At 36.5% G+C, this 144179-nt stretch overlaps 1 protein-coding gene across 2 annotated transcripts; it reads right to left on the reverse strand.

Annotated features, from left to right (window-relative positions):
• Positions 1-15025: 15025 nt before the first annotated feature.
• DNAJC10 (DnaJ heat shock protein family (Hsp40) member C10) lies at positions 15026-77273 on the reverse strand. 2 transcript variants are annotated; one of them, XM_060152502.1, is made up of 24 exons: positions 77049-77270; positions 76439-76489; positions 75188-75537; positions 73236-73398; positions 71207-71257; positions 65444-65526; positions 64703-64834; positions 64044-64137; positions 62882-62959; positions 43697-43740; positions 42910-43047; positions 40634-40723; positions 39744-39857; positions 38095-38209; positions 32828-32955; positions 32415-32531; positions 28354-28455; positions 26980-27135; positions 25911-26044; positions 25200-25253; positions 24780-24927; positions 21195-21314; positions 19290-19394; positions 18030-18154 (listed from the first exon to the last, which is right to left on the reverse strand). In XM_060152502.1, the coding sequence occupies exons 3-24, from the start codon at positions 75389-75391 to the stop codon at positions 18143-18145; spliced, it is 2382 nt and encodes a 793-aa protein (XP_060008485.1). In that variant the 5' UTR covers positions 75392-75537; positions 76439-76489; positions 77049-77270; the 3' UTR covers positions 18030-18142. The 2 variants fall into 2 exon arrangements, with proteins under 2 accessions (XP_060008486.1, XP_060008485.1); XM_060152503.1 differs by lacking the exon at positions 21195-21314 and having other exon boundaries at positions 15026-18154; positions 77049-77273.
• Between the last annotated feature and the right edge of the window lie 66906 nt (positions 77274-144179).

The raw sequence follows: 144179 nt of genomic DNA on the forward strand, positions 1-144179 counted from the left end.
AGGATGACAAAGAGGATCACAGTGTTCCATTAGTGGAAGAGTCGAAACTAAGATGTACTCACTTTGAGATTACAGTCTTGTAATTTATCAAAGAAACTGGCTTGCATTTCAGATGGACTGGTATAAGTCAATAGCTCTGTAGTTTGTGGGGTGCAAAGACTTGTTCTTTCAAAACGTGGGATATGGGCTTCCCTGGTGGCGCAGTGGTTGAGAGTCCGCCTACCGATGCAGAGGACACGGGTTCGTGCCCCGGTCCAGGAAGATCCCACGTGCTGTGGAGCGGCTGGGCCCGTGAGCCATGGCTGCTGAGCCTGCGCGTCCGGAGCCTGTGCTCCGCAACGGGAGAGGCCACAACAGTGAGAGGCCTGCGTACCGCAAAAAAAAAAAAAAAAAAAGGGATATGTTAAACACCAAATCCATGGATGGAACTTTTTTTGGACATTAATTTGAGGGACCAAACATGAAGCTGTAAAAGAAACCAAGCAATTCTACCAGGGTTGGTAACAGCTTTAATGAAAAACTTTTGGGGAAAAAAAGAATATGTCTTTTACATTATTTTTGGACTTCAAAATATCCTGTTCCCACACCCTCAAACCCCTCTCACGAAGATAACCAACTACAGTAGTGTAAACTTAGTTAATTCAATAAAACACATACTTCAACTGATGCAGTTAATTCTAATGAAAACTGAAAAATCACAGCATAGATTTTAAAGAACAATTGTTCATTGATGGTTTATATACATTTGTGAGAATTGCTTATAAGTGGACTTGCATACCTATTTTTTCTTTCATTCATTTATTCTCCAAAAATGTGTTAACTGCTGATACAGTCCTAGCCTTCAAGGTTCATGCAGTCTAGATCAAGAAAATAGACAAGTGGACAGGCCTAAACTTACACAGTGAGTTTTAGAATCCAATTTTCTGATTCTCTAGAATACTGTTTAGAATTTAAAATTCACATTTTCAGTACTTAGTCAAATGCAAAATATAATTTACAAACACTTTAAACATCCATTGTTGAAATGTGAGATGCACTTTTGACTTTTAAACATCTATTTTATGCCCATGTTGCAATTAATTAAAACATGATTCTATAAATTCTGACTAGAAGTCGTATTGCATCTTATAATGACTATATTCCTGTTTTTGAAGTGTCTTATCCACATTATATTTGAGTGTCTCAAAACACTGTGTATAATATGTATGCCTGGATGCTGGATTTATTAATCAGAAAAGTGAGAGGCAGAATATAGTAGTTATTAATGGAGCCAGGTTTCACATGCCAAGGAAAATTTCACAAAAGAGGCCAGTTTGAAGAGTATCTTCAAGATGAGACATGGAATTGGAGCAGTTTGGGCCAATATTCTGTTAATAGCTATATAATCATCATGGACAAATCTATTTTCCCCTGCATAGTGTCAGGACACATAATGACATCTAGCCAGGCTGAAATTTTTTTGAATTTTTGAATTTTATTTATTTTTTTATACAGCAGGTTCTTATCAGTCACCCATTTTATACACATCAGTGTATACATGTCAATCCCAATCTCTCAATTCATCACACCATTTTTTAAAAAAAATTTATTTATTTTTGGCTGCATCTGGTCTTAGTTGTGGCATGTGGGATCTTCGTTGAGGCATGCGGGATCTTTTGTTGTGGAGCGTGAGCTTCTCTCTAGCTGTGTCGTGCAGGTTTTCTCTTCTCTAGTTGTGGCACGCAGGCTCCAGGGCATGTGGGCTCTGTAGTTTGCGGCACGTGGGCTCTCTAGTTGAGGTACGTGAGCTCAGTAGTTGTGGTGCGCGGGCTTAGCTGCCCCGCGGCATGTGGGATCCTAGTTTCCCGATCAGGGATGGAACCCACGCCCCCTGCATTGTAAGGCGGATTCTTTACCACTGGACCACCAGGGAAGTCCCCTGGCTGAACTTTTAAAGTTTAAGATGTTTATGTGCTTTTAAAATTTCACTTGACAGTAACCCACTTGATATTCATTTGGCCAAAATGGTATTTAAAAATACTGTGTATAAATGGCCACCTGAATACATTTCTCCCTTAAATTCTAACTCTTGAGACTGTGAGTTTTTATGTTAAGCCTTATTCACACCAAGAAATGCCAACGTTTTTTGCCAACTAGTTATGATTAAGGAGGACTGAAAATGAGGCTCTAGACTTTCTTTTTTTAAATTGAGAATTACTGCTTGGATTCAATTTTTATGGCTTGATCCCAAAATGGATGAATTGGCCCACTTCTGAGGGAACACATTTCATGTAGGGTAGATCTGTGTGTGGGTATTTATCCACTGAATTTATATAGTGTATATTTTATCCCAAATGAAGAATATTAAAAAATATTTACTTGAAAATAAGTCACAAAATTTAAATAGTGAACATAGTTGGACAGAAGGGGAGAAGGGATACAGTTACTTGGAAGAAATAAGATAGAGAATAAAGCAAAGGCAATGTAAAAAAACAACTCAGCATAGCAGGCAATATAACTGATATATTAAGCAGCTAAGGTTATTATGTAATTGATATATTGAGCAACTAAAGTTATTTGATTCTTGGTGCTAGAAGCCATGATTATACTGTTGTAATTTATTTTTTAAAAAGGAAAACATGCTTCATTAGATAATGGCTTTTACATTTGACATTTTATTTTATTTTTTACTAAGTATAGTTGATTTACATGTTGTGTTAGTTTCTGGTGTAGAGCAAAGTGGTTCAGATATATATTTGTGTTTGTGTGTGTGTATTCTTTTTCATATACTTTTCCATTATGATTTATTACAGGATATTGAATATAGTTCCCTGTGCTATACAATAGGACCTTGTTGTTTATACATTTGACATTTTATATAGCAGATTTAAACACATCTAAGTATTGTTCAGTTCTATAAGGCTAAAATACTTAACTTTACAAACTTCTCAAATTTCACATGTAGAAAGTCATGCAAACTAAATGAATACCAAGCATTTAGCCCCCTAAAATACGTTAGTGACTCTTGAGGGTCATAAGTAAAAAACAAATTTCTTTTCCTGCTGAAGATCTAACAATCTACTTTGGAAGACAACATATAGAATAATTGGAGAATAGTAAAGTGCTGAATAAAAGCGTATGCTTTCTTATAAACAAATGCTAAATTATGTGGTAGAGAGTGAGATAATTTTAGAAATTTAGAAATCAATGTGGAGTAAAGTCAGGAAAAGCTTCATAGAGGAAGACAGAGTTTGAAGGATGAATCCAGGTGGGAAAATACTATGAAATGAAGTATGAAAATACAAGCGAACTTCCACAAAATATTTTTGTATGGAAAATGTAATAATTAAAAAACTCAAAGTGCAAATCAAAACCAAAAGGTATCACCTCACATTCATTAGGATGGCTATCATCAAAGAGGAAATAGCAAGGGTTGGTGAGGAATTAGAGAAATTCGAACCCTTGTGAACTGTTGATGGGAATGTAAAATGGTGCAGCCACTATGGAAAACATTATAGGATTCCTCAAAAAATTAAAAATAGAATTACCGTATGATCCAGAAATTCCACTTCTAGGTAAATATCCAAAAGAACTGAAAGCAGAGTGTCAGAGATATTCATAGCAGCATTAAACAATCTCTAAAAGGTGGAGAACTTAGAACTACTACCCATTGCTAACATTTTTCCTTCTGAGATAATAATTCAACTCTCCACCCTTACTTTCTAGGTAATTTTCAACTTTTAATACTTATTTATCCTTTCTTATTTTTACTCTAGCTTTCTCTCATGTTCACTAAATAGTAGCCCTTTAAAATATTTGTTACACTTACACCTGAGATTATAGTGAAAGAGTATGTCTTAGTTTTCTACTAATCATTAGTTCAACTAAGAGGTATCTAACTCCTAAGATAATCTTTGCCTATTAAATCTCAAATGACTACCTTCATTCCTATACCCATTTAGACTAAATTAGATTTCTTTGACTTTTCAATTGGCAAGACCAAGCAGGTAGGCCTTCAGTAGTGGCCTTGCATAGAAAGACATAAATCTAGAGTCTGTTGCTTTGACAGGCACATTTTTGTTCTAACTCACGGACTGTTTGGTAGTAGTTCATAGGTTTGCCTGAACTTCTTGAACAGCAGAACTTGTAAACTATTCGGAAATCAAAACACCAGGTCAACAGTAGATAAGGCAGATATTTCCTTCCCCAATTTCTAGAGCTTTAAGAAGCAGAAGCCCCCAAAACTAGTGGGTGATGTGTCCCTTGCTGGAGCCGGACTGAATACGGAAAGTGGTAACACCGTGACTATGGATCATTCCCTCTGGTGTTCATGTGACCAGTGGGGCTGCAACTGATTTGGATATAGGACTTCAGTTGTAGGAAACACTAAGACTGTGCTTAGGTGAATCTGTGCCTTAGCTGATCCCAGCCAATATTGTTTTTCAATGCGTAAGAGATTTTTGGAGATCATTTTGTTTCAGATTGAACTTTACTATGTTAGTATTACCTATTAAGTACCACCCCAGTTTAATCTTTTGTATTGCAAGAGGAAACAGATGATCATTATCAAATTACCACTATCACTAATTCCTTCAAACAGACTTCCAAACCACTGGTCTCTGTTGCAGAGATCCTATTCATTCTGACCCCTTTATCCCCACTATTTCCATTGGAGTTTTCACCTCCTGATGTGAGCAGAACTTTCTCTTCATAGTCTTTAAAAATAATTAGTCATAGACTGTTGTGAAATCTGAAAATAACATTAGAGCAAAAATGTAGGTGCTTGAATCCTTCCCAATTTTCTCCTCTCAAACCAAGGGAATCTCCTTTGCAAAAGCTACTAGACTCAGTAGGACTGAATTTGTGCCTCCAACCTGGGGCATGATGGCTTACCTAAGAATGTTTCTGGGCCCAATTTGTGTGCATGTGTACCTCATGGCTGGGACATGCAAAGAATCTTGAGAGTTGCTCCTAGATTCCCTCGAGAACTAAATTCATGTAACATCGGAAGGAATGATGGGCGCTACTCAAGAAGACAGGTCAAGGGTAAGAAAAACTGTGACTCCGAGGACTATGGAAGCACATCTGAAGCCAAGGGGAAGCCTGTGTTCTGCCTTAGAACACGGAAGGAGTTGAGGGGACAGGGGTTGTATTGAATATATCACAGACTAGAATCCATGTGAGTCCATTTCATACATTAATTATATAACAATTTACTGTATACCATGTTTCTTAAATGAATAATATTATTCAAAGGTGTTCAGAATCGTCTTATTAGAATAGATGCTGCACAAGGCACAAAGCTCTCTTAAAGTGCTGTTTATAGGGAAAAAGTCTAGTTTCTCATAAACACAAGTTTTTGTATAGAAGCAGTACTGAGAGAATAACAGCGAACTTTTGGGCTGCAGAGAGAGAGAGATCAATTGATCCAGGGCCGGAAAGAGAGATTCAGTTCAGGAAAGAGCACCCCTGAGAGGAGCAGGCACTGATGGCTGGCAATTCAAAGCTGTGGTATCCATCAAGGGCATGGGCTTGGCGCTGCCAGGCAAGGAAATGGCCCTTAGGAACAGCAGAGAAGGTCACTTTAGGGAGATGATGTACCCTGTCCCTCAGGTCACCCTTGCAGAAGATGGTGAGACTTCTGTGTATCATCAGTCTTTAGTTTTATTAGTCTGGTTCGACTAGACAATCTCTAGTCAGTTCCTTCTGTCTGAGAATTCAGTCTTACGACCTGAGTGAGGAAACAGCATCATAATTTTCAAGCATACTGACAGCGTGGGCCAATTACACAAGGCTCTAAACAGTGAAATGATTCCAAGCTGGGAGGGAGGAATGATAGGAAAATGAATTGCACATATTCCCTTCCAAAATAGTCCTACTTAGTGCCAACCAATTCCATCTTTATCCTGTAGTAATTTTCCTACCTTTCCTAATTCAGCAAATGGATTTATATCTGGCAAAGAGATGATTATAAATTTGTCATTTGGTGTTCTGCATAAAAGTCTGGTAATATCTTCGTTATAAAGTCAATATGTTGCTTTTTAAAAATTAAACTTAGTTATTTGAAAACTTTATTATGGAAATTTTCAAATAGAAAAGAAAAAGTTGAATACTATACCAAACCCTAATTTGTCCATTTTATTCAGCTCCAATAGTTAATAAGATATCACAGTCTTATTTCATTAACCACCACTTCCAGGCCCTAGATTATTACTTTTTCCCTTGTTTTGGTTATGTTTTATTTCGTTTTCCCCCACATCCTAGTCACTGAATTACTTTCAAGCAAATCCCAGACATTTCATTTGGTAGATACCATTAACATACCTGAAAACAATTCCCCTTCATTGAATACTTGTTTAATATCAAATATACACTCAGTGTTCTAAATATCCCCAACTGTTTCATAAAATTCTTTGCAGTCTGTTTGTTCAAATCAAAATCTAAATAAAGTCCATACGTTGCCTTTAGCTAATAGAACTCAAAAGCCCCTCTCTCTAATATCTCTTTAAATCTATAGATTACCCTTCCGTCTGTATTTTTTTCTTGCTATATATTTTTAAAGAAACTATGTCATCTGTCCTACAAAATTTCTCACTTTCTTGATTTCTGTTGCCTGCATATGTATGTATGTGTATATATATATATATATATATATTTTTTTTTTTTAAAACACGTTATCTCATTTTGTCTACATAACTACCTGATGAAGTAGAAAGAAGAGATAGTTTTACCACTGGGCAAAGGAGTTGCCCAGGGTACAGAGAGATAAAGAGTTGCCCAGGGTACAGAGAGTTGCCCAGGGTACAGAGAGATAAAGCGGTTTGTCCAAACTTGGAGTTAATAAGTAGTTGAACCAAAACTAGAATCCAGGAAACACATTTCTTAAACCAGGGCTCAGCTCTTTTTACCCAAACACTGAACCTCTTATTTCATGAATTAAAGCAGTATTAAAACACCAAATATCCTGAGGAGCCTTTGAATAAAAAAATTAAAATATTATTAGTACAGTTTAATGTTTTAATTTCTTAAAAGTAATCCATGTACACTGTTATCTAGGCAGCATTTGTCATGAATGGGAATCACTGAGCCTCAATATATGTATATATGTTTACTTGTCTACAGTAGTATATATGCCTATATGACTGTCTTAAATTTATTCTTTCGTATCTTTCTCATGCTTGAGTATTTCTTTGTCTTAGTTGCTATATTAGATTATAAACTTTTGGATGCAAAGTACAGTGTTAGTTTCTCTGCAGTTTCTCATAGTCAGATGTATGTGCCTGATATTCAGGGTTTTTGGTGAAAAACAAAGGCAAACTGGGCTGTGTGAATTCTCATTCAGTACTGAAGTAGAAACAGCATTTTCTGAGTAATGAAATACCTTCTACGTCTCTGCTTATTTTTCACTGCCATCTACTGGTGCCTGGTGTTATTTCTGATTAAGATCTTTCGGGGGAAGTCTGTCATAGGGACTTGAATGGAGAAAAAAGAAATTATGAAGTCATAAAAATTCTTTGAGAAAGTTCCTTTCAAAGGAATAGGTGCTTTCTTGGTAAGTAAAGCTACCTTAAGTGTACAATAAAAATTACTAACTTCTAAAAATTTCCATATCTATTACAATTACCCTCTAAGCATTATAAAATCTGCTAATTATAGATCATCTGCTACAAATTTGGGGGCATAAAATGAGTATAACTTATATAGAGTAAAATTAAAATATTTAAATGTAAGCAAAGAGACTGAAGGATTGCTGTAAAATAGCAGGTCAAATGATAAAGGGCTGAAATAATATAGTAGAGATCTGTGAAGAGCACAGAATCTAGATACAAAGATGAGGTAGACTGTGTAGATGAAATGACTGATTGATGGCTTAGGGACAATGAAGAGGGAATTATGATGACTCCAAAGTTTTAGTTGGACTCTTAGAATCACTGCCTTAACAAAGTGTAAATTCTAAGGAAGAACACATTTGAAAGAGAAATATAAGTTCAGTTTTGGGCATGCTAAGTTTGATATTTGTTGATTCGATGCCCTTGGTTGCACTATCAATTAAACATGTGTTCAATGGTAACTAAATTTACCGTGATCACTCCACGATGTATACAAATGTCGAATCATTACGTTGTACACCTCAAAATAATAACAATAAAAGAATATAAAAAAGAAAAAAATATGAGTATAACTTCTAGCCAACAATTCTTATCACAGTTGAATTACTGGCAAATTAATTTTAACAAATTTAACAATATAGAACGATACTGCTCGTTGTTAATTAGAGTATATATTATACATACATGTGCTAGGTTCTGAAAACAGAGCAGAACATAAGAAAGCCATGGCTTTGATCCTAAGAGAAGATAATTGTAAATATTGGAGGGAGGAAGTAGAAAAATTTCTCATTTAGGCTTTTTCTAAGTTTATGCAAAACACATCAACAATGAATTCTAAAAGTAACTTAATCTCTGTAGTAAAATAGGTATGTTTTTTGCATTTTGAACTTATCATTATAGTTAATACAGATTAAATTAGCTTTCCTAACCCCTTATATAGTGATTTAGATTAAGGCCTTTTGATATGTCGTATTATTGAGTCTTGTGTTCTTTGGTGACTTGTTTTTGGGAGAGAATGAATTGCTGAGGTAGTTTTAAAAATCACAATGCAGTTGATCTAACAGTAACCTCAGTTTTTATAGTAAACCATATGAAACATTGCTATTCTAAGCCTGAAAAATTTATTATATAAATACACATATCACTTTTATAAATCATTAAACATTTTTTTTTCACTTGTTTAGCAACATAGAAAGTAAAAGAAACAAAATGCAGAACTAAGAAAAGAAAGGTTAGTGACTAGTTAGGGTAAGTCTAAATTTAAATTTACTCAAAAATAGAGTAATACTATTTTGATTACTGTAACTCTGAAATATAATCTTTCTCAAGATTGCTTTGGCTATTTGGGGGTCTTTTGTGGTTCTGTACGAATTTTAAGATCGTTTGTTGTAGTTTTGTGAAAAATGCCATTGGAATTTTTTTAAAATTAATTTTTGGCTGTGTTGGGCCTTTATTGCTGTGCACGGGCTTTCTCTAGTTGCAGCAAGCAGGGGCTACTCTTTGTTGCAGTGTGCGGGCTTCTCATTGTGGTGGCTTCTCTTGTTGCAGAGCACGGGCTCTAGGCATGTGGGCTTCAGTAGTTGTGGCACGTGGGCTCTAGAGTGCAGGCTCAGTAGTAGTGGAGCACGGGCTTAGTTGCTCCATGGCATGTGGAATCTTCCCAGACCAGGGATCGAACCTGTGTCCCCTGCATTGGCAGGTGGATTCTTAACCACTGTGCCACCAGGGAAGTCCCCCATTGGAATTTTGATAGATGTTGCATTGAACCTACAGATTGCTTTGTGTAGTATGGACAGCTTAACAATATTCTTCCAATCCATGAGTATGGAATGTCTTTCCATTCATGTGAGTCTTTTCAATTTCTTTCATCAATGTCTTATAGTTTTTAGTGTACAAGTCTTTGACCTCCTTGGTTAAATTTATTCCTAGATATCCTTTTTGATGCAACTGTAAATGGAATTGTTTTCTTCTCTGACAGTTTATTAGTTTATAGAAATGCAACTGATTTTTGTGTATTCATTTTTTATCCTGCAACTTTATTAATTTATTAGTTCTAACAGTTATCTGGTAGAGTCTTCAGGGTTTTCTATATATAATATCATGTCATCTGCAAGTAGAAACTGTTTTACTTCTTCCCTTCAGATTTGGATGCCATTTATTTCTTTTTCTTGCCTAATTGCTCTGGCTAGGGCTTCCAGTACTATGCTAAATAAAAGTGGCAAGGGTGGACATCCTTATCATGTTCTTGATCTTAGAGAAAAAGCTTTCAACTTTTCACCATTGAGTATGCTGTTAGCTTGTCACACACAGCCTTTATTATGTTGAGGTACCATTCCTTCAATACCTACTTCTTGAGAGTTTTTATTATGAATAGATGTTGAATTTTGTCAAATGACTTTCCAGCATATATTGAGATGATCATATGACTTTTATCTTCCATTTTTAAAATGCGATTAGTAGATGATTTGCAGATGTTGAACCATCTTGCACCTCTGGAATAAATCCCACTTGATCATGGGGTTTCATCCTTTTACTGTATTTTTGAATTAGGTTTGATGATAATTTGTTGAGGATTTTTGCATCATTGTTCATTAGGGATATTGGCCTGTAATTTTCCTTTCTTATAGTTTCCTTGACTGGTCTTGGTATTGGGGTAATGCTTGCCTCCTAAAAAGAGTTTGGAAATTTCCCTCTTATATTTTTTGGAAGAGTTTGAGAAAGGTTGCCATCTGGTCTTAGACTTTTGTTTGTTGGAAAGTTTCTGATTACTAATTCAACCTCCTTACTAGTAATGGGGCTGTTCAGATTTTCTATTTCTTTATAATTCAGTCTTGGTAGGTTGTATGTTCTAGGAATTATCCATTTCTTCTCATTTATCCAATTTAAAGTTTTGTCAATTTTATCTTTCCAAGAAACCATCTCTTAGTTTCATTGATCTTTTCTGTTTACTTTTTAGTCTCTGTTTCATTTATTTCTGCTCTGATATTTATTTCCTTCCTTCTGCTATCGTTGGGCTTTGTTTGCTCTTGCTTTTCTAGTTCCTCTAGGAGTAAAGTTAGGCTGTTTATTTGACACTTTTCTTGTTTCTTGAGGTAGGCTTTTTATTGCTGTTTGCTTCTTAGAAATGCAGCATCCCATATCTTTTGGTATTTTGTACTTACATTTTCATTTGTCTCAAGTTATTTTTTGATTTCCCTTTTGATTTCTTCTTTGACCCATTTGCTGTTCAGGAGCATATTGTTTAATCTCTGCAAATCTGAAAATTTTCCAGTCTTCCTTTTATAATTGTGTTCTAGTTTCACACCATTGTGGTCAGAGGATATGCTTGATATGATTTCAAACTTCTTAAATTAAGACTTGTTTTGTGGCCTAACATATGATCTATCCTGAATAATGTTCCATGTACATTTGAAAAGAATGTGTATTTTTCTGCTTTTGGATGAAATGTTCTGTAAATGCTAAGTCCATCTGGCCAAACGTGTTGTTTAAAAGTCCAATGATTCCTATTGATCTTCTGTCTGGAAGATCTATCCACTGATAAAAGTGGGATATTGAAGTCCTTTACTATTATTGTATTGCTGTCAATTTTTCCCTTTAAATCTGTTAATAATTACTCTATATATTTAGGTACTCCTATGTTGGGTGCATAAATATTTACAAATGTTACATTTTCTTGTTGGACTTACATCATTATTATATAATGATCTTCTCTGTCACTATTACTTGCTTTGTGCTAAAGTCTATTTTCTCTGGTATGAGTATGGCTATCCCAGCTTTCTTTCGGTTTCCATCTGCATGAAATCTTTTCCTATCCCTTCACTTTGAGACTATCTGTGTCCTTAAAGCTGGAGTGAGTCTCTTGTCAGTAGCATACAGTTGGGTTTTTTTTAAAAATTTTTTTATCCATCCAGCCATTCTATGTGTTTTGACTGGAGATTAAATTCATTTACATTTAGATTATAGGTTGGTGAGGCCTTACTAATACCATCTCTTAATTGTTTTCTGGCTATTTTGTAGTTCCCTTGTTCTTCTTTTCTGTTGCCTTCATCTGTGAATTGATGATGATCTGTAATGATATGCTTTGATTCTCTTCTCTTTATCTCTTGTGACTCTACTGTAGGTTTTTGCTTTATGGTTACTATGACACTTACATAGATAATCTTTTATATATAACAGTCTGTTTTATGCTATAACAATTTAACTTCAGTAACCTACAAAAACTCTACCCTTTTACTTCCCCCTCTTATATATTTGATGTTACAATTTACATGTTTTTCTTGTGTATCCATTAAGAAATTATTAATTCATTATTTTTGTTACTTGTGTTTTAACCTTTGAAACTAGATTTGTAAGTGATTAACTCACCAGCATTAGAGTATTCTGAATCTAATTATATATTTACCTCTACCAGTGAGATTTATATTTTCATATGTTTTCCTGTTACTAACTAGTGTCATTTCAGTTCAGCTTAAAGAATCCCCTTTAACATTTGTTGTAAGCCATGTCTAGTGGTGATGAAGTCTTTCAGCTTTTGCTTTTCTGGAAAACTCTTCTTCAATTCTGAAGGACAGCTTTGCCAGGTAGACTATTCTTAGTTGGCAGTTTTTTGTTTCTTTCAGCATGTTGAATACACCATGCTACTCCCTCCTGGCCTGCAAAGTTTCTGCTAAAAAAATCTGCTTATAGCCTTATGGGGGTTCCTTTGTATGAAACAATTTTTTTTTTTTTCTTGCTGCTTTAAAGATTCTGTCTTTTGGGCTTCCCTGGTAGCACAGTGGTTGAGAGTCCGCCTGCCGATGCAGGGGACACGGGTTCGTGCCCCGGTGCGGGAAGATCCCACATGCCGCGGAGTGGTTGGGCCCATGAGCCATGGCTGCTGAGCCTGCGCATCCAGAGCCTGTGCTCCGCAACGGGAGAGGCCACAGCAGTGAGACACCTGCGTACCACAAAAAAAAAAAAAAAGATTCTGTCTTTTGCAATTTAGTTATAACTTGTCTTAGTGTGGGTCTCTTTAGATCATCATATTTAGAACTCTGAGCTTCCTGGATCTGGGTGTCTGTGTCTTTTCCCAGGTTGGGGAAGCTTATAGCCATTATTTCTTCAAATTTTTCTGCCCTTTCTGGGACCCCTGTAATGCAAATACTGGGTTGCTTGATGGTGTCCTATAAGCTATCTTTACTCTTTTTCATTCTTTCACTTTTCACTGCTCTGATTGGATGAATTCCACTGTTTTGTCTTTGACTTCACTGATCCTTTTTCTACTTCATTTAGTGTACTGTTGGCCCCTCTACTGAAATTTTCAGTTGTTATTGTATTCTTCAGCTCTGTAATTTTTACTTGCTCCATTCTTATATTTTCTGCATTGAAATTCTCACTTGGTTCATGCATCATTCTCCTGACCTCAGTGAGCATCTTTATGACTACATTTTGAAACTTTATTAGATAAATCACTACCTCCATTTCATTAAGGTCTTTTTCTGAGGTTTTATCTAGTTCTTTGTTTGGAACATAGTCCTCTGTTTCTTCATTTTCCTTGACTCTGTGTTGGTTTCTATGCATTAGGTAAAACCAGCTCTCCCAGTTTTGAAGGTCTTGTGTAGATGAACCTTATCATTTAACCATGCCCTAGCTCTTGGCTATCACATCTTTGTGATCTTCCAAGCAGACTTCTTTGTTCTTAGTGGCTCTCAGTAGTGGAGAGTGTACCAAGACCTGTCAGTGTCCCAAAGGGGATGGATCTCAGTCCCACACTTAGATGCAGGCTGATTGGAAACTATTCTCAGGCAGCAGCTTTTGAAGTATGCAAATACACCTCCTGAGGATGACTGGGAGATGGCATTTCTGTCTGCTCTCTTTGCACTGAGGCTTGTGGGGAACTGCTTGTTTGCTACAGTCCTGTGGGATCCACAAGCATTGCTGGCCACCAGAACCAGGTGTTCAAGGGATGTCCCCTGGGTGGCAGCCATAATAGCTGGGGTGCCAGATGTTTGCATAAACTCCTTCTCTGGAGGTGCTGGTGATCTGGTGTGAGGCACACAAAGATGGTGCCTGCCAGCCTCCTTGGTCTCTGTAGAGTAGTAATGTAGTGAGTCCCTAGGAGTGTGTTAAAGTAGAAGACTCCTGTTCAGGCTAAAGCATTTAAGATAAGCCAATAGGCCTGTTCCATGTAAAGACTGGGCAGTTTCAGTATGTTCCCTCTGTGCTAGGCCTTGGGGGATTAGCCATGGTGATTCCATACAATCCTGTAAGGAACTGCTTCTCAGATTGCACTAGCCTTGTGGGTCTCAGGGAGGCATGCCCTGCTGGCTTTCAAAGCTACATGCTTTGGGGGCCCATCTCTTGGGTCCAAGTCTTAAAAGTTGGAGCACCAGCTGTGGGGTCTGAACCTTTTGATCCTCAGGGAGAAACTGGTAGTCCTGAGTTCCCTCTTGGTCATGTCATTATGCCAGATGGGGTTTATGGTGAGACAGTGTCTCAGCCTCTCCTACCCACTCCAGTGTGGGTTTTTTCTCATTCACCTGATGTGTAAGAGTTGCTCAGCTAGATTCTAGATTTCTTTCAGAGGGAATTGTTCTGTACACAGCCATATATTCAATTTGTCCATGGGAGGAGGTGAGTTTGGGAGTCATCTTGTACTGGAACCTATTGACTATTTAAAAAAAAATATTTTACCTCCTCAAGATGTTTGGAATAGCAGTAGTTTAATGAAGAATTGTCTATCACTTGTTAGACCAGAGGGCAGACTGATGAAGAGCACATTTCTGGGTTTCCCTCTTTCCTACTGTGTCTGGTCATGAGGACCAATCTCAAGTACTGTTAAGTGTATGGTTTGTCTCAGGAGCCCTTGACGGACCAAGTTTCTCCATGTGCTGGGACCCTTCTATTGGACTTATCTTTTCTACTGATCTATTTTACTTACCCACTTTTGAATCTTAAGCAAACCCTAATTTAGAGCAGCACAGACCTTTGCGCATGATTACTAATTTTCAGGCTACTAAATAATTCACTCAAGTGACAAGATAATGCAATCGAGTGGTCAAGATACAACATTCCTGGATTTAATATTGATATGGGACAGTTTGGCATCAGCCTCTATCTGTTATTCTGGTTAGTTTCCGCTCACAAAATATATCCAGCTGCTAACAAGGGGATTGAGTGACAGTACAGTTGACCCTTGAACAATGTGTGGGTTAGGGTTGCCAACCCCCAGCACAGTCGAAAACTCATGTGTAACTTTAGAGTTGGCCCTATGTATCTGAAATTCTGCATCCATGGATTCAACCAGCCACGGATCATGTAGTACTGTAGAACCTATTCATTGAAAAAAAATCTTCATGTAAGTGGAACTGCACAGTTCAAACCTGTGGGTCATTTGTACAAGAACCTAAATGCAAATCTAGTGTTAAATATAAAAAAAAAAAAAAGACTCAAGCCAGTAAATCACTAACGTTTTTATATATGATCAGTAATACATTTATACTTAGCTTCGTGGTTGACCTAAATTTTCTTATTACTCTTACTAAAAACAAGATTATTCACCAGAATAATTTGGGTACATTTATTTATTTTATTTTTGGCTGTGCAGCATGGCTTGTGGGGTCTTAGTTCCCTGACCAGGGATTGACCCTGGGCCACAGTAGTGAAAACACCTGGTCCTAACCACAGGCCCACCAGGGAATTCCCGTTGGGTACATTTAAAGTTTTGGTTTATATAAAGTGGTATATTACCAGAAAGGTTATTTCCTTCTCATATTCAGAATCAATTTTATCCTGCAAGTATCACTACAGAAAATTTTAAATGCATTTTAATTTAAACTTTGTACTATTTCTTAAACAGTCATGATGGACTGAATATGAGACATTTGAGTTTGTTGGTAGACCGAAGAAATTAGACTATTATACAAAAATTGTTTAAATGGCTTACAAACACTACCTCTTCATTAAAAACTTTCTTATATAAGTATCTTTGTAAACTGTGTCCCATAGGAAACAACATAGTAATGCTTTTCTAATAACTGTACTCTTCAAAGAAAATTCCTGCTTTGAATACTGTTAGAAAACAAGCACAAATTTAAAGAAAACCTTTAAAATATTAAAGTAGTTATAGTTATTTTGAAATAGTTATTTTAAAATCTTAATCATATCCTTAAAATGAAAAAGATATGAAAGACATTAAATAAAATTTGGGAAACTAGAGCAGGCAAGCATTAATTCCCCAAACGCACATTCCCAACAGTTTCACATAACCACATTAAACATCTAATTTTCAAGTCTCGCTGCCTGATAGAATGCACTCTGGTCTGCGAGAAATGGTGCTGTGTTACCCAAGGCTAGCTGCACACAAAAATGGTGTTGCTGAAAAAAATGCCATGTTTTACCTGGCACTCTAGAGGTGCTCTACTGCACTAATGTGGCCGTTAGAACCTTTAATCCTGTCAGCATGTCAGTGAGACTGACATGATTGCAGAAAATTCTGATGCATGTTACTTTTATGCTACATGTTACTTAACACGTCTCCCAGGTAGTCCTGGCTTTTGAGCTGATTCTACAGGCACATACCTAGGCCCAGTTACAGGATACATATTTACTATTTCATTTCCTGCCTATTTCTCAACCAGTAAGTTTGGCATTCTATTTATAGGTAATAGTACAGGTATCTATAAGCTTGTTTATGGGTCCCATGTCAGAATTGTGAATTTACAGACACTAGGGAGACAGGGACTAAGCGTTGGGTTTAGTTTACTTTTGCACACTTCTGTGTCCAGCATAGCGGTACTCTCATAATTGGTACAAGTTCAGTAAATATTTACCAAAACTTCTTTAGGCATTCCATTTTGGAATTCTTGTAGAAACAAACCAATTTTGAAAATGTTCTAAGCTTTGAAAATTTAATAAATGAAAGGCACTTGCCATTACTGATCATAAGTAAAAAAGGTGGTATAAAATTAAGGTTAGAAGTGGTGACTCTTCTGTATGTGCCCACATGTGTAAAGTAGAATTTAAGATAGGAAGTTAAAAGATACACAAGAAACAATATGGGTGAGAATATGAAGAATAGGGTTAGACTTGAAAATGAAAAAATATCGATTACTTTTTGGATAAATTGCAGTTATAAATTAACCTTTATGAGGAAATTTTGGGGAATGGGGTAAAAACAAAACAAAAACAAAAAACCAAAATTCTCCCAACATAATAAAGCATGATTCAAATAGGTTTTTGGGAAAACTTAAGTTTTGAAAAAAATCTGTTGACCTCTTTTGATCAATTGGGATTTTACCATTCCATACATTCTGAATTATAACTAAATAACTACATGTTACAATGTTTTGTTAATGTGCAAGGAAAAAAAATTTGGATTCCTTGAGCCTGAACAATTAAGAAACTAAAAGATCCCATCCTTAAATTTTTATCCTTGATTTTCTTACAAAATTAACTTCAGTTGTTAGGCCAATATTTATCTGAAAATGGCAGCCTCCAACAGTAAATAATTGGAATAAACACAGCATCATTACGAGCTTTAGGAAAACAAATCTACAAAGTTAATTTTTCCTTCTTGAATAATAAACATTGGACAAGAGTGAACAACCAAAACCATGAAGGAAAAAAGGCAAATGTAAATAAAGGATATGCATCAAAACCAAGTCCAGAAATCAAAAACAGATATTAGAAAGATGCTTCAGAAATCAATAACCATCACAGGGAAAACATTATGAAAGCAATTCAGAAAATAAATGAACACATATCTTTAAAATATAGAAATATTTGGGGTACTCTACAATGCCCAGTTAATTGCTATAAATATTTTTTTCCCCTCGGGTATATGTGGATACTATAGAAATCAATAGGATTTGTTTACTTTCTGTTATAAAATTTTTTTCTCATATGTGAAAAATTAAAACCAATTCTTCAACCTTTAGAAAAGAAAATGAATCTCTTCACTATAATACAGCATGAAAATAGGGTATCTGTTTATTTTCCCACATTTTGAGTATGTTTTTTAAATGAAATACATGGTCAGATAATCAATTTCAGAGATATTTTTTAGGAGAACAGGTGACTGAAAACCAAGTTCTCTTTTCGGGCCAGCCACAAAACTTGAATTGATAAAGTACACGTTGTATAACTTAGCATGTACATAGATCATAGAGCAGGCTCATGTTTGAGCCAGCCAGCCTAAACATCTTTCTGTGGGTCAGGTCAGCAATCTGTGGCCCATGGGCTGAATGTGGCTTGTGGCCTATTTGTGTACAGCCTTGAGGCTAAGAATGGTTTTTACATTTTTTAAAGGGTTGTAAACAAAATAAAAACAGAATATGTGACAAAGAACCATCTATGGTCTACAAAGCCTAAAGTATTTATGATCTGGCCCTTTAGGGAAAATGTCTGCAGACCCTTCATTTATATTAATGTTGTACAGAATTCAAGCAGTGCAATTACAAGTCCAAGATAATGTTCATTTATTCCCATCCAGAACATGGTAACATTCCGAAAAGGTGGCTTCTGACGTCATCATCTGTCAATTTCTTTTCAATTTTTCTTCATTTTCAACATCATTAAAGTTCATCCTACAATAATAATGTAAAAGTGATTGAATTCCTTTCTCTTTCAACATCTAATGTTAAAAAGAAGTTAAAAATAATAAACTGACCTAAGTTTTACCTTTTCAAAAATAATTACTCAATATTCTTATTTAATAGCTCAGATGAAGTATACCTCACCTGTTGTAACAATGGAAAAAGGGTATCTCACAATTCTCACCTGTCCATGGCAGATAATACCGATTATAACTTTACCACACTTTCAAAGTCATATTTTGATGTGCTCTATAACTTAATTTCAGTTAGCATATTCTACTTTATGACTAATGTTTTCGATTTCAAATGTGTCACTTGAGATAAGTCACAATTTTAAAAATAAAACATCTTGAGAAAACGAACATAGCCAAAATATCAGAAAAACATTTTTGTTCACTGAAACAAAAAAAATAAAGTTTCATAACTATCTCTTTTCCATCTTTTAGGTTTGGATAAAACATAATTCTTGAGGTAGCTTGTAAAGCTTCCTATACCAGGGTCTGTAGTTCTAACATGGATCTATAAAGCTAGACATCTCTAGCCCTCTTCAGAGGCTGTGCTGTTCTTTCGTCTTTTCACCTTATAGGGAAAGAATCCAAGAAACCTCACGTGTGACTGTATTAAATTCCATTCAGAAAGCACTCTAGCATTTGTAAACTCTCTGGTCTGTTTCTAAATATGTCCCAGAATGATACTGATTTAAAAAAGGAAAACATGAATAGCCCTCTGAAGAATAGCAGGAAAGAGGCTGCAATGCTTCTTGATAAATAATTCAAGGATGGGGGGCAAGATGAATACAGGTTTTAATACATCCTGACTATACCAAGAACAAAAGAAAACTTGCTCTCCAAAGTGTTATGAGGCTCAAATCAATGCTTTTACATTTGAACAAATTTTAATAACTTATGACCATAGTCACTATTTTTCTGTTAAATGGTTTTACTTGTCCCAATTTCTAAGCATTTAAGTGTCCAGAGGCTAAATTTGTCATATTTTCCAAAGAAGAAATTTCTAACTACTTATTAATTTTTGAAGCTTCATTTTACTGTTTATTGATACATATACTATATAGTAAGAATAAATTCAAATACTGTTTGCCAGAGTCAGCTCTAGATTTAGTTCTTACCTTATTTCTCTTTCCATGATTTTGGAGATTTTCCAATTTTTCATATATTAAGGTAGTAATCTCTTTTGCATCTCTGGAATCTATTTCCTCTCCCCAAGTATTTCTCTACAATTGAAAACATTCTTCTTATAACCTTTTAAGTATCTAAGCAAAACATGACATTTCCATCTAAGAAACTTGATTAACTATTCCTTAAAGTTCCAAGTGTTGAAAACTTCAATTTCTTCAAGGAAATGCTGCTGCAAAAGCAGTTAACCAATAATTTACCTGAAATAAATACTAACAATACTTTTATGGAAACATGTAAATTAATTCCTTGATTAAAATGCATTGCTAACTCCAAATGTCTCAAAACGTCTAAATTGTTTAAGATGTCCCCAGAGGACTCAAAACATTCTAATCTAAAGTCACTGGCATAGACAAAACCTTGACCAACTCCAACAGTGCAAAGCAATGTATATTTCCTGGCTCTCATCTGCCCACAGCAGGAAGGTGGCTAAAAAGCAGGGGAGAAGACAGGTCAATACACCCAGGCCCGCTTATTTTGGATCTGGAGCCACCTGTTTCCTTCTTCCTGGTGGGAACTCCAAACTGTATGCTAGGATTTTGTTTCTGTGTATAGCTGCTCACCTGGTTTGAATTTCTCACTTCAATCACCATTCTGCTTTGGCCTTCTCTGCTGGACTTCTGGATTCTACCCCTGCCTTTCTGTTTGGACAGGGATATTTTGGGTCCTAATCTTATCCTCTGGACCCATGGTAACATCATGTTTTCAAGCAGCTCCCTGTATGGCCTGGTTAATTCTGTGACTGCTCATTATACTGATACTTCCCTAACATCATTCTACCTGAATAAGACGCCTATATATGTCACCTAATTCTCAAGTGTTCTGGGAATTGGGAAGCTAGTGATTCCAAAGGAATTAAGATTCAGGCTCTGGTATAAAGCTCCTTTACTATCACTGAGTTCTGCTTACCCCAGACTGTTCTTAAGACAGAGATAGCTTCCTCATAAACCAAAATCCTTCACTGAAAAATCTAGATGTCTGACAAATCTACATTTCTGAAATTCATCATCTAATTTCTTTAGCTCTATTTCAAAATGTATTATAATCACAAGTAAATAACACAAGCTCTTAATCTGATATTCTTAAAAAGTATCCATTACAACATTTGAAATTATTCATTTCAATGTTTTACAAGAAAACATGAATGCATGGCAGATATTTATTTTTATCACAGTTCTATTGTCAAAAATGTCTTATTTTACTTGGGAAGACAGCAAAGGTCATGAGTCCTTTCAGTTAGCAATTATACTGGCTGAAAGAGATACGCTTTTGTATCAATGACCATAGAGACCCACTGGTAAATGCCAAATTTTCTTGCTAAAAAAAAAAAAAAGCATATTGTCAGTGGCCCAAAAAAGAAATTATGAATGAACCATGGAACCTTTTATTTTATAGTCTAAACCATTAATAAGTATTCCTCAAGATAAATGCTCAGGTACTAAGGCTATTTTGTAAGTATTATGACAGTATTCTCTTAATTTTCTCTTTCTTTCCTAGAAAAACTAATTATAAAGATAATATATGTTAATTCTATAAAAGTAGGAAATACAAAACTTCACAGAAAATAATTACCTTGAATTATACCACCCACAGAAAACTACTATTAGTATTCTGGTGTGTCTATTTAGTAGTTCCCTATTCAGGAGTATAAAAATTTTAAGGCAATGGAGATCATATCAACTGTGAGGCAGAAAAATCTTTTAAAATCACTTGGTGTGTATGTGAAAAGAAGCTTGTTTCAGTGACATGCAGTGAAATTAAAAATGACAAAGGGAAAGAAACTAGAAAAAAGCGTTACCTGCTAAAGGAAAGGCACACAGAAGAAGGCATGTACATACCTTTGCCCTTTCATAGGGATAAAATTTAACAGTTGGATAGGCTCTGATACCAGCTTTCTGGCAGGTTTGAGCATAAGCTTGACAGTCTACTTTTCCAGCTTTCACTTTTCCTTTAATCATCTAAAAAGAGAAAAATATGCTTTGCTATTCTCTTTGGCATATACTATTCTGGCAACCACAAAGCAATATGATACTAAAAATTTTAAATATATATAAATCTAAGGATTTGTTACTTAAAAAAAAAGTAGTTTTAATCATTTCCATTCAAACAAGATTGCTTCCAAATTTTTACTAGCTCTGAACTCTTATTTACCTAGCACAGCCCCGCCAACAGCAAATAAACTCTCCTTTGCCTTATCAAGAAAATTGAGAAGCTTTATCCTGAACTACTTCTTCGCCTTCCTCCTGTTACCCACAATGTGTCTGTCACACCACAAACATCTCAGATTCTGTCCTCCACCTCCCTCAGATCTCTGGTCTCATCTGCTGAGGCAGCACTCTTCCTCCTGTGGAAGGCTGACTATGTCTACATTCTCTGGTCCCTCTCTCTCGGAGCTCTTTCTCACTCTTCAGTATATACACATATGAACAAAAAGAATTCCTTCCTTAATTGCACTGGTTCCTCTAGTTACCACCCTGCTTCTTTCTTTCTCTTTTTGAGCAGTTTATTCTTTGACCACTTCCTCATCATCTACTTATTATCAACACATTTTAGCTAGCTTCTGTTCTTAACTGCTCCCTTCACTGAAACCACGAGAAGTTCACCAATGACTTCTATTTGGCCAAACTGAATGGACAATTTTCAGTCGTCTTAATGGGTATCTGTCACTACTGACCACACCTTTCTTTCCTGTTTTCTTTCCTGGCTTATCACTATTCTCTTGGCTACTCTACTCCTCTGGCTATTCTTCCTCATTTCTAGCATGGGGACCTCCTCCTACACCCGCCCCTCAAATTAAAAAGTCCAATCACAGATCCATCTCTCATCAACCATTTTTTTCACTGTGAAAAATCTCCCAGGGAGACTTTATATACCTATATGCTGCTGAACCCTATTATTCCCCTTGATTTCAGTCAACTATGTACTGGCCTGTTTCACTTAAATAAGCACCTTAAACATAACATTTCTAAAATGAATCCTTTCACATTAACCCACTACTCCTGTCCAACTAGTCACTCAGTTCAGGCCAGAAACTAGGGCCATCCTAGACTCCTTTTTATACTGTACTTATCACAGACAAATACTAAATTCTAGTCATTCTTATATCTCTCTCACACTTGTTCCATTCTTTCTATCACCACAGCCATAATCCTGGTTCAGGTTATCACCTCTCACTTCAGGACAATTAAAATATCTTTGCTACCTCTAATTTTGTCCCCAAGGCTGGGGTACTCAACAGATAGACTAACTTGTGCTACGGCACCAGCAAAAACGCATGCAGATGTATGCACGTGCGCGCGCGCACACACACACACACACACACACACACACACACACACACACTCTCATAGTGAAGGTCAGAAAAATCTAGTTGACTTGTACTTTAGGTTACAGAAGGACACCATATTGTTTCTGGTGCTCTGATCTTTCTCTGATCTTGATGGCTCATGTTCAGTCCATTCAATGTGATCCTTCTAAAATATAAGATGGATCCTGACATAGCCAACAGTTCTCTTCCAATGCTTATATAGAATACATTCTGAACAGTATGAAAACAGTGAGGAAGAGTGTACAATGTGAGTAGTGTAGGCAAGCAGACCAAGCCATCTCCTTCTTGCCTATTTAAGAGCCTCAGTTTTTGCCACTCCCCTTCTGTCTTTATCTTCTGGTAATCCTGGACCAACAGTGGAGAAGCCTTAACATGCTCCACTGTCTTGTGTCCCTGTATCTTTGCAAATTCTGTCTTCTCTGTTTAGAGTACTCTCTAGCCAACCCTTTCAAAGTGCCACACTCCTAGTCATGTTGTAATTCTCATCTCAAATACTAACTTTTCTGTCCTCCTGGCATGACTCTGACCTTCTTCTTCCCATACTTTTGTTTCACTCTAATTTCACTATAGTAATGATCCTCTTGATTTATATATATTAATTTGCATTTTATTTTCCCACTAGATTAAAATCTTGTTAAAGACATGGAATTTTTGTCTTTCCATTTTTTTAGCCCTAATATTTGGCATAATGCTACTTGGTGCTTGGGATTTGCTGAATGACTTTTTAAATAATTTTCTGCTATATGCAAGATGTTGCTGCATTACAAAATATATAATTAAGTTTTTAAGGGATAAGGGAATAAAACATTTTTGTTAGACTTATTGGAGAAAAAGGAAGCATAAGAGGAAAAGAAGATATAAGTAGAAAAAAATGAATAACCTCTTACTTCAAAGACCAGTCAATAACTAAAACAATGTTTTACGGCTCCATAGGGCTTTTGAAATCCTTTTGCTAAAAAATTCCCCTGGCTTGGGATGTTCAGGTTTTGTTTTAGACTGGTGGAACTGGTACTGACTTTCTCCTTCTAATGAATATTTCATAGCCAAAGGCAAAGTTCCTTGAGTATAGAGGTGAGGAAGCTATCAGTCTGGATGAGGCCACTAACTGGACTGTTATGACAGAAACAACAAAACAGACTGCATTTAGTTTAATTTTATAAGCGTTTACTGAGTTAAGACAGAGGGCATATACAGATAGATAAGACATGTATCTTGCCCTCACAAAGCTCATAGTTTTATAGAGGAGAAAGATATCTTAATATATAGTTAACACGCATTGTATAAGCACACTGATTGAGTACCTGATATCCAGGTGACACTGCTTAAGTGGGAAGGTTAGAGAATACATAATGCCATTGGAGCTGGGTTTTGTACGATAGGGAGAAAAAAAATCTAGATGACCAAGGTAAGGAAAAGGCATTTTAGAGAGCAAACAGCAAGTACATAAGGGTACTTGTTCAGAGAACCCGGAGTACTCTGTAGTGCCTGGAGTGTAAGATGTGAGGTCAGGGAGAGAGATAAAGCTGAAGGGGTCAGAAGGGTCACATCAGAGATTTGTAGTCAAGGATGCAGGTCAAGTAATGTGGTTAACAGGAAGCCAGAGAAGGCGATATTTCAGAAAGATCATCAGGGTGGAACTGAAGAAGGTAGACTGGCAATATGAGACTTGTTAAGAGGCACATATGATTGAGTCTAGATGAGAGATGATGAAGGCCTGAACAAAAGGCAAGCAGAGGAGATGATAGGAGATGACAGATTTGAAGGGCATTTAGGAGATAGAACTGATAGGATCTAGTGACTACCTGGATGGCAGCAGAGTAATGGTGATGGGAAGAAAATAAGCAACAAGCAGAAGTGAGGTTTCTGGCTATTTTGGTTAAGAAGACAATGTCAACCAAGATAAGGATGTTAGCTAAAAGCTTTAATAAGGAAGGAAGAAATCTACTGCAAAGATTATAATCACAGAAATGGAACAGAGTTTTTTAAATTCAAGGAAACTTTTAAGAAATAAAATTATATTTACTATGTCTTATCTACTTATTAAAACATGCCAGTGACCACAACTTATTTAAGTAGCTAGACATGACTTACTTACCCTAGCCAAGAGCTCAAACTCTGGAGCAAAGTTTTGGCAAGGTCCACACCAAGGAGCATAGAAATCAACCACCCAATGGTTTTTCCCTTGTAAAACTTTTTCATTGAAAGTCTGAGGCGTTAGATCTATAGATGCTTGAGGTAAAAATCTGTGACAAGGGATGAAAATTACTTTTCATTATACAAAACCAAAGCAAACATCTAAAATAGAATATTGCAAATCTTTCTAAGTTAAATGACTTCAAAGAATGACAATGTAATAATGTAATAAAGCACAACCTTATCTTGGTAAATTATTCTTTACTAAGTACTTTAAAATGGTAGAACCTTAAACAACTCAGTAAATTTAGCTACAGACATGAGAGGAAGGTAAATAGCATTGAATATAATTTATACAATGATACATATTTTAATTACTCACCCTAGACCCCAGATTCTTAGGGAATAAGCATCCCTATTCCAACCATTGTAACTACTGAAAGAAGAAAAAATACGTAAGTTGTAGACAGTTATTTTCTATTACTGGACATGTTCAGAAAACAATCTCTTTGTAGCAATTTAAAAGATAAGTTTAGTTGACTGACTTCATCTAGCATCTCTTTTCTCAGATATACCTAGCTGCAAATACTGCTTACATGGCTTTCCAAATATATTTTTCTCTAGTCTCGATGTCTTTTTGTACTCTAGACAGACCTGAATGTTTAGCCGCCTGCTGGACATCTCCTATAGATCTGTGGTAATGGCAAAACTCAAAATCTCCAGGGCTTTACTTTCTGAACCTTTATTCCAGTTATTACTGTCTATCAAATTCCTACCCACTTTTTAAGACCCATGAGGACTAGTGGAAATAATGTGAGCAAAAACCCTCTGGTAGAATACCTGAAACCAAACAGGGGCTTAATAAGCGTTCTTCCTCTCCTCATTTTCTTTACAAGATTGTCAGCTTCATGATCAGTGGGACTATTCAATTCACTTTTCATCTTGTAAATTTCTCATTAGCACACTATCTTAAACATGGTGGGCTCCCAAAAATACTGGTGGTTTAACTTTTATTTAGTTAGGATAACTTTTAAATTTTAACTGTATAAATAAATGATTATATAAACATCTTCAAATTTTAGAGAACACTTACTGATATTGATAAGCTTTATTTGATTTGGGGGGAAAAAATCTTATCTCAGGGTATCTCCGAACATTTTCTTGGGAACAAAAAGAATGATATTGTTGGCAGTTTATACTGCCCACATTGATCAGTCCAGTTAATGTCTATAAAAGAAAAAAAGATCAAAGTAATTAGAATAAAATTACTATAACTATTTTATATGTTTACAATAGAGAAATAGTCACTGTGAGATGATTACTATATTATTTATCAGTGATTTTCACCAAAAAAAATGGGTAAGGGCTTAAAACATAACAGAACATTTATAGTAATGCACTGGAAGTCTAATTTTGTAGTCAAGAACTTATTACAATTATTGCAGATTAAATAATTGATTTTGTTCATCTATGACATGGGGAAAATTGTGTGGTTATAAAATTCAAAGTGTTAGAAACCAAGAACTAATGAAGTTCTTTGCAATGGTATTTCAAAGAGTTACTTTTTCAAATGCAGCCATGGGTCACAGCATACTGAGTCATGCCCAAATTTAAAAATTTTATTGAAAAGAGCAGAAAATTGTATTATTATGAATTTAAGATACTAAATAATTTTAACTCTTAGGTTTATTATTTATCTTAGAAATAAATACAAAATAATAATTTCATTTTCCATTCTGGTATTTAAATAATTTGTTCCTGATCCTTCATGATTTATACCGCTCTGTAGGAAATTTAAAAATATTTCATTGATCAAGGCCATTTTTTTCTTACTTTAAAGTCTCACAATATTGTGAAGAAACTGTATCCTTAAGCTCTAAAAATGAAGACGTAGAAAAAATGTTAATAGGAAATAAAGGAGATCTTTATGTTGATGCTGGCAGAAATTTGGTCAAATATACACCAAGTGACATAGAAAAAAGGGTAATTATTCTATACTATTCATATACCAGACAGAAGCAGAGTTGAAATCTAATTGGTATATAAAAAGTGATCAGAACTTTTATTAAGTGATAATCTAGAGGCGGGTTCACTCAGTTTCAAAATAATTGTTAAACATTCTTAGTAAATGTTAAGATTTACAATAAACTATTTTACTACACCCGGGCCATTCTCTTCCATTCTGGCATTAAGACTTGACACGGATGACACCATGGAGAATAGAAATCAACCATCCAGACTTCGTCATGTTTTCTTTGTTTAACTAGTTCATTGAAAGTGGTGGGTGTCAAGGAGATCACTGAAGGATTCATAAGATCCTAAAGAGAATACAGCGTTCATTGTAACAGATATAAAAAGGAGTAGTTCATTTATTCTTGGCAAATTGTTGGTATATGTCATTTAGAAAGGTTCCTGTTTCTGAATAATCAAAAGATACACTAGGATATATAAAGAGAATCTATAGTGAATTATTTTAAAAAGAAATGATCCTTAATTTATTTTTTAAGTTTGGATTTTGCCAATCAGTCTTATTAAATCAAGGTACATTTTCTTATTTTACACATCACTAAAATCATCTTAGGTAGAGAAAAGAGGCAACTTTAATTAAGGATAGAGGTAGATGAGGCAAGAGTTCCAAGAGCTGCCCAGATGTCTACACAGGCCATATAGTTCTTTTTGGAACCAATAATTGGTTTGGAAATGACCCTTTAATTATTTATGGAAAGCCTACTATTCTATTTTTCTGACATTCCGACGAGATACTGCACAACCTCAGATCACTTGCTCCAAATACTGTTTTAACAGAGCTTCAGTCTATCATGATTGGGTAATACTAATGAAGATGTTCGCTTCCCTGGGGAAACAATTAAAAACAACACAAAACAAAACACTATTACTTTGGAGGAGGAGGGAGAGATGAGCAGCACAGAAAGTAGAATGGTCACTGCACGGATAATAAGCTAGAATTGTTCATTTCTTTCTTAGGAGTTCCCCTGTAGCTATTTTAGTCAATTAAGACCATTAGTGAGAAAAAAGGAGATGTTGTAGATGTAGAGCACTTCTGGGCTAATAACACAGCAGGCTCGGCATAAGCTGCCTGGGCTTGAAGAAGCCCTCCATTGGCGGTTGGGGTAAGACTGTCCTTAGCCACATATTTCTTGGAATTATACAAGAATGGGGCTCACTGCTATCTCATCTATATGAGACTGAAAAGAAATAATCTGTGGTAATTCTACCTGAGAAAACAGGGAAAGGGGGTGACAAGACTTTATGTAAAAGTTACAATTTCATGTGTTAATAAATGTGTCCATAAGTACAAAGCACTATACTAGGTAACAAACAAAACATATACTTGCTAGAAACTCTGAAAATAAGTCTATAATATTTAAAAGAGTAGAAAATTTAACAAATTAATGTTGTCAGAAAATGTTTTGGCATAAAAAGAACAAATCCTATTATTAAACATTATCAAATATTCATACAAAGTGTAAACATACATGTAAGGTTTTATAGCCACAGGCTATAACTTAAAATACCTCTACGAACTCCAAGATCTGTTCAGCAGAGTGATGTCCTTCATATTCATGAATGTTGGACTGGTTGAATACCACTGTTGTTGGATAAGCCTGAATGTTATACTGTTAGGAATGAGAATACAAATTAAACAAAGATTTTATACACTTTACCCAATTGTTTCAAATTCATAACCAACTTGCCTTTATTTAAGTAACAACAACAAGATTTTAAAAACTCATTGCTAAACTGCTGGTGACTGAAAAATTTTAGCCTGGCCAGATTTAGCAAAGGAAATAGATTTATTGTTGTACTCCTGAGTATCTGATCCTTATTTATAGTTACTCCATTAGCCATAAAATCCACAGGCACTGAAACACTGAGAAGTGAGTATGGGTAATTATTAGCTTGGTCCTCTTCTGCTCTCCTGAACCAAGGTGTATGAGGATGTAAAGAGCAGACTAATCTCTAGCTTGAGTGTTTTTTTTTCTAATACCATAATAAACACTCCAATTTGTTTAGAAGTAGAAGAAAAATCAAGGAAATAATAATAGCAAGAATAAGGAAATAAATTAATAATTCATGTGTATAGAACCATATTTTAGGTTAAAGAATTATGAATCATGCCCTAAAAATGAGGTCACTTTTTATTCTTTGCTCAATTCAGCTTTTATGGTAAAAAATACCATAATTTCCTCCTCAGAATTAGTATGAACACTAATCCAGGAAGCACTTCTCTAAAGTTTTTCTTATTTATTTTTTTAAAAAGTTATAAAGAGATCCCTATCTGTGGATTTGCTGTAGCTGAACTTTGTATCCTCAAAGTTGAAAAGCACTCATTAGCAAATTGGAATCTTTGACTAGGATTCAAAAATAATTTTAGAAAAAGCAATGGAAACATTTATCAAACTTTCATAAATGAGCACAAATAACCCATTAGATGAACAAAACAATAATTTTATCTAACATTTGACAAGTCCTTATTATGTGCTGAGCACCTTTTTAGCAGTGACACGTGGAGTTTCTCATCTGTTCCTCACAACAATTCTATTCAGAAGCTAAAATTACTAAGTCAACTTTATAGATGAGGAAACTGAGGTACTGAGAGGCTAACTGACTTGGTCAAGTTAACCAATTATTGAGTAGTGAATCCTGACCTCTATTCCAGCTGAATTTGATGCAATAGTTTTAAATCTTTAAACTCGGCTTAATTATCTATAGGATATTTAAAAGTTGAGATTAAAAGTAGAAAAACTACAGGAATTCAAATTAATTAGTTTATCACAATATTTTATCTTTGCTTAGCACCTTTTTAAAGTCGCATACAAGGCATTCAAAACCAAAGGCCTTATTTATTTCATTTTTAAAACTTATTTTAATGAAATTTCAAACATAATGAAAAGAGAATAATCTAACAAACACTCACGTATACCTCTGCTACATTTAAAGATGATTAACTTTTCTGCCATTCTGGCAGACTGTTGAAAGTTCTTTCTTGATCCCATTTCCTTTCCTCCCTGACACCAGGAAAGAGCACGTATCCAATCCACTGATGTTTTACACTTTGGCTACATGCATATGTATCCCTAAGCAGTATACTGTAATGTTTCAGCACTTATAAATAAACTTTCTATAATTTCATCATACTCTATAGTATTCCACAACCTGCTTTTTTCATTATATTCTTGAGATTTACCCATGCTGGTAAAGACAGATCTAGTTTTAAGTCCTCTATGGTTATTCCACTCTGTGACTGGATAATTAATTTATTCATGTACTTGCTACTGTCAGCTAAACTTAAAAAAAAAAATTTGATGGATGGGGTGTATGACTACTGCTATAATTTGTACTTTCTTGATGACTAGTGAAGTCGAACATTTTCCCTTCCTTTACAAAATTTCTGTACACTTTCTCATTTTTCTTCTATTTAAAAAAAATTGATTTGTAGTCTTTAAATATTCTGGACAGTAAGGTTTTGTCAGTTATATGTGCTGCAAATATTTCCTCACTCTGTTGTTTGCTTTGACTTTATAATGTCTCTTTCTTTGAAAATAGTTTTAAACATTTAACGTAGCCAAATTCATTCCCATTTATAATTTTTATCCTTAGTGTATGTGTGCCTACACAGGCATGCATGTCTGTGTGGAATGAAATTATTCCTCACACAGATGCATAAAGATTTCACCCTACATTTACTTCTATTATGCTTGCCTTTTTTTTTTTTTTTGGTGGTGTGTGGGCCTCTCACTGTTGTGGCCTCTCCCGTTGCAGAGCACAGGTTCCGGACGCGCAGGCTCAGCAGCCATGGCTCATGGGCCCAGCCGCTCCGCGGCATGTGGGATCTTCCTGGACCGGGGCACAAACCCGTGTCCCCTGCATCAGCAGGCGGACTCTCAACCACTGCGCCACCAGGGAAGCCCTCTATTATGTTTTTAAAACACATTCTTTTTTAAAAAAAATTGAGGTATAGTTTACAATATTTAGTTTCAATTGTACAGCAAAATGATTCAGTTTTATATATATATATTTCAGATTATTTTCCACTAGAGCTTATTACAAGATATTGAATATAATTCCCTGTGCTATACAGTAAGTGTTTGTTGCTTATCTGTTTTATGTATAGTAGTGTGTATCTGTTAATCCCATAACCCTATCTGTCCCCCTTGCAAGCTTTGGTAACGGTAAGTTTCTGTGAGCCTGTTTCTGTTTTGTGTATATACATTTGTATTTTTTTAGATTCCACATGTAGGTGATTTCACATAATATTTGGCTTTCTCTGTCTGACTGACTTCACTAAGTATAATACTCTCTAGGTCCATCCATGTTGCTAAAAATGGCAATATTTCATTCTTTTTAATGGCTGAGTAATATTACACACACACACACATATCTTCTTAAGCCAACTGTCTGTTGATGGGCACTTGGGTTGTTTCCATGTCTTGGCTATTGTAAATAGTGCTGCTGTGAACACCAGGGTGCACAAATCTCCTCAAATTAGTTTTTGCTTTTTCTGGATATATATCCAGGAGTGGGGTTGCTGGATCATATGGCAGCTCTATTTTTAGTTTAAGGAAACTTCATACTGTTTTCCATAGTGGCTGCACCCATTTATATTCTCACCAACAGTGTACGAGGGTTTCCTTTTCTCCACACCCTCTCCAGCATTTATTATTGTTTGTAGACTTTTTGATGACAGCTATTTTGACTGGTATGAGGTGATACCTCATTGTGGTTTTAATTTCTCTAATAGTTAGTGAGTTGAGCATCTTTTCATATGCCTGTTGGCCATCTGTATATCTTCATCATAATAATTACTTAAAATCATCAGATATCCAGTGTTCAAGTTTCCCCAATTATCTCTATTGTTTTTTTCTGGAGTTTATTTGAACTGCATCCAAACAAGGCCTAGACACTGCATTTGAATGATATGTCTTGTAAGTCTTTTTCATCTCTTTTTTCCTTCTTTCAATGTATATATCCAATAAACTGGTGTTTGTCCTGTAAAGTTCTCTACATGCTGGGACTTGAAGATTGTATGTACCTGGTGTCACTTGACATGTTCCTCTGTCATTGGATTTCCTATACACTGATATCTGGAGGCTTGATTTAGGTTTTTTCCCCCCAAGGGTATTTTATAATTTCTAGTTCTTCCTAAACTGAAGAGTATTTATTAACCTAAGAAAATATGTTGTATGTAAACAAAAGTTAAGAAGCTTGTTTAATTTCTATTAACTACACTTAAAAGACAAAGAATAAAAACTATAGACCACCAAAAGGTAATATTAAGTTAAAAAAAATCTTAAATAATTGAAAAATCGAATAATCATGTATTTTATCAAGTCAACTAAATATTTTTCTGAGTTTCATAAATAAGACCCTGTCTACATTGAACCACATATTATCTATTTACATTTAGTCCAATCATAATTTTATATCATTTTGTTGAAGTTATTTCTTTAAATAATTTGTTACTACTCTAAATGTTAGATGTACATTTGAAAGTTATTTTATTGCTTTAACATTAGGCTGCCAAAACATTTTACAAAAACATTAATTAGAATAAATTTTTTGTACTTTGCCTTACCATGTTACAGAGTCCCTCGTGAACTGTACAATCTAATGTACCAAACTTAAGCTGACCGTAAAGATGCTTTGATGCTTTTCGTAACTCTGGCAATAAAGCTCGACATGGTGGACACCACTATGAAAGAAAAAATATTCATAAGCACTGAGCCAAATGAAACAAAAAAACACCATTTTTACAACAAGCAAATTCTAAGTAAGACAAACCATACTTAGTTACAAATCTTATGCATTTATATTCTCAGTTCTTGGAGGGGAGGGGCAAGTGTATCAGCCTTTCCTAGAATATGTGGCAGTGGCCAAACTGAGTAACATGATTCTAATATTCATGGTTCAAGGTTACCCAGAAAATGTTTTTTTGCTGCGACAAGAGAAAATGACAATATCGAAATTTGACAGATAAACATAACTTACAGGGGCAAAAAAATCAACTAGCCATGGTTCTTTGTCATTGGCAGGAAAATTTTGAGGTCCCAGTGTGGTAACATGAGAATTAACACTTTCTTTGGCAAAGGCAAGTATATCATAAAGAATCTTCTTTCCTTTGAAACAGAGAAAGAGAAAAATTAAAATCTACATTCTGTCTTTTTATCCATAGAAACATTTCAAAGCTTTTGTACTTGAAATATTAAAGAGAAGATACACTTATTAATAAATTGATTTTGTTGAGGTTTTAGTGTTATGTATACTATATACACATAGGTTTGCTCTGCCAGGAGAAACCTTTCCTTTACTCTGTTTCTTAGAGGATCAGATAAAATGTCAAGATCTCTTTGAAAAGTTCCTTCATCCTCAGAGGCAGAATAATTTCCTTGCAGTGTCGAGTTCTTTTTGCTTACCTGAACTACTGTTACAGCCTCTTAAATCTGTTTCTTCAACCTAGACTTCTCTTATGAATTCAAAACCTGTATTACCAACTGCCCAGTGGAAATATTTACTGATGTCATATAAACATTTTAAGCAAAATATATCCAAATTGATGTATGAGCTATTTTCCCCTAAACTTGCTCCTTTTCTCAACCTTCCCTACCTTGGCAATGGCATAATCATCCACTAGGTGCCTAAATAAGATTTCCTGGAGTTATTCTTGCCTTCTTTCTTTGTATCATAGCTCCATCTCCTACCATCTCCAACCCCAATTTAGGCTACTGCCTAAATTCAGTCTGACCTACTGAAATAACCAAGCTGGTCTTTCTGTTCTGCCTTCCTTAACTAATTCATTTTCTACATTGCTACCACAGGCAAGTTACAAAAACATTCATCTGATCATGTTGTCCCCTTGCTTAAAGACCACTGCCTAAAGAATATACTCCTTAGGGCTTCCCTGGTGGCGCAGTTGTTGAGAGTCCGCCTGCCGATGCAGGGACATGGGTTCGTGCCCCGGTCCGGGAAGATCCCACATGCCGCGGAGCAGCTAGGCCCGTGAGCCATGGCCGCTGAGCCTGCGCGTCTGGAGCCTGTGCTCCATAATGGGAGAGGCCACAACAGTGAGAGGCCCGAGTACCGCAAAAAAAAAAAAAAAAAAAATATATATATATATATATATATACTCCTTGGCTTGGCAAATAATAGCTTTCTTAGGACCAGCACATAGTCCATTTTCCCATGTGCCCTCTGATTTATTCACTCGATAGTCAATATTAAGTCAAGCACCTATTATGTGTCAGGTCCTGTTTTAAATGCCATAGTGCATGCAAAATTAAAAAAGATACAGACCTTCTCCTTAAGGAGTTCACAGGCCAGTAGAAGAAAGAGAGAGATTTTCATAAATATTTAAATAGAGTGAAAAATGACACCACATTCTCCTGCTTTTTTCTCACTCTTTAGCTGCTGCTGCTTGAATTGCTTCATGAATTCTATCTTTGACAGTTCCTTAAAAGTGACCCATAGGGCCCTGATTTTGTCTCTCTATGCACTTTTGACAAGCTCATACTCACCCAAGGCTTCAATTACCATTGATATGATGATCATTTGTACCTACAGCTTTAGCCCAAACTCTTCTCCTAAGGACCAGGCCTATATTCAACTGTGAACTGGGGGTGTCTACTCCATGGCACCTCCTCCCCCAGGGTTCTCTTCCTCACGGAATGGTGCAATCAGTCACTCAGCTGCCAATTCACCAAGTCAGAAGCTTGGGTTTCCTTTTCTTATTCCCCTACATCTAAAATCTAAACACAATCATTGGGGCTTCCCTGGTGGCACAGCGGTTGAGAATCCGCCTCCCAATGCAGGGGACACAGGTTCAATCCCTGGTCCAGGAAGATCCCACATGCTGTGGAGCAACTAAGCCCGTGCGCCACAACTACTGAGCCTGTGCTCTAGAGCCCGTGAGCCACAACTACTGAAGCCTGCACGCCCTAGATCCGGTGCTCCACAACAAGAGAAGCCACTGTAATGAGAAGCCCATGCACTGCAATGAAGAGTAGTCCCCGCTCACCGCAACTAAAGAAAGACTGCACATAGCAACAAAGACCCAATGCAGCCAAACCCCCCCCCACAAAACCAAAACACCCCCCCAAACCCCCCACAATCATCAAGTTATACTGATTTGTATTCTTGGTATTTAAAAACTCTGTCCACTTCTTTTCATCCACATTACCACTATTTAGATAAGGTAGCCATCTCCTCTTACATAAATGACTGCATCAGACTTCTACCTGCTCTCCTTTCGTCCAATTTTTGTTTCTATCCATTCTAGGCAGCCAGTCGCCTTTCTAAAATGTAGAACTAGTTGAATCATATCTCTGCTTAAATCCATAAATCCCTCTGCTTTGCCTCCAGGATAGAGTCCAAATTACTTTACCTGACAGAGGAAACACATAATCTGGACCCCTGGTGCCCTCTCAAGCCTCAAGTCTCATTCCTTTCCACACTCAACATTCCAGTTATCCTGAAATTCTTGCTTTCTAAGAATGAATGAGGTACCCTTTTATTTCAGAGTCCATGAATACATTCGCTGGTTCCTGGGGTTGGAATGTGTTTAACACCTCTTTATTTGTATAACCATTACTTCTACTTTAGATCTCAATGAAGAGCTTGCTTTCTCTAACCTCAGAAAATTATTCCATCTATATGTTCTGCCTAAGTGCAACCCATACTTCTCTCTTATGGTAGTCAGTCTCCAAGATAGCCCCCAATGATCCCTACCTCAGGTACTCGTACCACTGCTGTACCAGGGTTGGTGGATGTGACCAATAGGATATGGTGGATGTGACGGTTTATATTATCTGAGATCAGATTATCATTGCTTGTGTGTGTGTGTGTGTGTGTGTGTGTGTGTGTGTGTGTGTGTGTGTGTGTGACGGTTTATATTATCTGAGATCAGATTATCATTGCTTGTGTGTGTGTGTGTGTGTGTGTGTGTGTGTGTGTGTGTGTGTGTGTGTGTGTGTGTCTCTCTCTCTCTCTCTCGTAAGTCATTCTGAGAGAAGTGAGTAGCCATACAGAGAGGCCCACCTGGTAAGGAACTGAGGCCTCCTGACTATGCCATGAGTCAGCTTGGAACCAAATCTGCCAGCCTCAGTCTAACCTTCAGATGGCTGTAGTCCTTACCCACCCTGACTGCAACCTCATGAGAAAACCTGAGCCAGAAACACTCAGCTAAGCTGTTCTCAGAATCCTGAACACCAAAAACTGTGTGAGTTAATAAATGTTTGTTGTTTTAAGCTGCTAAGTTTTGGCGTAATTTATTACTCAGAAATAGATAATACTCCTCACTTCAGACATTTTAAAAGTTGACCATCTACTTGTCTGTTTTCTCTACTAGTTCATAATGTTCACAATAAACACCTATTTAAATCCAATACTCAACACCTATTTAAATACAAAGAAATAATACAAGTTACACTATAAAGTTAGTGACAAAATACAAAAGGAAGTACTTGGGTATTCATGGTATATTACAGGGAGAAAATGCTTTATGCAAAGTTTTGAAGGGTGACTGGGAGTTTGCTAAATATTTTGAGGGGCAGGAAGAAATGATTACAATGCAGGAGTAAGAAAAAAATCTTGTGTAAAGGCATAGGAGTGAAAGAACATTTTCAGTGATCTACAAGTAGCGGAGCTAAGATTATTTGGAGGGGCAGAGGTGGGAGATGAGGCTGGAAAAACAGGCAGAGGCAGAGAGTGCATGTACCCTATTAATCTGACAACTATTTACTGAGCTACTACGCACCAGCATCCTAGGTGCTGGAAGTACAGTGGTGAGCAAGACAAAGTCATTGCTCCTATGCTAAGGAATCTGAAGTTTATTCTAAAAGAGGTCAGGAGATTCAAGGCAAAAAAGTGACATGTGAATGTTCTAGGTATTCTAGGGTAATAAATCTGCAGATAAAACAAGTAATTAATTGTAAAGAGAAAATGCTATGAGACAATTATATTGGAGAATATTAAAGAAGATGAAGGAGATGATGGATCTGAAATAAGGCAGCGAGGGGGAATCTGAGAAATATTTCAGAGGAACAGAACTCCATTATTAAAACTTGGGTCATTTCCAGCACTGTCAGGAGGTGGCATAGTTTAGCGTGGCTATAAGCATAGGCTTTGGAGTCAGACACATTTGGATACAAAATCTACCTTGACCAATTACTGGTTGTCATGGGCAAGTTACTTTATCTTTCTGAGCCTCAGTTTTCTCCCTTGCTGGGCTGTTGTGAAGATAAAGATGGATATGCACAATATGCAAATTCTTTTAGAAAAACATCTCATTTATAAAAAGTACTGAATAAACAGTAGTTACTGTTAAGTTTATCTTGTCAAGTCTTTGCTCACAGAATTCCTTCAGTCTACAGGGCCTCACTTGTTTTTCTCTTATTTGCTTCGGGAAATTGAGTATTCAAATGTCATTTTAATTCAAAGATCACCTCCTGACCTATACTATGCAAAAGTCTCTTTATTTAATCTTATAATTTATACATAATGACTATTACAATGTTTTTCATATTTTCTTATAAATCTCCCTCCTCTCACCCACCACTAGATGATATTTTAAGCTTCTTGAGAGCAGAGTCCATGTCTTATAATTTTGCATTCCTAACACCTAAAAGAGTGCTTGTCATGTAACAGGCATAGTTATCAATATCTGTTATTTACTAACTGTGTTATAGTCAGTAGTTTATGTCTCTCTTTTGCTACATTTGACCTTTTTTAGGACAGGGACGATGATGTATTCCAAACCCTAGGAATTGGAACTGTACTTTCATGATGCAGGGCTAAAGTCCCAAACAAGGTGAAATGCAGAAATATAAATTCAAGAGAGATAACAGAGCAGTTAATGGAGATGTCTGGTCATCTAGTGTTTGAAAAATCCAAAACAATGTCTAGAAATTGCCCCTAATGATTGAGATGCTACATTTGGCATACTGAAATGGAAACTAGGTGTTTCTTATTTTTGTCAACAAGACAAACCCTGAAATTCCTTACTAGCCTGACAAGTCATCAGAGCTCTTACTGAAACAGTGATCAAAATATTGGGGAGAAAAAAGGGATTTATTTTAAACAGTAAAGAAGATAAAACAACTATATTTAATTCAAAATATCTTTCCCCACAAGAAACAAATTTACTAATAAGTGAGAACAAAGTTACTTTTCATAATCATGTCCATATAAAACAAGGTTAAAAAGTAGAATTAAGAATTACTATTTGAAAATTGAGAAATTTTTATCACTTTTTCCCTTCTTACCATGATGAATTTCAAATTCCTTAGTTCCTTGTCCTTTAAATACTGCTAGACATGGCTGAAAAACATAGAGATTACTACAGATGTCTGGTGCAGAGGAACAGTCAAACTTGCCAACCTAAAGTATAAAGAGAAGGTTTAGTCCGTTGAAAATAAAATCTTACCCATTCAGTTAAATATTCATAAGGATAATCCAAAAATGACATTGCTATAACAACGCAGCTTCTAAACAGAAGTTAATGGACCATGAAAGTAAGTGACAGAACTAATTAATTTACATTTAATACTGAAACTAAATTTAGTTATAAAAAAAAATGCCTCCTAGAGATTTCAAGAACCTGAGAGGAAATTTCCAAGAAAATATTAAGTTGTTTAAGAAACCACCCTTCTAAAAATGTAGAGAATATTTATATAATCGTGGGGTGGGGGAAAGAGAGAACGTCTTAAGAGAGACCCTACAAGCAGAAATAATAAAGAAAAAGGTTCACATTTTCATATGGTATGGAAAAAAAATCCAGTGAGCAAATGATAAACCAAATATTTGTAGCATTTAAGACAAAGGATCTATTAAGAAATAAAAATATGAACATCCTATCAGGAGAAAGAAAATGGGCCAGAGACATACATGGAAAATAAAGTAGAAAGCAAATAAATGAAAATGAGTATTATTAACAAATCACTTTTGGCCTATCAGGACAGTGCTAATTATAAAGAATGATAATACCAGGGCTGGCACTGGTATAGAGAAATGGCCACTTACATGCTGTCGGTAAGAATATAAACTGATATAAACTTCCTGGAAGACTCTGGTAATGAGGATAAAAAACTTTGAAGAAAATATATAACCTTGGTTCAAAAAATTCCTCATACTGCATTTTTGCAGTATATCTTTTTGATATAAAAATGGAAACAAAGTCACCAGTAAAAGAGGATTTGTCAAACAATCATGGTGTAACCATACAGTGAAATACTGCTTGGTCTTTAGGATGATGACTGATACATTTACATACACACACACACACATATATCCATATATATTACACTGGTATGTGGAAAAATTTATATCACTAAATGGAAAATTTTATGAAAGAGAATTTAGTGAATCTAATTTGATTAAAAAGCATACATATAAATTTACATGTATGTCTATTACAATGGCCATTACAATATGCATATATGTGCACACACATACATACGCCCACACTTAAAAAGCTTGAAAGGTTATAACAGTAAATTCTTAGTAGGTTTATTAACAGTGGAGAAAATGCGGATAATTTTTAGGCATCTACTTTAGTTCATTTTAGTGCTTATTTATATATGCTAATTTAAAATAATGAATATGAAATTACTTAAAGAAATAAGAATTTAAAAAAGGGAAAGATATCCTATTCTATAGTATGCATTCCAGAAAAACTATCATACAGATTTATCACATACCAACTACCCAAAAGAAATGAAGGTTAACCTTTTTCGGATATCATTTTAACTTTTAATACAAAAAAGAAAACGCAACAGAAGAACAAAGGCATTTAGGGGTTTCTTAACCTAGAATTTCAAATAAACATTTTTATGTTATTTAAAACATAACTTTATGTACTAAATTAGGAAGAGAGCATGTAAGCAGAAGGCTAGGCAGAATACACTTTTCTTACTTGAATATGTTCATTTTTAAGTAGAGTTTTTAGCTTCTTCAACTCAGGATCATTTGAATTTTCATTTTTTCCAAAATGAAAAAATAAGAGCCACCGATGATGAGCCAAACGATCCTTAAAAGTGATTAAAGAAGAAAGTGATAAAGGAAAAGAAACATAAGAGATGGGAAATCCTAAGAGTTCTATCAATAATTCCTATTTCTTTGACTTAATTTTAACTATCCTACCCATTACTTCAAAATATTGTCTAAAATTCAGACCCAGTCATATTCTTATTTTGTAGTTTATTTGTAATAATGCTATATAAATCAATTATATAATATTACACAAAGAAAAGAGTCACTAAATCATAAAATCTTAAAGACGATGACCGTGCCAGGAAAAAGTATGATTTCAACAACACAGAGCCAAAAAGCTGAAAGGTGGGGAAGTCAGATTTCTTTAGGTTTAACAAAAAGTTTGGTAGGGATATAGACTTAGAACACTCTGGGATCAAAAAGTAGAAAAAATAATTGATTCTATTACAAACTGAATATTTCTAAAGTTGCTTCTTAATTCTCAGTGAACAATACAGACAGTTCTCTAAGTGAGAACAAAGAGTTCCAGATCAGATCCAAAGTTGCTTTGTGATCAAAATCTTGCCTTTTCTGGTGCACCTCCTGCAGCCTACCTTCAGGACTAGTTAGGTTTCCAAAACTACAGATCCACACTGAAGCTGCAACGCCAGCAACCCTGGCATTAGAGTTCAACCTAGAACCAACTGATATATATATATAAGTCCTTTGAAACTGCTACTTCTCCAAAATGAATATAACAAACGCTGATTTTAAAATGTTAAGTTCTGAAATGTTACCAACATTTAATACTATTTATTATTAAAAAAATATTACCTCTAGTGTGTTTGCCGAAAGTAGTTCAAAATCTGGAAGGTTATGCATTATTTCCAAATATATTTCTTTAGCATCCAATGAATTAAGAAACTAGAAGTAAGAGAATCGTAATCTTTTTAATCAACGTTCACTTATTTTAGTATCTTAGTTTTTCAGTTTTCAGAGAAAGAACTTTTAAGGAAAAAAATCATAGAATTTACACAGTTTTTAAGCTAATTATCCTAAATGTTGTCCTTTTCCAAAAAAAAGAAAACGACAGTATATCATATTGTGGCAATTATTAAACTGGGTTGTTTCTTTAAAAAACAGTGATGTAAAACAAATTTCATTATTAGGTGTTTCATTACCTGGAATTTTCTATTAACTATGCTGCATATTCTATGATAATCCTCAAAATAACCTGGAGTGACCTCTGGCTCACTGGGAAAAAGCTATGTATGGTATGTTCAGTTTAATTTTAATGCTAACATGTTTTACAGAATGCCAATGCTTTATGAATTCTTGTTAAAACACTAGAATATTTGGTGATCTAAGATGTTCATACCCCAATCAATAATTAATAGGAATTAAGAAAAATTTATTGGAAAACTGGAATGGACTTTATTATAGAGATTTTTAGAAATAATGTACCAGAACCAAACCACTTAGGAGTTTTACAGAGTAAAATGTATATATATAAAAGGTATATATATATATATATATATATTTTTTTTTTTTTTTGCGGTACGCGGGCCTCTCACTGTTGTGGCCTTTCCTGTTGCGGAGTACAGGCTCCGGACGCACAGGCTCAGCGGCCATGGCTCACGGGCCCAGCCGCTCCGCAGCATGTGGGATCTTCCCGGACCGGGACAGACTCTCAACCACTGCGCCACCAGGGAAGCCCAAAAGATATATTTTAAATTAAATATATTTTAGATCTAGGTCTCTTATTTAAAACAAAACAACTGAAATAGACACATCTCGATTCTAACAAACCTTCTTTATTTCTGTCCATATTTTATCCTCAGCATATTTTTCTCATAGAACTCTCTTTGCTCTTCTAATTCTCATGGAAGCAGCTGCTATTACAGAGTGCAGCAATAGTTACATCAAGAAAATGTATACAGGGGTTGATGAAACAGTTTATTGTATATCTTTAATTATAATAAACTATTTGAAATTCATATATTACTTGAAAGATCTAAAACTCCATTAAAAACTTGTAGGAACTACCACTGTATTCACAGTTTAATTGTGTTTCACATGAGAATAATCAATAGAAACAATATCTATAACGTAAGTACAGAAAACTCAATTTTCAGCTTAAAAAAAAATCTATAGCATATTCCCAAAAAATCTATGAAATAACTCGTTACCAAAGGGCTTAAAAGGCCAAAACAGAAGACTTCCATGTCTCAGTACTATAAGCTCATTCACTTTAGTCACATTCATGAAGATTTTACTAAAAATACTCCCATAACAGCTTATATAAATATGTAAGTTACAAATCCAGTAGAACCTCTTATAAACCTGTTTGTTTTAGAGTAAAATTTGGCAGTTACATCTAGAGGGGTACTGTCCAGCCTCTGAATTTCACCTGCCAGACATATTTAGCTGGCATAGTGTTTTACATTTTTTAAAACTTGAATGCTTTTAGGAGGGACAGGGACTGCTAATTCGTCACTCTGTGTTGTCACATTTCTAATATCACTCATTTATGTTTCCTAAGATCATATCTGAGCTTGCTGTTTTATATCAAAAATTAAAATATAGAAAAGAAAACTAAAGGTAGTCTGTCTTATATCAGTCTGTTTTTCTTTGTGGGTTCTCTAGGGACCTATCCGATATGCCAGTATTTGTCTCAGCTCCTTGACAACTATCTTGAACCTCAGTTTCCTCATTTATAAAATTAGGAATGTGAACCACACCAGTAGATTGCCAAACTGAGTCTACACCAGAATCAAACAGGGTGCTTTAAAAAAAACAGATACCAGATTCCATCTAAACCTACCAATGATCTATATTTTAACATTAGAAAATACACAAATAAATGGAAACCAATAAATATTCATTTAACCTAAGAATGTATTCCATACCATTGGGTTTTTAAAACTGTAATGGTTTATGCCAGTTTAAAAATAATCCTTATAGCTTAACTTTATAAACTGAAGTATTAAACAGAATCCCAGAAATTAAATATTCTAAATAATTAAGTGTCCTATAATCAGGTGATATAAACTCGTTCCTTGTTTTGCTCATTGTTTACAAAATGATGTATTTGAATAAGTGATTCATACCAAAATACCACTTTTCTCTTTGTTATTTAAAGTGGCTCCAGGAGGAAAATATGCAGTAGTACTTGTTGTAATGTCCAAACTTTTACAAAGGTTGTCCTGGGTGGCACAGTCCATCCATCCTACACTAACAAGACCATCCTAAAATGGAAAGAAGCAAAAAAATTGTGTTGTAAGTGGAAGAAAAAGTTAAAAGGATTTATATTTAGCAAAAACACAACTTTCCTACTATTCATTAAACTTTTAAAAAGAACACTCAAAAAATGATGCAGATTTGAATAACATGATTAATAAATTTAATCTAATATATATAAAAATTACACCTTACATAGGAAACATTTTCAAGCATACACAGAACATTAACAATCTTCGTAAGTGGCAAACTCCCAACCCATAAGGCAGCTTCAATAGTGTTAAAAGTATCAACAACACACAGACTGCACTCCCTGACCATAATATGATGAGACTAAATAAATAAAATAACAAAACGACAAAAAATAATGTTTAGAAATGATAAAAACACTAATATATAACTTTCTGGTTAAAGAGGAACTCTAATGGAATACTTAGAAGTGAATGATAACGAAAACACCACATGTTAAAATGTATTGAACACAGCTAATTAATTAGAAAGAAACTTACAGCTATGAATACATTTATCAGAAAACAAGAAAGATTACAAATAAGTGAGATAAATGTTTAAGAAACCACCAAAGAAAATATTTGGAATCAGTTTTTAAATGTGTTTCTTAACATGGTGATACAATTTTACAAAGTAATTGATGCTTACCAACATTCCACTTAACCTGAGACGTGTCTGTGAAGTCAAACAATCTGGTGGGGGAAAAAAGACTTATGAGGCAATTTCAGCTTAAGTCTGTACTTTCATTAGCTGTTCCCCCAAACCATCATGTTGATTCTTAGGCAATTAATTGGGCTGTGCTGGTAAATACTGAGACTTTTATTTACTAGGTAGACATAGAGGTCAATGTCTCATTCTTCTCCCTCCCGTCCCCTTTTCTCTCCCTACCCCTCCCCTCCCTCTCCTTAGTCTTTTATTCTCTCCCCTTAGTTTCTCAGGATTTCCAGCTAAAAAAAAAAGAAGGAATTCCCTCGCAAGTACCTCTTTAGGAACTTATTCTCAAATGTCTCCTCCTATCAACAGTCCCCTTTATCCAAGGGATCTCATGATTTGGGGTAATAAAATGTAATGCCTATTTGATAAATAACAGTATGTGCAGAATCCTTAAAATACAATCTTAGAATAGCTTCTTCACCATTTTTATGTAAGTCCTATAACTATGAATGCTACGACACAATGAGATAGATTTAGAAGAAAGGGAGATGCAGCATCACAGAGCTCATGGGGATAGGTAAAATCAATCTACCTATGGTAAAAGTAAAATAATGTCACAAAGCTTTAAAAGTTTTCCTTATGTGTGGAATGGAGAGAGACATGTGCATTAAGCCAAAATGAGAGAAAACCCCTCAATGACAGACTAAGTTTAAGGGTGATTTTTGCTGCAAGGCAATACATTCCTAAGATGGGCCTTACCCCATGAGGTGAGTGGCTGATTTTATCTGCAAGGCAATACCTTTCCAACACAGCAGCATAAAGGCTGAGAGGTGAAGTATGGGGAAAAGATCCATGTTGGGATTAAACATATGAAAATGCATTCATTAATTAGGATACTTTCTAACACTAGGACCAATTTTTAACCAATCTTATTGCTTGAATACAGTTTACGTTTGTGTAGGGTACTGAACTTCCAACTTAATTTACTAGGGGAAAGGGTCCTAGAAATGGAAAGTTATCATCTTCAAATATATATATATATATATATATATATATATATATATATATATTTTAAGGCCGCAGCACATGACATGTGGCATCTTACTTAGTTCCCTAACCAGGGATTGAACCTGTGTCCCCTGCATTGGGAGTGTGGAGTCTTAACCACTGGACCACCAGGGAAGTCCCCCAAATATATACTTTTGTGAGGCAAACATGTACATTTTTGAAATGAATACATATGAGGGAAAGTCAGTAACTGCAAAAAATTATTATTTTGTGAGGGTTGTATCTGTCAACAACTAATTATTTTTTTGAAGTGTCAAAAACATTTATAGCTATCTGATGGTATAATTTACCATAAGTATAATTAAGCTGAAAAATTTGCCCATTGAATATAAACCATATGATACTTTAAGAAATTAATAACTGTAGAGGAGAGATCAAGATGATGGGGTAGGAAGACATGGAGCTCATCTCCCCTGACAACATACCCAAAATACATCTACATGTGGAACAATTCTCATGGAAAACTAACTGGAAAATGGCAGAACTCCTACACAACCAAGGCTGCAAGAAAGATTTCCATATAACCAGGTAGGATGGAAAAGGCATAGGGTTGGGACCCCCATCTGAGATGGATCTGAAAGGAAGAGAAGGTCCCCATCGGCAGACCCTCAATGTGGGGAGCAAGTGGGTTGAACCACAGACTGGACATTCCAGTCCTGGGGTCCTGCAAGGAGGAGACAAGCGCCCTTGGCTGCCGGGAGAACTGCTGGGACAGATGAAGGGCTAGAGAAGCCTAGACTCCACTCATGAGGAGTACACGTGCTGGCTTACCAAAAATCAGGGCGGAGAGAGCTTTGCACTGGCAGCTGCCACTTGGCCACACTCCCCAATCCGAGCTGGTTGAACATCCCGGCCCCGCTCACTCCATACCACAGCCTGGTGCTAGATTTGGGCCAACCAAGCCCTGGGAGAAGACTTGGTCTAGCTATGCAGAGACAGACTGGGGTCCTGGGATGTGATCTGGGTGGAGTGGAAGTGGCCACTGTCAGCACTTGCTCAGGTAGTGTCGCAGGAGCACCCCGCAGTTTGCCTCCCAGTGGAGCCAATGCTCTGGCTCCACCCACTCCACACAGCAGCTTAGCCTTGGAGCTGGGGCAGACAGGTCTGGAAGAAGACTGCCACGGGGTCAGCCCAGTGCTCTGGTGGTAGCACAGCCACCTCAATTCCTGCAGCCACTACACCCCAACCCACAGCCCCAGCCTAGTGAATGTCCCAGCCTCACCCACTCCACGCCACAACCTTGCACTAGGTCTGGGATAAACAGAAGAAGGGATGAGAACTTGGGCTGGTTCCGACTGGAGCCTCAGATGCCTACAGAGGTGGTGTACTGGTCCTTTGTGAGCACATGGGCCTCACTTGCTTCAGCAATCACCTCCTTTCGGGGCAGAGCACCACTCAAGGGGAATGGAGCCTGACTGAGCCCGACCCACAGGGCATTTACTCCAACAGCTGAGGAGCAGGCCCTGTCCCTGACAGGGCGGCAACAGCTATGCAGCAAAGAGGAAGTCCCACCTCACACCCTGCACAGTCTTTAGATCCCTCAAAACCAACCAAACCCCCTATCTAGGTTATAACGACCAGCATACCCCGAAGAAAGACATGGCTGGTGTCCATCATACACACAGAGTCTACACAGGGATGCTACCACATAAAAACACCCCTTTAAGACCATAATAGATAATCGTTTCTCCTAAATTCAGAGACAGTTAAGTAAAATGAAAAGGCAGAGGAAATACTCCCAATTAAAAGAGCAAGAAAAATCCCCTGAAACAAATAATGAAACAGAGCTCACCAGTCTACCAGACACCAAGTTCAAAAAGGTGGTTATAAAAACGCTATATGAATTAAGAAAGATCAATATAAATGCATATCACTGTAACAAGGAACTAGAAACTACAAAGATGAACAAATCAAAAATAGATAAATAATTCAATTTCTAAGATAAAAAGAAATCTAGAAGCAATGTACAGCTAACTAAATGACACAGAAGAATGAATAAGCTGGAAGACAGAATAATAGAAATCATCCAATCAGAAGAGCAGACAAAGACAAGTGAAAAAAAAATGAAAGGAACTTACAAGATCTATAAAATAATATAAAATGTGCCAACCTATGCATAATAGGGGTTTGAGAAGGAGAAGAGAAAAGGGGATCAAAAACTTATTTGAAGAAACTATGGCTGAAAATTTGCCAAACCTAAAGAAGGAAACAGATATCCAGATACAAGAAGCACAAAGGGTCCTAAACAAGATGAACCTGAACAGACCCACAAGATATATAATTAAGATGGCAAAACTTAAAGACAAAAAGAGCATCCTAAAGGCAGTGAGAGAAAAACACAGAGTTAATTACAAGGGAACCCCCATAAGGCTATCAGCTGATTTGCAGGCCAGAAGGGAGTGGCATAATATACTAAAAGTTATGAAAGGAAAAAACCTGCAACCTAGGATACTCTATACAGCAAGATTATCATTTAGAATAGAAGGAGAGATAAAGAATTTCTCAGACAAGCAAAAACTAAAAAGATTCAGTAATACTAAACCTACCCTAAAAGAAATATTGAAGGGTCTTCTCTAAATGGAAAAGGAGCAAGACACTCTAGGAAAGAGAAGATCAAAATAGGCAAGGCAAATACATAGTAAGAATTGAAGATCACTTAAATAAACTAGTATGTAGATTAAACAGTCAAAAAAAATTGTAAAAGTGACTCTATAATAAAAATAAAAGTATAAGTATAAACATGTAAGATAGGATATCAAAATTGCAAAGTACCAGGGAGGGGAATAAAAAATGTACATCTTTTAGAATGTGTTTGAATTGAGTGACTATCAGTTTACATCAAGTAGATAGTTATGGGTCAACACACCTCAATTCCATGGTAACCACAAATCAAAAACATAAAATAGATTCACAAAGACCAAAAAGAAAGGAAGTCATGCATACAACAAAAGAAAATCATCAGACCAAAAGAAAAAACAAAAAAATAAACTAACTACAAAACAACTGGAAAACAAGGATTACAATGGTAATAAATACAAACCTATCAACTACTTTAAATGTCAACAGACTAAATGCTTTGATCAAAAGACTGGCTGATTGGAAAGAAAAACAAGAACCTGAAATATACTGTCTACAAGACACTTACTTCAGGATAAAAGACACACACAGACTGAAAGTGAGGAGAAGGAAAATGATATTTCAGGCAAATGGGAATGACAAGAAAGTGGGGGTAGCAATATTCATATCAAACAAAGTAGACTTTAAGACAAAGGCCATAAAAAAAGACAAAGAAGGGCATTATATAATGATAAAGGAATCAACACAAGAGGATATTATACTCATTAACACATATGCACCTAATATAGCAGTACATAAATATATAAAGCAAATACTAAAAGACATAAAGGGAAAAACTGACAAAAATACAGTAATAGTAGATTTAACACTCCACTGACATCAAAGGACAGATCATCCAGACAGAAAATCAAGAAGGAAACAATGGTTTTAAATGATACAACAGACCAGTTGGACTTAATAGATTTCTACAGAATACTACATCCCCTGAAAACCCCAGAATACACATTCTTTTCAAGTGCACATGGAATGTTCTATAGGACAGACCACATGCTAGGTCATAAAACAAGCCTCAACAAATTTAAGAGGATAGAAGTTATTTCAAGCATCTTTTCTGACCACAATGATATGAAATCAGAAATTAACTATGGAAAGAAAAACAGAGAAAGAACAAACATGTGGAGGCTGAACAACATGGTACTAAGAAACAAATGGGTCAAAGATGGAATCAAAGAAGAAATTATAAAATACCTTGAGATTAAGGAAAATGAGAACACATTACAAAATCTCTGGCATGCAGCAAAAGCAATTCTTAGGGGGAAATCCACAGTGATACAGGCCTATCTCAAGAAACAAGAAAAATTTCAAATGAACAATCTCACCAACCACCTAAAAGGATTAGTAAAAGAAAAACAAAGTGCAAAGTCAGCAGAAGCAAGGAAATAATAAAGATCAGAGAGAAATAAAATAGATCAGGGAAAAAAAATAGCAACAAAAAAGATCAATAAAACCAAGAGTTGATTTTTTGAAAAGATAAATAAAATCGACAAGCCAGGCTCATCAAGAAGAAAAGAGAGGACCCCAATAAAGAAATTAAGAAATGAAAGAGGAGAAATAACTGATATCACAGAAATACAAAAAATCAGAAGAGAAATACAATGAACAGTTACATGCCAACAAACTGGACAACCTAGAAGAAATGGGCAAATTTTTAGAAACACACAGCCTGGCAAGACTAAGTCAAGAAGAAACACAGTTTGAACAGGCTAATCACTAGAAGTGAAACAGAATCTGTAATCATAATTAAAAGAAAAACTTTCTGCAAACAAAAGTCCAGGACCAGATGGCTTCACTGAAGAATTCTACCAAACATAAAGAACTTAAACTAATCCTTCCCAAACTATTCCAAAAAACTGAAGAAGCGGGAACACTTCCAAATTCATTCTATGAGGCCACTTTTACCCTAATTACAAAACTAGACAAAGACACTACACACACAAAAAAAGTTACAGGCCAGTATCTATGATGAATATAGGTGCAAAAATCCTCAACAGAATATTAGCAAGCTGAATCCAACAATACCTGTAAAGGATCATACACCATGATCAAGTTGGATTCATTCCAGGATCACAAGGATGGTTCCACATATGCAAATCCATCAGTGTGATACACCGCATTAACAAAAGGAAAGACAAAAACCACATGATCACATGATCATCTCAACAGATGCAGAAAAAGCATTTCACAAAATTCAACATCCGTTCATGATAAAAACTCTCACCAAAGTGGGTGTAGAGGGAACATAGTATGACATAATAAAGGCCATTTACAACAAAGCCACAACAAACATAATACTCAGTGGTGAAAAGTAAAAGCCTTCCTTCTAAATTCAGGAATAAGCCGAGGATGCCCACTCCCAGAGCTTCTATTCAACAGAGTATTATACGTCCTAGCCACAGCAATCAGATAAGGAAAATAAATAAAAGGTATCCAAATTGGAAGGGAAAAGGTAAAACTGCCACCCTTTGCAGATGACATACAATACTCTATATACAAAACCCTAGTCTTCACCCAAAAAAGTATAAGAACTAATCAAGGAATTTGGCAAGATAGCAGCATACAAGATTAATACAGAGAAATCTGTCATGTTTCTATACACTAAAAATGAAATAAGTAAAAAAAAAAAATCCCATTTAAAATCTCATCAAAAAATTTAAATACCTAGGAATAAACGTAACCAAGGAGGTGAAATACCTACGTGCTGAAAACTATAAATCACTGGTAAAGGAAATGAAAATGATTCAAAAAAATGGAAAGATATCCTATATTCTTAGATGGGAAGAATATTGTTAAAATGGATATACTACCCAAAGCAATCTACAAATTTAATGTAATCCCTATCAAAATACCATGACATTTTTCACAGAATTAAAACAAATAATCCTAAAATTTATATGAAAACACAAAAGGTCCAGAATTGCTAAAACAATTCTAAGGAAAAAGAACAAAGCTGGAGGCATAACCCTTCTCAACTTCAGAATATACTACAAAGCTACAGTAATCAAAAAGCATGGTATTAGTACAAAGACATATAGATGAACAGAGAGCCCAGAAATAAACCCAAATAATCTATGACAAAGGAAACAACAATATAGAGAAAAGACAGTCTCTTCAACAAATGGTGTTGAGAAAGGTGGACAGCTACATGTAAATCAATGAATTTAGAATACTCCCCTCCCACCCTATACAAAAATAAATTCAAAATGATTTAAAGGAGAGAGTAATCAAGATGGCAGAGTAGTAGGACGTGATGCTTACCTTCTCCCACAAATACATCAAAAATACATCAACATGTGGAACAATTCTCACAGAATATCTACTGAACACTGCCAGAACACCTCAAACTGCTGAAAGGGCAAGAAAATCTCCATGTAACCAGGTAGGAAAAAAGAAAAAAAAGAAAGGAATCAAGACAGGACCTGTGTCCCTGGGAGGGAGCTGTGAAAGAGGAAAGGTGCCAGCCCCCCTGGCAGGGAGATTGGCCAGGACAGAAGGGGAGCTTCAGAGACTCAGAGAAGAGTGCAGCAGCTAGCTTGTGGCAGCCAGAGTGAAGGAAGAACTGCACAAACGGTCAGTGCCACCACCCTGCACTCTCCAGCCAGAGGCATGTGTCTGCCAGTGCGGGCAGGGGCTGGGTACTGGAACTCAGGCTTCAGAAATCAGAACTGGGGAGAGGACTGGGGTTGACTGTGTGAAGACAGCCCTGGGGGGTGCTGGAATCCAGTGCGACCATGACTGGTGGTGTGCACAGAGGAAGCCTGGGCCGCCTTAGAGGCCAGCTGCCATTATTTGGGGGGTGCGTGAGGGGAGGGGCAGGATGCGGGTTGTAGCCTTCTTCCCTGTGCACACACTTGCAGAGGGTAGGGCAGTGCCTGCAAGGGACCGAGGGGACGTCACAAGCTGCCACCACTGCCTGCCCAGATGCCAGGAGCGGTTGCAGGCTGCCGCCGCCTCCCTCCCAGACCTCAGGAGTGGTTGCAAGCCACCCCTGCTCCCATCGCATGCTCCAGGGGGTCGCCTGAGCTGCCACTGTTGTCAAGAACCCCAGGACTGGGCACCAGCCACTGCATCTGCACACCCCCTATCAAGGGGATAACAACAAGCACATGCTGAGGAAAGAGGTGACAGGCATCCATACTAAAAACAGCCCCTACAACAAATAAATTAAACCCACACAAACTACACAGGGACGCCCCCACATGTAAACAGCCACAAGATAATTGTTTCTCCTAAACTCAGGGAGTAAGAGAAATATAACTAAAATGAAGAAGCAGAGGAACCACTTTCAGTTAAAAGACCAAGAGCATTCCCCTGAAAGAACAAATAATGAAATAAACCTCTTCAGTCTAATAGACACTGAGTTCAAAACGGAGGTAATGAAAATACTAAAGAAATTAAGAAAGGCTATCAACAGAAATGCAGAATAGTGTAAAAAGGAACTAGAAACTATAAAGAGGAACCAAGAAAAATTAGAAAACTCATTTGCCGACATGAAAGCTGAGTTAAAGCAATGAAAAACAGAATGAATAGTGCAGAAAAACAGATAAGTGATGTGGAAAACAGAGTAATGGAAATCACCCAATCAGGACAGCAGACAGAAAGCCAAATGAAAAAAAAATGAAAGCAATATAAGAGACCCACAGGATAATATAAAGCAGTGGTCCCCAACGTTTCTGGCACCAGGGACCGGTGAGGAAGACAATTTTTCCACCGATGGGGGTGGGGGTGGGGGTGGGGGATGGTTCAGGTGGTGACGCAAGTGATGGTTCAGGTGGTAATGAGTAAGCGGGAGCGATGGGGAGTGGCAGATGAAGCTTCACTCACTTGTCTGCCACTCACTTCCTGCTGTGCGGCCTGGTTCCTAACAGGCCACAGTGGTTGGGGACCTCTGATATAAAGCGTGCCAACCTATGCATAATAGGGATTCCAGAAGTGGAATAAAGAGAAAAAGGGACGGAAAGTGTATTAGAAGAAATTATGGCTGAAAACTTCCCAAACCTAAAGAAGTAAACAGATATCCAGGTACAGGAAGCACAGAGGGTCCCAAACAGACCTACACCAAGACATATGATAATAAAAATAGCAAAAGTTAAAGAGAGGGTTCTAAAGGCAGCAACAGAAAAACAAAAGAGTTAATTACAAGGGAACCACCATAAGACTATCAGTTGATTTGTCTACAGAAACACTGCAGGCCAGAAGGGACTGGCAAGATATATTCAAAGTCCTGAAAGGGAAAAATCTACAACATAGGATAATCTACCCTGTAAGATTATCATTAGAATAGAAGGAGAGATAAAGAATTTCTCAGGGGACTTCCCTGGTGGTCCAGAGGTTAAGACTCTGCACTTCCACAGCAGGGGCATGGGTTTGATTCCTGGTCCAAGAACGAAGATCCTGCATGCCACATGACGTGGCCAAAAAACAACATCAGAGAGAAAAGCAGGACAATATAGGAAAGAGAAAATCACAACCTCAAAGTAAGTCACTTAAATAAGTCAGTACACAAATTAAAAAAAAGAAATCAAAAACTTCTGTGAACATGATGATAACCACAATGAACAGCAAAAGGATGAACATGAAGGTGTAAACGGGGACATCAAAAATCATAAGATGCGGGGAGTAAGAAAATGTGTATATATTTTTTTCCTAGAATATATTTGAGCCTATAAGACTACCAGTCTAAGGCAAGCAGAAATAGGAAGGGTTAACATGCTAGAAAAGCAGGGTAACCACAAATCAAAAACATACAATAGATTCACAAAAACCAAAAAGAAGAGAACACAAGTATAATACAAAAGAAAATCATAAAACCACAAAAGGGTCATCCATTTACAATGCTTGGTGTCAGTTTATTTATCTCTTGTAAAAATAAAATACAGTGTGCGTGTGTGGAAAAAAACAACAAAAGGGAAAACAAAGAGACAAAGAAGAAATATAAAATCAATGGGAAAACAAGGTTTAAAATGGCAATAAATACATATCTATCTATAATTAACTTAAATGTTAATGGACGAAATGCTCCAATCAAGAGACACAGAGTGGAAGACTGGCTAAAAAAACAAGAGCCTAAAATATGCTGCCTACTAGACACCCATTTTAGGGCAAAGGACAAACATAGATTGAAAGTGAGGGGACAGAAAAAGATATTTCATACAAAAGGAAATGATAAGAAAGTAAGAGTTGCAACGCTCATATCAAACAAGATAGATTTTAAAACAAAGATCATAAAGAAGGATAAAGAAGGACACTACGTAATGATAAAAGGATCAATACAAGAGGACTTCACACTCATCAACATACATACACCTAATACAGTAGCACCCAAATACATAAAACAAATATTAACAGAGATAAAGGTAGAAATTGGTAGGAATACAACAGTAGTAGGAGACTTTAACACCACACTCACATCAATGCACAGATCTTCCAGACAATCAATAAGGCAACAGAGACCCTACATAATATAACAGAAGAGCTAGACTTAATTGGTATTTTCAGGACATTACACCCCAAAAAAATCAGAATACACATTCTTTCCAAGTACACATGGAGCATTCTCTAGGACTGACCACATACTAGGGCACAAAACAAGCCTCAACAAATTTAAGAGCATAGAGATTATCTCAAGCATCTTTTCTAACCACAATGCCGTGAAAGTAGAAATTAACCACAAAAAAAGAAATGAGGAAAAAACGATTACATGGAGACTAAATAACATGCTACTAAAAAACCAATGGGTCAACGATGAAATCAAAGAGGAAATTAAAAAATACCTTGGGACAAATGACAATGCAAACAAAATGATACAAAATCTCTGGGATGCAGTAAAAGCAGTTCTTAGAGTGAAGTTCATAGTGATACAGGCCTTCCTCAAAAAACAAGAAAAATCTCAAATAAACAAACTAACCTACCACTAAAAAGAATTAGAAAAAGGACAACAAAACCTAAAGTCAGCAGAAGGAAGGAAATAATAAAGATCTGAGAGGAAATAAATAAAATAGAGATTAAAAAAATAAAAATAATCAATAAAACAAAGAGCTGGTTCTTTGAAAGGATAAAGAAAATAGACAAACCCCTGGCCAGGCATACCAAGAAGAAAAGAAAGAGAACACAAATAAACAAAATAAGAAATGAAAAAGGAGAAATCTCAACTGATACCACAGAAATACAAAATACCATGAACAATTATATGCCAACAAATTGGACAACCTAGAAGAAATGGACAGGTTTCTAGAAACATACAGCCCACCAAAACTGAATCAAGAAGGAATAGATAATTTGAAAAGACCAATCATTAGAAGTGAAAGAGAATTTGTAATTAAAAAACTCCCTACAAACAAAGTCCAGGACCACAGAGCATCACAGGTGAATTCTACCAAACATACAAAGAAGAATTTATACCAACCCTTCTCAAACTCTTCCAAAAAACTGAAGAGGAGGGAACACTCCCAAGTACATTCTATGAAGCCACCATCACCCTGTTACCAAAATCAGACAAAGACACAACCAAAACAGAAAATTACAGGCCAATATCTTTGATAAATATAGATGCAAAAAACCTCAACAAAACATTAGCAAACTAATCTTACAACACATAAAAAAGATCATACACCACAACCAAGTCGGATCCATCCTAAATTCACAAGGATGGTTCAACATACACAACTCAATTAATGTGATACACCACATAAACAAAAGAAAGGCAAAAACCACATGATCATCTAAACAGATGAAGAAACAGCACTTGACAAAATTCAGCATCCATTCATGATAAAAACTCTTACCAAAATAGGTACAGAGGGAACATATCTCAAGATAGAAAAGTTATTTATGACACATCTACAGCCAATACAATACTCAACCGTGAAAAGATGAAAGCCTTACTAAAATCTGGAACAAGACAAGGATGCCCACTCTCACCTCTTCTATTCAACATAGTATTGGAAGTCCTAGCCATCAGACAAGAGAAAGAAATAAAACACATCCAAATTGAAAGAGGTAAAATTGTCATCATATGCAGATGATATGATACTATCTATAAATAACCCTAAAGACACCACACAAAAACTACTAGAACTGATAAATTCAGCAAGGTAGCAGGATACAAGGGTAACATACAGAGAAGCAAGAAGAACTACAATCCTGCAGCATGTGGAACAAAACCCACATTCATAGAAAGAAAGACAATATGAAAAGGCAGTGGACTATGTACCAGATGAAAGAACAAAATAAAACCCTAGAAAAACAACCACATGAAGTGGAGACGGGCAACCTTCCAGAAAAAGAATTCAGAATAATGATAGTGAAGATGATTCAGGACCTTGGAAAAAGAACGGAGGCAAAGATCAAGAAGATGCAAGAAATGTTTAACAAAGACCTAGAAGAATTAAACAGAAGTAAACAATACAATATCTGAAATTAATAATACACTAGAAGGAATCAATAGGAGAATAACTGAGGCAGAAGAATGGATAAGTGACCTGGAAGACAAGAATGGTGGAAATCACTGCCATGGAACAGAATAAAGAAAAAAGAATGAAAAGAAATGAAGACAACCTAAGATACCTCTGGGACAACATTAAATGCACCAACATTTGCATTATAGGGGTCCCAGAAGGAGGAGAGAGAGAAAGGACCCGAGAAAATATCTGAAGAGATTATAGTTGAAAACTTCCTAACATGGGAAAGGAAATAGCCACCCAAGTCCAGGAAGTGCAGAGAGTCCCAGGGAGAAACACACTGAGACACATACTAATCAAACTGACAAAAATTAAAGACAAAGAAAAATGATTAAAAGCAACAAGAGAAATATGACAAATAACATACAAGGGAACTCCCATAAGGTTAACAGCTGATTTCTCAGCAGAAACTCTACAAGCCAGAAGGAAGTGCCAAGATATATTTAAAGTGATGAAAGGGAAGAACCTACAACCAAGGTTACTCTACCCGGCAAGGATCTCATTCAGATTCGACAGAGAAACCAAGAGCTTTACAGACAAGCAAAAGCTAAGAGAATTCAGCACCACCAAACCAGCTCTACAACATATGCTAAAGGTACTTCTCTAAGTGGGAAACACAAGAGAAGAAAAAGGCCTACAAAATCAAACCCACAACAGTTAAGAAAATGGTAATAGGAACATACATATCAATAATTACCTTAAAGGTGAATGGATTAAATGCTCCAACCAAAAGACACAGGCTCGCTGAACGGATACAAAAACAAGACCCGTATATATGCTGTCTATAAGAGACCCACTTCCCTAGGGACACATACAGACTGAAAGTGAGGGGATGGAAAAAGATATTCCATGCAAATGGAAATCAAAAGCAAGCTGGTGTAGCAATACTCGTATCAGATTAAATAGACTTAAAAAATAAAAAATGTTACATGAGACAAGGAAGGACACTACATAATGATCAAGGGATCAATCCAAAAAGAAGATATAACAATTATAAATATATATGCACCCAACATAGGAGCACCTCAATACATAAGGCAACTGCTAATAGCTCTAAAAGAGGAAATCGACAGTAACACAATAATAGTGGGGGACTTTCACACCTCACTTACACCAATGGACAGATCATCCAGACAGAAAATTAATAAAGAAACACAATCTTTAAATGACACAATAGACCAGATAGATTTAACTGATATTTACAAGACATTCCATCCAAAAACAGCAGATTACACTTTCTTCTCAAGTGCACACGTAACATTCTCCAGGATAGATCACATCTTGGGTAACAAATCAAGCCTTGGTAAATTTAAGAAAACTGAAATCATATCAAGCATCTTTTTCGACGACAACGCTATGAGATTAGAAATCAATTACAGGGAAAACAAGTAAAAAACACAAACACATGGAGGCTAAACAATACACTACTAAATAACCAAGAGATCACTGAAGAAATCAAAGAGGAAATAAAAAAATACCTAAAGACAAATGACAACAAAAACACGATGATCCAAAACGTATGGGATGCAGCAAAAGCAGTACTAAGAGAGAATTTTATAGCAATAAAATCCTACCTCAAGAAACAAGAAAAATCTCAAATAAACAATCTAACCTTACAACCTAAAGGAACTAGAGAAAGAAGCACAAACAAAACCCATAGTAGAAGGAAAGAACTCATAAAGATCAGAGCACAAATAAATGAAAGAGAAATAAAGAAAATAGCAAAGGTCAATGGAACAGGATACAAAGCCCAGAGATAAACCCATGTATCTATGGTCAACTAATCTATGACAAAGGAGGAAAGGATATACAATGGAGAAAAGACAGTCTCTTCAATAAGCGGTGCTGGGAAAATTGGACAGCTACATGTAAAAGAATGAAATTAGAACACTCCCTAACACCATACACAAAATAAACTCAAAATGGATTACAGACCTAAATGTAAGACCAGGCACTATAAAACTCTTAGAGGAAGACATAGGAAGATGACTGTGACATAAATCACAGCAAGATCTTTTTTGATCCACCTCCTAGAGTAATGGAAATAAAAACGAAAATAAACAAATGGGACCTAATGAAACGTCAAAACTCTTGAACAGCAAAGGAAACCATAAACAAGATGAAAAGACAATCTTCAGAATGGGAGAAAATATTTGTAAATGAATCAATGGACAAAGGATTAATCTCCACAATATATAAACAGCTCATGCAGCTCAATATTAAAAAGCAAACAACCCAATCCAAAAATGGGCAGAAGACCTAAACAGACATTTTACAAAGAAAACATACAGACGGCCAAGAGGCACATGAAAAGCTGCTCAACATCACTAATTATTAGAGAAATCCAAATCAAAACTACAGTGAGGTATCATCTCACACCGGTTAGAATGGGCATCATCAGAAAACCTACAAACAGCAAATGCTGGAGAGGGTGTGCAGAAAAGGTAACCCTCTTGCACTGTTGGTGGGAATGTAAATTGATACAGCCACTATCAAGAACAGTTTGGAGCCTCCTTAAAAAACTAAAAATAGAACAACCATATGACCCAGCAATCCCACTACTGGGCATATTCCCAGAGAAAACTGTAATTCAAAAAGACACACGCACCCCAATGTTCACTGCAGCACTATTTACAATAGCCAGGTCATGGAAGCAACCTAAATGCCCATCGACAGACGAATGTATAAAGAAGATGTGGTACATATATACAATGGAATATGACTCAGCCATAAAAAGGAACAAAATTGGGTCATTTGTAGAGATATGGATGGACCTAGAGACTGTATACAAAATGAAGTCAGAAAGAGAAAAGTATCATATATTCATGCATATGTGGAATCTAGAAAAATGGTACAGATGAACCAGTTTGCAAGGCAGAAATAGAGACACAGCTGTAGAGAACAAACATATGGACACCAAGAGGGGAAAGCAGGGGTGGGGGCTGGTGGTGGGATGAACTGGGAGATTGGCACTGACATATATACACTAATATGTATAAAACAGGTAACTAATAAGAACCTGCTGTATAAAAAACTTTTAAAGTAACATAGAGATATCAGTTCCATTTCTTCACACCAACAATGAAATATCAGAAAGAGAATGTAAAAAACCAATGCCTTTTAAAATCACAGCCCCAAAATAAACTACTTAGGAATAAACCTGACCAAGGAGGTGAAAGACTTATACGATGAGAACTATGAAACATTAAAAAAGGAAACTGTAGATGATTCAAAAAAATGGAAAGATAACCCATGCTCCTAGATTGGAAAAATTAATATTGTTAAAATGGCCATACTACCCAAAGTAATCTACAGATTTAATGCAATCCCTATCAAATTACCCATGACATTTTCACAGAATTAGAATAATCCTAAAATTCATATGGACCCATAAAAGAGCCAGAATTGCCAAAGCAATCCTGAAGAAAAAGAACAAAGCAGGAGGCATAACCCTCCCAGACTTCAGACAATACTACAAAGCTACAGTAATCAAAATAGTGTGGTACTGGCACAAAACCAGACATATGGATCAATGGGACAGAACAGAGAGCCCAGAAATAAACCCACACACCTACAGTCAATTAATCTTCAAAAGAGGAGGCAAGAATATACAATGGAGAAAAACCAATCTCTTCAGCATGTGGTGTTGGGAAAGTTGGACAGCCACATGTAAATCAGTGAAGTTAGAACGTACCCTCTCACCATACACAAAAATAAACTCAAAATGGCTTAAAGACTTAAACATGACATGACACCATAAAACTCCTAGAAGAAATGATAGGCAAAACATTTTCTGACGTAAATCATACCAGCGTGTTCTTAGCTCAGTCTTCCAAGGCAATATAAATAAAAACTAAAATAAACAAATGGGACCTAATCAAACTTAAAAGCTTTTGCACAGCAAAGGAAACCATAAACAAAAACGAAAAGACAACCTACAGAATGGGAGAAAATATTTAAATGATGCGACCAACAGGGGCTTAATTTCCAAAATACACAAACAGCTCATACAACTCAACAACAAAAAACCAAACAACCAAATCGAAAAATGGGTAGAAGACGTAAACAGACATTCCTCCAAAGAAGAAATACAGATGGCCAGTAGGCACATGAAAAGATGCTCAACATCACAAATTATTAGGGAAATGCAAATCACAACTACACTGAGGTACCACCTCCAGTCAAAATGGCCATCATTAAAAAGTCTACAAATAGCAAATGCTGGAGAGGGTATGGAGAAAAGAGAACACTCCAACACTGTTGGTGGGAATGTAAGTTGGTGTAGTCAGTATAGAGAACAGAATAGAGGTTCCTCAAAAAACTAAAAACAGAATTACCATATGATCCAGCAATCCCACTCCTGGGCTTATATCCAGACAAAACTCCATTCCAGGGCTTCCCTGGTGGCGCAGTGGTTGAGAGTCCGCCTGCCGATGCAGGGGACGCGGGTTCGTGCCCCGGTCTGGGAAGATCCCACATGCCGCGGAGCGGCTGAGCCTGTGCTCCGCAACGGGAGAGGCCACAGCACTGAGAGGCCCGCATACCGCAAAAAAAAAAAACAAAAAAAAACTCCATTCCAAAAAGATACATGCACCCCTATGTTCACAGCAGCACTCGTCACAATAGCCAAGACATGGAAACAACCTAAATGTCCATCGACAGATGAATGGATAAAGAAGATGTGGTACATATATACAATGGAATACTACTCAGCCATAAAAAAGAATGAAATAATGCCATTTGCAGCAACATGGACGCAACTAGAGAAAGTCAAAGAGAAAGACAAATACCGTGTGATATCACTTATATGTGGATCTAAAATACAACACAAATGAACCTATGAAACAGAAAAAGAATCACAGATATAGAGAACAGACTGGTGGTTGCCAAGGGGGAGGGGGTTGGGGGGGAATGGAATAGGAGGTTGGGGTTAGCAGATGTAAGCTTTTACATACAGAATGGATAAACAACCAGGTCCTACTGTATAGCACAGAGAACTATGTTCAATATCCTATGATAAACCATAATGGAAAAGAATATTAAAAAAAAGAATGTAAATGTATATATAACTGAATCCCTTTGCTATACAGCAGTAATTAACACAACACTGTAAATCAACTATATATCAATTAAAAAAAAAGATTTAAAGACCTAAATATAAGACACAACACTATAAAATTCCTAAGAGAGAACATAGGTAAAACATTCTCAGACATAAATTGTAGAAATATTTTCTTAGATCAATCTCCCAAGGCAAAAGCAATAAAAGCCAAAAATAAACAAATAGGACCTAATCAAACTTACAAGCTTTTGCACAGCAAAGAAACCTTCAACAAAATGAAAAGACAACTTAAGGAATGGGAGAAAATATTTGCAAATGATGTGACTGAAATGGGGTTAATATCCAAAATATGTAAATAGCTCATATGACCAAATTTAAAAAAATAACCCAATCAAAAAATGGGCAGGAACTTCCCTGGTGGTCCAGTGGTTAAGACTCTGTGCTTCCAATGCAGGGGAAGAAGGTTCAGTCCCTGGTTGGGGGAAGTAAGATACCACATACCGTGTTGCGTGGCCAAAAAGGAATAAAAAAAAAAGGGCAGAAGACCTAAATAGAGATTTCTCCAAAGAAGACATACAGATGGCCAACAGGCACATGAAAGATGCTCAACATGGCTAATTATTAAAGAAATGCAAATCAAAACCATGATGAGGTATCATCTCACACCAGTAAGTATGGCTATCATCAAAAAGTCTACAAATAAATGCTGGAAAGGGTGTGGAGGAAAGGGAACCCTGCTACACTGTCGGTGGGAATGTAAACTGGTACAGCCACTCTGGAAAACAGTATGGTGGTTCCTCAAGAAAAACTAAAAATAGAGCTATCATAGGATCCAGAAATTCCACTCCTGGGTATATATCTGGAAAAGACAAAAACTGTAATTTGAAAAGATACACGCACCCCAATGTTCATAGCAGCACTATTTACAATAGCCAAGACATGGAAACAACCCAAGTGCCCATCAACAGACAACTGGCTTAAGATGTGGTATGGATACAATGGAATATTACTCAGCCATAAAAAGAATGAAATATTGCCATTTGCAGCAACATGGATGGACCCAGAGAATATACTTTGTGAAGTAAGTCAGACAGAGAAAGACAAATATATGATATTATTTATTTATATGTGGAATCTAAAAAATAATACAACTCAATCTATTTAATACAAAACAGAAACACACTTATGGACACAGGAAACAAATTTATGGTTACCAAAGAGGGAGGAAAGGACAAATTAACAGTGTGGGATTAACAGAAACAAGCTACTTTACATGAAATAGATAAGCAACAAGGATTTACTGTATAGTACAGGGAATTATACACAATATCTTGTAATAACCTATAATGGAATATATTCCATTATTGGAATATATTCCACAAAAAAACCAAACTGAATCACTATGCTGTACACCTGAAACTAACACAATATTGTAAATATATACTTCAATTTCAAAAAAAGAAAAAGGAAATTAATTTTACAACCTATGTGTAAAATAATCAAAAAGAAATATTCATTAAATAAAAAAATAACTGGGTACAAATTGTATTTTGAAAATAATCAATTATAGAAGCATACTTAAGACTTTCACTTAATCTAAGGGTACATACTTCCAGTTACAAGATTAATAACTTCTGGGGATCTACTGCACAGCATATAGTGATTATAGCTAACAATACTGTATAAAATACTTGAAAGCTGCTGAGAGTAGATCTCAAATGTTCTCGCCCCAAGAAAGAAATAGTAAATAGGGGACAGGATGGAGGTGTTAGCTAATGTCATGGTGGTGGTCATCATTTTGCAACATGTAAGTGTTGCAAATCAACAAACTGTACACCTTAAAGTTACAGAATGTTCTATGTCAATTATATCTCAATAAACCCGGGAAAAAAAAAGATTGTCACCTAAAAATCAAATGTCATGGTCTCTTCATCATAACAAAATAACAAATATTACCTCTTCCTTTGGAACAAAAAGTGATCAGCCAGCCAATACCAGCAGCAAACGCAGTTTGTATGGAGTTAACAAAATTTCCTTAAGAGAAAATAAAGAACATTTCTGATCATTTACTCCTCCATAATGGAAACTGTTTTCTAAATGGGTTTTCCCTTCTAATGTCACCCATTTCCAATCCACTCTGAGTAGTTTTCAGGATTCCTAAAAATCCTCTTGAGCATATCAAATTCCTTCAACTATTTATTTTTTTAATTACATAAAATCTAAATTCATTATTTCATTAAGAAACAAATTGGCAAGTAAGGCCCCTTGTGATCTGAGCTTTGTCTACCCATTCAGCCAGCCATATTCTTCCCCAAGCCACTCTACCCATTACCCATCTTTTTGTTAGATTCATGAAATACTGCCAGTTTCCCAAATACAGTGACCTTTTAAGGCTTCCTCTTCACTTTCAAGACAGGTTATATCTGACCTCGTTCAAGAAGAATTTCCTAACCCTTCCTCCTTTCCCCACCTGAGTTCTTTCATATCCTTCATGCTTCCCTAAGCTTACCTCTCATAATGGTTACTACACTGCATTTTAATGGTTTACTAATGGGGACCTGGAAGGCAGGGATTACATAGTTTATTACTACAGCCCTAGTATTTAACATAGTTTCAGAGACATAACTGTATTCAATGAATGATAAGAGCATCCCTTTAGAAGTAAATACTGTAATTTCATGGGTAGTACAGATAATTAAATAACCCACCTAAAGTCACTTGATGAATTCAAAACCTAAGATTAGAAGAATTTTTAAATTTCAAAATTAAACTGAATACAGGCATGAATTTACTGCCTGATGTAGTATACTTATGAAAGCAATAAAACACTTGGTTTACTAAATATTTAGTTGCACTTTCAAAGTTGCCTTTTCACCTAGCCCCACTTCATACCCATGGCCTACATCAAAACTGTTTTAGTTTATGTCTAAATATAGTTAATTTATTAAATGCCTACTATTTAGTAGGGCTCAGAACAAATGATACAATTCCCTTCTAAGAAGCATGGAAAAGATATTTAAAAATTTCAGTATCATGACCAGAACATTGCCACTAAAAAACTTAAAATACCAATTCAAAGTATCCTTGAAAATCAAGCAAATTATGAAAACAAAATTACCTGTCCATAATTCTGTCACTGTGCTTCTAACATGCTGCATGGCGAAATTCACTAAACTTTCCTTTGATCTGTCACCATGGTATTTCACTGCAGCCTATATTTTTATTTATAAAAAGAGAAATGTCTTTTACTTTTTCTTTTTAAAACTCATACCAAATACCTTGATTCTCCATTATTCTGAATAAGTAAGCTCTGTCTCAATGGTACAGTGTATTTCTAACTGACATGCTAAGAATCCTGATTGCACACATTCCATGTCAGACATTCTAATAATACTATTTATAATGTTTTTAGTTTCACTTTTATCACAACACTGGGGAGAGGAAGGGAAGTCAGAACTTTACATTCAATGAGAGAAAACACCTGTAAAATGCTTTGTAAATTACAAAGTACAACATGCATACTGGTTAACATTATGTTCTTTAAGATGGAAACTGAAATTGGCAAACATTTAATTTTGAAATAGAACAAAGACAAACTAATGCCATCTAAAAGTATTCACAGTATAATAAAAAATGTTTATTATGACTATAGTTAGATGGCATCTAAAATAAGACTTAAAAATCAAAAGATTCTACAAATTCACAGTGTTTTCTCTAGTATTCCCCTTGTTATAATGTTCTACCAATTAAAAAAAAAATGCCAATTTTATCTCTTACCATTCCAGACCTAAAAATGAAGAGGCTGGGATAACTGTTCACTCCTTTCATTCGGCAAAGCATTCTATCATCGCCACAGTTAACAGCTCCAATTCGAAGCAATCCATCTACTTCTTTAGCAAAGTCTCTCCACTATGAGGGAAAAAAAAAGTTTCTTCTGATGAGATCATTTATCTTTCCCTGAACATTCTTCAAGCTGTACTTTCCTCTTTTTTAAAATTAATTAATTATTTCTTTTTGGCCGCACTGGGTCTTTGTTGCTGCGCGCAGGCTTTCTCTAGCTGCGGAGAGAGGGGGCTACACTTTGTTGTGGTGCGCAGGCTTCTCATCGCAGTGGCTTCTCTTGTTGCGGAGCACGGGCTCTAGGCGCGCGAGCTTCAGTAGTTGTGGTTCCTGTGCTCTAGAGCACAGGCTCAGTAGTTGTGGCATACAGGTTTAGTTGTTCCGTGGGTTTAGTTGTTCCGTGGCATGTGGGATCTTCCCGGGCCAGGGCTTGAACCTGTGTCCCCTGCATTGGCAGGCGGACTCTTAACCACCGCACCACCAGGGAAGTCCCCAGGCTGTACTTTCTTAAAGGAGATTATGCTCAGGAAATAAAACCATATACACGTGAAAAAATATTATAGTCATTTCTGTTATAGTTACTACTAATAGAAAAAACACTCAAATTTAAAAAAACACTCAAATAACAGATCAGTTGTGAAGAGTAAAACTTTAAATCAGGATGTAAAAAATACGTACTGTGGGAGCTAAATCATGGCAGTGTGAACACCCTGGGGAGTAAAAGTTCACAAACCACAGTTCTCCAGAATTAACAGCAGCATCTGAAAGTACATAAAACCAAAACAACTTAGAACAACCAAAACAACCAATTTACTACAGGTTTGTACCTATTTTAGTTAAAAATTTTCCTTGAGATCAGAATGAAAAAAAGTCATATATTTCTCACACTGCCTTTATCATTTTCTGTATAATTTTTTCTGTAAGAAGAAAACGTACTATTTCAACTGTCAAACTAACAATACCCTTTTTTTTTTTGACTCTTCCAAGCCCTACTTGAATAAGAAGCAACCTTGAACTGCATGATCAATGTCACCAAGAAGCTGTAAAAAGAAAGGAAGCAACAAAAGAAAGCAAGAGCCAAACCTGATGACAGTCTGTGTGGTTGAGAGAAATGAAGAGAAACAGTATGAGAGACTGACATTTAAGCTCTTCTACTATCTGCAGCACTGGTTAAGCACACAGTCAATCAATTCTGACAGCTACTCCAGATTCTGAAAGAATGAAGAGACCTACACGACATAGTAAGGACTGTGGGGATTAAATCTAATCTTTGTTCTTAATAAGACATTTTCCTTGGAAAACTGTGTTATTTGAACTATTGGATCAAAGTTTTTAACAATTCAAAACATGAATACATATTTGCTAATAGATCTGAACACTACATAATATCTACCCAACAATACATTATACGTTATAATCTAATCTATAAGAGGACCTGATATAAACAAAATTTATTCATTTAAAAATTTTATCGTTGTAAGGATGTGCGCTAACAGTCAAGATAAAAAAGTTAAGAAAATTTGCTTTAAGTTAGAGTCTCCATGTAATTCCATATGAAAATCACTTATCAGTAATTTTTAAAGAAAATATTTTCATAAGTTATAATAAATTATACCAAGACATCAAAACATGCACACTATTCTAAATATGTGTAACTGATTCAGATTAATTAGTAACACGCACAATAATGTTCACCTACATTTCAGTTACCACACACACAGATCTATGTGAAAAACAGTTAAACCATACATTACAAGCAAAGTGTATACATTAGGATTTTATCAGCTGTTCTTTGGCAAAGGTTAGAAAGTCTGACAAATAGACCACTCTATCTAGGTTGTCAAAATAATTGCCATGCTGACTTAGATCAACTGGTATGAATTTAGGTAAAATCTTATATGTTCTAGGCCCCTTTCCTCTGGGACCTCTATGATGCAAATGTTAGTACACATGACGTTGTCCCAGAGGTCTCTTAAACTGTCCTCATTTCTTTCTATTCTTTTTTCATTTTCCTGTTCAGCTTCAGTGATTTCCACTATTCTGTCTTCCAGCTTGCTGATCCATTCCTCTGCATCATCTAATCTGTTGATTCCTTCTAGTGTATTTTTCCATTTCAGTTATCGTATTTTTTATCTGTTTGGTTGTTCTTTATATTTTCTAACTCTTTGTTCAAAAACTTCTAACTTCTCACTCTGTTCATTCAATCTTCTCCCAAATTCTTTGAACATCTTAACAATATATTTAAAGTGATGAAAGGGAAAAACCTATAACCAAGAAGACTCTACCCAGCAAGGCTTTCATTAAGATTTGAAGGACAGGGCTTCCCTGGTGGCGCAGTGGTTGAGAGTCTGCCTGCCAATGCAGGGGACACAGGTTTGTGCCCCGGTCCGGGAAGATCCCACATGCCGTGGAGCGACTGGGTCTGTGAGCCATGGCCACTGAGCCTGCGCGTCCAGAGCCTGTGCTCTGCAACGGGAGAGGCCACAACAGTGAGAGGCCCGCGTACCACAAAAAAAAAAAAAAAAAAAAAGATTTGAAAGACAGATCAAAAGTTTTACAGAGAAGCAAAAGCTAAAAGGTCGTCACCATGAAACCAGCTTCACAAGAAATGTTACAGGGACTTACCTAAGTGAAAAAAAAAGGCCACAACTAGAAAAATGAAAATTATGGAAGAAAAAAAATCTCATTGTTAAAGTCAAATATACAATAAAGGTAGTAAATCAGCCATGTATAAAGCTAGTAGAAAGGTTAAAAGACAAGTAGTAAAATATATACTCAATAAATAAGGAATATATAAAACAAAAAGATATAAAATATGACGTCAAAGTCAGTAAATGTGGTGGAGGAGGGAGTAAAAATGCAGGGCTGTTAAAATTAGTTAATAAGCACACACACAGAGACTGCTACGTACAGTGTGTGGAGTAGTCAACGACTATGTAATATCTTTGTATGGTGACATATCATAATCAGACTTACTGTAGTGATCACTTTGAAATGTACAGAAACACCAAGTCACTATGTTGTGTAACAGGAACTAACACAGTGTTGTATGTCATTACACTTCAGAAACAAAACTCACAGAAAAAGAGATCAGGTTTATGGTTACCTGAGGCGGGGGTGGGGGGAAGGAGAGTTGGATGAAAGTGGTCAAAAGGTACAAACTTCTAGTTATGAGACAAATAAGTACTAGGAATGGAATGTACTACATCTTAAATATAATCAACAATGCTGTATATCATATATAAAGTTCTTAAGAGCAAATCCTGAGAGTTCCATTACAAGAAAACATTTTTTCCTATTTCTTTAATTTTGTATCTGTATAAGATAATGAATATTTACTAAACTTATTTTGATCACCATTTCACGATGGTGAAATATATGTCAAATCATGCTGTACACCTTAAACTTATACAGTGCTGTATGTCAGTTATATCTCAATAAAACTGGAAGGGAAAAAAATAATGGCATTTAATTTGACACAAAACCTTATTTAAAGTAGGAAAAAAAATGTCTCCCATCTTGGTACTTTGTTTTCATAGACTACTTCTAACTTGTTTGCCCAGTTCCCACTATTATTAAAAATATTTTTAATACTGTATTATCAAAGCTCAATGGGATGTTTTTGCATAACCCAGTAACTCAGAATAGAACAAGTATATTTCAAAATGTGATTTTCAGCTTCTAAACTATACAACTATAGCTAATGTCTATTAATATTTATGTGATTATAGCTAATAGCTTCTGTTAGCCTAGAAAAATGTAAAAAAAAGGCAGAAATGCTTTGAGTTCCTCTTTAATTTCTTGAGCTTGTCTTCAAAAGGAGAATGTATTGTGTGGGTACCACTCAAAATGACTACTGTTAAGTGCAAGAAGTTCTTTGCTTTTGCAGATACTATTTAGAACTTGTTTTAATAACTGCGTAATACTTTTCTGTGACATATAAAAAGATAATACGCATCATGTTTAATGGGAAGGATAAGAACTTCAAAGTGAAGTTTATTAGTCACATTTTTTCTTCTGTACTATAGTTGAACACTTCAGAGTTCCACTCCTGATAAAAGTGAACTATGTAATTTGGATTAACTCTTCCACTACAACTTCAGAACTGGACAAAATACAAAAGACTTCTGTTGAAAGCATCAGAGAGTTACCAATGCAGAGAAGAATTACAGGGCCCAGGAATGGGAGGAGGTAGAAATCAGGGGGGCACTGTTTGCCAGGAGGTAGTTGATAGGCAAGAAACTGAGCAGAGCTTTCAATAGATTCATGAGACTAGAGGGACAAAGATGGAGTTCAGGGCACACGTAGAGAAGGGTCCTGTAAATAAAGATGAACTGGAAGGAGACCAATCCTGTACAAGTACAAAGCTCAGCTTTTGAATAATTTCAGTCTCTGTTTGGATAAAGCTGATCTGAGATTGTTAGTGCCCCTAGTCAGAAGAAAATATAACTTCTCTCTGGAGCAAGAGAACATACATAACTTAAAAGTAACTCCATAATTGTTTATATAATTAGTTACACAAAAGACCAGATTAAGTGACCCAAACCAATAGAAACTACTGGTAATGGAAAGAGACCCACAAGCAAGTATGCTAATGTGATATTTACATAGGCACAAGTTGATACAACTATCTATCCTTATTTATCATCCTCCCTAGGCTTCTTCAGCTAAAACTTAAGGATCAGCTTGTCTCAGCCTAGTAATACACAGGGTAGTATTAGAGTTCTGACTGAATAGTGGCAACTTTGCACCGAACCTATCAATGTCAGTTAATTATTTCTGAAAAACTGTCTCTAAGGTTTTGTGACTGTTAATTAATTCTTAACTACTATTTGGAGTTCCATATGAATTATTAGCAGTTCTTAACCTTTTCTCTATAATGACAAATTTGAAAAAGTCTGAACCCATGTGCAATACAACCATCAGGAAAGTCTTTCATTCTGGGTGGATTCATGGATTAGTCAGCTTGCAGGTTTTGTTCAGTTTCTCTAATTCTATCTCTAATTCCAAAGTTTTCTGCCCCACAGGACCACAAAATACTTACTGATTGACTAGCAGATGAGAGACAATAACCACAGAAAAATCAACAGGTTCATATAACTACAGTCCAAAAAGTTATGATTCTGCAAGCTTGTGACATGGGTGTCGGTTCTGTCTACCAACAATACAAATGAATCAAATTATCCTCCATTTCCTCTGTAGAGAAGACACACTCATTTTCCTTAGAGCTTGTTCAAGTGTTCACTACAAGACTTTTAACAAAATAATGTACTGAACAGCTACCTTGTAGGCCTGAACTCGCCAACGTGATATACAAAGTAAGAATCCGATGCAATTCTTGCTTAGAAGGAACTGTACAGAAACAAGTGACTGCAACACATTGTTTATGATGATAACATGAGAAATTATATAAATCTATTTTGCATCTAGTATGCTATTTTAGTTTTCTAAATTAAATGAGACTGTAACATAGCAAAATAAAATTGAAATATGATTTGAGGTAAAATATATTGGTTTGAAGTAGAAAAGAATATTTTATTACAAGTGTACAAATTTGAAAATGTAAGAATCTTTTAGGTTTTCTACAATGCAATGCAAAGTGCAGAAGTATATTTTTATATCCATTTTCACACAAATCACAGATCAAATTAAATCTGCTTCCAAAAATAACCACATACTTATTCAAAACCCTGAAATATAAAAGTTCTAAAACCAGAAGTATTTCTGCAAGTTTGCAGGAAGCTCACCTGGCATACAAACCTATCCTGAACTGATACGGGGGCTATGTGTTATTTTTACTTCTTTTATTTAGTATACACACTTATGCATTTCACTGCTATTTTTTAAAAAATAGTATACTGCCCCACATTCTGCTAAGAACTTTTTTATCAGTGCTAATATTTTTATTTTGTTCTCATCCAGCTTTTATCCTCTATGCATATATGTGTATACCTTTTGTATGATTTGTATTATACCGCATACACAATTTTGTATTAAGCTTTTTTTTTTACATAACTACTCTTAAATATAAACACTTTTTAATAATGTGAAAAAATATAGAAAGAAGAATAAATATTGGTTCATTATTTCAAATGTGTCAATTATATACAAACACACACGTACAGAATGTTGAGGATGTTGCTAGCTCTTCTAAGGTTTCATTTCAACTGCCAAATGAGAGGAATAATTATTGTTGCTAATACACAGAATGTCATAAAAGTTCACTGACATAATGGAAAGAAAAGGTGATGATGACAATAAAAGAAACTACGTGAAAACCTCAACTATGGTTATAGAACATTATTTAAAATACAGTATATACCATATTACCTTGCTAAAATTTTTAAAATTTCTAAATTCTAAATACATTTGTCCTTGAGCATTTTAGTTAGGAGACTGGTCTTGAACTAGCTTTGGAAAATCATATACCCACAAACTTACCGAATTCTCTTCTATCCAATGTTATGATTTCAGGATCATCGTCATAAATACCTATTTTGAAAAGTACATAAAATTATAGTTAAAACTTCATCATAAAAATAAATTACCACATGAAAGATGTTACTTATTTTTGTTTCAATCATCAAAAATCATATTGCTATACTAAATCTCCAAGTGGAAGAATATGCAACACACTAAGAGAAAAGCAAAGAGTAATAATACCATTGGTGATACATTTAAAGAGTATCAAAAGACATCAGTTTCCTGATATGGACTGTCATGGGGTGTGTGTGTCTGTGTGTGGCAGGGGGTGGGGATTCCCAACATTCACACAATGTCATCTCCACAGAAAATTTCTGTTATACGTTTTTTAAAAAAAGTTTTTATTTTGAAATAATTACAGACTTGCAGGAAATTGTAAAAACAGTTCAGAGTCCTACTTATCTTTCATCCAGCTTCCCCTAGTGGTGACATACTATGTAATTTTAGTACAATATCCAAACCAGGAAATTGGCACTAGTACATTACTGTTAACTAGATTACAGACCTCACTCACTTTCAGACTGCATGTTTTTTTTTAATGTGTTATCATTTAAAAATATTTTGTATTACTAAAAGTCTTATATAATTAGAATACTTGAAGAGGTAGAAGCAAACTTAAGTAAATATAAATTTTATTTATAATAATAATTAACACCAATGTGAGAAAGTTTCTCATTACTACATAAATTATCTAAATATTAGTGATGGATATATACCAGGGGTTAGTAAATATTTTAGATTTTGTGGGACATATGGTTTCTGTCACAGCTATTCAACTCTGCCCCTGAAGTGTGAAAAATAATATGTAGATAAATGAACAAAACTGTATAAATAAAACTTTATTTACAAAAGCAGGTGGCAGGCTGGACTTAGTCTGTGAAATACAGATTGCTGACACCTGTTATAGACTATTAAGCTATAGTGATTATACCTGAAAATACTATTTTGAAAAGTCAGTCTTGAGAAACAAATACTTCAGATATAAAGTGCAAATATTTTATTTAGTCTAAGATAAAAGCATACTTCAGTTCTCTGACTGCATTTGAGGCTAATTAAGAGAGATTGTAAATATTATGTGTTACCCTTAAAACAATCAAGAGAGACTACTGGGTACCAGAATGCTCCCTCTTTGCTTGACACCTGTATTTACTTTCCCCCTCCCTCAATCTCTTTAACTTGTTTACTCTCTCTGCTCTTATCTCATTTCTCATTCCTGTCAATACCTTCAACCATTATTAATCATTACTAATTAAGAAGAATGGCATTTCTACTGAAGTGACCACTATTAAAGGAAACTTTAGTCTTCCTTGGAAAATATGATGCTCTAAAAATACTGAAAGCCTTCAATATTTAACTTCTAATACAAATATTTTTAAAAATTAAATAACAATCCTTATTTTAAAAGTATTTAGCAAGATTATGACCAAAACACCTTCATATTTATACAGATATCTACATACTACTTGACTTTCCTTTTGAATTCCACTCTCATGTTATATTAAAAAGAAGGTCAATGGGGGGCTTCCCTGGTGGCTCAGTGGTTAAAAATCTGCCTGCCCATGCAGGAGACATGGGATGGAGCCCTGGTCCGGGAAGATCCTACATGCCGCAGAACAACTAAGCCCGTGCGCCACAACTACTGAGCCTGCGGTCTAGAGCCTGCGAGCCACAACTACTGAGCCTGTGTGCCACAACTACTGAAGCCCGCGCGCCTAGAGCCCGTGCTCCCAACAAGAGAAGCCACCACAATGAGAAGTTTGCACACCACAACGAAGAGTAGCCCCCACTCGCCGCAACCAGAGAAAAGCCCACGTGCAGCAACAAAGACCCAACGCAGCCAAAAATAAATTAAAATAAATTAAAAAAAAGGTCAAGGGGACACATGTTAACTATGTAATAGTTTATACATTAGCTAAGTGGTGAAACAAAATTTTCTAAATTTACTCGAATAAACAATGATTTCATAAGGAATATCATATCATCTTACCAAAATCATAACGATAATAATTCCAGCTTTCATACTGGCCTCCTTGATTATCTGCAAGTCCCTTTTCTCCATATTTGTCATACTTTTTCCGCAGATCTTCATCTTTGAGTACTTCATATGCTCTGTTTATTTTCAAAAAATCACTATGTGCGTCTGGATTATTCTATTAAAAAATATTAGATATAATATTTGTTTCAGATACACAATCGATTTAACTTAATCCTGAGATTTCTGTGTGAACAGATACCAAGATAAGGAGGAGTAGTACAATATGAAATGGGTGCTCATGCTTTGAAATAAAAAAGTCAAAAAGTATTTCTAAAGAACTCCAATATTAAAAAATACGAAAGTAGGGGCTTCCCTGGTGGCGCAGCTGTTGCGAGTCCGCTTGCCGATGCAGGGGACACGGGTTCGTGCCCTGGTCTGGGAAGATCCCACATGCCGCGGAGCGGCTGGGCCCGTGAGCCATGGCCGCTGAGCCTGCGCTCCGCAGCAGGAGAGGCCACAACAGTGAGAGGCCCTCGTAAAAAAAAAAAAAAAAAACAAAAGTAATAGAAATGAGAATTGATGCTTCAAAAGGTTGATAGAGGTGGTCATCAAATATAAGTCACTACTTCTAAGAGATGCAACAGAAAAAACTGACTAATGAACCCTTGGAAACACTTAATATTGTAAATATTATGTGTTACCCTTAAAACAACCACAAAGAAATTTGTAGGTTATTTTTCTATTTGAGGCAAAACTCAGTACTTTTAAGTAAAAAAAAGTTATGTACTCCAATCTATCAGATAATGACATAAGGACTAATATCAGAGTAACAACTCAAAAGTGGATTAATATGTTTCATTTGTTACTGTTTCATAGAATTGTTTTTTGAAGAATGTTTTCATCTAAATAATACTGCATTGTAAGTGGTCTACCATCTTTCATGTAGAAACTTAAAAGAAATAACATTCTGAAATTTTAAAGAAAAATCTGAAAAAATGAAAACCCTAAACACAATACAATGTAGATCTCAAGAAAAGATTACCAATTAACAAGAGTTTTAGAGAAATACTGATTCTATTGCTCAGCTTTATGTAATCAAAATAAAATAATCCTATTTAAAATTCTATCTAGGGACTTCCCTGGTGGCCTAGTGGTTAGGATTCTAGGCTTTCACTGCAGTGGCCGGGGTTCAATCCCTGGTCAGGGACTGAATCCGTGGTGAGGCCAAAAATAAAACATAAAAAATAAATAAAAATAGTAAAAAAAAAAAAGAAAAAAAACTGCAGTTACTGAAATTAACAGTAAAAAAAAATTCTATCTAGATATAATTAAATCTTTCTCCTTGATGAATATCAAATCTCATTAAGAAAAAAATGAATGAGATAAATTATAAAAATACCTTAAGAATGAAAACTAATACAGTTTTGAAGGATTACATCATAGGATACATAATCAAATATTTATGATTGGAATTAACTGGATTTGGCTGCTCCCAAGTTTTAATTTATAATACTTTCTGACTCTGTTCTTAGACTTGCACATGGGAGAAAATAGTTAAAGTTGAAGCATACTATTATTAGCTATTACTGCCATTTTTAGCAAGACATACCCTGTAAGTTCTAAGGAAATAATTTTTGTTACTGTTCTAAAATACTTGATTTTAAACTACTTTACTAGGAAATCTACTGCTTTGTGATTAACATCTGTAATATAACTGTTGGAAATTAGTTTTCAAATTAAGAGAGAACTGTATTTTTGGTACTGACATTCCTTTACACTATTCTGAACTGAGAACATTTTGCTTCTTCTGTTTTTAGTACAGAAGTTGAATTATGATTTTTGACGTGATTGTTCTTAAGCATTTTGAGCACTTATTTAAAATAATTTTTAAAATAATTTAAATACATACCAAAACTTACTAAAACACATTAATTAGATATGTTTAAAAAGAAATTTTTACCTACCGGGTTTTTATCAGGATGTAGCTTCAATGCCAATTTCTTGAAAGCCTGTCTTATTTCCCTACTGCTTGCAGTTTTCGATACACCAAGTAAACTGTAAAAATCCTGATCTGTACCCACTAAAATGGCCATATACACTATTAGAAAACAGAGCATGACCCTTTTCAAGTCTCTGAGATAGTCATCTTTATTTAACCAGACTCCCATTGTTTTTCTTGTCCAAGTTCTGACTCAAGTGAACATTAAGATAATGCCACTGGTTCCGGTTGATGTAATATGCAAATCTGAGAACTTCTGTCCACATTACTCCAAAGGTGAAACAGGTATCATGAATTTTTTCCCAAAATGTTAATCTAAGAGAGAAAATCAGGTAGTTGAAATACATTAATAAAAAACCAAACACATCATTAACGCTATTTACTAAATAACATGGCCTGCAATAAAATCTCCAGTCAATGACAAATCAGGCTCTGTTCTTTGGGGGCCCCCTTCACTGCTTCCGTTATCCAGGTAGCCAGATTCGTGAGATCACTCAAGGTAGCAGATAAAGGTAAAAGGCAGCTAGTGAGGTGGCAGCTACCTAGAACTCTTTACAAACAAGTGCAGCAACTTGCTCTATCAGCACCAGACCACAAGGGGGGAGAATGGGGGGAAAGCCATTTCCTTCCATCTTCTACCCAGCTTAAGCTTGCCTCTTTTGATGTGCTTCCTTTTTGGTTATTTCTTCACCCCTTTAAGGCTATTCGGCTTTCATTTCAATCAAATTTCACTTGTAGGAAATACCCTTTGGGGGTACTAGAAAGAAGCAACAGATCCTTCTAAAGGGTCTGTATTTTTCATATAAACCGTCCAAGAATAGCAGTGAATTTATATTGCTGTAACAACTTACATAGTCGGACGTGTTTTCCCCTGAATTTTCTCAGAAGGTGCTTACGTTATACCTAAGTAGTTACTATTTTATAAACTAGAAGACTAATAACTGCAAGTTAACAGTGATTTTACTGCAAAGTTTACATTTGGCATTAATAAAAATAGAAAAAGAAACAAAAGGAGAAAAGGAATCATTTAGACATGCTCACCTGTGTAGGGTAAAAATAAAATCAGATCACATGTAAACTTGTATACTTTATCAATAGTTCCAAACATGTCATAATGCTTCGAAAAATCTAACCTTCCTAGCATCCTCAGTTCCTCCTTTCTTCATTTAATCTTAAATGCCTATTTAAAAATTTAAAAAAAATTTTTTTTCCTTACCTGTGAATGGTTTTGGTTCATTTCTAATCCTTTTCACGCCACCAGAAAACCCTTTGTAAAACAGAGTGATGGAGATTAATAAACATCCAGACTAAAAAAAACGTTTAGAATAGAGAATATATTCTCAAACACCACTTTTAGACAAGCGATGTTTGTTCCCTGCCTAGCGGTGGTTCTCAGACAGCGTGGGCGTGCCTGAGGCTGTGCGCCGAGCTGCGGGGACAGGTGGAAGCTGCAGGTAAATGCAACACTAACTCCTCGCTGCCACCACTCCAGGATGGGTTGCGGGGAGAGGGGAAAGATGGAGACACTGGGTGAAAGAGACTGTCAAGTGTTGCTGGTGTGTGAAATCTCAGGTTGGATTAGGGAGAAAGGAACCTGGATAACTGAGGGCAAAGTGAGAAATTGGAGCAAAAAGTGGGGAATTGCTGGGTGGAGGAATGGCGGTGTAGGTAGAAAGGAAGAAGACTGGAAGCGAAAACACAATAAACCAGCCTCAAGAGCGAAAAGGAGGGGAGATTCCGGTGCACAGGCATTTAGCCCCTCCCTCCCCGGAGGGCCCAGGCCGCCGCCAGCTCCAGCAGAGCCCCGTTCGCCCGCCCATGCCCACCTCGGTGCTGCGAGGTCGTCTCCTGCAGCTACTTCCCCATCCTCAATCCCTGGCGGCGGACCCCACTAGGCCAAACACAAGCTGTGCGTGCGGTAAGGAAGCACGCACTTCTGGCCGCTAGCCCGCAGAGCCCGAGATGTGGTAGGAGCAGCCAGCCGCACCGGCAGCGACGAGCGGCCGGTTCGGCTCGGCTCCTCGCGCGGCCGTCTCCTAGGCGAGGCGGGGCGGGGCCTGGCGCGGGGCATTGTGGGAAAGGCGTGGAGGACGCTGCTTGGGAGGACTCGTCTCAGGATCTGCGGGCGCAGTGGGATGGGGAGGGCGGTGTAGGTTTAGGTTGACGTGGCCGTTTGCGCGGAATCCGGCTCCGGCTCCGGCTCCGGCTTCAATCCGGAGCCGAAGAACACGCAATACCCACAAAGCCCGCGCCGCCGTTCCATCGCGGCTGGCTCACGCCGCGGACAGGAAGCCGGACGACAAAGTTCGCCCCCTTCTGCTCCCGTTGCTGTGGTGACGGGACCAATTTCCCCCCCTCCCCCGGAGGGCGGGTTTAGGCGTGCAATTTCCCTGTGACCCTGTTCTTCTTAAAGGGAAAGGCACAGCTGTAGAGGATTTTTCCGGTCGTTGGGTGGGTGGGGCAGAAAGGGGAATTTAACTTAAGTGACATTGATAGCAGTGTCGGTCTAGAGGGCTGAAGAGGCAGTAGGAAATTTGGAAGAAATAAAAATATTTATGAGTGTGTGGGTGACAAACCTTTGAGCATTCTACAGTATTGCCTGACTTCCTAGTCATCCAAGCTGGAAACTGGGGAGTTATCCATACTCCTCTCTCCCACATTTACATCTAAATGATGTGGTATAGAAACTGCATTTTAGATCTGCAGAAATGTAACTAGAACAATGGAAGTAGCTGCATTTGCAACCATCAAAAGAGAAAACATCCTGATGAAGAGGATGCTGGCTTATGACATCAACCCTAATATAAGTTGTAATTGGTAACAATTTCATGTGTAGTAAATCAAATGTCAGCTTGTTAAAAAATGATGACCACGTAGGATCCATAGCTAAACTAATATATTGCCCGAAAGAAGAGAAAGTAGTCAGAGCAAAGGCAGAAATATTAGAAGAAGCCTAATGTAATAGTAGCTAATAAGTGCCAGGAACTGGTCTAAGCACACATGTAATTCAGTCCTCCAAGTAATCATATGACAGGGACTATTAATATATCCATTTCACAGTTGAGGAAACCAAGGTAAATATACGATAGAGCTGAGATTCACACCTGAGCAGCCTGGCTCCAGAGACTGTAATGTTAATCATTATGTCACCCTGTGAGCCACGAAAATCTTTAGAGTAAATTAAAGAGCAAAAAAGAAAACTGGAGAATCAAGCAGGGGCCAAGATTACAGTGGGTTTTATGCCATGATGAAGACATAGACTACCTTTTAGGTAATCAAAGCTTAAGGCTTTTAAGTAAGGGACTGAGATTGTATTTTAGATCATTCTGGTAGCTATTGGAGAGTGAATACAAAGGGACCATGACTGGAGAAAGGGAGAGCAGTTAGGAGAATGTTACAGAAAGAGTAAATTTGGCAAGAAAAGGTGATTAGTTTGTTGTGGGAGATAAAAGAGAGAAAGGATCTAGGGTTAACTTCTGGTTTAGGTGGCTGAGTACCACTCACGGAATGAAGATCTGTTTAGGGAGAAGATAAAGGATTCTGATTTGGATATATCTATTTCAAGTTCCCTAGATTATGTCCAAATAAAGATACACAGCAGGGTCATACTGCTCGCTGCATGACAGGCCAATAAATCAAGAGACCAGTTTTGGGGGCAAGGAAGAGCAACTTTATTCAGAAAGGCAGCAGACCAAGAACATGGCAGACTTGTGTCCCAAAAAACCATCTTGCCTGAGTTAGAATTCAGCCTTCTTTTATACTAAAAGGGGAGGGAGTAAAGTCAAACATTTCCTGGTTCTGGTCAACCTCCAGAGGGGATGTGTTAATTTCTTCCTTGCAGTCATTCACAGGTGGGCCTGGTCAGGATGTTTCCTGTGAGCTCTACAAAAGTATTTTACCTTAATGCTTGTTACCTGGGAGGCAGGGTTCCCAGAGATGGGCATTATGTGTAATTTAAGCTTATAGGCAACATCCCTTTAGTGATTAACTTGTAATAGAATACAACGGTTCTTCCCTATTACATAACCATCAGGGAAATGCAAATCAAAGCCACAATGAGACAACACTTCACACCTGTTAGAATGACTATTGTTATAAAGATAAGAGATAACAAACGCTGGAGTGGACATGGAGAAAAAGGAACCCTTGTGCACTGTTCGTGGGAATCTAGATTGGTATAGCCACTATGGAAACCAGTACCGAGGTTCCTCAAAAAGCTAAAAATAGAACTACCATCCGATCCAGCAATTCTGCTTCTGGGTATTTATCAGAATAAGATGAAAACACTAATTAGAAATGACATATGCATCAATATGTTCACTGCAACATTATTTACAATAGCTAAGATATGGAAAGAGCCTAAATGTCCACTGAAGGATGAATAGATAAGAAAAATATGTATATATAGTGGAATATTATTCAGCCATAAAAAAGAATGAAATATTGCCATTTGAGACAACATGAACGGTCTTTGAGCGCATTATGCTAAGAGTAATAAGTTGGCAGAGAAAGACAAATACTGTATGATCTCACTTATATGTGCATTCTAAAAAAAACCCCAAAACAAAAAACCAAGCTCTGCATAGATACAGAGTACAGATTGGTGGTTGCCTGAGGCTGGGGGTAGGAGGGTTGGTGAAATGCGGGAAGGAGTCAAAAGGTGCAAACCTCCAGTTATAAAATAAATAAATCCTGAAGATGTAATGTACAGCAGGGTGACTATAGTGAATAATACTGTATTGGGTATTTGATTGCTAGACGAGTAGATCTTAAAAGTTCTTATCACAAGAATAAACTTCTTTAAAATTCTTATTGTGGCAATCATTTCACAATATATAGAAATATCAAATCATTATGTTGTACACCTGAAACTAATATAATGCTGCCAGTGAATTCTACCTTAATTTTAATAAAAAGAATGTAAGCTCCACGAAGACAGGAATTTTTGTTTGCTTTAGTTACTGTCAGTTATGCCAGTTCTTCCTGGCATATGGTAGGTACTAAATACATTTTTTTGGAATAAAACAAGTTAATTTGAGAAGTGATCTGAAAAAGAAGAGCTCATCAAGGAGTCAAAAATGAGATGATTAGATATATTCAAAAACAACTGAACATGAAGGAAGTTAATGAGAATGATTCAGGTAAGATACTGACTAAAACTTGTTAATTGGGTCTGGCAGTTAGGTTATAGCCATCACAGAAAGCACAATTTTAGTGGGTGGTAAGGGTGGAAGCCAGATTGCAGTGGACTGGAGATTGGATGGGAGCTGAGGAAATGGAAATTGTAAGTCAATAGGAATCTACTGAAAGTTTGGATGAAGAGAGAGGCAGGTAAACTTATTGCAATTCAAGGAGGATATGGATTCAAGAGAGGAAATGCTTTAGGCTTGAAAAGACTTAAACAAGTTTAAAAGCTGGTTACGAGCCAAAAAAGAGAGGGAGGCTGCAGATATAGGAGAGAGTCAAGGGCCCAAGTGAATGGATTGATTATAAACAGTTCATTTATTCATTAACATTGTTTATTGTCCTCTGGGCTAGGTCCTTGGGGTAAAGTGGTGAGCAAAGTTATAACTCTGCCCCAAAGAAGTAGGATAATGGAGGACACATTAATCTTTTATTCAAGCAAGTCTATAATTATGAAGGGAAAATATATAATGCTGTGAGGGTAAATAACGGAGAACTGACCTTTGGGGAGCAATGTGTTTGAAAAGGTATTACCAAAATAAATGAAATAAAATAAAAAAGAAATTTAATGTATATGGGCAAGGAATTAGAGAATGTTTTAGGCAAAGAGAAGAGCAAGTGCATGGGCTTTGTACTTGAATAGTCCATGGGTTGATTGAGGATCAAAAAGAACAGAATGCAGTGAGCCTAAAGGAGAGAGAGAGTCAGCAGGATGACCCTGGTAAAGTACACAGGGACAAGATCATGCAAAGTCTTAATAGTTCATTTTAGGGATTCTTGTCTCTTTTCCTAAGAGCAATAAAAAGTCACAGCCAGTTTTAGACAGTGGAATATCATCATCATCATTGTTATTGTTATGATTTTACTTTAAAAAATTTGGGAACAATCTCAATGTTACAAAAAATTTCAAAGTTTCTTTGTTTTCCTCAACCATTTGAGAGTAAGTTGCTGACATGTATTCCCATTGTTTCCCAAAACTATGGTGTGTATTTTTTACAGACAAAGACATTCCCCTATATACCCACAACACAATCATCAGAGAATTAACACTGATACATTATTACCATCTAATCTACTATCTAATCCTCATATCCCTTGTAGGCTTTGCAATTCGTCCCAATTATGTCCTTGTAGGATCCAGCGCAGAACGACGTGTTTCATTTAGTTGTCATAACTCCTTAGCTCCTTCTGTTAGAAACAGTTCTTCAGTTTTTCCTTGACTTTCAATACCTTGATACTTGTAAAGAGTACAGGCCAGTTATTGTATAGATGTCTCCCTTTTTTGGTTTGTCTGATGTTTCCTCATGATCAGATTTAGGTTATGCATCTTTGTCGGGAATCTAGTAGAAGTGACATTATGTTGTTTTCATTGCATATTATGATGTGGTCCCAAATCTTGATTTGTCCCATTATTGGTAGTGTTAAATTGGATCGTTTGATTAAAGAGGTTTCTGTGAGGCCTTTCCACTGTAAAGTTACATTTTTTCTCTTTGTAATTAAGAAGTGCTTTGTGGGGAGATACTTCAAAACCCTATGAATATCCTGTCGCTCCTCAAACTTTCAATTTATTCGTTAATTTATGTTATTATGGATTCATGGATCCCTATTTTGTTTAAAGGGTTAAAATCCATTATTATCATTTATTTAGATGCCCAAGTTGTTCTAGATTTGACTATTTGGAATTCTTTCAAGCTGACTTTCATGTTTCTTTGACAATCCCCATCATTTTTTTGAATATGTTTCTTTTAGAGCACAGTAAGACATTCTACACTCATCCAGCACTTTTCCTGCCTCAGCCCTGATACCAGCCATTTCTACAAGAAGTCCTGATTCTTTCAGAGAATGGTATTTAGATAGCAAGATCTTGGTGCTAACCATGCTCCATGCTTTTGGGATGCTGTTACTCCCAATTCTTACCAGTGGACAGAGGTTGGGAATACATATATGTATAGATACACACACACGCACACACACACATACACACACTTACACACATACACATGTTCACATTTACATATATATAAAACTATGAGGTCCCACCAGTACCTCCAATTCCAATATGATGCCATTTCATTTCATTCATTCAATTTTCCTCCTTTCCCTGAAAATGAGAAACCGGATTCCCATTATCCTTGATACATATGTACTTAATGTTCAATTCCCCCTATGTAACCAATCTCCCATTGCTGATGCTAGCCCCTCCCCTGTGCAGTTGCCCTCTTCATCCCACTTGGTGTCTCACATTTTATATTGGGTCACTCTCCTGAGCAGATGCTCCACCCACTTCATGCAGGTTCCAACCTATGCCAGGCTGCACTCCCACAGGGACACCTAGAAATGGTTGCAATATGCACTCACTTGCTCCCTCATCTCTTTTCCTTCACCCAGTATGGACACTCTCCTCACCTTGGTTGGGCTCTAACTCGTGCCAAACCCACCTAATGGCTCTTGGTCTGAACTATTCAGGATGGGGAAGGGCCAGGATTCTTTTTTAATAATCATTTTAGCTATAGTTTGAAGAATTTATAGTAAGAGGGCAATAGTAAATATAGGAAAACTGGCTAGGAGACTATGGCCTAGGTGTTAAGGGATAATGTCTTGAACTAGGGTGCAGTTAGTTCAGATGTAGAAAAATGAACAGATTCAAGAAAAAAGTGGGAGGTAATATACATGGGATTTGGTGATGAATTGGTCATGGCGGGGAAGAGAAAGATATCTGAAGACAGAGCTCTACTTCAGATAATTAATGTCCACTTGCTTCAGAGAAACCGAAGCCTTGCCAGCTTCAGTACAATAAATCAAAACTTGATAAAATAGCTCCATCATATATGCATGAGATATGTTATAACGAGGGGACTGTTTTGTTTCATTTTATTTATTTATTTATTTATTTATTTATGGCTGTGTTGGGTCTTTGTTTCTGTGCGAGGGCTTTCTCTAGTTGTGGCAAGCGGGGGCCACTCTTCATCGCGGTGCGTGAGCCTCTCACTATCGCAGCCTCTGTTGTTGCGGAGCACAGGCTCCAGATGCACAGGCTCAGTAGCTGTGGCTCACAGGCCTAGTTGCTCTGTGGCATGTGGGATCCTCCCAGACCAGGGCTCGAACCCGTGTCCCCTGCATTAGCAGGCAGATTCTCAACCACTGCGCCACCCGGGAAGCCCTTGTTTCATTTTTAGTTCCATCTGGGGAATTGCTATTTATCTTTTACGATCCAGTTCATGTTTCTTCTAAAAATTATTTTTCTGTGAGCCATTCAAGCATGTTTGATCACTCCATCCTTTATTATTCCATTTATCATACCATATTGTAATTACATTTCATTGGTTGGGCTAATGAATTCTTTGAGATCAGGAATCAGATATTATTTACTTTTTTTCTCACTGCCTAGCTAGAACAGTTCTTGGCACTTATTCAATACGTGCATTACAATGGAATGAAGAATCAATATTTATTATGTGCAAAGAGGAAAGAATAGCCCTTTGTCTCTAAAGTCATCAATGTCTGTCCTGGAAGGAGAGGCATGAAGAACATACATTCACATGTAGAAAAATAGTAAATGTTGAAAGAGTGATATAAACAATGTATTCCAGAGGGACTCAGTTTTGGGCTCAAGTGTACAGAGTAGAATGAGAGGACAGTATAGGTGTTTCTAAATTTTAAAAAATTCTTTAATAAATTTGGAATTTTAGAACCAGGTAGAATCTTTGAGGTTGTAAAGTTTACTTCTTAAATTCATAGGGGAGGAAATGGAGGCCCAGGAATGTTGATGAGTGACTTTCCTAAAGACTCAGATGAGTCAAAATACTCATTACTCAAATGTAAATGAATGTAATGGGACTACTACCTGTGGTTTTTGATTTCTTAGCCAGTATGAAATGATAATCATAATCATAATAACTGAAACTTAATATACATTATACGTCCCAGGCACTATATCAAGTACTTTACTTATATTAACACATTCAATTGTCATAACAACTCTATGAGGTAAGTGCAATCATTATGTCAGTTTTACAGATGAGGAAACTGAGGCTAAGAGAGGTTAAGCTACTTGCCCACTGTTGCACAGTTGGTAAGTGGTAGAAGCTGGATTCCAACCTGGGCAGTCCTGATCTGGAGTCCATAATCAGTTAATTAACTGAAGTATTTTTGATAGCTTTTATTTAATAAGGTGTTATTTTCATAGGTTTTTTTTTCATAATAACCTATCACAAGTGCTTGACTTTGGGGGTAAATTGTAATACTCTATTAGATCAGAACTTATTTGTAAAGACAAATTGGTTGATGTCTTAAAATCACCTACAGCACCTACTGATAGAAGTGACATTCATTATGTGTGTTAAATTTAGTTGAATTTTCAGTTGCTTATATTTCTATGATAATTATAATTTCACATTTTAATCTCCAATAAACAGGTCTCCTTTTACCTACAACTGACATTTCTTTTATGCTTATTTTATTTTATGCTTATTTCCCTATATCCCAATTTTTTGACACTACAATTTTTAGTGTTAAAAAAGTTATGTAGTAATTAAATACTTAAACAAAAAAGTCACAATAAAGCATACATAAAATGTATAACACATATAAATATACATATGTATATATACACATATCTGTATATATATTTTGTATACATTGGCTTTTCTTGGCACTAATTCCTAAATAAATAATTGCTAAATTGAATTGAAAGCAAACAAAAAGCAAATACAGGTTGACAGTCCTAATGAAATATTTCTTCTTTCTATTTCACTTGATTAAAAAATGGGGGTAGAATTCCCTGGCAGTCCAGTGGTTAGGACTCAGCACTTTCACTGGAGTGGCTAGGGTTTTCAATCCCTGGTCAAGGAACTAAGATCCCGCAAGCCACGCGGCATGACCAAAAACAAAAAAAAAGAAAAGTAAAAGGGGGACCAGGAGATTGGAATATAAACTGATAAAATGTGCTTGACAGTCTACCACATCCCAAATCTTTAGAGATGATAGAGGTGTTTATTTAAAAATATCCAAACCATTGTTGCAGAACAACAAGTGTCCTCGATGGACCAGAAATTTTGAGGGATCCCTGAAATGTGGAAGACAGGAGGTGTTGAGTTAACAGAAGAAATCACTGAGCAAAGCCCAAAGGAGAAGAATGCTGCAAAATGTGAGAATGGCTCTGGATGTTATTAAGAAGAGAATGACATGGGAATGAAAGGACATGGAGATGTTGGTTGGTTGAAGCACTGAATTTAGGGTAGCTATGCAGGTGAGCCCCTGTATTGGGCATACTCAAGGCCATCCCCAAGTTTTATGATTCACTAGAATGACCCATCTGACTGAGAATGTAATTGCACTCATGGCTAAGATTTACTATAGGAAAAGAATACAAAGCAGAAACAGTAAAGGGGGAAAATGCATGAGCAGAGCCTGGAGGAAACCAGGTAACTTCCAAGAGTCCTCTCCCAGTAGGGTTCACAGGATGCATACTTCCAACAACGAGTTGTGACAACACATGCAAAGGGTTGTGTACAAGGGAAGCTCATTAGAGACTAAGTGGCTAAGGTTTTTATTGGCAACTGGGCAGGTAGGCATCCTCTGCTCAGTAGGCACCAAAATTGTAGACCGACCATCAGAAGGAAAGTAAATGTTCAGCACAAACGACATTGTTTTAGAGTTTAGGTACAGTGAGTCATTTTTATCATTTAAGGAAAGGTTTGTACCAGGAAACTGTTTATCAGCCAAGTTCCCAGACCCCAGACAGACCAGCTTCCCAGCAAGACTTTCCAAGGAGAGCAGTCTCAGGTTTGCTATGTTAACTCTTTTTTGCACAGCCTCTTCTAATCACTCTCTTCCAACCAATCAAGCAGTACACTGTGGAGGCATCTGCTGCCAGACAGGTACAGTGAGGGCATGAGATTTTTCAAGGTGTCAGGGAAAGGTCCTGGTTTGCTAGGAGGGAGGAGAAGAAGACATACTCAGAAAATTAATGAACGTCACATTCCTCTCAGCAGCACATTTTCCCTTCCTTCGTGAACACAAAGGAGATCCTATCGTACATGGGAATAGCATATACATATAGGCTATCAAGAAGAGTTGTAAAAACAAAGATAGCATAACTAAGAATCACCAAAATTTCAAGATCAACTCAACAAAGAAGGCACAAAACTAAGAAAAAACCCAAAACAAATAAAAATACAACTAACAAAAGAGGGGGGACTTCCCTGGTGGTACAATGGTTAAGAATCCACCTGCCAATGCAGGGGACACAGGTTCAAGCCCTGGTCCAGGAATATCCCACGTGCTGCGGAGCAACTAAGCCCGTGCACCACAACTACTGAGCCTGAGCTCTAGAGCCTGCAAGCCACAACAACTGAGCCTGCGTGCCACAACTACTGAAGACCTTGCACCTAGAGCCCATGGTCCACAACAAGAGAAGCCACCCCAGTGAGAAGCCCATGCACCACAACCAAGAGTAGCCTCCGCTCGTTGCAACTAGAGAAAGCCCATGTGCAGCAACAAAGACCCAACGCAGCCATAAATAAATAAATAAATTAATTATTTTTAAAAAGTGAAGTTAATAGTGCACACAAAGTGGGGTATGTGCATCCCAGGAGGAACACAGGTGATCTTTTGGGGGTAGGAGCAGGGAGGAAATTTTTCAACTATTTTTACCAAAAAATAATTATAAAAAATTCAACTTTACTTACGTTACTAGAATGTCAGCTACATGGAATATTGTCTGCTTTGCCTATGATATTCTAGAGGTATCTGTTAAAGAGTAGATTTTAGTATTTGTTGAAGGAATAGATGAATAAATTTAATATGTGAATTAAGAACAGCAATGTTGGGACTTCTCTGGTGGCACAGTGCTTAAGAATCCGCCTGCCAATGCAAGCGACACGGGTTTGAGCCCTGGTCCGGGAAGGTCCCACGTGCCGTGGAGCAACTAAGCCCGTGTGCCACAACTACTGAGCCTGTGGTCTAGAGCCCGTGAGCCACAACTACTGAAGCCCACGTGCCACAACTACTGAAGCCTGTGCACCTAGAGCCTGTGCTCCGCAACAAGAGAAGCCACTGCAATGAGAAGCCCACACACCGCAACAAAAAGTAGCCCCCGCTCGCCGCAACTAGAGAAAGCCCGCGCGCAGCAACGAAGGCCCAACACAGCCAAAAATAAATAAATTAAAAACAAAAAAAGAACAGCAATGTTATAGAATTTGTAAAGAAATATACTGATAAAAGTACAACCCTCATCCTCTTGTCTGCCCTGTCCCCCTCAAAAAAAAATAAAACTTGGAGACCAGGACAGGCTGTTATAACAAAGAAGCAAATTCAATGCAAATGCAAATGAAAAGTATAATCATTAAAATAAAAATCTCAAAGATGGACCGAGCAGAGGGATGTTTACAGAAAATCAGCAAGCTAGAAGATCAAATGAGGAATTCTCTAGGAATGTAGGACACAAAGATGGATCCATTGATTTGAGAAGTTGGGAACTCTTACAGAGATTCCAAGAAGAGATGAGAGAGCAAATGCAATGTAAGAAATTTCAGACATATTTCCTACAGTAGGAGACTCAACTTTTCAGATTAATAGGACACACTGTGCTGAACAGGATGAATGAAAAACATATTTTGTGATAAAACCAGAACTTCAAAGGAAGGAACAAAATGATAAATGCTTCCAAAGAAAAAAGCATATATGATATTCAGATTAAAGGCAAACTAAATATAAGAAGGCATTTTTCCTCAAAGTTCTGAGAGAAATGATTCTGAACTTTATTTTATGATGCTATTATAAATTTTATAATTTATATTTTTCAGTATTTTTTCTTCATTGTGAGTATACAGTAACACAATTATTTTTACTTATAACCTGCAATATCATTAAATTGACTATGGTAGGTTTTTTTGTAGGTTACACTGGATTTTCTTTGAAAAATATGTTGTGTATGAATTAAGACAATTTTATTTCTTCTTTCCAACCAATGCTTTTTATGCCTTTTTCTTGCTTTATTGTAGTGACCAGAACCTCAGTACAATGCTGAGTAGAAGTGTTGAACAGATTGTTTTTAATCTTAGGGGGAAAGCATTCAGTGTTTCACCATTAGGTAAGATGTTAGCTATATTTTTTTTGGTAGACGACTTTTACCAAGTTAAAAAAATTCTGTTCTCTTCTTAGCTTGCTGAGAGGCTTTATTAGGAATGGATGTTGAATTTTCTCAAGCGAATTGTTTATATTTATTGAGATGATCATGTTTGGGTTTTTTTCTCCCCAGTTTGTTAATATAGTGAATTAAGTTGATTGATTTTTGAATGCTAAACTGTCCTTGCATTCCTTGGATAAATTCACTTAGTCATAATACAGTTCCTCTTAATGTATTGTTGGATTTGATTTTCTGAAATTTATTTAGGATTTTCGCTTCTCTTTCATGAGGGATACTGGTTTGCAGTTTTCTGTTCTCATAATGTCTTACTTTGGTTTTGGCATCAGTGTAATGCTGGGCTCATAGAATGAGCTGGGATGTATTCACTCCTTTTCAATTTTCTGGAAGAGTTTGTGTAGAATTGGTATTACTTCTTCCTTGAGTATTTGGTACAATTCACCAAAGAAGCTATCTGAGTCTAGGATTTTATTTGCGGGACGGTTTTTAACTTTGAATTCAATTTAAAAAAAGATACAGAGCTATTAAGTTTATTTCTTTTTGTTTAGCTTTTTATTTAAAAATCGTGGTACATTCACAGGAAGTTAAAAAAGAAAATACATAGATGCCCTGTGAAGCCTTCATTCAATTTTCCCCAATGGTTATATTTTATGTAATTATAGTACAACATCAAGACAAGTAAATTGACATTGATACAATGTTTGCATAGTTTGGTGCCATTGGTGTCACTCAAGATACAGAACTATTCCATCACCATACAGAGGTCTCCTTTATGCTACCCATTTAGTCACGAAATTACCCCCCCCCACGTCATATCACCTCTAACCCCTGACAACCATATTTCCATCTTTATAATTTTGCCATTTTGAGATTTGATTTTCACTCAGCCTAGAACCCTTGAGATTCATTCAAGTTGTTGCAGGTGTTAATAATTTGTTCCATTAGTTTTATTTCTGAACAGTATTCCATGGTACGTTTAACCATTCATCTATTGTAGAACGTTTTGGTTGTTTCCAGTTTTGGACCTTTGCAAATGAGGTGCCATGAGTATTTGTGTGTAGTTTTTGTGTGTGTATGTAAACGTAAATTTTAATTTCTCTGGAATAATTTCCCAGAAGTGTGATTGCTGGGTTGTGTGGTAAGTATATATTGATACTTATTTTTTAAAGAAACTGGCAAACAGTTTTTCAAAGTGGCTGTACCATTAGGCATTTCTACCAGCAATTACTGAGGGTTTCTGTTGGTAAAACTTCTCTCATCACAAAACCAAAAGATGGGACTGCATTGCCTGCTCAGGAACAAATGGATTTGCATTCCTTCCTGGGATTTACAGTGATAAATGAACTTCCTAATTTCTGATGGCAATGTCAGCAGAGCTAACTGCATAAGATTGAGAAGGGGAATATGCCACATTTCTGGAGTAGGGCTCAGAATTGTACCATCCATATAGGACAGGAGCCCTGGGAGGTGCTAACCTACCAATGTAGAGCAGGTTCTGGAGCACATACAAATACAAAATAGTACTAGAGGAAGGGGCAAAAGTGGAAGAAAACTTCCAAGAAAGATGAGCTCTCATCAAGAATTTTAAGTCTGGGGCTTGTATAGTTAAGACATCAGCTATAAGACATATATGAGAAATGGGTTGATTTCTTCTTCTAAAAAACCTAATTTAAAATAAGAGGTGGAGAAGGAGTAAATGAAAGGAAACAACAGTATTCTACATCATGATATAATATACTTACTCTGTTGTGAGAGAGATAACCTTATACATTTTGTTGCAGTCAGAAACTTTTTTTTCCTATGAAAGAGCCAGTTAGATCAAAAAAAGGGGAAGATTTTACACTAGAGGAAATGGGAAATCTAAGCATTACAAAAAGGACTTTAAATGTGTATGTTGAAAATACACAAAGGAATAAAGCAGAGTGAAAGTTTAGAATAAACTTGTCTGAGACTTATTCCTTGCAGGCTCTCTTCTCAGAAAGGGATTTGACCTTTCTTTTCTCCATGATTTCCCATGGAAATAAGTCATAGCTGAGTGTTTAAGGACCTCAGTGCTGGTAGAATTCTCAGGTGATAGATCAAGCCACTGATCCAACAACAGCAACCACAAGGTTTAGATCCAGAATGCTGATCATGACAGAGAGGGGCTAGTGTTTTCCTAGTCAAAATCCCCACAGCACTAGGGCCCGGATGCTCCTTCTGAATCTAATGTCTGGCCTTCCAGATGCCTGGGGGTCCTAGCCAGGTTGTGATAGGCCATGGAGGACCTGTACACCTACTACTTCTTTCTTAGGAATTTTATACAGGCCTGGAGTGTTTGATGTTGTTCGCTTAACAATTGGCCCCCAAAGTAGGGCATCTGTCCCAGCATACCAGGGCACCACAGATCAAAGACCTACTGTGGAAGTAGGAAAAGCCCAAACAGGGCATCATGACTAGCTTCAAGGACTGGGATGGATAATTACCAACTGGTTGCAGGAACTAGTCCTTTGAAGTCCCATGTTTCTTAAGCAATAAATTTGCTAAGAACGTTAAGCCCTGGTGAGATACAGATTGTCAATATTCCATAGTTGTTATTAAGGCCTGAGAGGGAGTTACACGGAGGTGAAGCAGAAGAGGAAGTGTGAACTGGAACCAGAGGTGAAACTACTAGTTGAATATTCTGATGAGTGGAATGGGCAAAGAATTTTAGATAAAGTAAGACCAAATAAATGAACCATTTCCCTAATCCGCTTCCTATAATCAGAGCAATGTAGGTTGTCATGTAACCATGTCAAGATTAGGTGTCACGTGTTCTGTCAAGATTGGGTAGCATGAGACAGAGAATGTTGTTAGGGCACTATGTAGAGCAAGAAAAGTGGGGGAAGTATAAAGTATGTGACCCTTATGATCATCCACACACACACCCCCACCCCGATCCCATGACAGTGATAACCTTAAATCAGACCAAGTGAACTGAAAGAACTGCTGGGTGGACCTCCACCACGAGGCTGCCTCTTGGAAGACTATGAAGTTATGGCATCTAAATAAAGGGGCCAAGCAGAATAACTTTGAAGGTGTCCCCAACTATGTTCTATGGAAATAATTAGGGCATAGGGGGCCCTTCCTGTAAAAACCAGACTGAGTGCTTAGTGTGTGAGATAAAGGGAATATTAGGGGAGCGCCCAGACCATCTGGAAGATGAGAACAAGGAGGAACCAAAAATTATATCCCCTCCTATGACATTTAAATAATAAAATGGTTTGTCTGGTAAGGTATGTGTCCTCTAGGTAGTTGCTAACCAGTCCCAGCCCATCATCACCCCAGAGTCGTCTGATGATTCGTATATTAAAGCAGAGGCATTGGCTGTCCAGTTGCAGATGCTCATACACATGGTTGCAACATTGGAGGTATGACGCTGTTGACTCTTGGGTTGTCCAGAGACCCTCCAATCAGACACTGGATTATACTTCATGGCCCAGAAAATATTAAGCTGGGCCTCCTAGCATAGGCTATTCCATGCACATATCACCTGCAGAGTGTGTGGCAGTAAAATGCTGGGATAGGTCTCTGAAAAGGACAAATTTCATCAGTCTGCTGTTCATCATCCCATTGGTAGACTGGGCCACATGCCTCATGCTATATCTGTTTTAGGTACATCTCCTCAGGGGTCTATCTGTTCTTAGCTATCTGTTCTTAGCAATCCAGAAGGGGGCATGGAATCTTCTGGAGTGGAGCAAATACAGTGCAAGACCCAAGCCTAGATATGACTTCCCACGATCACTCCTTTTCCCTCTGCCCTGACTTGATCAATCAGTTGGGAAGCCTAGATTGCATCCTGTGCCACTGGGTGGATGGACACCAACCTGGAGGCACTGCTATATCCTGATCCACTGTTGTGGCCACACAACCAGGGTCATGCCCATCCTCTACCTTGTCCCTTGTAATATTGCACTTCTGGGCACAGACACTCTGTTGTGTGGACACTACATTTTTCATTCTTATTACACATGCATTCATTCTTAGCTCTATAAAAGGTGGGAGAGTGTGGTGGCAACAGGGGAAGTCCTACATCCCAGAGAAATTGATTTATGTTTGGTGGATCAGATAACACTCAGTTTGTGATTCAGTTTACTTGGTAGCCCAGGGTCAGGCATTCAGTATTTACCAGGATCTAGGAGAAAACTTAGAGCTAATTTCACATTGATAATATTTGTTACAAGAGGACATCATTGCCATATAACAAAACTCTAAAAGCCTAGGCTGTGCATCTTCTATTGGGGCGTATCAGAAGCACCTTATGGTATCTCTGTCTGCCAAAGGCACTTTCAATATCATTGGGTCTGCTGGTCATAAGTTCCAAGTAACAGGACCATTTGCATCACAGTGTAGATCTACTTATTTCAGACCCTTTCTTAAGTCAGGTCCATCTAAAAATGTCTAGTCTCATGAATTAATTGGTAAATGAGTTGGAGTAACACACCCAAATATTGTAAATATTTCCTCCAAAATTCAAGGAGCCACCAAATGTTTAACTTCTTCCTTCATGATAGGTGCAGCAACTCATATAATTTTACCATTTATACCACTTATACCATTATAACTTATATTAACTCATACCATTATACTACTTTAAAAGAAATATTTCAACCTGTCCTAGACCACTGGGCCACTAGTAATTTTACCAGAGTAGCAGATCCTGAAATTTATCTCCTATTCTCTGGCATATGTATGCCTTAGTAAGGCTTGGTACATCCTACTTATCTGTTCCACATTAATATAGTGGATCAGTATGATAGTGTTTAGGATATCAGGATGATCAAGGACCCTCTAAAGCATATTATGACAATAAGAGTTTTGACATAGTCCTGGAATAAGGTAATAAAAATATATTGTTGTTGGTGCCAGGTACATGCAAATTGCTTCTTTTTTCTCTTATCCAACTGAAAAAAAAAATCATTTAACAGGTTAACAGCTGCATACCATGTGCCAAAGACTGTGCTAGATTTTTTCAGCTAAGAAAACTTAGCTGAAAATGTAACTTCCTTTGGCATCACCATTTTATTCTCCGAGAGTCAGTGACTTTTGACCCAGCTAAAAAGGCAAGTTAAATGAGGATATATTAGGAATCACTAACCCTGCATATCTCAGGCCTTTAATGGTGGTATTAATGTTTGAAATTCACCCAGAGATGTGATCTTGCTTTTGGCTTGCTTTCTTTGTGTCTGTGTGCAACAGTTTCAGATGCTTCCATTTGGCCCTTTCTATCATAAAAGCCCTACCTCCCCCTCAAGGAACCAATTCTTGGGATTCTGCCAGTTACTAAGCATATCTATTTATACTATACAATCTAGGACTGGGGAAATAACCACAGGATGGGTTCACATCCTCTTGGGCCTACTATTAGACTCAGGCCAAAACTGCATTGAGTCCTACCTTGCTTAGTGGATCATGGTGACATGTTGAGTTTCCAGGGATCAGCAAAAACTCAGAACTAGTATCTGAAAAATTCCCAGAAGATCTGGCTATTTCCCTTTTGCAAGGCCAGTGTCAGTCTGGCAAAAGGGCACTGGCTCCCCTGGGGAAGGCCCAAGGGGAAAAATCACAGTATGTTCCTGTTGTCACGTTGCCGGCATCTCTCTCAATTGAGGGACTCTACATTTGGGAACTGGTTAGGTCTGGGATCCAGGTAACAGTCTGTGAATTCCAGCTATGGTGACTTGAGTTACTTTTCTGCCCTGTAGACCCAGAAGTTTTCCTTCTATAAATGTCAAACAGCACCTTAGTAGGTGCCTATCTTTCTTATTAATTGGGACCCTATAGTCAATTAGCCATTGCTACAGATCAATGCAGTCAAAATACTTTGATTTTCATTCCATCTCTTTAATAATTGCACCCTTCGATTGCTGCCAGTTGAACCGTACCACCTGGCTTCTACAATTCTGGGATCTTATTCTCAATGAGATCAAGCAACTCATTTCTACTGCAACATTCCCCACAACCATTTCTGACCTATAGAATGTAGCCACCACAGAGCTCTTTGAGGATGCTGCTGCCTCTTCCCAGTGCATTTATTAATACTTTGGTGAAGGTAATGTTCTTTTGGTCCTCCTGAAGGGATGGTTTGGGAGTGGCAGAGCATAATAGATCCATTCCAACTTACCCTTTTTCCTGAGACTTTAGACTTCTTCCTCTACAGTATGCCAAGAAAATTCTGACATTTTGACCTCATCAACTGGAAGCCATCATTTAATCTAGGCTTTAGATTAACCACCATTCTACTCTCTGTTTCTATGAGTCTGACTTTTTTTTTTTTTTTTTTAGATTCTACATAGAAGTGATACAATACAGTATTTGTCGTTCTGTGTCTGGCTTATTTCGCTTAGCTTAGTGTTCTCCAGATTTATCCATGTTGCTTCAAATGGCAGGATTTTCTTCTTTTTTAAAGCTGAATAATATTCTAGTGTGTGTGTGTGTGTGTGTGTGTGTGTGTATACATCTATCTATTATCTATTTATTTAGCTAGCTAGCTAGCTATTATCTACCTATCTTCTATCTATCATGTTTTCCTTATCCATTCATCTGTCGACACTGAGGTTGTTTCCAGAATAATACTGAAATGAACAGGAGAGTTTGATGGTCAGGCCACTCAAGATGGCTGTTCTCTTGCTCTTTGTACATTCCCCCGCCTGATGAGTGCCTGCTTTACCTAAATCTTACCCACAGACTGACCTTCCTACGTACTTGCCCCAGGCCCCAGCTAGTGATTGTTCTTATCAAAGGGGGATAAGGGGTGTGCCCCTCTGCTGGTTTCCCTGCTAACTACAGAGCCCACCTGACGCCAATTCCCCTATACTGATAATCTCCCCTTCCCTCCGGGAGCGAAGACTACCACCATGTCCTGCCGCGCAGAGTGGGGTGTCGGCTCCAGGACAGTGTTTCAGACGTGTAAGTTACTCCATCCGTTAAACTGTTGACGTCTTTGTTGCTGACTCTGGGCTCTTTCTTCGGTCTTGAAGCTGTGCAAACACAGGACTTGCAGGCCTGCAGGGTGCAGCACAAGAGTACAAGTATCTTTTTGAGTAGTGATTTCATTTCCTTTGGACATATATTCAGAAGTGGGATTGCTGGATCATATGGTAATTCTATTTTTGACTTTTTGAGTAACCTCTGTACTGTTTTCCATAGTGGCTGTATCAATTTACATTCTCACCAGCAGTATACAATGATTCCCTTTCTTCCATATCCTTGCCAAAATTTATTTCTTATATTTTTGATAATAGACATACAAACGAGTGAGATGATACCTCATTGGTTTTGATTTGCATTTCCCTGATGATTAGTGATGTTGAGCACCTTTTCATGTACCTGTTGGCCATCTGTATGTCTTCTTTGGAAAAATGTCTATTTAGGTCTTTGCCCATTTTATAATTGTTATTATTATTATTGATTTTGATAATGAATTGTATGAGTTCTTCGTATATTTTAGATATTAACTCTTTATCAGAGCTGTGGTTTGCAAATATTTTCTCACATTCAGTAGGCTGCCTTTTCATTTTGTTGATGGTTTCCCTTGCTGTGCAGAGCTTTTTAATTTGATATAGTCTCACTTGTTTGTTCTTGCAGTTGTTGTCTTTGTTTCTCGTGTCAAATCTAAAAAATTATCACCAAGACCTATGTCAGGGAGCTTACTGCCTATGTTTTCTTCTAGGAGTCTTATGGCTTCAGGTCTCATGTTCAACGTTTTAATCCATTTTGAGTTGATTTTTGTGTATGGTGAAATGTACAGGGTACAGATCTTTCACCTCATTGGTTAAATTTATTCCTAGGTATTTTATTCCTCTTAATGCATTTGTAAATGAGATTTTTTTCTTAATTTTTCTGATACACGTTGTTATATGTTGTTAGAGTATAAAACAACTGATTTTTGTATCTTGATTTTGTATTCTGCAAACTTACTGAATTTATTAGTTCTAATAGCTTTTGGGCAGAGTCTTTAGGATTTTCTATATAAGCTATCATGTCATCTGCAAATAGGGACAATTTTACTTTTTCCTCTTGAATTTGGATGCTTTTATTTCTTTTTCTTGCCTATTTGCTCTGACTAGGATTTCTAGTGTGTTGAATAAAAGTGGTGAGAGTGTCTTCTTCCTGATTTGAGAGAAAAAGCTTTTAGCTTTTCACCACTGAGTATAATATTAGCTGTGTGCTTGTCATATATGACCTTTATTATTTTGAGGTATGTTCCTTCTACATCTAATTTGTTGTGAGTTTTTATCAAGATAGAATGTGGAATTTTGTCAGATCTATTGGGGTGATGATATGATTTTTATCTTTTATTTTGTTAATGTGGTATATCAAGTTTATTGATTTTCATATGTTGAAACATCCATGCACCCAAAGGAAAAAAATCTCACTTAATCATGCTGTATGATCCCTTTAATGTATTGCTGAATTTGATGTGGTAATATTTTGCTGAAATCCTTGCATCTGTATTCATCAGTGATATTGATATTGACCTGTAATTTTCTTTTCTGGTAATGTCCATATCTGGCTTTGTATGAGGTTAAAATGTCTTGTAAAATGATTTTGGAAATGTTCCTTTCTCTTTAACTTTTTGGAAGAGTCTGAGAAGGATTGGTGTTAATTCTTCTTAGAACACTTGGTAGAATTCACCTGTGAAGCTCTCTGGTCCTGGGCTTTTCTTCGTTGGGAGGGTTTTGATTACTGATTCAACTTCCTTACTGGTAATGGTTTGTTCAGATTTTCTATTTCTTCATGATTTGTCTTGGTAGGTTGTATGTTTCTAGGAATTTATTTCTTCTAGGTTATCTAATTTTTTGGCACATGATTGTTCACAGTAGGCTCTTAGAATTCCTTGTATTTCTGTGTTATCAGTTGTAACATCTCTTTCATTTATAATTTTATTTGAATCCTATTTCTTTTTTTCTTGTCAAGTCTAGCTGAAGGTTTGGGTATTTTGTTTATCTTTTTGAAAAACCAGATTTCAGTTTTATTCTTTTCAGGCTCCGTTTCATTTATTTCCACTCTGATATTGGTTATTTCTTTCCTTCTATGAACTTTGGGCTTAGTTTGTTCTTCTTTTTCTAGTTCTTTGAGGTGTCAAGTTAGGTTATTTAGTTGAAATCTTTCTTTTCTCATACAGTAAGCATTTGTTACTATAAACTTCCCTCTTAGAACTGCTTTTGTGGCATCCCATAAGTTTTGGTATGTTGTAGTACCATTTTCATTTGTCTCAAGGTCTTTCTTGATTTTTCTTTTGAATTCTTTTTTGACCCATTGGCTGTTTAGGAGTATGTTGTTTAATCTCCATATATTTGTGAATTTTCCAGTTTTATTCTTGTAAGTGTTTTCTGGTTTTATACCACTGTGGTTGGAAAAGATGCTTGATATGACTTCAATCTTCTTAAATTTATTAAGACTTTTTTTTGGACGAACATATGATCTATCCTGGAGCATGATCTGTGTATAAGGAGAATGTGCACTCTGCTCCTGTTGGCTGAAATTTTCTATCTATGTCTGTCAGGTCCCAGGTGTATGGCTGTGGGGTTGCTTCTGTATCATTTAAAAACTGCTTCTTTTTTTGTTATTGTCCTGTGGGACCCATGCATGCAAGCTCTGTGAGAAGGTGAAAGGTATGCCCACCAGCTCCCCAGTCTCTGTGGAAGATCATAGCCAGACCCTAGATACATGTTAAATTGGAAGCTGGACCTTCAGGCAGCAGCTTGTGTATGCAGTCAAGACCCCTTTCAGGGAGAGAATGGGAAATGGGCATTTTTACCTGCTCCCTCTGTATTGAGCCCTAGAGGGATAGCTCTGGCCAGTGCTCATGCCCACGACTGTTAAAAATTGTTTCTTTGTTTATAATCCTGTAGGACTTGTGATTACAAATCATGTTGGCTGTCAGAGCCAGGCAATTTAGGGCCCCATCCCTCAGGCAGCAGGTGGACAAGGTGGAGCTCCAGAAGCTTTTTCCAGAGAGATCCTGGTGACCTGTTTTTATTGTTGGAGTTAGTCAGGAGAGGTGGGCATCCCTGCCCACTCCCTTTGCACTCAGCCCCAGGGGGATAGCTGTGTCAAACGTTCATGCACCCTTTAAGAACTGTTTCTTTGTTTGCCTCAGTTCCAAGAATCTCATGGATGCAGGCCCCTTAGGCCCTCAAGAGCCAGGTGTCTTGGAGACCCGTCCCTTGGGTGGGAATCTTAAAAGTTGTGGTGGTAGATGTGTGGTCCAAGCCTCTCACTTCTCAGGGAGAAGCTGGAAGCTGGGGCTTCCCTCCTAACCGTGGGGTGCTGTGCTGAGTGGGGTTCGTGGCAAGAATGTGTCTCCGCTTTTCTCACGCATCTCACTGTGAGTGCATTCTCATTTGGCTAATGTGCCAGAGTCACTCAGCTAGTTCCTGGATTTCTTTCAGAGGGAATTGCTCTATGTGTAGCTGTACATTTGGTGCATTAGTGGAAGGAGGGAAGTTCAGGAGACTCCTATGTCCCCATCTTGGTCCCTCTTCTGCTATCATTTTAGTGGTATCTCACTTGTGTTTTCATTCTTATTCAGTTAAAAATATTTTAAGTTTCCCTTATAATTCTTCTTTGGCCCATGGGTTATTTGGATGTAACAAGGGGCATAAACTAGTGCTTACCTCGAATAATTGTTGTGAAGAAGTAAGTGAACAATCGTAGAAGTGATGCACTTAGAAACAGTTCCCCGCACATAATGATTGCTGTGCATAAGCTATCATTTTCACTGCCAAATTTATGTTTGAGTCTCCTCATTCTGCTTTAAGGAGAAACCTGAATTTTCTCTTACCTCTGGTACTGTAAACCCTGGGACTCATTAAAACCACTGCTTACTCTTTCATACTCCTTTGCTACTACCAGTGTAAAATCAGAACGCTTTGAGGGCCCAGTCTTTCTTATATTGCTAACATATAATTAGTCTCTAATTAACCAGACTTTTCTGTGGATAAGAGAGAACCATTATTTGTTTTGTGCAACTTCTGCTTGCTTTAGCAGCCACGTGTCCTTTAAAATTCTGTGGTGGGGACAAGAAAACAAACAAAAGAATATGGGTGTGGTGTTTTAAAAATAATCTTGTTACTTCTTTGTTTTTTTTCAATCAGAAAAGTTTACATTGGCCATCTTGGAATATATTACTCATTGTAACCAGTTTCAAGTTATATGACTCCTTGTTTCTTGGTGAATTTATTTTATACCTAAGAATTGCTTTACTAAATGCTGTTTCCAGGGTTATTCATTTTTCCCTCCCAACATTTTAAAACATCAAACAGAACCAAATGTGCCTTTTGCCCAAATTAATATACTCAAAACCAAGATTATATAAAAATATTAAAATTTCAGTTGCATGCTAATATGCAGAGAACCTTCCTCAATGTTTAATGGAGATGCTAAAGAAAAAGGACAAGCATTCCCTATCTCTAAATGAGGGAATAGGGTTTCAGGGAAGGGAGTAGACTATGAAAGACAATGAAAGGCTCTCTGAGATTTTTAAACACTGAACCACTGTTCCTATCTGTCTAGATGCAAGTGCCTGACCTGGTGATGATAACTTTGGGACTTGTCATACCTAACAACAGCCTCTCACATATTGATATAGGCTTCTATCCTGTTCTCCACTGAAAGGTTTTAATTTCTATAATAGTCAGACTTTTCAACAAAAGCTTAGTATTATATTGAACAATTCTTTTGGCATAACTGACTACAAAAATCTGATATATTCCCTCTTAATAGCAGTGGATACTTTAATGCAGTTATTACACTTATAAGAGAGTTTTTTCTTTTTTGGGTTTTTGTTTGTTTGTTTGTTTTTTCGGTACGTGGCCTCTCACTGTTTTGGCCTTTCCCGTTGCGGAGCACAGGCTCCGGACGCGCAGGCTCAGCGGCCATGGCTCACGGGCCCAGCCACTCCACGGCATGTGGGAACTTCCCGGACCGGGGCACGAACCCATGTCCCCTGCATCGGCAGGCGGACTCTCAACCACTGCGCCACCAGGGAAGCCCTATAAGAAAGTTTTATAGCATCATAATGATATCAGCAATATTCTGCAATTAAATATAATTGTTTAATTCTGTTGTCATAAATTTTGCATTTGAAGAGTTAGTCTTTATCAAGATCAATTTATATCCCAAAGACCTAATCTACTTCTTGTAAAAAATTTTCTCTTCAATGCCTGTTCCTTTATTAATTAGCAATGTTAATTAGTTGAATAATTTTTTAATTTACAAAGCTAAGGGGTAGATTGCCACCAAGTTGATGGTAACAAACATACTGTCACTATGCCTGTCTCCTCCTATCTCCATTATTATTGTTTTTGTTCAATTCATAAAAATGCCACTGAGCCAGCAGAGTGTCACCCACTATTAATTAGGTAAGGTGAGTTGCCAGAGTATGCTGGGAAAGCAAACTGTCTTTCCATTGAGCAAGCCTTCACTTCATAAAAAATTTTTGTTTGAAAAATTATTGTACACGATCTTTGGTCCTTCAGGATACTTGGAAGTTTTCTATACTCTTAAAGGTAGACACTAAAAGTTTTATTTGATTTTGTTTCTACTTCATCAATTTGTCAGTTGCAAAAACAAGAAAACCATAGGCTGCAGTTTGCCACATTCTCCAGGACATAACTGAGGAAAAAATAATCTTTAAATACTTCAGTCATGTCTATCCAGACATGAAGTATGATCTAGGGACTCTTGGGGACCCTGGTATCTTTCCAGTTATCCATGAGGTCAAAACCATTTTCATAATAATAACGAGATGTTAATTGTGTTTCGTTAACTTTCATTCTGTCACAAATATACAGCGAAGTTTTCTAGAGGCTACATGATGTGTCATATCACAGTACATTGACTGTAGAAACAGATATGAAAATCTAGCTGTCTTTTATAAAGTCAGACATTAAAGAGATTTATAGAATTGTAAAATACTGTCATCTTCATTAATTTTGGGGAGAAATTTTTCATAAACATGTATTTTAATATGTAATGATTTATTTTTAAAATGAAAATTAATAAAATATTTTAAATTTCTCAGTTTATTTCTAATATGGTAAATATCAATAGACACAACAGATATAAACAAAGGCTCTTTGAAGTTACCAATTTTTAAGTGTGTAAAAGGACTCTGAGGCAAGAGTTTCTGAACCACTGATCAATCCAAGTGCCAAGAAGACTTGCTACTTTTCCCACTCTATCCTGAGAACAGTGTACCTGCATATTTATCTAATATCCTTACTCATTTTAATGACTTCAGCTGTTTTTAGTTTATGTATCCTGTGTTACCCCGCCTCCCCCTCCAGCTCTAGATTCACTGTCAGATCAATTACCTTGGATCTTAAATTTTACAGAGTTCTGAACACTTGCAGCAACTTGATTGAAAAGCAGAATTGATTGGAGAGATATGAAGAAATAAGAGTAGGAATGGTGAGCTTCAAAGAACTAAAGTTTTATAACTGGTAATATTTCTCCTATAACCACTACATTCATGTAACCAAGGCAATGAGACCGGACTAGAGCTAGAAACTTATCATTTATAGATGGTTTGTAGTATGTCAGATATTCTATTAGCTGCTTTTATTATTTTTAGTCCTCAGTTTCTTTGGAGGTATGCATATTTGACTCATTTCATGGATGAGGAAACCTAGTTTGGAGAAGTGAAATGATTTATTCAAGGCAAAACAGCTAATTGGCAGAATTGGAATTCCCAGCTTGGTCTGATTAGCCCCCCAGGCCATGTGAGCAAGAGGTGTGTTGTTTCTTCTTCTTTAGGTTTCACATTGGGGAAGGTCTGCACCATAATAGATATTTAGTAAATAATTTCTGTAGAATGGGGACATAAATTAGACCCAACTAAAGAGGTGATTCCTGCTTAGCTGTGTTAAAATTATTTCTATTTTCTCTCAGATCATTGCAGCCCCCTGATCAGAATCAGAATTTCCAACTGTTCCCTCTGCTCATAAAAGCATTTTAATCAGAGATCCTTTAGCATGGGGAGTCACTGACCTTTCAAGGGCTGTGAAAATTAATGAATGGAAGATAGGTCAGTTTCTTCCAGAATGTAAATTAGAATTAGTCTAAGAGAAACTTAAAAATAAATTGCCACTGGGAACTGAAGAGTTATTAGAAATAAGATCAAATTCCAAGAAGGATATTTTATATAACATGAAATATATATCTTGAAATACTTCCCCATACCCCCTCCTGAAAAGAAATTCTATTCTGCTTTTATTAGTCTGTCTAGAACAAATTGGTTGGTTCTGTTCTACTTTAACAAGCAACTTAAAATACATGAACAGTTTCATATCATTAACTTTCATCTCTACTTGTTATTATAACTTGAAATCTTAAAAAGTAATGGTTATCTTTTTAGAAAGTACTTTGTGTGATTTACCTATCTGAAAGATCACAAGGAAGAGAATAAATAATTCACAAAAATCCAAACTGATATATTTTGACTGCCACCTATTTACTAATTTTATTTCTAATAGGAAAAGACATGAATTTATACTAGTCACATCAATGGTGTGATGAGGGAGCAACACCAGTCACTTTGCTAAAAAATTTAGGTTTAGTGAAAGCAAAAATTACGAATATGGCCTATGATAAGTTAAAAGTAACCTAAATAATTAAGAAATAGTTTTTAAAAGTATTGTTCTCATTTAATATTAATGAAATACATATCCTTAATCAGGAATGTCTTTTCTATAGCTTTTATAATTATAAAAAATAAGACGAGTCTCCATTTTCTCTGACCCCATCTGATAATTCATTGCACATATTTTATGATGTGCATCTCGTACAACCTATGTGTACATTTATCTGGAAAATAAGGTCTTGTCCATTTTCTTCAGGAGAGAAACAGAGCTTAATAACCAGCAGTGCTGGCAGCAGCCTCAGTACCATGACCAAAAGCAGAGATCACAGGATGATGAGAAAGACCTGGGTTTGAACCCCAGCTATGCCATTTTAGCCCTGGACAAATCAGTTAACCTCTTTTATCCTTATCTGTAAAACAGTCCTAATGATTATCTCACAAAATTGTTTTGAGAATTATAAAAGAGCATGTCTTTAAAAAGCCTGGTATATGATAAGCATTCACAAATGGTAACATAAAAGGAAAAAGCAAACCACCTTTTTCTTTCTACAGAAATATTCTTACAGCAGAGAAAGGTATTTCATCATGCTGTTTAAGCTTAGTGGAAATATTTCTTAAGCGCCTATAACTGTCATCTAAAGTTCCACATACTCTAAGTAACCTTCTGTATTCTATTCTATTATTTTTTTGAAGAGGAATTAACTCAAGTGAGATAACAATTGTCTTACAGTGTAAAATCATACATCTTGACTTTAAACGTTTCTAATAAAATATATTAGTGTATCAAAATCATAGTGCTTCATTATCTCCTCAGGGAAGTGATAAAATCAGTTTTTAGAAACTAAAAAGTAAGAAAAATTTGGTATATTAACCAAAATGCAACACCTGTGAACCTGAAACAATCAGCAGGTCGTACCCATTTCTTTATTGGGAAAAGAAATTGAGTAAATTGCCTCCTGAGAGTGGATAATCAGCTATTTCATACAGAGCTTTGTCTAGAAGCATGAGTTATCTTGATGAGTATAATTTCTAGCCTGGTTTCCTTCGTGAAGATTCAGGGTAAGGCCTGAGGCCTTAGTATTACCACTTATCCCTTCTCCTTGAGTTATGATTAAAAGAGAATAATCACGGAGATTTGAGTCAAACAGGAATCAAAACATCAATATTATTACTGATAAGGGCTATGTCAGGGATAGTCTTTAATACTTAAGAATAACTGAAATACATTATTGCCTGATCCTCCTGTGAGCCTGATCCTCAAGTGCTGCCAAGTACCTGTAGACATTTCTTGGAAACTAGAGGTCTCAGGGCCAAATACACTGTGTTCACATGTTCTCCCACATGAATATATTTAGAGATGAAATCAGCTTGAAATGAATATTAAGAACAACCTTAAAGGGGAAATGAAGTCATAGCCAGGCAGTTTTATCCCTTTGCCTTGGTGATGCGGTATGTGATGTGCTCACTATATGCAAATGTCTCTGGGCTTTAAAAAGAAATATATATTTTTCATAATAAGAATAGGCACAAAAAGGAGTAGAAAAAGATGATGCTCATCCTCCACCACCCCAATATAATTACTATTAGCACTTTTCTGTATCTCACTCTGTTTTTACAGATCTATAAAAATATTTATTCTGTTCTTTCTAGTTAACTTCCTAACATAAACATTTTCAATATTACAACATAATCTTTATAAACATATGTTTAATGATAGTGTAGTGTATAATATTTCACCGAATGGATGTAGCATAATTTATTTAAACAGTCACCCTGCGTTTATTTCCAGTTTTTAAAGTTGTTTCTAGATTTCCTTTTGCTGATATAAACAATGCTGATGTAAGTATTATTCTGCATAAAACCTTTGCTGTTTTAGATTTCTTACCTTTAGAATCTCAAGAGTTGAACTTTAGGATTCAAAGGTATATTTAGGATCTAAGGTATATTCCCACAAGACATTAGGGTAGGAGGCAAGAAACCATTTTTTCCTAGTAAAAACCTAATCAGCTTTCTAAAATATGGCACCTGAAAGTTGTCCTGAGGAGCTATAGTTTAGGAATAGCAACAAGGTGCATGAGACCTGTATGTGGAAGTTGCATTCTGTCACTGATAATAACCATTTAGCAGCACTGCTACCAGAGTAAAATGCTGACTGTCTTTGCTGCTCTTCTGATGCAAGAGAGGAGTTTAATAGAAAATTGAGCATATTTTCAACTTGGTAAATTCCTCAAGAAGGGAGAGGGGAGCTAGCATTTGGTGAGTGCCTGCTTGGCTCCAGGCACAGTGATTGTTATTTTACATTTATTATTGTTTAAGTTACACAGTAGGGGTTGTTTTCTCAATTATACTACTCACCTCTTTTCCCCTCCAGGGTTCTGGTCAATAGAATACAGCATCAGAGACCTAATTCAAACTGGGCTCAAGATTTCAGACATATTACTGGTAAAGTTGGATTGAAGGATGTGAAATGCCTCCTAATTCCTTCCAAGCCTACATTTTGGAATCCATCTGTCTGTTATTATCTATCTGCTTACAGGTGAAAAGTTGGAGTTGGGAAAGCAGGCCCTCTCGGTCTGCTTATCACATAAAGATTATAAATACAGGTACTCACTGTGTAAGAGAGCAAGCAGGCCCCAGAGGACAAAAGGCAGTTTCCCGTCCACTTGGCAGTGTAGTGTCTTGCCTTCTGGTCAACATAGACCAATGGAGAACTGCTTCTCTGTAATAGGTGAGAAATCTGAGGTTCAGATATGTTAAGCAACATTCTGAGGTCACATAGCTAAGTGGCAAGTGGCTGAGCCAACATTCAAACCTAGACCCCAAGGCCCATGTTCTTTTCATCGTGCCGATGAGCACTACTGCCTTCATGAGCCTCATTTCCCCCCAGCACATTCTTATTTTAATAGAGGATTTCTGGGGACATAATATCTTAAGGGATAGGACTGACTCTAATGGTGGGAATTTCATGCATCTTAGAAGACCAGGAGGATTGAGATTTGGGACAGTTTGGCCTTTTGACATTTCTCAAATGATGAATCCATCTACAAATCTTGGAACAGCTATAGCAATCAGCCTAACTAAGCTCAAGACAGAAAAAAATGAGAGCGAAAAGTCAACACCTAAGCTCTAAGACAAGATTTTGTAATGAGAAACACTTTAAAGCTACATTTAGAAGTATTTAAGAAACTATACATAAATATTGTTGAGTTCTATGATTTAAACTTAAATCATGACTTTATAACAATGATCTACAAGAAATAGTATTGTTTCATGCTCCATATATTTCAGAAGATATGCTTGGCTTTTAAATCACATGAGGAATGAAATTCTAAAAGACATCTTTCAAAGAAAGAAATACTTTATCAGTCAAAGCTATTAAATTCTTAAATTTTATAGTATGAGTTCTTTCTCCAGATTTCAAAATTTGTCCATAATAGTGATTGCTTTTTAGATTATAAAAATAATTTAATTTCAAAAAATGGAAAAGTAAATGAAGTAAAACAAATCAATAATTCCATGATCACACACAATCACCTTTTAAATTTCTTTAGTATTTCTTGTCTTAAAATTTTTTTGCCCATTTTTTTTTCTCTATGTAAAATCAATAGTCTTTCATTTCCTCCCACTAGAGCTCTGGGTCCCATAATCCATTTTCTTGAGAGCTTCGCCTATTAATTACTCCTCTTCTTCCTGAATCTTTAAACTTTCTTCTCTCTGGGTTCTTATTTTTAAGCATATGAATAGGCTGTATTAGTTAAGGGTATGTGTCCTTTATGTAGGAATTTGTTCTAACACAGACACATCTGCCCTTTCCAACTCTAAGTAGCCTTTCCCCTGTCAGGAGAGACAGTCACTCATGGGTCTCTTCTCTGCTTAGTGTACCAAAACTGCCATGTCCTGACTGTTCTTTTACCTGGACCATTTCTCAGGGTTGTTTGTGTATCTAATACTTTAAGACATGAGATACATCCTCCTCTAGACAAAGAGTAGGCTTAATTACTGCTTGCTGTAAAAGCAGTAAATTCCCCAAATCCAGTGTTCCTCAGGTGAAATACAAACCCACTAAATGCATGGTGTTCATCTAAACTCATTGTATCATCTAGATTGCATGGTACTGGTATAAAAATAGACATATATATCAATGGAATAGACTTGATAGTTCAGAAATAAACTCATACATTTGTGGTCAATTGAGTTTCTACAAAGGTGCCAAAACACCTCATTAGGAAAGGAGTAGTTTTCCAACAAATGCGGCTAGGATAGCTGGATATCCACATGCAAAAAATGAAGTTGTATTCCTACCTCACACAATATATAAAAATTAACTCAGAATGGATGAAAGACCTAAATGTAAAAGCTAAGATTATATAATATATATCTTATATATAGTATAGGTGTAAATATATATAATATAGGTGTAAGTCATCATTACCTTGGATTGGCAATAGTATTTTAGACATTTAGATATAATACCAAAAGCAGAAGCAAGCCCCCCCAAAATAGATAATTAGACTTCATCAAAATTAAAAGGTTTTATGCTTAAGAGGACACTATTTTGAAAGTGAACACACAACAAACAGATAGAATGGGAGAAATATTTGAAAAACATATATTTGATAAGAGTCTAGTATCCAGAATATATAAAGAACTTTCACAACTCAACAATTAAATGACAAATAACCCAATTAAAAAATGAGCAAAGATACTTCTCCAAAGAAGATACACAAATGAGTTGTAAGCACATCAAGTTATGGTCAACATTATTAGCTATCAGAGCAATGCAAATAAAATCAAAGAGATACCACTTCTCACTAGAATGGCTAGAATAAAAAAGACAGATAAAAACAAGTGTTGGCAAGGATGTATAGAAATCAGAAACCTCATACATTGCTGGTGGGAATGTAAAATGATGCAGCTATTTTGTAATGATTTCTTAAAATGTTAAACAGAGTTACCATATACTCCCATAATTCCACTCTTAGATATGTACCCCAAAGTAATGAAAATGTATGTACATACAAAAACTCATACACAAAAGTTCACAGCAGCATTAATCATAGTAGCCAAAAAGTGTTAACAACCCCAAAGTCTATTAACTGATGAATGTATAGACAAAATGTAGTATATCCATACAATCGAATATTATTTGGCTATATAAATGAAGTTCTGATATATGCTACAACACTGATGTACCTTGAAAACAAGCTAAGTGAAAGAAGCAGACATAAAAGGGCATATACTGTATGATTTCATTTGTATCAAATGCCCAGTACAGGCAAATTGATAGATTCAGAAATAAATTAGGAATTGCCATGGGGTAGTGGGAGGATGGAGAGTGACTTCTAATGAGATTTTGGGCTGATGAAAATGTCCTGAAGTTATATAGTGATGATGGCTATATATCTTTGTGAATTTACTAAAAATTACAAAATTGTACAATTTAAAAGGGTGAATTTTACGGTTTGTGACTTATTTCTCAATTAAAAAACAAAACAAAACAAATCTGTGCTGAGCCGTAGTTTAGAAAGAGGTGAGTTGGATTAATGGCAATTACATGATGAGATTTTATCTATTCCCTCTAGGAAAGGAATGTTGAAAAAGAGCCAGAGCAGTAGTCTCTCAGATAGAAGGTCGAGATCATTACACAGGGGTATACTTTAGATATTACATTCCTTTTTTAAAATTTGAAACCACACCAATTCTCTTGTGGGAATGAAAGGTGAGGTCTTTTATTTTTTACGTTTAGTTCTGAAAACCAAAGAAGAAATACAGTCAGAGAGGAGGTGGAAACTCCAAGATATCAGGGCTATGACTTCCTGTGGCAACAGTGGGCCAGGGGAAGGAAAACCTATTTCTTTCTTGAATAGTGTGACTTTGGTAGAAGTCAAGGACTTAACCTAGGATGTAATATCAAGGACTAGAGTTAGGAAGTAACCTCTCAGCAGCTGTGTGGGACACTGCTCCCTTATCCCATTTAGACAGCAAGGAATGAGTGTGGAACCTGTTGGTGTCACAAACTGGAACTTGCTTGAGCCAACTTCAGAACATAAACTGGTTTATATTCCTGTGGTTATTTTAGTAGATTATTGGTCGTATGCAAAGTGAAATTTAATCTATTTGCCTCTTGGAATCTGAAAAAACTTATACTTAAGATCTTTAGAGATTCTAGGGGAGAGGGAGGCCCAAGAGGGAGAGGGTATATTTATACCTATAGCTGATTCACTTCACTATGCAGCAGAAACTAACACAACATTGTAAAGCAATTATACTCCAATAAAAAAAAATCTTTAGAGATTCCATATATCTCTGAGTAGAAATATGAATCTTAGTAGTTGAATGGGTTAGTTTCTCATCATTGGAGATCTCTGTAGCCATCTCAAATTGTCCTGTTACTAGGAAATAATTTCAATTTTTTCCAGTTTATAAAATAAAGCATTGGTTTAACCCTATATATCTCTCTTGCCTCTACCTTCCCTCATCCTTCATTTTAGCTGAAATACTCTTATGGGATTGTTTGGCTGTCCTGTTTTCCTCCTGTGCTCTATTCTAGGTGGGCCACTGATCATGACCTGTCTTTCCTTGGAGGCATCTATCTTTCCTCAGATTTCAGGCTAGTTGGTTACCCTGAGATCTCTGATCTTTGATGGGTTCAAGGGAAGTTATGCTTTTATAGATTATCTGGATTTTTCTTATTGTTAGTGTGAGAGTGATGCTCTTTTCAGATTTCTACATCCTAAACAGAAGATAGAAGATACATCACTTACTAAATAATTCTTTTCTCTAGTGAATTGAAAGACACCTATCATCTTTTAAATTCTCATTTATACTTGTTAACTAAATTTTCTTATAATTATAAAATATTTCAAAGGATAATTTTGAATTTAAGGATATAGAATCATAACATCTACAAGTAGAAATTAAATTATCTCATTGATTTCAATATTTATTTTCAATAATTCAATTACTCATCTTAAATCATTGTCTAGGATTTTTAGAAGGCTGTTGAATACTAAAGGTGATTATAGATATTTCTTGTTTTCTTGCTGATTTTAGTGGTAATTAATTTAGTATTTTACTGTTTAATATGATAGCTATTATTGGCTTTTGTTAAATAGTAGTCTCTTTTCATTCCCATTTACTTATATTTTTACTAGGTATGGCTATTTTATATTAATGAATGCATTTTTGACATCTATGTAGATAATGCAAATATGATTACAACATAAGTCAAATGAATATAGAGGAAACAAAAAAAATCTCTAAAAGTAATGGAATAAAAATAAATTCAAAGAAAAGATAAATAAAATTAAAAAACAGTTCCTTAAACATTAAAAAATATCACATCTCCTTTTTAGTTTATTTACATTTAAATTAATTATTGATAAGTATGTGTACTTATCTCCAGTTTGTTAATTGTTTTTGTCTTGTAGTCGTTTTTGTTCATTTCTTCTTTTTCTCTGTTCCCTTGTGATTCAATGGCTATCTTTTTTTTTTTTTTTTTTTTTTTTGTGGTACGTGGGCCTCTCACTGTTGTGGCCTCTCCCGTTGTGGAGCACAGGCTCTGGACGCGCAGGCTCAGCGGCCATGGCTCACGGGCCCAGCCGCTCCGCGGCATGTGGGATCTTCCTGGACTGGGGCACGAACCCGTGTCCCCTGCATCGGCAGGCAGACTCTCAACCACTGCGCCACCAGGGAAGCCCTCAATGGCTATCTTTAATGTTATATTTGGATTCCTTTCTTTTTGGGTGTGTGTGTGTGTGTATCTATTATAGATTTTGGTTTATGGTTACCATGAGGTTTGTATATAGCAATCTCTCTCCTCTCTCTCTCTCTGAAATACATATGTACATATATTTCAATCTTCTGACTAGTGATTGGTCAATTCAAACTTTCTATTTCTTTGATCCAGTCTTAGAAGGTTATATGATTCTAAGAGTTTATCCATTTCTTCTTGGTATTTCAATTTGTTGGCATATGGCTATTCATAGTATTCCCTTTTAATCCATTGTAATTTCTCCTCTTTTATTTCTGATTTTATTTATCTGAACTTTCTTTTGGTCTTAGTGAGCCTAGCTGAAGATTTGTTAATTTTGTTTATCTTTTCAAAGAACAAGCTTTTAGTTTCATTGATCTTTTCTATTATCTTTTAAATCACTGTTTTATATATTTCTACTCTGATCTTTACCATTTCTTTTTCTTTTTTTACTGACTATGGGCTTTGTTCTTTTTAGTTCCTTTAGGTGTAAGGGTAGACTGTTATTTGAGACTTTTCTTGTTTCTTGAGGTAGACCTGTATTGCTATAAACTTCCCTTTTAGTACCACTTTTGCTGCATCCCATATATTTTGGTATGTGGTATTTTCAGTTTCATTTGTCTTCAGGTATTTTTAATTTTTTCCTTTGATTTCTTTGTTGACCCTATAGTTGTTCAGTAGCATGTTATTCAGTCTCCATTCATTTGTGTCTTTTTCAGCTTTCTTCTTGTAGTTGATTTCCAGTTTCATTCCACTGTGGTCATAAAAGATGGTTGATATGACTTTAATCTTAAATTTATTGAGATGTATTTTGAGTCCCAACATATGGTCTATCCTTGAGAATGTTCCATGTGTATTTGAGAAGAATGTGTATTCTGCTCCTTTTGGGTGAAATGTTCTATATAAATCTATTAAGTCCACCTGATCTAATGTTGCATTTAAAGCCACTGTTTCCTTGCTGACTTTCTGAATGGATGATCTATTCATTGATGTAATGGGGCTGTTAAAGTCCTCTAACATTATTTTTTTGCTGTCACTTTCTCCCTTTAGGTCTATTAGTAATTGTTTTATATACTTTAGTGTTCCTATGTTAGATGCATATATATTGATTGATAACTGTTATGTCTTCTTGATGAATTGTCCTCTTTATCATTATATAATGTCCATCTCTGTCTCTTGTTTCCTTTTTTTGAGTGAAGTCTATTTTGTCTGGTATAAGTATGGCCACACCCACTTTCTTTTGGCTGCCATTTGCTTGTAGTATCATCTTCCATCCCTTCACTTTAAGCCTGTGTTTGTCTTTAGAACTGAAATGAGTCTCCTAGAGGCGTGTATAGTTGGGTCTTGTTTTCTAATCCATCCAGCCACTCTATCTTCTGATTGGTGAATTTAATCCATTTACATTTAGGGTGACTACTGATAAATGAGGACTTAGTACTGCCATTTTATCTTTTGTTTTCTGGTTGTTCTATATCTCCTCCCCTCACACCTTGTGTTTCTGTGTGTACTTTTGGTTCGGTGGTTTTCTGTGATGTTTTTCTCAGTTTCTTCATTTTTAATGTTTCATGTTTCTGCTCTAGATTTATATTTTGTGGTTACCATAGGTTTGTAAAAAAAAATCTCATAGATAAAATAGTCCATTTTCTACTGATAGCATCTTATCTCCATTTGCCTATATGGGTTCTCTCCATTTCCTCTTCCCCTTTTATGTTTTTGTTGTCTCAAATTATCCTTTTTTGCGTTGTGAGATCATTATCAAATTGAAATAGTTATAGTTATTTTTATTGCTTTTTTCCCTTTAACCTTTATGATATAATTAAGTGCTTAACAACCTATTCTAATACAGAGTTTTAATTTTCTGATTCTGTCTATCACCTTGCTCAAAGTTTTGTATACTTCTGCCTTTTCATTTCAGGTATAAGATAACTTTTCTGAGTAGAGTATTCTTGGCTGACAGCTTTTATCTTTCAATATTTTGAGTATGTCACTCTACTTTCTCATAGTCTGTAGAATTTCTGCTGAGAAATCTGCTGATAGCCTAATGAGGTTTCCTTTGTAGATACCATCCTTTTTACCCCTGGCTGCTTTCAAAATTCTTTCTTTGTAATTGACTTTTGAAAGTTTTAATATAATGTGTCTTGGAGAAAGTCTTTTTGTGTTGAGGTAATTAGGAATTCTCAGCTATTATTTCTTTAAATAAACTCTCCTCCATTCTCCCTCTCTTCTTCTGACATTCCCATTATCCTTGTGTTGCCCTTCCTAATGGAGCTGGATAAATGTTATAGAATTTCTTCATTTTTTTAGATATCAGTTCTGTCTCTTCTTCTACCTGTATCACTTCTAGATTTCTATCTTTGAGCTTGCTAATTCTCTCTTCTATATTGTCTGCTCTACTTCTGCTTTTTAATGCATTCTTCATCTCATTTATTAGTTCTTCAGCTCCAGAGTTTCTGTTTGGTTGCTTTTAGAGTTTCAATCTCTTTGGTAAAGTATTCCTTCTGTTCATAACTTTATTCCTGAACCCACTAAACTGCCTTTCTCAGTTTTTCTGTAGTTTGTTGAGTTTCTTTATGACAGCTATTTTTAATTCTCCATGATTTATATCACAATATTCCATGACTTTAAATTTGGTTTCTGGAGAACTGTTATTTTTCTTTTGTAACACAGTGTTCCCATGATTTTTCATTGTGCTTGATGAGTTGTTCCTCTTCTGGCACACTTGAAGTACTGAACACCTTTCTTCATAGGTACACTTTTTTTTTCCCACTTGATTCTAACAATTCAACAGGTTAGTAATTAAAGGCCTTTCTTCTGTCTTTCAGTAGGTGGCACTATAACACAAGTTTGTGGTTTCTCTTACCTGAGCTGCCTCTGGCTATATCTGGGAATCAGTACTTTCCACACTCTACCACCTCTCTCAGAAGTGTCACTCAGTACCTTCGTTGCCTCTGCTTGTCTCTTTATGGCTGCTGGTGCCTTGCTGCTGCTAGTGTTGATGCTGTAGTTGGTATCACTGCCTGGGCACCAATATGGTGGGTGCCTCTGTTGTGTCCAGGGTCTCCTGGGTTGTGGGCTCTGCCATCACTGGAGAAGGGGGAGAGTGTGGAAATTCAGGGTCAAAGACACCTTGTGTCCAAGATTTTTGGGTTTGCAAGCTTGCCGCTGCCGGTGGCAGGGCTAGAGTTGCAGGTACTTCTGTGGCTGGAGGGATGGGATCACAGGCCTTGCTGCCACTGATGCCTGGTTCCCTTTGGCTGGGGGCAGGTCTTTGGTCAGGAGGCTGGACTCATGTGTGCCACCTCTCCTTCTGCTACCAGGTTCTCTGGGGCTGTGGGCTCAGCTGCCAAGTCTGGGGGGCTGGGATTACAGGTACCGCCACTGCTGTTCCCTCAATCTGCCTTCTCTATGCATTGCAGTCCACCTGTCTTTACATGTACAGATGTGTGGAACACTCTGGCATCCTGTTGTTTTGGACAGAAGGACCTTTGTTGAGTTACGGATATTTTACTGGTTGTAGATGGAAGGGGAAAGAAAAAGTGAGCATTTGACATTGCCATGATGCTGACATCAGTAACCAGGATGTCTGGTTTTGAAAATCAGCAGGCCTTAACTCCAGAGAGCTGGAAGACTGTAGAAATTTGAGACCTCAGTCCTCAGAAGTGTGAACAAAAACTCACTCAATCTGAGTCCCAGTGCAGAAGCAGCAGTTTAAAAAATGCCTGGGTAGACTCACTTGCTAATCTTGGAGAGCCTCCTGGAGAAACAAGAAAAATCTCAAGAAAAAACAAAAACAAAAACAAAACAAAACAAAAAACAATCTAACATTACACTTAAAAGAACTAGAAAAAGAAGAAGAAAAAAATCTCATTAGTAGAAAGAAGGAAATAATGAAGATCAGAAAATAGATAAATAAATAGGAGACTAAAAATACAATAGAAAAGATCAATGAAAATGAGAGCCGGTTCTTTGAAAAGATAAACAAAATTGATAAACCTTTCACTAGACTTATCAAGAAAAGAAGAAAAGAGAGCTCGAATACAATCAGAAATGAAGCAGAAGTTACTACAACCACTACAGAAGTAGAAAGGATCATAAGAGATTAGTTGAATGATTAACTGCCAACAAATTGGGCAATCTAGAAGAAATGAATAAATTCATAGAAATATTCAATCTTCCATGACTGAATCAGGAAGAAATAGAAACTCTGAACAGACTAATTACTAGTGGTGAAATTGAATCACTAATCCAAAAAACTCCTAATAAACAAAGTCCAGGACTAAACAGCTTCACAGGTGACTTCTAAGCATTTAAAGAAGAGATTATACCTGTCCTCAAACTATTCCAAAGAACTGAAGAGGAAGGATCACTCCCAAATTCATTCTACAAGGCCACCATTACCCTGATACAAAAAACAGACACAGACACTACAAAAAAAGCCAAAAAGCAAAAAAAACCCACTACAGGCTAATACCCCTGATAAACATACAGGCAAAATCCTCAGTGCAAAATACTAGCCAACCAAATTCAACATACATTAAAAGGATCATACACTATGATCAAATGAGATGGAGCCCAGGGATGAAAGGATGGTTCAATATCTGCAAATCAATCAGTGTTATACAAACAAGACCAAAGTTAAAAATCATGTGATCATCTCAATAGATGCAGAAAAAGCATTTGACAAAATCTAACATACATGTACGATAAAAACTCTCAACAAAGTAGGTGTAGAAGGAACATACCTCAGCATAATAAAGACCATATATGACAAACCCACAGCTAACATTATACTCAAAGAGGAAAGATAAAATCTTTTCCTCTAAGATCAGGAACAAGAGAAGGATGCCTACTTCACCACTCTTATTCAACATTGTATTGGAAATCCTAGCCACAGGAATCAGCAAGAAAAAGAAATAAAAGGCATCCAAATTGGAAAGGAAGAAGTAAACCTGTCACTTTTTGCAGATGACATGATTTTATATATAGAAAACCTGTAAATACTATGCCAAAAATTATTAGGAAAATAATTCAGTAAAGTTGAAGAGTACAAAACTGATATACAGAAATCTGTTGTGTTTCTATACACTAATGATAAACTATAAGAAAGAGAAATTAAGAAAATAATCCCATTTAAAATTACATCAATAGGGAGGGAGGGTGGGAGGGAGGGAGACGCAAGCGGGAAGAGATATGGGAACATATGTATATATATAACTGATTCATTTTGTTGTGAAGCTGAAACTAACATACCATTGTAAAGCAATTATACTCCAATAAAGATGTTAAAATGAAAAAAAAATAAAAAAATAAAATTACATCAAAAAGATGCAAAAAAAAGGAATAAAATACCTTGGAATAAATCAAACCAAGGAAGTATAAAAGACTTGTACTCAGAAAACAATAAGACATTGATGAAAGAAATTGAAGATGACCAAACAAATGGAAAGATAAATGATGCTCATGGATTGGAAGAATTAATATTGTTGAAATGTCCATGCTACCCAAAGCAATCTACAGATTTTATACAACCCTATCAAAACAATTGCTTTTTTTTTTTTTTTACAGAGCTAGAGCAAATAATCCTAAAATTTGTATAGAATAATGAAAGTTTCAGATACCCAATGCAATCTTGAAATAGAACAAAGCTGGTGGTATCATGCTTCCACATTTAAAACTATACTACATATTAGAAAAATAAAAATCAAAACTACAATGAAGTATCACCTCACACCAGTTAGAATGGCCATCATCAAAAAGTCTACAAATAATAAATGCTGGCGAGGGTGTGGAGAAAATGGAACTCTCCTACACTGTTGGTGGGAGTATAGATTGTAAATTTAAATTTAAATTTAAAATGTAAATCCAGCCGCCATGGAGAAAACTATGGAAATTCCTTAAAAAACTAAAAATAAAGTTACAATATGGCCTAGGAATCCTACTCCTGGGCATATATCTGGGATAAATGAAAACTCTAATTTGAAAAGACACATGCACCCCAATGTTCAAAGCAGCACAATTTACAATAGCCAAGACATGGAAGCAACCTAAGTGTCCATCAGCAGATGAATAGATAAAGAAAATATGATATATATATATAATTTTATACATATATTTTATAATTTTATTTTATAATTTTATATATATATAAAATTGACTGTAAAAAAGAATGAAATAATGCCATTTGCAGCAACATGGATGGGCCTAGAGGCTATCATACTAAGAGAAGTAAGTCAGACAGAGAAAGACAATATATCGCATGATATCACTTATGTGTGGAATCTAAAAAAATGATACAAATGAATCTATATACAAAACAGAAATGGACTCATAGACATAGAAAACAAACTTATTGTTACCAAAGGGGAAAGGGGAGGAGGGATAAATTAGGAGTTTGGGACTGACAGATACAGAGAGTTATATTCAGTATCTTGTAGTAACCTATAATGGAAAAAAATCTGAAAAAAGAATCTGAAAAGAATCTGATATATATATATATATATATATATCACTGAATCATTTTGCTGTGTAGCTGAAACTAACACAACATTGTAAATCAACTATACTTCAATAAAAACTATACTGCAGGGGCTTCCCTGGTAGCGCAGTGGTTGAGAATCTGCCTGCCAATGCAGGGGACGCGGGTTCGAGCCCTGGTCTGGGAAGATCCCACATGCCGCGGAGCAACTGGGCCCGTGCACCACAACTACTGAGCCTGCGCGTCTGGAGCCTGTGCTCCGCAACAAGAGAGGCCACGATAGTGAGAGGCCGGCGCACTGTGATGAAGAGTGGCCCCTGCTTGCCACAACTAGAGAAAGCCCTCGCACAGAAACGAAGACCCAACACAGCCATAAATTAAAAAAAAAAAAACAACAACTATACTGCAAAGCTATAGTAATCCAAACACTATGGTACTGACAGGAAAACAGACACATTGATGGATGAAACAGAATTGAGAGCCCAGAAATAAACCCATGCTTATATGGTCAATTAATTTACACCAAAGCAGGCAAGAACATACAATGGGGAAATGGCAGTATCTTCAATAAACAGTGCTAGGAAAAGTGGACCGATAAATGCAAAAAAATGAACCCAAACCTCTTTCTTACACCATATGTAAAAATAAACTCAAAATGATTAAAGACTTAAATCCAAGACCTGAAACCATTAAACTCCTAAAACAAAACATACAGTAAACCCTTTGACATCAGTCTGAGCAGTATCTTTTTGGATTTTTCTCCTCAGACAAGGGAAATAAAAGCAAAAATAAACAAAGGGGGATATATCAAACCAAAAATCTTTTGCACAGTGAGGGAAATCATCAAAAGAACAAAAAGGCAACCTATTGAATGGGGAAAGATATTTGCAAGTTATATATCCAATATAGGGTTAATATCCAAAATGTGCAAAGAGCTCATATAACTCAATATAAAAAAAAAACCCCAACCAAACAAGCAATCCAACTGATAAATGGGCAGAGGACCTGAATAGATATATTTCCAAAGAAGACATATAGATGGTCAACAGACACATGAAAGCTGCTCAATATCACTAATTTTCAGGGAAATGCAAACCAGAACCACAGTGAGATATCACCTCATGCCTGTCAGAATGTCTATTTTCAAAAAGACAAGAAATAACAACTGTTGGCCAGGTTGTGGAGAAAAAAGAATCCTACACTGTTGGTGGGCAGGTAAATTGGTACAGGGACTATGGAAAACAGTATGAATATTCCTCAAAAAATTAAAAATAAAACTATTATATGATCCTGCAATTCCACTTCTTGGTATTTATCCAATGAAAATGGAATCACTAATTCAAAGAGATATATACACCCCTATGTTTATTGCAGCATTGTTTAGAATAGACAAGATATGGAAGCAACCTAAGTGTCCATTGATAAATGAATGAAGAATAAGTGGTACATATATACAATGGAATATCGGCCATAAAAAGGGTGAAATTTTGCCATTTGCAACATGTATGGATCTAAAGGGTATTATGCTAAGTGAAACATGTCAGACAAAGACAAATATCATATGATTTCTCTATATGTGGAATCTAAAAAAACAAAACAATGAACAAACAAAACAAACAGACTCATAGTATAGATAACAAACTGGTGGTTGGCAGAGGGGAGGGAGATGGGGAAATGATGAAATAGGTGAAGGGGATTAAGAGGTACAAACTTCCAGTCATAAAATAAATAAATCATGGGAATATAACGTACAGCACAGGGAATGTAGGCAACAGTATTCTAATAACTTTGTATGGTGACAGATGCTTACTAGACCTATCGTGATGATCATTTTGTAATGCATATAAATGTCTAACCAGTATATTGTACACCTAAAACTAATATATATAATACTGTATGTAAACTATACTTCAATAAAAAATAATAAAAAAGATAACATACACACACACAATGAAAAATTGTTCAGCCATAAAAAAGAATGAAATCTCGCCATTTGTGACATGGATGGAATTTGAAGGCATTATGGTAAATGAAATAAATCAGACAGAGAAATACAAGTACTGTACTATCTTTCTTATATGTGGAATATAAAAAACAAACAAAAACTGCCACAAGAAACAAGTGCATAGTACACAGTATAAATTGGTGTTGGTTTGGGTGAAATGAATTAAAGGGGTGAAAAGGTACAAAATCCCAGTTATAAAATAAATATGTTATGGGGATGTAATATACAGCATTGTGAGTATAGTTAATAACACTGTACTGCATGTTTGAAAGTTGCTAACAGAGTAGATCTTAAAAGTCCTCATCACAAGAAAAAAACATTTTTGTAACTATATATGGTGACAAATGTTAACTAGACTTATTGTGGTGATTAGTTAACATTATATACAAATATTGAATCACTTTGTTGTAAATAAAAGTAACATAATGTTATATATCAATTATACTTCAGTAGAAAAAAGAAATTCTTGTTCCTTTAGTTGTAACAATAGCATTGTGATTATGCTAAAAAATTTCTTGTGTAGATAAATACTACAAATATCTATAATGACATGATATGGTATTTGTGATTTGCTTCAAAATAATATAGAGCAGGGAGAATTGGGTAGAAGTTAAATGAATACATGGACCAAAATTGGTAGTTGTCAAAGCTGGTGATAGGTATATCGGAGTTCACCATATGTTTCACTGACTTTTATATTTGAAATTTGAAGTAAAGTTTCACAGGACTCTGGGGAATTGTTATAAAGACTGAAATTTTGCCAAATAATTAGGGCAATAAAAATGGAAAATGGATTTATAAAAAAACTAATGAATTAGGTAATCTATGATTAAGTTGGATATAATTACAAATATCTATAAAAATATAAATTACCTAAAATGATCCAAGAGGAAGTAGACATGTATGTCTACATTGATTACTGTGTAAGAAATGGGAAATGTTTTTTTTTTTTTTTTTTTTTTTGTGGTACGCAGGCTTCTCACTGTTGTGGCCTCTCCCGTTGCGGAGCACAGGCTCCAGACGCGCAGGCTCAGCGGCCATGGCTCACGGGCCCAGCCGCTCTGCGGCATGTGGGATCTTCCCGGACCGGGGCACGAACCCGTGTCCCCTGCATCAGCAGGCGGACTCTCAACCACTGTGCCACCAGGGAAGCCCGGGAAATGTTTTTAGAGGTAATAATAAAAAGTCACCAGTTCCAGATTGTTTTATATCTGAATTCAATCTAACTTCCAAAGAACAAATAAGTTCTCTATTATTTACTATTTCAGACCATAGAAAAAGACTACAATTAATTTTTCAAAGATAACCTTAATACTGAATACTAGTAAGAACAGTTCAAACAAATGTATACATGAATACAGATATCATAAAATATTAGCAAATTAGATTCAGCAATGTATTAAGGAGTAATAAACCATAATTAAGTGATTTTTTGGTTTTCAGGGTTGAAAGATAATTTAACATCAGGAAATCTATTAACATAAACCATTACTTCAGCAGATTAAACAAGAAAAACCATGTAATTGTATTAATTGATGTTTTTCTCTTTTTGGTATTGCTGGCATATTTGGAAGGTATATTTTAGTTCAGTTCTCACCCCAGTTTGCAGATAGTTTCTGGAGCAACAAGCAAATTTTCCAGTCCATAAACTTGTGTAGTAGAGCGTAAGGAAAGGAAGTGTATAGAAAATCTTTTTCAGTTCCTCTGGAAGAGCAGGTTGCTAAGGCCATCCAAATCAAGTTCAAATTGGTTTAAATCAAGCTCATTATGTAGTACAGAATCATTATATGATATATGATGATTAAGATTGCTCTAATGACTAATGGAATAGATTTTGTGTCTTATTAAAATGCAAATTATTTCAGCAGGGATAATGAATTCAGCTCCATTTGCCAATAACAACAAAGGAGACTTCATTAGGAAAGTGGAAAGGAGGACAAATATATTGGATACTTAAGATGGGGAGAAGAAAGGTGCACCATCAAGAAGGCAAAAGTAGTTCAGGAGACCAACTTTACTGACCTAATACTTTGGCTTAGGGTAAGCCCGAATGTCTGTGTTCACCCTAAGCCAAAGTATTACCTGTGTAAAGAATCAAGACAAAAAAACCCAAGACAGTTGGCTTGGCTGTTTTTTTTCTTTCTTTTTTTTTTTTTTTTTTTGCGGTAAGTGGGCCTCTCACTGTTGTGGTCTCTCCCGTTGTGGAGCACAGGCTCCGGACGCGCAGGCTCAGCAGCCATGGCTCACGGGCCCAGAGGCTCCGCGGCATGTGGGATCTTCCCGGACCGGGGCACGAACCCGTGTCCCCTGCATCGGCAGGCGGACTCTCAACCACTGCGCCACGAGGGAAGCCCTTTACGCAGGTTTTTAATTGTAAAATATGATATGCGTACTGAGAAGTGCACAGGACAAAACTGTCAATGTGACAAATAAAAAGAGAATACTTACATAACCACTACTCAGATCTGAAAGTGTTGATACTTGTCAGCATCTCAACCCCCCCATATCATTTTCTCATCACAAGCTCCTTCCTTATTCCCAGTTAAACACCATCCTCATTTCCTTTCTTTTTTTTAAATAAATTTTTTATTAGTCATCAGTTTTATACACGTAAGTGTATAAATGTCAATCCCAATCGCCCAATTCAGCACACCACCCCCCCGCCCCCCCCCCCCCCGCCGCTTTCCCTGCTTGGTGTCCATACGTTTGTTCTCTACATCTGTGTCTCAATTTCTGCCCTGCAAACCGGTTCATCTGTACCATTTTTCTAGGTTCCACATATATGCGTTAATATACGGTATTTGTTTTTCTCTTTCTGACTTACTTTACTCTGTATGACAGAATCTAGGTCCATCTACCTCACTACAAATAACTCAATTTCGTTTCTTTTTATGGCTGAGTAATATTCCATTGCATATATGTGCATATATGCATATATATGTGCATATATGTGCCACATCTTTATCCATTCATCTGTCGATGGACACTTAGGTTGCTTCCATGTCCTGGCTATTGTAAATAGAGCTGCAGTGAACATTGTGGTACATAACTCTTTTTGAATTATGGTTTTCTCAGGGTATATATCCAGTAGTGGGATTGCTGGGTCGTATGGTAGTTTTATTTTTAGTTTTTTAAGGAATCTCCATACTGTTCTCCATAGTGGCTGTATCAACTTACATTCCCACCAACAGTGCAAGAGGGTTCCCTTTTCTCCACACCTTCTCCAGCATTTATTGTTTGTAGACTATGGTAAAAAGTGGGGTCATGTTACTTACCTCTCTGGGCTTCATTATCTTCTCATAAATGTAGAAATTTATATTAGATTTATTTCATATCCCTTCAAATTCTAAAGTTTCATGAATTTCTTATAAAGGAATCCTAATATATCTTTAAAGTACATGGATACAGAAAATAAATAAAATTTGTTGATCCTTTTAAGGTAGGCTACATATAAGCAAATCATTTGATTTATTCTTGAATACTCCCATAACTATGTAAATGTTTTTATTAGATACTAAATTTTAGTTGATATTATCTAGAAACAATATGTTTCTTCTTAGCTTGGACAATTAAACTTTGCTATCAGAGTGCTGTATGGAAAAGCCTGCTTTCATTACAATGACATATTTGGTAGCAACTGGTGTAATTCCCACTTTTAGAAAAATGTAAATGATTCATTGTGACCTGTTAGGAACCATATATCTACTTCAGTCTAATTTATTTGTTATTCTCAAGACATTTTAAGAGTCTGAAATTTTTCCCTATTTGCAGGTTAACAAGTTAATCTCATGGATGCTGCTGAAGACACTCGATCACTAGATGAGAGATAAAGGACAATTTAATTAACTATAGCAATAGTGGTAGCCAGAATATCAATATTTTTGTATGGGTTCCCTGAGCCTCTATACCCACAGTATGATGTGAATAGGACTAGATGATGCCTGTATACATAGTGTGTTGTGTGACAGGAGAGAAACCCTGAACTCATGGAAATCTGAATCTTTTATAATGAACAATAAGGAAACCTTCCCTTTGCTCCAGGTGAAACATTATCTCTATTTACCAAAGCTATTCACTATACAAATACACTTGAAAAGATAGTCTAGAACAAAAGACGGTGCCTCTGCTCACAAGAAGCTCAGAAGCAAGAGACTCATGGAGAATTGTCTCTCAGTACTTATACCTCTTGGTAATAACTTTACAAAATTCCACTTAATTTTTAGTAACACTACATGTTCAGATAAAGACGTCAAAACTTGAAAATTTAAGCTCAGCCTATCACATTTACAAAGTCATCAATCTGGAATAATCAGAATTATAGAAGTTTCCATACTGAGTTAGACAATGATATGTCTGAAATGGCATGTGGCTAATTATAAAATAGTATATCTTCACTAATATTTAGTAGCAACTGGATTCTGATAATATTTGGGAGTTGTTATGGTTATTTTTCTGTCCTAGTGTCATTCTTTTCATTCTGGGGAAATTACTCTGATGTTTTCTGAAATTCAGTCCTGGAGTGATATCAGTAGCAGAATGACTATTAGATCAGTTGATAACCACTGAACATACACATAAGAAGATGAATGGACAATGCTTTAGAATGGGGATTCCCAGTCGGGGGCCATAAAATCATTATTACAAATTAAAATGAAGTTCAGGAATTGCCTAGGGAATTGAGAAATCATGAGGGGGCAAATGGTGCAAGTTTAATTTAACTAAAGTTAATGTGTTGACAGAAGAATTCTGGCAGACACTGCACAGAGGCAGCCTGTCATAAATGCTGCTCAACTAAACTCTTAAGGTTTCTCAGAGAATCCAGAAGTAACTAAAATAGCTTTTACTAATGACTAGCCAACCTGTTCCATGGCAGACTGCCCAGACTGTTTTTTCTTTTTAATGGTTTCCAGCCAATCAGCTTACCCGAAGAAAAGTAGAACAAACACATTGTTCTCAGAAAATCTATGTTTTTTGTTCTACTTCATCTCCTCTTTGTTTTATAAATTTGTTTTTTGCTGTTCTTAAAAAGTGTTTAATAACTGACTCTCTTTCATAAAAGAAACCTTTGTGTGAATATTAACTAAATGTTTCTGAGTTATTTGTTCACAGTCCAAATTCATAATATCTCCTGTGTGTAAACTATTTTAAAGTGTATATGTGCTATTTTATTAAATAAAAGTTTATATAAAAGCGTTAACAAATATACAGTAATTTTTAAATGTATATTTTCTCAATTAACTGATAATAATGGAGACAGTGAGTGGCACTTATAATAACCGTTAATCAATTAGCCAGTATTTAAAAAATACCTATTATTTACTTAGCATAGTCCCTGAAGACAGCTAGTCAGGGATACCAGAAACACAAAATGTTTACATAATTGTTATTATTCTATTAAGCATGAAAATGATCAGTTTAGACAATAAATATTCTAGCAGTTTAGAGGAGAGGTTTAGCAGGTAGAGGTCGAGGTGGGGCTAGAGTGATGGAAGGATTGTGGAGTGTGGTCATGAAGAAAGGAAAGAACATTTTGGAAAGTTACAATAACCAGAGCAAAGAGGCAAATGGTGCTAGTAAGGAAGATGGAGCAAATATATGTATAGGGAAAAATGGGGTTTGTATACTTTGAATGCTGGCTATTAACAAAGATTCTCTCATTGTCCAAACTACTCAGACTCCTCTGAACTTTTTTTCAGCTAGGCCTGACTCTTGTATTTCCATGTTCGCCTGCATTGTCCAATTTTAGCAAGTATCCTGCTAACTCAATTTAATCAGTATCCCTTTCCCTGGATATCTGATTTGGTTCCTCATCCTCTGCCATCCCTCAGGTGATATCTGATCACCCTAGACTGTCTTAAACAAGAATACTATTGAGTTGGTTTAGCCACAATCCTCCATAATCCCCGAAGTTTCCTTCTAGTAATTTTCCATCCACTGATCCCCACCCTACTCTTTGGCTATAAATTCCCTCTTGCCCAAGCTGTATACAGAGTTGAGCCCAGTCTCTCTCCCCCACTTCAGTATCCCATCTCAGTGGTCCCTGTACACATCTTGACAGTCTCCCCCCACCCCCTTGAATAAAGTCTTCCTTAGTATGTTTTAACAAATCTCATTGAATATTTTTTTTTCTTTAACACTACTCAAAAGTGTGAACCATAGACCAACAGTATAGTCATGAACTGAGAGCTTATTAGAAATATAGAATCTCAGATTCCACCCTACATTTAATGAATTAAACCTGCAGTTTTACAAGATTTCTCAGGTGATGTATATGCACATTAAAGATGGAGAAACATTGCTAGGTGATTGGTTTCCAATGCTTGTCACTAAACCAGGACCATTTTGGCTAAATAAGAATGCCTAGAAATCTTGCTAAAAAATAGAAGTTCTCAGAAACCTCCACCAGAGATTCTAATTCACTAAGCTTGAAATTCAGGAATGTTAACAAGCTTCCCCAGGTGATTGTGATGCACCACTGCCCTAAGCGGAGGACAGTATCTTCTAACTTTGACTTGATCTAGTTCCAGATCACTGATTCTCAACCTAGGTTGCACATTAGAATCACTTGGAGACCTCTTTAAAAATACTGATCACTGAGCTCCACTCTGAGAGTCTGATTTACCGGTGCTGTTGTGGGACTGAGGAATCCTTTTATTTTTTTAAACATCTTTATTGGAGTATAATTGCTTTACAATGGTATGTTAGTTTCTGCTTTATAACAAAGTGAATCAGCTATATATATACATATATCCCTATATCTCCTCCCTCTTGTGTCTCCCTCCCACCCTCCCTATCCCACTCCTCTAGGTGGTCAGGAATCCATATATTTTTAAAACTCCTCAGGGACTTTATTGTGCACCCAGGACTGAGAAACACTATTCCTTATAATTTAGTTTAAATAGCATAGGTGGGAATAAATGAAAGGAATGTAACAGGGAAGAGCCAGTTCTGACCCCATGTTGGATCTGTTTCTTTGACTTTAACCTTTGCTTTTCATTGCTTTTGTTATTATAATCACACAAGCCTGCCCCTCTGCCTGAATGTTAAACTAAAGTGCCTTTGTTCAGCTCACAGGGAGAGAATCTGACCCTTCCCACCTGTGAATGGCTGCAGAAAAGGAGAAATTAACACATCCCCTCCCGATGCTGGCCAAGCCAGGCAAAACTAATGGCCTTTTTACTTTGCTTCCTCACCTCCCCTCACTCTCTGTTCTATAAAAGAAACTGGCATCCAGACCCCGATAAGATGGTTTTTTGGGGACTGTAATCTGCCGTCTTCTTGGTCTGCCGGCTTTTCCAAATAAAGTCGCAATTCCTTGTCTCAACACCTCGTCTCCCGATTTATTAGCCTGTCATGTAGCGAGCAGAGCGGTAACAGGAACCTTGGATTTTTTTTCAAAACGGAAGAGTTACATATGAGATGGACTTAAATGGGAGATTATTATCGTGGTGGTGTAAAGAAATAGATTAAAAAGAGATAAGCAGTGTGAAAACCATCTGTAATAGTGCAGTGGAGAGCTGTTCTACTGAAGCACTAACAGTAAAAATGGAAAGGAAGATTTTGAGAGAAGAAATATTTAGAATGAAGAATTATCAGGTCTTTGAAATGAACTCTTAGTAAGGAGTAGGTTTAATAACATAAGAGTCTGTAGAGAGGTCAAGAAAACTGAGTGTTGAGAAATTACTATCGGATCAGATGGTTCGGAAGTCATGGAGATTTTTGAGAGTATTATTTCAATGAAGGGGTGAGAACAAAATTTAAAATGTAAGAGATTGTAGAGAGAATTAATGATGAAGAAAATATGGTTGTGGGTTGACTTCATTTAAAATCCTTAACCAAGAAGACAGGAAAGAAATAACATGCTTCTAGAAAGGAGAAATAGTCTAGTGAAGGCGTTGTTGTTTTAAAGGGTGAAATTTACATGTAAAGAGAAGTTACAGAAGAGACTGAAAATAGAAAGCAAACCAAAACAATCCTTTAATTTTCTTTTTCTGAACATTAAAACTATGTAAAAAATTCAATAAATTTTAGTTAGCTGAGGGGACTATTTGTCAAAAGGTGCTATGGGTTTAAGAAAATGATTTAGATGCTGTCAAAACAATGAACTCTCATCACTTTAATCCATGGCATACCAGCACCTGAGCCCACTGGGCCATTGTATTAAAAGTTACACCTTAAAAACACAACTGGGCCAGAATAAGTAACACCCTTTCATTTTGAGAACTGATCTTTCTTTGTAATCCTGTGAATGGTGGGGCTGGGGTGGGAGGAGGAGAAGTACACTTAATTTTGCCTATTAAAACTCACTTAGTCTCTTCTGTCTAGAATAGCCTCTTTTGGGGAAATTGTCAATTCAATTTTCAAACTTCCTAAAAGGCTGTTTCTCTCCTTTCTCAAAGGACTTTCCTTTCTCCATTTCAGGAGAGTGTCTAGGTGTGTGTGTGTTGGTTGTGGGGCTTACATTTACTCATGGTGGACTCTCTATTAGCCTGAGTTTTGCCCCTTCATTGTTTCATTCTGGTTTCTACTGCAGTGAAGTTGATTGATCTGGTATAGCCTTGTGGAAGCATGCTTATACCACCTTGATTTTTTACCAGTGTATAAGCATCCTCTGCTTAAGTTCTTAGCTTCTCCTGTCTGTCCCCAGTCATGATGTGACTGCTGACCTATCTTATCTTGACTAATTGACCACAGTGTCACTAGGAGTGAAAGAGATGAGCAACCTACTAAAATGCTGCTTAATTACTCAAAACAGGAAAAACGAAAGATCTGATGGCTGAAAACCTGACGTCAGTTACCTTGCGGATAGTGTAAGGCCAACTGGCCTGAGGCAGGGGAACACAATCAGATTCACAGGTTGCATCAGACCGAAATTCTCCGGACCACCCAGTTCCAGAAACTGCCCTGGAGACATTCCGGACCACCCAGTTCCAGGAACTGACCTGGGGACTTTGAACCCAGCCCAGCCTTCCCGCCTTTCGAGGGGCGGGACTAACGGTCCACCAGGATACCCGAAAAGACCACCAAATAAGGAATACCTTGCGCCCTCTCGGATTCACCACACCCCTTTCCCTTCTTCCCCTATAAAATCTTGCCCAACGCTCGCCCGGGTGCGACTTCTCTGGCCCCTTTCTCTCGGACCAGTGAACCTCGCCCGGGAGCGCTCACTTGAAGCTTTCCTCTGTTTCGCGTTGCCGTTTGTTAAGATCCGACCTTACAGATAGTGATGAATTTCTACCTAATTTCTAGACCCAAATTAGTTCACAGACCTAGAACTCCTTGACGGAAGGGGAGACCAGGTCCTCTTGAGGAAGGATGCTGCACACAGCCACCAGGTAAATACTGTGAATTCTCTTCCAAGCCTTTCTCAAAGGGCCACTACTAGGGGGACTGCACACTGGGGAAAAGGAAATACCCTGACTTTTCAGAGATTACTAGATACAGGTTACGAATTGATATTATTTCTGGGTACCCCATATTCACCATGATCCACCAATCAAAATGGGAGCTTACGGTGGCCAGGTGATAGATGGAGGCTTAGCCTAAATTTGAGTTACACTGGACCGTAGAGCATAGCTGGTGTTTTCTTCCTTGGTTCCTGAATGTATAATTGGAATAGACATACTTGGTAACTGGCAAAATCTCCACTTCTTGCTTCCTTGTTAAACTTTACCGAGTGTGTTATCTATTAATTTTTTCCAGCTTTACTGAATTATAATTGACAAATACAATTGTATTTAAGATGTACAATGTGATGAATTAATATATGTATATATGTGAAATAACTACTGTAATCAAGTTAACACATCCATTGCCTCACGTAGTTACTATTTTTTTTTCTTTTTGTGAAAAAACTTAAGATCTATTCTCTTAGAAAATTTCAAGTATACAATACAGTACTATTACTGGTAATCACCATGCTGTATATTAGATCCCCAGATCTGATTCATCTTACAACTTGAAGTTTGTACCCTTTGACCAACACATCCCTGTTCTCCCACTCTCTAACCCCTGGAAACTAGTGTTCTACTCTCTGCTTCTATGCGTTCAACTTTTTTAGATTCCACATGTAAGTGAGAACATACAGTATTTGTATTCTCTGTCTGGCTTATTCCACTTAGCATAATGTCCTCCAGGTTCATCCATGTTTTTGTAAATGGTGTTCTTTTTTATGGCTGAATGATTTTCCATTGTATATATACCACATTTAAAAAATCCACTCATCCATTGATGATACTTGGGTTGTTGTTTCCATATCTTGGCTATTGCAAATAGCTTCAATGAACAGGGGCATTCAGATACCTCCTCAAGATACTGATTTGATTTCCTTCGGATATGCACTCAGAAGTGGGCTTAATGGATAATATGGTAGTTCTATTTCTAATCTTTTGAGGACACTCCATACTATTATCCATAACGGCTGTACCAATTTATATTTCCATCAAGTGCAAAAGTGTTCCCTTTTCACCACACCCTAGCCAACACATCTTTTCTTTTGTCCTTTTGATAATAAACTTCCTAACAGGTTTGAGGTGATAGTCCATTGTGGTTTTGATTTGCATTTCTCTGATGATTAGTGATGTTGAGCACCTTTTCATATACCTTTTGTCCATTGTATGTCCATTCAAGTTCTTTGCCTATTTTTAAATCAGGATTTTTTTTTTGTTGTTTTTCTATTGAGTTAATGTGAGTTCCTTGAGTATTTCAGATATTAACCCCTATCAGATATACAGTTTAGAGATATTTTCTCACATTCAGTAGGTTGCCTTTTTGTTTTGCTAGTTGTTTCCTTTGTGGTGCAGAAGCTTTTTAGTGTGACGTACTCCTACTTGTTTATTTTTACTTTTATTACCTGTACTTCTGGTCTAATATTTAGAAACGATTGCCAAGATCAATGTCGAAGAGTTTTTCCCCTTTGTTTTATACTAAGAGTTTTATTGTTTCAGCGTTTATCCTATATTTTATTCTAGGAGCTTTTCACCTGTTTTATTCTAGGAGTTTTATGTTTTCAGGTCTTATATTAAAAGTCTTCAATAGATTTCAAGTTAATTTTTGTGTATGGTATAATATAAGGGTCCGATTTCATACTTTTGCAAGTGGATATTCAGTTTTCAAGCACCATTTATTGAAAAGACTATTCTTTCTTCATTGTATGTTCTTGGTATTTGTGTGGTATGTAGCATCAGTTGTAATGTCTCTTTTTTTCATTTCTTTAAAAAAATTTTTTTTATTGACATATATTTGATTTACAGTGTTGTGCAAATCTCTGCTGTACAGCAAAGTGACTCAGTTATACACATAGGCATTCTTTTTTTTTATATGCTCAACATCACTAATTATTAGAGAAATGACTACAATGAGGTACCACCTCACATCAGTTAGAATGGCTATCATTTAAAAGTCTACATAAGCTGGGACGAGGTAAGAGAGTGGCATGGGCATGTATACACTACCAAATGTAAGATGGATAGCTAGTGCGAAGCAGCCACATAGCACAGGGAGATCAGCTCGGTGCTTTGTGACCACCTAGAGGGGTGGGATAGGGAGGGTGGGAGGGAGGGAGATGCAAGAGGGAGGAGATATGGGGATGTATGTATATGTATAACTGATTCACTTTGTTGTAAAGCAGAAACTAACCATTGTAAAGCAATTATACTCCAATAAAGATGTTAAAAAAAGAAAAGAAAGGGTAAATTTATATGAAAAAAAAGGCTACAAATAATAAATGCTGGAGGGGGTGTGGAGAAAAGGGAACCATCCTACACTGTTGGTGGGAATGTAATTTGGTACAGCCACTATGGAGAACAATATGGAGGTTCCTTAAAAAACTAAAAATAGAACTACCATATGACCCAGCAATCCCACTACTGGGCATATGCCTAGAGAAAACCATAATTCGAAAGAACGCATGCATCCCCAATATTCATTGCAGCACTATTTCCAATAGCCAAGACATGGAAACAACCCAAATGTCCAACAATAGATGAATGGATAAAGTAGATATGGTACATATATATAATGGAATATTACTCAGCCATAAAAAAGAATGAAATTGGGTCATTTGAAGAGATGTGGATGGACCTAGAATCTGTCATACAGAGTGAAGTAAGCCAGAAAGAGAAAAACAAATATTGTATATTAATGCATATATGTGGAATCTAGAAAAATGGTACAGATGAACCTATTTGTAGGGCAGGAATAGAGATGTAGATGTAGAGAATGGACATGTGGAGACAGTGGGGGAAGAGGAGGGTGAGATGAATTGGGAGATTAGGTTTGACATAAATACACTACCATGTGTAAAATAGATAGCTAGTGAGAACCTGCTGTACAGCACAGGGAGCTCAGCTCAGTGCTCTGTGATGACCTAGATGGGTGGGATGGGGGGGTGGGAGGGAGATCCAAGAGGGAGGGGATATAGGTATACATATAGCTGATTCATTTCATTATACAGCAGAAGCTAACACAACATTGTAAAGCAATTTTACTCCAAAAAAAAAAAATGCTGTTTTGACCCATCTGGGGGGTGACTTTGATGGTTGCCAATTTCAAGTGGGACCCATAGCAAAAGAGGGCTCTCCAGCAGGTCCAGGCTGTAGTGCAAGCTGCCCTGTCTCTCAGGTAGATCCAATTGTGCAAGAAGTAGATAAGGACTCCATATGGAGTATCCAGAAGCCCCAACAGGCAAGTTGCAGCACAGACCCTTAGGGTTTTAGAACGAGGCCATTTCCTCCACTGGAAAGAGTTACCAGCAGCTGTTTCTGGTGCATTGCTGAGCACTAGCAGAGACTGAGCACCTGCCCATCAGCTGTACCACAGCCTGCATAGATCACTGAATTGTAAAGTTTGGATGAGCAAAGTGACAATTCATTGTAAAATGGTGCTATAATATGAATGTTTGTGTCCCCCTAAAATTCGTATGTTGAAATCCTAAGTCCAAAAATAATAGTATTAGGAGATGGAGGTCTTTGGGAGGTGATTAGGTCAGAGGGTGAAGCCTTCATGAACAGAATTAGTGCTCTTACAAAAGAGGCCTGAGAAAGCTCCCTTGCCTCTTCTGCCATGTGAGGTTATAGCTCAAATGCAACCATCTATGAGGAAGTGGGTTCTCACCAGACACCGAATCTGCTGACATGATCTTGGACTTCCCAGCCTCCAGAACTGTGAGGAATAAATGTTTACAAGCCATCTAGTTCATGGTATTTGTGTTGTAGCATCCCAAGTGAACTAAGACAAATGGAAACTGCATTTTGGGGATCAGGCCCAAGGAAGTCACAAGGGCAAATAAATGATGTCAACAGGTGACCCAAGTTCTATTTTACCTACCTCTGTTGCACTAATATATCTCTCTGAACTTATATATATTGAACTATTTTATAGATAGTTTGGCTCCATATGTGGAACCAAATATGGACTGCTATCTCCCTACAGCTCAGAGGTGGCCCTAAAGGACCGTTGGGAAGGAGTGAATATTCTCAGTGAGCAAAGGTATGAGGTTTAGACATGGTTGTTTACTTTGTATGAAAGAGAAATGAACTGAGTTAGATATACCTCCCAAGAAGGTGGTGAATGTCTTGGCTTGGTCAGGAGGCTGGAGTAGGCAAGATTAGAAGATTGGGGGCAGGGAGGTCCAAGGAAGAATGGGCTGGACATATGAGTGTGTGACTCTTCCTATCTCTATTATTGTTCACTGGAATGCATCCAACACAGAAGAAAGACTGAACAACCAGGTGGACAGAATCATCCTTCTGGTGGATGTTGGTCAGCTTCTGTCTTCAGCCACCTCAGTGCTTATGCAGTGGGCTCAAAACAGAGTAGAAATGGTGGTAGGGATGGAGACTACATGGCCTCGATACATGGAGTCCTACTCACCATGGCTGATACTGCTGCTGCTGAATGTTGAATCTATTAGAAGCAGAGATCAGTGGTAAGGTCCTGACATATTATCATCCTTCAATAAGATCAACCAGTCACATGAGAGCAAGTTGATTACACCAACCCCCTTCCATCCTGAAGATGATAGTAGTTCTTCCCTACTATCAAATTCAAATTGATGTCTTCTCTAAATATGGTTTACCTTTCCTTCTAACAGTACTTCTGCAACACCACCATTCGAGCACTTACACAATGTGTGATTTACTAAAACAATACCATATAACATCCTCTCAGATCGAGGAACTCATTTCATAGAGAAAGAGGTGTGAAAGTGGGTGCCCGGCCAAGAGGCCCTCTTGTCCTACCACACATCACATCCCCTGGAAACAACTGGATGATTATAATTATGGAATGGCTCAGCCAGTTCCCTTCAAGATTGCCTTGAATCACTGGCTGATATATAATGAGGTATCCTCATGGCTAAAACACACAGGTCCAGGAACCAAGACATTGATATAGAACTGGTCCCTCTCACCATTCACTCTCTGAGGTCCACCTGTGCAATTTGCACTTTCCTTTCTTGACAGCTTAGCTGCTAGATTAGAATTCTTTTACTCAGCAATACAAGGAAGTATCTAGTGAACCTGAAGTTGTGACTGCTTCAAAAGAATGAAAAGACAACCCTGATTTATTATGGGCTCCTCACGCCAGTGGACCAGCAGCTGAAGAAAAGAATTACTATATTCATGGGGGGAAATGAGCTTCAAGATCACAAAGAGCTAGGACTGCTACTAAACAATGGAGTTGAGGAGATGCACTGGTGCTTTCACATCTGGTGATAATGATGAATCAACAGTTGTAGTGACCATAGCATGATAAAAACAAAGCAAATAAAAGCTCAGATTCTCAGGTTGAAGATCTGGGTTATGCCACTAGGTAAGCAACTTGGATAAGCTGAGGAGAGAGTGAGCAACCTGGTAGACAGAAGGGAGAGAAAAATACACAAAGGGTGACAGAGAAGTAAGATGATGAGTATGAATTTCAGTTTGGGTAGCAGTTGTAGCATCTGTAGCTTGTGCCTCTATCACTTGTGTATTAAGCTTTCTGAAGAAGCAAATGCCTTGAATATTCAGTGATGGGTTGTATTTAATGTAGGGCACAAGTTGATCTGAGTGGTACCAGGGTGGATTTATCAGGGTGCCTCTGGTGCCCTTACATACTCTTAGTCATTTCTCCTAGTCCAGCTGTGGCTGGGGAGGATAGTTCTAAGTATATTTTGACTCACTTTGTACTGAAAGCATCTTGCCTCAAACATATCATGTCTTTGATTTCAGCCCCACGGCTCCTCTGATGCTGTGGATGAAGGAGGTGTAAATAGGCAGCTGGAATATGAATCTAGATGTTAGGAAGTTAGTTTGTAGAGGTAAATTTAAGTGTTTCCAGACTGTAGAAGGTATTTGAAGACACTGGAAGGAAAGAGATTCCTTAGGAAGAATTTCAAGTGGAAAGAAAAAGATCATGGGGAAATGTCCCAAAGAATATGTAAAACACTTATATTTGAGGAACAGTTAATATATGTGCAAAGAGGGAACACCGGCAAAAATCTTGAAGAGTGGCCAGTGATAATACCAGGAGAATGCTTAATGTTTTTATTTAAGGATGGCCTCATTAAGCCAAATTTACTAATCTTCTCAATTTTATATAAAGAACAGAAATAATAACACACACACAGAGTTCTTTGTAATTTATAAAGCCATTCTATAAATTTTCACATTTGATCCATACAAATATATGCAATAAGCTCGGATTTCAAAATTATTCCCATTTTAGAGATAAGGAAATTGGATCCCTGACTTTATTGATAAAGAGTGGATAGCTGGATATTAAATCAAAGCCTATCTCTTGTTAAACTGAAGGAAGTAACTGTTCATCGTTTTAGACTTTGAATTTTAGCTTCTGGTTCAAAGTCTGCAGCTTCAGCCTTCACATGTTATTTAGAAACCTGCTCCTATTATGCCTATTGTTATACCTTCATCCTGATCTGTGTGTCTTAAACAGGGCGTTACTAGTTACGCCTCTATTTTAATCATTGTAGGTTGATTCATTTATTTGTAAAAGCGTTAATTAGTTATCCTCATGCATTGTCTCAGTTTAAGGTAGAGGCTTCAAATGTTACATTAACAAACATTGTTTTGGGAACTTACAGACTGAAATGAATGCATAATATAAACAAATAATATGTATAAATAAAAGATGAAACTAGCTTACTGTTATTAGATTTGCTTCAAATATATTTGTATGTGTAGGCCATAGAAAGAAAGTAAAATAAAAATGCAACACATATTAAATAAAAACTTTAGTTTTTTTGGTTCTATGTAGATAAGTAATGTTCAAAGATTTCTCTTCGGGGAAAATAATTATACTAAATTTTGTAGATACGTACATTTTTGTAGCAGCAATAAACAAATTTGCCACATTTCTAAATTTTAATGAACATACCCAGAAATTGTCGAAACAATTTCCCCTTGATTTGGTATTAAAAATACAAGCAAGACTCTAGAGGGCACTCTATTCCTGTTGTTTTTCAAGAGGTGGTACAATTCCTTTTAAATGCAGCAATGAATGCAGGTATTTAAAATTTGTCGTGAATACTTCCAAGAAGGTTAGAATTCTCATGCAAGACCTTGAAATTAGTATGTGTTAGTGGGATTTTGTGTTTTATGTTATATGCTTTCACTTGGGGTAGTTTATGTTCTTTAATGCCTAGGATGTAATTAAGTTCTCAGGAGAATATACCTATATTTAAAAGGCTAAACGTTCTAATACGTGTAGCTCTAATTGTTTTCTCGGCATTGCTTAATTATGTTTAACTTAATTTCTTTACTTGATTGTTATTGCTAGTAATAACATATATTGTTACTTTAGTCAGAGTTTTGGGATTTTTCTGGGAGTGGCATCATCACATTACTTTGATTCTTCCCTAATTACCTGCACATTAAATGTATATGGGAGGGCCTCATCTAGTGCCTGGATTATAGCAGGTGTTAACTGAATATTCCTTAAATCTGAATCTGAAGGTTAAAAAAGTCTTTTAATAGTAAATGAAGATATCACATTATATCTGTGCCCCCTTCCCTAGGCCATTAATGGGCTAGGTGATGGTAAACACCTGGTCACTCAGGGTTTAATTTAGCTCAGAGATTATTCTGTTTGTCAGTAGGTTATAAAAAATCTGAATTTGACTGCATTTAAGCCATTGCATTTTATTGATAAATTCTAACAATACTCACATCCCCCTGTTTTTGTACCTTACCTGCCTGGTACGTAATAAGCCATGTGTGCTTAAAACCTCTGGATCTTTTTGCTGGCAGCAGATGTCTCTGTTAAATACCATTCTGTGTGAATAAGTGTTGCCTCCTTAGTTTGGTTTACCAGCCCTTGTGTATAAACCTCTAGCTTCCTAAATCTCTCCACTCTTTAAGCTGAGATTTTATTTCCATTTGTACCCTCAGCTTTGCCAGAATTGACCAAGGGGAATTGAAGTTTTAGGAATAACTCACTTTTGTTTTCCTATTCTGACTGTGCTTTCAGGGCTAATAACTTGTGTTGCACAAAACTCCCATCATACATTCCATTTCCAGGAAGTGGGCAATGAATTTTTTCCCATATGTCTGGATCTTATCTTGGTAACCTTCCAGCTACCCAGTTCGTCCCCAAGTAACTTGAATCTTACTTCTCTCTGTAGAGTACCTGGAGACAGTAGTCGCAGGTGAACTACAGGCCACTAGAGGGGACTATGTTATCTGCTGCCACTTGACTGCATTGTCCGGTTCTTCCATCCGCATTCCCATTGTGGTGCTTCACCACCCACCATTAAGGACATACCTTGTTGGACTCCCCTGACACCAACACTTGCCCTCATCCTCTTTACCTGGTAGTCATAATCCCTTACATTTATGTAGCACTTTCAAAACACATTATTTAGCTTACTAAGTGTATCGGCTCTTATAACAGGCATCTATAAATTGGGTATCATCACTTCCTTGTATAGATGATAAAAATGTGGCTGAAAAAGTCAAGATTTGCAGTCATGTCTTCATATTGCAGATGTCAGGATGCTCTTGTTTGTTTAAAGTAATTGCAACTGGTAATAGACTGTAACTTGCCTGAACTTCTTAATAACTAGAGTTACTTAATAGTTAGAGTCCACTTAAGCTCTCACCACACATTGTGAGGCCTTGATACTTTTGTTCTGCTCATCTGAATCAGAGTTCCTATTCTGACTCCAACAACTGGATTATGATCTTATTAGGAATTAGGCTCACTATTCCCAAAGCTCAGAATATCACAATAAGCATATAAATACATCTTCTCAGCTAATAACTTGACATTCTCTTTTCAAACAGTGTATCCCAAAGTTATCTGAAAAGACTCGCTAACAGCCTTCTTATATGCACAGGTTGCCAGGTTACCAGATTTCTTCCCTGGGCACACTGTAGCTTAGCAGTTCTGGGCAGAGGTCTGAGAATTTTATTGTAGACAGTTATCTTCAAGCAAATTTGAAAATCAACTTCTTGGAGCAGAGTCTCTTAGAAAGGCGTGAAATTAATCTGTTCATGCTCATTTCCTTTTCCGTGACTTTTTTCTCACTAGATGAATTTGAGCATCTTTCTTTTCCTTTTCCCTCCTCCTCTGCCTAGCTTCCACTGTCAATGACAGAATTTCAGTTTGATAGCTTATCAGCCCACTGTGTAATTTGGGTTTAGAAAGCTATTTGATCTACAGACGCTCCTTGTCCTGAATTGAATTGGAATAAATGATTCTGAAATTGCACCCATCCAAGATGATTTATGCCATAGCATTTCTAAAGGCCACATATTAATGAAAGAGTTTTGGAATCAGACGGTGTTGGACTTAAATTCTTCTCTTCTCAGAAGAAGGTGACATGTCTTTCCCTAAATGACCCTATTCCATCCCTGCAGAAGCTTCCAGGCTATCTCAATGATGCTTAAGTTAAATTCTAGGAGGCCGTTGACACATTATAAAGACAAAGCACATATATAAAGATCCCACAAGAAAAATGACAAATTATGTAGTGGTTATTTGTGTGGCTAAATTTCTTATTTTTTTTACTTGAGACAATTTGGGGAGGCACTGCCAATGTTTGTAAAAGACTATGATTTTGTAGCATCAATCTTTCTGATCAATACATGATTTCTTCAGCTATATTACAATCTTTAATTGGATTACACTTATGTTTCACTGACTTGGGAATTATACTTTTGTGGTGACTTTGTTTAATTATTACTGTAATTATCCATGACCAATCTGACCTATATTCTTACTGACCTAATTATATGGAAGAGTGGCTAAAGGCCTTTTTTTCTTTTTTACACTATACCATTTCATTTATGTATTTTTTATATCTTCAAGTAGCCTATCAGAAGTTATTTTCAACTGAAAAATGACATTTTATTCCCCAAACAGAAAAGCAATGAATCACTAATTCAGCTATTTAGGAAAAGAGAAATTTTATTTTAGGAAAATTCTTTACTTCTGGGTGACATTATGATGAATAATTATTTATCTTATTAGGAGAGAGAGAATATTTGAAACATGGATTTCTCTTAACTATGGAACATGAAGCTGTTATAACTTTTACTGTTTTACTCTGTCATATTAACAATTCCAATTATGTTGTTCTTGGATTTAGCATATTTTGTTCAGTACTGGCCACATTTTTTTATTTTTCATTAGGGGTTGAAATCTTAAACAAGGTAATCTGAAAAAAATCATGTTTTTTTTACTTTAGATATCCAAGGTTTTTGCCAATTTTTTTCCTGAGCATAATGATTTTGATAAACACTGTTCTACTATTATTTGAATATCTGACAGGCTTTCCATTATATTCCAAATGTTACAACAGTTGACTTCAGTTTGAAAGAAAAAAGATAAGTTAGCTTGGCCTCCAACATTATTGATGTGTTTTGAATAAGAAATGCCAACCATGCTTCTGTGGCTTTGTACAGATGAGGAAAATGTGAAAAGAAATAAAGTGGCAGTGATGATTTTATGATAAGTGACAATTTTATTAGAAAGACTACCCCAAAGAAATAATATTTCATCAGGAAAAAAGGAATATTTACATTAAAACAACAATCCATAACAGAAAACAGTTGCAAAAATGTGGAACATGTGGGTGTGCCTGAGGATGTAGGAAATGATTTACACTATTTCAAATTACTGTGCTTTTGAAAATTGAAATAATTTGATAGTATTATTTATCTTTCAAATATATATATTCATATAACTTTTCTCATTTTATTTATTTATTTATTTATTTATTTATTTTTTGCAGTACGCGGGCCTCTCACTGTTGTGGCCTCTCCCGTTGTGGAGCACAGGCTCCGGATGCACAGGCTCAGCGGCCATGGCTCATGGGCCCAGCCACTCCGTGGCATGTGGGATCTTCCCAGACTGGGGCACAAACCCGTGTCCCCTGCATCGGCAGGCGGACTCTCAACCACTGCGCCACCAGGGAAGCCCCAACTTTTCTTATTTTAGAATCCACTTATGTTCAAACATTTTGGTGAGTTTCACTGGCCTTGCTTATGTCTTAAATAGGATTGAGAAAGAAGAGGAAACCATATGCTAGTCACTCTGCCACTCATGCTACCTTCCTTGTCACAGTTAATCATCACCATGATCCTCTGAAGCAGGTTGTATCCTTTCCACTCAGAAACATGAAAATGAGTCTCAGAGAGATTAAGTCATACTGAAGATCACAGGCATAGCAGTTCTAGCAAAACTGGTGTTAGAACCTCAATCTTTTGGTTCAGTAACTCATTCTACACTTTGCAGTATATTTACTTTGTAAACTATAAAATGACATACACTTGAAAGAGTTATAATTATTACCTAATAGTATAGGGTTTTGCTAGAGTCTTTTACCGTATAGAAAAGCCTTGCATTTGATTCCAAACCTAATGAATGTTTGAACTCAATTAGTTTTTTTTCTTTAATTGAGTACTTCAATGCACGTGCCAGGTACTTTACATGCACTATATTGTTAAACCCTCACAACATCCCATTGCAGTAAATAATGCTGTTATACTCATGTTACAAATGAGGAAACAAGCTCAGTGAGATTAAGTAGCTTGCTCAATAGTCAGAGAGTGTGGAGCCTACTTCCTTTCCTCTGAACCATGTTCTGTTTGCACATTGTCAGTCAGAGGTAAGAATTCCTTACATAAAGAATTATACACACAGAAAGACTTATATGCTGAGAACTAAAAAACATTGATAAAGGAAATTGAAGATGATTCAAAGAAATGGAAAGATATCTCATGATCTTGAGGTGGAGGGATTATAGTATTGTAAAAATGGCCATACACTCAAAGCAATCTACAGATTTAATGCAATCCCTATCAAATTACCCATGACATTTTTCATAGAACTAGAACTAGAACTAATCCTAAAATATATATGGAACCACAAAAGACCCAGAATTGCCAAAGCAATCCTGAGGAAAAAGAACAAAGCAGGAGGCATAACTCTCCCAGACTTCAGAGAATACTACAAAGCTATAGTAATCAAAACAGCTTGGTAATGGCACAGAAATAGACATATGGATCAATGGAACAGAACAGAGAGCCCAGAAATAAACCCAAACACCTATAGTAAATTAATCTTTTACAAAAGAGGCAAGAATATACAATGGGGAAAAGACAGTCTCTTCAGCAAGTGGTGTTGGGAAAGCTGGGCAGCCACATGCAAATCAATGAAGTTAGAACACTCCCTCACATCATACACAAAAATGAACTCAAAATGACTTAAAGACTTAAATATAAGACATGACACCATAAAACTCCTAGAAGATATCACAGGCAAAACATTCTCTGACATAAATTGTAGCAGTGTTTTCTTAGGTCAGTCTCCCAAAGGCAAAAAGAATAAAAGCAAAATTAAATAAATGGGACCTAATCAAACTTATAAGCTTTTGCGCAGCAAAAGGGAACCATAAAGAAAATGAAAAGACAATCTATGGAATGGGAGAAAATGTTTGCAAATGTTGTGACTGACAAGTACTTAATTTCCAAAATATACAAACAGCTTGCATAGCTCAATATCAAAAAAACAAACAACCCAATCTAAAAATGGGCAGAAGACCCTAATAGACATTTCTCCAAAGAACACATACAGATGGCCAATAGGCACATGAAAAGATGCTCAACATGGCTAATTATTAGAGAAATGCAAATCAAAACTACAATGAGGTATCACCTCACATCAGTCAGAATGGCCATCATCAAAAAGTCTACAAATAATAAATGCTGGAGAGGGTGTGGAGAAAAAGGGAACCCTCCTACACTGTTGGTAGGAATGTAAATTTGTAGAGCCACTATGGAGAACAGTATGGAGGTTCCTTAAAAAACTAAAAATAGAGTTACCATATGATCTAGTAATCCCACTGCTGAGCATATATCCTGAGAAAACTAATTCAAAAAGATACATGCACCCCAATGTTCATAGCAGCACTATTTACAATAGCTAAGACATGCAAACAAACTAAATGTTCATCAGTGATGAATGGATAAAGAAGATGTGGTATATATATGCAATGGAATATTACTCAGCCATAAAAAAGAACGAAATAATGCCATTTGCAGCAACATGGATGGACCTAGAGACTGTCATACTAAGTGAAGCAAGTCAGAGAAAGACAAATATCATATGATATCACATATGTGGAATCTAAAAAAAATGATGCAAATGAACTTATTTACAAAACAGAAAGAGACTGACAGACATAGAAAACAAACTTATGGTTACCAAAGGGGAAAGCAAGGGGAGGATAAATTAGGAGTTTGGGATTAGCAGATATAAATTTTATATATAAAATAGATAAACAACAAGGTCTTACTGTATAGAACAAGGAACTATATTCAATATCTTATAATAAACTATAATAGAAAAGAATATGAAAGAGAAGATATACATAACTGAATCATTTTGCTGTACACCAGAAACTAACACAACATTGTAAATCAACTATACTTCAATTAAAAAAAAAGAATTACACATGCAGCTTTACACAGAATCCAACTCCTTATTTATTTAATCGTGATTTAGGCTTTTTCCATAATCAATTATTCAATTGGTTTTTGATCTGTTAGTTCTGGAAACCATTACCCAAACTCCATGATTTGGATCTAATAACAACTTTGGGTTTCATAGATTGCTTTATATATATATGTATGTGTGTGTGTATGGATATATATATATATACATGAATATATGTAAGGATATAGATGGATATTGTGATATATATATTTAAAAATATATGTTAGAATGTATATAAGGAGATATATGTATATAAAGATATATATATATATAAGGATAAATGCATAAGGATATGTGTATATATATATCATATATATGTATGTGTGTGTGTATATTCTCTGACACTGAGAAATCAGGAGGACAAGCCCACATTTAAGATTGGTTATTTGGTGGTTAGTCAATCTTCGGGTGTAGAAGCTTGTTAAAAGATTTTTTCATGTAACCACTGATTAGAAAGAAAGCATCTCTGACTTAACATAAATTAAATATGACCATTAGGCTTTTGAAGAGCATTGACTTATTTCAGGCAAACTGTAGGTTTCTGAGGATTTAAATAAAAGGGAAAATTGTAACAGATCAGTCATCAGCATTTATTTATCATCTGTCATAAGCTAAACAGAGAATTTTGGTTTTATAAGTCAACAAGAGTTAGCTGAATTCCCAGTCTGATTTAACAAGAAATCAACATAAGCAGCTTAAATGTCTTGCAAATAAATTGCAATATTGTATTTTCCTGTACTTTCTCAGATGTGCCAAAGCAAGTACCTGATGGTTCTGATGAGAGTTCTGTCTCTCTCTTTCATTAATCCTCTTTTCCAATTTGACATTATTTTAATTACTTAAAACAAACAAACAAACAAAAGATACTTCACTACCAAAATAGTACTGTTTGCTTTAGAACAAAGCTATTGGGAAGAAAGTTATATAAGGGTTAGGAAGGAAGCTGAGATGAGAAGGTAAGATCAGAAGAGACAACGGAGGACTGAGAGCAGTCCCAGGGCAAGCATGTGAGGCTGACCCAGAGAGAACATGGAAGCTGGGTATAGGGAAAAAAAACACAAGACCTAGGTGGAAGACCTGGCTAAATACTTTTTAAAAATTTTAATTTAATTTAATTAAGAATTTTTTATTGAAATAGAGTTGATTTACCATGTTGTGCCAATCCCTGCTGCACAGCAAAGTGACTCAGTTCTACACATCTAGATATTCCTTTTTTAAATATTCTTTTCCATTATGGTTTATTACAAGATATTGAATATAGTTCCCTGTGCTATACATTAGGACCTTGTTGTTTATCCATTCTAAATGTAAAAGTTTTCATCTACCAAACTCAAATTCCCAGTCCATCTCTCTCCCTCCCCTCCTCCCCCTTGGCAACAAGAAGTCTGTTCTCTATGTCTATGAGTCTGTTTCTGTTTTGTAGATAGGTTCATTTGTCTGACTCGATACTTTCCTGTGCCACTCTAGGCAATTAATTAATTAACTTCTCTGAGCACCACTTTTTAATCTCTAAATATTAGAATTATACCCACCTCAAAAGGAATTTACAAGTGTAAAAATGTGCTGTAATTGTAAATACATGTGAAGTCTTAAAACTGAGCTGGAGGAACAGCAGCAAATAGCCAGGAATTGTGCAGGACTTGGGCTCTTGGAGGGCCTGGACCCAGTAATAGTTAACCTGGGACCTAAGCAGCTAATGCAAAGAGTAGGACTGTCTGGCTTGTAGGACTGCAGGGGAAGGGTGCATGCTCGAAGAGGAGGTGGGTGGAGACAAATGACAGGCATCAA

Source organism: Lagenorhynchus albirostris, chromosome 6 (genome assembly GCF_949774975.1).
Source record: "Lagenorhynchus albirostris chromosome 6, mLagAlb1.1, whole genome shotgun sequence".
NCBI classification, from domain to species: Eukaryota; Metazoa; Chordata; class Mammalia; order Artiodactyla; family Delphinidae; genus Lagenorhynchus; species Lagenorhynchus albirostris.

Coding starts and splice junctions, on each gene's coding strand:
- DNAJC10 (XM_060152502.1), bottom strand. CDS start 75,391: ATGGGAGTCTGGTTAAATAAAGATGACTATCTCAGAGACTTGAAAAGG. Junction 64,835..65,443: donor GCCATGATTTAGCTCCCACA/GTACGTATTTTT, acceptor TTTCCCTCATAG/TGGAGAGACTTTGCTAAAGA. Junction 40,724..42,909: donor AAGAGAAAAGTGGTATTTTG/GTATGAATCACT, acceptor TCTTACTTCTAG/TTTCTTAATTCATTGGATGC.